Consider the following 143420-nt stretch of genomic DNA (forward strand, 5'->3'; position numbering starts at 1 on the left):
TTCGACCACCATTCAAACAACTATATTATTGGAAGAAGCCACAGCTGGTGTTGATAATATTGCAATATTTGTGTTTATTTAAAGAACTTTAGCTACTGTGAAAGTTTCTGATAAATGTGTGGTAACTTGGGAATTTTGTATGAATTTTCGAAATTTTTATTCGGTACTCGGCGTAATATTTCACTTTTGTAAATGTTTGTTTTGTTTTATAGTTTTAAATGATAGAACAAGTTTGGATCGATACTCAAATCGATCAGATACATCTTCAAAACAACAATAAATATTTCAAAAGAGCGTGTTTGGTTTAAAATCGTATATTTTCATAATTCATAACATATATACAACAAATATTTGGTTAATTCAACAGTGTAAAAATAAAAAAGTTGGAAGTCTTCTCTATCACTACTGGCCAATGATTAGCTCCTTCTATAATAACATTCTAAAACAAAAGAATAATAATGAAAATGACACACTTGTGTACTTCAAAGTGACGTTATCATAAGTTCGTCCATTACATTTGGTTTCTTATAACGCTTTTTAAGATTGATTTTAATTTCGAATTTTATATTTTCCAAATCAATCTATTTCATTCGTGGAAGCCTCATCTTCAAAGATGTCAATAAATTTGTATGTATTCAATTCCGAATTTTATTTATTGAATACGCATTAGCAAATCTCACGAGGAGAAATAGTTGAAATTGAAACAAATATAAAAATAACGAGCGTATTTCAAGTGTGTATAACTCAATTTATGCGTGGATCAAAATTGTATTTATTCCTAAAAAAATTTTTATTCTTCTAATGCAGACTTTTTCCGAACTCAAATCAGTGTACTTAAAATACAAACAAACAAGAATATTCAATATAATGACTAATCAATATCTCCAAAATAATCACAAAGAATCATAGATCGTTATTCATTGATCTGGTCCAGGTAACCCAAGAGAACACCGAAATAATTGTCTTGCAGTTCGAAACTTCAACAACGCCATCTATCCATTTCAAACGAAACTCAGACCGCATCTTTAAAGTTCCCTGTAATTTCGACTCAGTCTTAACACATAATTTACACGTTTTCATCGATTCCATCGTTATTGAACCCCCGTTTTCACCACAACATCGACTCGATCTGATGGTTCTGTTCCAGCGTGTAGGTATTGGTGGGCGAACAAACGCCCCTCAACCACCATCACACTGAGTCCACAAGCTTGTAGTTCTGCCTGAAGCTATCAGAGAGGGCGTAAGACTCGTTACTGTAAGCGGCCAAAGGGGATCTCCTGTGGAACTCCTCGTTTTGTCTGGTGTTGGGTTTCATCGTCGGTGGCGTCCTGGCGCCAACCGACGCTTCCTTGCGTTCCTGCTTGTACTGGTAGATCTTGGCGCAGTTGAGGAGAGTGGTCAGGAGGACCATGAATTCGACCAAGACCAAAATGAGACCAGGGGTAGGATTCTGTAACTTTCGTTATCATAGCAAACGAAAGCGATAACGTTACGAAGCGAAGCTAAGCGAATCGAATGCGGTATTCTGTAAGCGTCTTTTTCGTTATCGTTTCGTTATCTTTACGCTTTTAGTTTCGTTGTCGGAGCTTACCGACTTTACACGAAGGAACATTGGCAACGTTGCAAATAAGTAGATATTTAAGCTACTGTAGGATTCTGCAGGTTTTGACCTATGAGGTACCTGAGATAATCCCTAATAAGTGCAATGAGATAAGAGTCCCTTTTATGGACTCTAGCTGTAATGTCCTTTGAATAATACACAGTATTTAACTTGAGTATTGTCAGAAATTATATTTTGATTTATGACTCGCATTGGAAGTTACTTAACAAAGAGTTTCATACCATTTTAAACTGTTTAGTTTATCATTAAGAATGAATTAGCTAATTGAATACAGCACCTGAATGCAAATATTGAGTATTACAAAAAGTCTTATTTGAGCACTGGAAGAAATTCGAAATGGAACCTCGTTCAGTGGATTATAATTTAAAACCTTCATTCTTATTCCAGTTACAAAACCTACCCATACTACAAAATAAGTTCGGGGAGTCAACTAATAGTGTGTATAGGTATAAAGAAATATACATCATGTTTTCAATGATTCAGATCATCGACGAGGAAATTTCAAGAAGAGTTCGTCTAACTCTTACAAGAGAGGAGAATAGATTTCTTCGAGATAGAAGTGATCCATTTAACTTAACGGATGAGAGATTCATAGACGTTTTCCGTTTGTCGAAACATTTAGTTCACGTTCTATTCGATGAATTGAAACCATTTATGAATAATTATTGGAGGAACACGAGAACGCCATTTGAACAGCGAATATTGATAACTCTGAGATTTTTTGCCAGTGGAAATTACCAACGCGGTATTGGACAAGAATATTTGCTAGCAGTAAGTCAACCCATGGTCAGTCGTTGTGTTAGTGAAGTGACTAAATTGATTAACCATGTATTCCAAGGAAGAATTAAATTCCCTAATGATTCTGAGAAGACCCAAAATAAAGGGAATTTTTTTGAAAAATGTGGAATACCAGGAATAATTGGAGCAGTCGACTGTACACACATAAAAATCTTGAAGCCATCAGAAGAAGAGCATTCCTTTTTGAACAGAAAAGGATATCACTCAATTAATGTGCAGTTGAAAAAAAAAAGAAAATCTGACTGGAACCTCGTTCAACAGAGAAAAGCACTTGAATATATTTCGAAATTAAAAAGGAACTTAACTTAATATTAAGAATTGTGATATTGTGAAGCAAAACATTCAAAATTATAACCTCGAAATCATTCAAGTGTCATAATAAAACGCTTAAGACTTGGTCACGTGGTAAAAGTAAACCAATCAAAAACGTCGTCGGACTTTTCGTAATGACAACGAAACCTAAAATGTTTCGTTATCGTCATGAGGTCGTTCTTTGCTTCGGCAAACACGACTATTGCCGAATCCCTTTACAGAATACCGAACCAAGCAAAACTGTCGTTTCGTCACGTTTTCGCTTCGCTTTGCCGTTACAGAATCCCACCACAGCAGCGAACAGGATCATGTATTGGTCGGTGTACCATTTTTCCAAGGCAGGTTGGCAACCCTTAGGACACAAAAAATCTATATAGGGTCTTGAAGTTTTACATTGAATTTAACTACAGTCAAATAGTTTCTTCATTTACCATTTTACCAGAATAGGGTCAGTTGAAAAATTATAAGAATTTAATGTTTTTTAATTAGTTTGATGAACTATACAGGGTCTTGGGGATACTGTGTGTAATTACCCCCCCAAGATTTCCAAAATATAAAATTTCAGAATTCTCTCAAGGGCGAAGAACGAATTTTTTCCATAAAATGAACCTATAATCTTTTCACTTTTCTTTAAAATCGACACGGCAGCAAAAGAACGGACCCTTTTAACGAGTGTTTTTTTTCAAGGTATATAACTTTAAGTTGGCATTACTGTTCAAGATGGCGACCGATTTAACAGCTGTCAAGTGATTTATTCTCAGTTTGGTTTGGCACTTCATCATGAATAGACTCACGCCTGAACAAAGCTTGCAAATAGTGCAATTTCATTTCGAAAATAATGGTTCTGTGCGGAATACTTATCGCGCACTACGTCCATTTTATTTTCTTTAGCGATGAAGCGCACTTCTGGTTGAATGGCTACGTCAACACACAAAACTGCCGCATTTGGAATGAAGCTAATCCTCAAGTGTATGTCGAAACACCGTTACATCCAGAAAACTGACTGTTTGGAGCACTTTATGGGCTGGTGGAATCATTGGTCCGTACTTCTTCAGAAACGATGATGGCCAGAACGTTACAGTCAATGGTGATCGGTATATAGCTATGATTACTAACTTTTTCATTCCTGAATTGAACAACCATGATGTCCAGGAGCAGTGGTTCCAACAAGACGGCGCAACATGTCACACAGCTCGTGCCACAATCGATTTATTGAAAGACACGTTTAGTGACCGCCTAATTTCAAGTTTTGGACCTGTGAATTGGCCTTCAAGATCTTGTGATTTAACACCGCTAGACTACTTTCTGTGGGGCTATGTAAAGTCATTGGTCTATGCAGATAAGCCACAAACCCTTGACCATTTGGAAGACAACATTCGCCGTGTTATTGCCGATATACGGCCACAAATGTTGGAAAAAGTAATCGAAAATTGGACGTCCAGATTGGACTACATCCGAGCCAGCCGTGGCGGTCATATGCCAGAAATCATATTTGAAATGTAATGCCACAAGATTATCTTGCGGATAAATAAAATTCATGTCAATCGAATAATCCATCGTTGTTTTATTGCAATTTAAAGTTTTATAGCTCTAAAAAAAACACCCTTTACTGTTTATTAGTTAATTATTGCTTTCAAGATGATTACTTTTATAGCACTACGAGCACGTCTATGTCCAAGGTTTATTATTTCCTTTATCTACCCGTTTTGTCGGCGTCCCCCTTGTTTTGACATCTGTGGTTTTTGCATTTGTCATCGGTATACCCGATGTTTTCGGTTATTGTATCATTTTCGTCACAAAATTTTGAAACTGCAGTAATCAAAGAACTGAACTGAGTTATTCGAATTGCAATTTATTTGTGAAGACATCATTTTTGAATTGACTATACAGGGTGTTCCTAAATTAGAGGTACAAACGAAAATGACAGATTCATCGGATCATTTTAAGAAATAAAGACCTATAACATGAGTAGTAACATTACTCATGGGAGTTCAAGAAGTTTCTGATTTTTCTTCGTACCAATTTAGAAACACCGTGTATAAAGTAAGAACCTCCGAATCGGTAATCAAAAAATGCTAACATTTCGAGTAATTTTTGGTTCAAACTTCGTTATCAAACCTTTTTTTCTCACATTACAGATATGAGTGAACATTGTCGAAATTTTTTTTTTCCATTACCCCCCCAAGAAAAAAAGAGACCTACGCCTTGAAGTTGTACAATAAATGTAGCTTCAGATTCCTCTCAAAATCAAACACTGTCTTCATTTACCATTTTTCTAGAATAGTGTCAGGTAATAAGAATTTAATGGCTTCACAATGGGTTAATACTCTCCTGTCTTCTCGATGCTCATTACCACCGAGATAACACACTAAGGTTGTTCTGCATTCCAAAGAATGTGAATTTGATAATTTACATGCGTCAGAATTCAAAATAAGTTTAAGCTTTCAAATGAATATGGTCGTTATGTCCATTTTACCTTTAGATGTCGGTATTTCTCATGCCTGCTAACTTCCAAAGCTTGGCAAAGAGAAGTGTTCATAGGAATGGGATTCAAATAAGATTTGGTATCGTTAAAGTTGCTCAATTTACAGCAGGTCAATGGTACTGCTAGGGAATGACTCAAACTCTGCAACCTCCACAAGGAAGTATCGTATTCGTTAGCTGACTCTATCCCACAGCATTGGAACTGAAAAAGTAATAGTAACTGTTGTATTTTATGAAAAAAAGTTGCGTTTATAATTGTTAATAATCAAAAATTCCATTTATAACTCAGAAACTTGGCAATTTCAGCAATATGTCAAACTTTTTGGTAAAAACTCAACGGTTCATGAGTTAATGAGATTGTTATGAAAAAAATAGTGGCTACGAGGACATTATTTTAAAACTTTTTCTCCAAAAAAAGTTATGTCTGAAAAACCTTTTCCATTTTCGATTCTGCAAATACGTAGAATTATAATACTGCTTGCGATTTGGACCAAAAAGGTACAGGGTGTTTAAAAGGAGATCATGAACTTGCACAAGTCGAATTCATCGAAACTCAAGATTTTAAAATTAGAACCTATATTTTTTATTCTTTGAGACAATTCGACGTATAAAAAAATGGAGGGATACTTAAGCGAATCCTATACCTAAAATGGATACTTTAAGACTTTTCGAAGAAGAGCTTTAAATGAGGAAAAACCGCAATTTTTAACTGTGTGGAGTAGTCTGCGACTTCCGGAAAACACATAAAAAAACCAAAAATCGATATCTCGATCACAAAATGACATTTTATGAATTGTAATGAATTATTTGTAATTGAACATTTTATTTTTTTATGAATTTCTCAACAATCCCAACGAAAAATTAATGACAATTCATGAAATTTCAAATTTTGTTAACGAAACATCGAATTTTGATTTATTTTTGTGATTTCCGGAAGTCACAGACTATTCTACTCAGATAGAAACTGCGGTTTTTCCTCATTTAAAGTTCTTTCTCGATAATTGTTGAAGTATTCATTTCAGGTATAGGCTTTGCTCAAGTAACCCCCCCCCCTCTCCTTTTATACAAAGAATTGACTGAAATAATAAAAAATATAGGTTCTAATTTGAAAATCTTGAGTTTTGATGAATTTGAGTTGTTCAAGTTAATGATCTCCTCATAAACACCCTGTACATTTTGGTCCAAACTGCAAATAGTCTTATAATACAAGGTATTTGCAGAATCGAAAATGAAAAAGGTTTTTTCGAAAAAAAACCAGAGTCCACATCGCCTCTTTTTCTTCATAAGAATCCCATTAACCCAAGGCATGGCAGATTACTGAAATTGTCATAAAAAAAGCTGATAGAAAATGCAATAATACACTAGGTGTGCCATTTGAAATAAGAAAGCAGCAGTCTGTTTCCGATGTTGAAGAGATCTGAAAATATTTTAGGGTGAGATATCATTGTCTGAAACCCACTATGCAAATTATCAGCCAAAATTATTATTAGTAGGTATTCCATAAACGTCTAATAGGCCATCGCGTTGCATCACCCTGTATATGTTATGGTGAATACAAATCGCAAAAATAACTTGATTGTGAAAATCTCCAATAATAAAAGTTTTGGTATTTTTACCAATTACCATTTCAATCATTTCTCCTTGCTGAATATCTTTCAGTTTAATAATTCTCATTAGAATCTTCCAGTAGAATGTATATAATTGTAGCTGTTTTAATCCGATAGCACCATCTGAATAATTGTATCCTTGAGACCGAGTGGGGTGAACACATACTTGGCCTCACTAATTAGGGCATCCCTTGATCAATAACTAGAATAACTACATCCGGTTTGTGTCAATGAACCGACCACCCTAAACAACGAAACGTTGTGTTCGAAAATCTCTAGGCACACACGTGTTCTATGATTAATCTTACTCCATGCTGGGCTTAAGGGACTCTGGACAAAAAGTTATGCGACTGATCAAACGAAGATTATGGGTTTAAGAAAATATTTTTTCTGTAATCGTTCAAAAATGCCTACTTTCTCGGAGAAAATTTAGACCACAAAATACGCTAATACAGTACAATAAAAAGAACTTTCCCGGACTGTTTTTTGGTCCGAAAAAGATACTTTTTCGGCCTAGGCCGTTTTCCAATAAGAAGTCACCGAGATCTTGTGATTTAACACCTTTAGACTTTTTTCTTTGGGGCTATGAATATTCATTGATTTCTCTCAAAATAAACTCGTTTTTTATATCAAAATGAAACTCCTCATTTCAAAACCCTAGAATAATCATTCCATACATTCAATGAATGTGTTTTGTGTGTGAGTTTCTTTTAATCGTGAATTTACCGATTATTATCCAAAGTGTACCTATGTAAAAAACCAGTAGGGATAAATTTTGACGGCCTAGGCCAAAAAACTAACTGTTACGAGCAGAAATCAGTTTAGAAAAGTGCGTTGCATAGCGAACACTAGATTAGCGTATCTAAATCTAAGAAAATATGCATTCTTGAATGATCTTAGAAAAATTCGTTCGCTTTACTACTTTTCTCACAAACACTGTGTCCGTGAAGTATGGAAAAAAATAATTTTTAGCTTAACAGACCATTTTAAGAAATAATCCTGAAACACGTCGATTCTTTATTTTAATTTACCGTATTTTAAAATAATAATCTAATATACAGGGTGAATTATGTTATATAGAAATTCTAATAAGAAAGACTAATTTACTTTGTGTTGTATAATATGATTCTATGGTCGAGAAGTGAGGTTAGGGTATTCTAATGTTGAAAAAGCAGTTGTGTAGTTGAGATTATTTAGTTGAGAATAAAACCTTTTATTTTATTAGACTTTATTATATTATTGAGTTGAGAAAAATATATAAAGCTAACAATTACTTTCAAGTAATGACGTCAACGTCATTTTTTTAATTGGAACACCCCCATTTTGTCTCAATTTTCCGATTACTCTAGCTTAGCTAAACAGATCATTTTAAGAAATAATCCTGAAACACGTCGATTTTTTATTTTAATTTACCGTATTTAATAAGAATGAGCTGTTTCCAAACATGTTTGGTACTTGTGGTCTAGCAGACAGAATATGAAAGAAATTATTTCTTATCAATTTAAAAGAAAACATAGTCGTCTAGTTTTTTGCGAAATGTCATTATTTGTTTAGTAATTTATAGGTGTTCAATGACAATTTAGTACTACTAGAATGTTTTTGGTATTCTTGAATGTTTTAATTATTGATTTTATTTATTATTTTTGTCCACCCTGTACCAATTGGAATCAAAATGTGATACATTTTTGGAATCAGCTCAGCTAGAGTAATCGGAAAATTGAGACAAAATAGGGGTGTTCCATTAAAAAAAAACGACGGTAACGTCATTACTCGAAGGTAATTTACCCTGTATATTAGATTATTATTTTAAAATACGGTAAATTAAAATAAAAAATCGACGTGTTTAAGGATTAGTTCTTAAAATGGTCTGTTCAGCTAAAAATGAATTTGTTCCATACTTTACGGACACAGTGTATAATATCTTCATTTTTAATGAAAAGCGTTATTATGTTTTCTTACTTACAAAACAACTGTCATAAAACTCAAGAAAGCAGTCAATAACGCACTTAAATATCGACAAAAAAATGGGCACATCGAAATTTATAGCACAAGCATAAAAAATCAGTTGTGTTACTTTTTGTCCAGAAAATCTTACCATAGTTTGAGCCAGATCGACGGCAGCTGTGAATTCTTCCTCCGATTCCTTCCCGAACCTCCCCTGTACAGACTTGGTGAGTTCGTAAGGATCCAGAACCAAGCCCAAGCAGTTAGGCCAAGCCCAAATAGTAGCAAACAGGACGCACTCGAATATGAGGACTAGGATGATTATGAGGAAATACTGAAAATTCCATATGTTGAAATAATATCTTTCTTTTATACCATCTCATTATTGTATAAAGATTTCAAAGTAGGACAACGCCGTTAAAATTTTATTTCAACATTCATCGACGCCATCTAGGAGGGAATACTGTGTATTATTTTTTGACATATCTTATGTCATTTGTGTATGGTAGGTTAGCTTTAAAATTTTAATTTTTGCTAAACTGGTGTTGTCCTACTATTTATCCTGTATGTAATAAAATAAATGATCTTACTAGTGTCAGCATGCAGTAGCTGTGCATGCAAGAGGCCCAGCATCCCAGAACACCTGTCATTGCAAGTACGCATCCCATCAGGGTTATCCCTATGGATGCATAATAGAGGAGGGGGTAACGGAGATTAGCTTGAACCCCAGAAACCAGCAATTTTGATAAAAGGACTCTGTCTGAGTCGAACAGAAGTAGAAGTCCGCCACTGACTAGGGTGAAACCACAAACCTGAAAAAGATAGGAAATTGAAATTGAATACTCCGAGAAAAATATTTTTTAAAAATAAAAATTTAATTTAAAGCTTGATTCAAAATAATCTTTTGAAAAAAAAATGGTACGCCGCTGGGAAATTTCAGACGAAAAATAATTTTTGAGTTTGTCGTTTTTTTTATTACTGACAAAACCTCTCATGCCTTTTTTGATGAAGGACTCTTGTTTTTATGCAAAAAAGTATCTTAGAATATGGAGCATTCGCGAACAAAAAATATATAGCGAATTATCATGATTTTTTTGTCGCACCTACTTAGACCCTGTATATTATACGAATTCCCAGAAAAAGTTTTGAATCACGATAATTTCAAAAATGGAACTCTCATAAGATGATAAGAAATTGAAGTTGGTACCAGAAATATCCAGAAAATTGTAGGTATTAAAAAAAAATATGAAAAGTTAATAAAAAGATCGGAAAAAACATACTCGAACTAAAAAGTTGAAGATTGAAATACGACGTGTTCAAATCTAGAGATTTCGAAATCTTTTCAGTTCATACAACAACGATTATGATGCTGATATGCTAATTTTACAAAGTTTTATGAACGATATCGAACCTTCCTACGCCACTGTTGAACTCATAAGTGTTGCTTCACCTAATCAAGTAAATTGTCAAGCCTTAGTCATATGATTGTTTTTCATTAGCACTCTCTTACAATTCGCTTCCTGAATAATGCAATCATTTAAACCTTTCTTCATCGATTTTATCCCAAAAACAAGCCTTTGAAAGTTCTTTCCATGCGTGTCTCCTGCGACCTACAACGTTACTTTAGAAATCGATCTGTTGATTTTGGATAATCGATACTATTGTTTCTTAACGAATACCTATGTGAATTTTTATATTTTGAAATATCTTCACCTACTCCATAGAGTAATAAAAATAGATAGTAGGACTATATGCAATTTTTACATGTCCCCAACATGGTTAGATTACGTTGTCGGATTGTGATATATTTTCAAATACACAATTTTACTATATCGTTATGAATGTATATTATATTGAATGAAAAATATTTATTTGAGTGATTCCCGATTAAATATGCAAATTTGAATATTTGGAATCTGATATTTTTCCTAATTGTCGAATTTATAATAAGCAGAATATTTATTATTTTCTGTATCTACTTGTTGATATCCAAGGTTTGGCAAATTTTGCTCTCCTAGTGTCATCGGTTGTTTCACGTCGTTTGGCGCGCTTGAAATTTGTTTTCTGAATTTCGGATATATTTAGGTATTTATTTCAATATATTTTGAGTTAATATGAAACGCTGATTGACTATGGCACAAAGGAAGAGAATTTTTTTTGGAGAAACTCACGAAATGAGTGAAATATCGTATCACTGATATGTTTTCATTTCCGCGCGCTTCAGGTCAAATTTGATAGTTCATGTTAGGGACAAAATTTGCTTACTGATAATGAGATATGCTCCCTCTATCTATGTTTATTACTCTGAGTCCTACTCTTTGTAAAAACACTTTTAAATATACAGGGTAATTCGAAAATTCAGGCCATAACTTTATAAAGTGTTTGTTCCAGTTGAAATACGATGTTTTTTTGAAGTAAAATTTTTTTCTATCTCGAATCCCTTGGAATTAAATTTCTTCTTCATTAATTTCTACAAATTTTTTACGAGTTGAAATAATAAGCATTTGAATTTTGGAAAATACTCAGAGGATTTCCAATGTTTTCATGTTTTTTGTTGAGTTGCTAAAATGAATCAGAGGCGTAGTTCTCGGCGTTATCGTGTCTTCAGTCCCCAATGGAAATAGGGGATATTTACAGTCATTTCCTGGTTTTTCTGACGTTTCTCCACAAAAATAGTAATTTACGTAACAAGTCCAGAAAATAGGGTTTTTTTGGACGAATAGACAAAATTCCAGGACGAGCGTAAGCGAGTCCTGGAAGTCTGTGAGTCCAAAAAAACCATTTTCGGGCGTGTTGCGTACAATATTTTTTCGGCAACCATGTAAAATAACACTATCGCTGCTGCTTTCCATATTTTATTGCGATTGCGATAAAAAAACATGCAAATTTTTGACAACTAATTTCATATGAACTGTCAGCCGTTATCTCGGTTGCTATGAATTCTATGATTCTTTTCCGGCCTAGTCCGGGAAGTACGTACTTTCCGGACTAGGCCGGGAAATGCTACTTTCTCAGAGAAAAATCGTCCGGGAAGTGAGCACTTCCCGGACGGTTGCCGAAAAAGGTAGTTTTCTTAAGTAGGACAAAACATATCGTTATAGAGAAAAATGACTTGAATGTTATCGAGACACCAATATTTGACTCACATTCATCAACACTTTTTATTCGATCTCCTTTTTTGCGAGAATTCATAGATATACACATATAAAAAATATATAAGTTCAACAGCCTGTATCTCTTAGAATATCACACCAAATAAGTTTAAAAATTGACTATTTGTTCTCTGGATGTATGAATAATGTACTATTTTATGGAAAATCGAGAGTTTCTCACCTTATCGTGAATCTCTACAATTTATAATTACATTCTAATTTACCTTACATCTGCTTTTTGCGGTTTCTTTTTCTACATCGATAATCTCGCGATTTCTTCTTACTTCAGATTAAATGGATCGTATAAAACTTTACCATGATATCTGATTCACTTCTAAATAGAAAAGTCTACAATTAATAGAAAATAATTATCATTCCAATGTCTGAGTAATGACAGTTTTTAAATTCATCTATTTTAATTGGTTTAATCTGATTTACCTCTTCTGATTGGAATTTACTGATTCGTATTGCTTTTAATTAACTATTCTTTTGATTTATCATTTCAATAATGAATCTCAGAATTGCGCAGAAAATATCAATCAATTTGCGCTAGAAACGTTATACAGAGTATTTCAGAATGAAATGCTGATAAGTAAAGTATATGAAATGATTGAAATGTGTTTTTGAGGAGAAACGTTTCTATAAACAGATTTCCTAAAACCTCTAGGTACACTTTTTTAGTACAGGGTGGTAAAATTTTAAGCAAATAGTTATTTATCGTAACGTTTAAAAAATTCATGGATATTTTTGATGTTATTTTCGTTTATTCCAAATAATACGATGGTATTTCTTTTAATTTAGTGCTAAAATTATAACTTACTGAAATAATTAAATCCAATTGAATGTTTTTGATTTTTTTCATCAGAAACCATCATTCGGTAGTAAATTTTCCTTGAATGAAATAGGATTACAAAAATTGAATTTTTTTTGAGAAAAAAGGGCGTTATAAAACTCTATAAACATGGGGCCGCAAAAGCTTAGTTTTCGAGATACAGAGTGTTAAGTTTGTTTTTTTTTAGTTTTTTCCTCATAGCATCTTCACTTGGCAAGATATTCAACTGAAAATTGGCAGAGATATTCCAGTTTACATCACCTGTTACGCCAAATTCGATTGCAAATCTACAGGGTGATATGATTTCTGAAACAGTTCCCGATTTTTTCTTTCAGAACATTTTTTTGGTGGACCGAAGAATCTCCAAATTTCATTTGTACTTCGAAATTAGAAAGAGCCTAAAGATGCTGCATGTTGCTTTCAACATGAAATTTTGAACGAATTGCTATTCTATACACACGCAAACTTTCAACTCTGTTAGAAAGTGTTGTTACTGAAATATAAGCTTTATTTTTTTTATATTCATTTTGAATTTTATATGGTTTTGATTGGGCTATCAACACAAAATTTCGAAAGAATTTCGACATGCTCATTTATTAAAATATACATACATGCAAAATCTCATCCCAATTGGATCGATAATCTTAGAAATATTAAGTTTTCCTTTTTAAATATACAACTTGAATTTTCTTTGGTTCTGTTGATGTAATCTACTCAAAATTTTGCACGCAGCTAGAATATTTCATCTCGTATCAACATCCAAAATCTCAACTCTGTCGATATTGTAACCACGGAGATATTGGGTAATATTTTTTTGAAATTCTTCTGGAATTTTCAATAGTTGTAGTAACGTGATCACTATGAAATTTTCAAGGTCCTAAGACCTTCCGTTCGGGAGTTGTCGTATTTACGACCGGCCGGCCGGACAGAATAGAATTTGAGCACAGATTCGTCATCAATAGGTCGAACCTTATCGTTTTACACCATTCCCAACTTAACGAATTCAAATAACACAATTTTCGGGAAACTTGCTCTCAAAAAAACTCTGGAACACACTCCCCAAACTTACCAAAAGAAAGAAGTTGGTTATAGCCAACAACCCCTTACTAACACCCAAAGTCAAAATCCCCATATCTCCAAACAGAACACACCAAACACAAAGACTTCAACTTAAAACCATCACCGGCATCACAAACCAAACCAAGGTAGGTACAGCACCACACTGGATGGAACCTTAACAATCCCAATTTCGTCTCATTACATCAAACAATCATCGGACCAATAAGACAGGTCTCGGCACACCGCGATGTCACTAGAGTTCAAAGGGGACACCATAAAACACTGAAGGGTACTTCTTATTGTTTGAGATTTGAAAATGACCCGACTACCAACTCACAGGAAGGAAATTGAAATTAGCAGAGCAGAAAGAAATGTAGAGAGGGGTGCTTCATGGTCAGTGCTGTGGTACTCTGGTATTTGCTGAATACGTGTATTTGTGTGTGATGAAAGCTGAAAGATGAATATTTATGGTGTTGCGGCGATTTTAAAAGGACCAGGAAGGAATTTTGCGTTGTTACGTTTTTGTAGAGATGAGGAAGTTGGAATTGATTGGTTTAATCGACGTCTGGAAGGAATTGGATGATAATTTTATCGATAGGATTGAGTGGGCTGTGTTATGCGGATTGATTTTAATGGAGCTGAACGAAATGGAAAAAAAAATATGAAAAATTAATTGAATACGATGGAAAATATATACAGATCATTAAAAACATATAACACTGCAGATTTTAAAGTATCTTTTTTTATTTCACAATCATTGCATAATTAAACAACACACAAAACTTTCGAATATATATCCACAAAATCATTTGTTCCGAAATCAGAATAAGGTTTTCATAACTTCATTATCAAAATATGGGAAAACCCAATAAAAAAAGCACTGAAGTAAAGTGTTTCCAAATTAGACGTCAACATTGAAGGATGTGACACTATAGCTCATTTGCTGTAGTTTAAGCCATATTTAGTAACAACCAAAAATCAACAGTTCACGAGATATTTGAGTTTTTGTGATTTTTGAAAGATTTCTTAGCTTACTTCATTTTTCGTCAATTTTTTCTACGTTGACCGAATTTGATTATATTTTTGGATTATTTTGGTGGCCAGCGAGAAGTCCAGACCTAAACCCGTTAGAAAAGACGAAGCAACGAAAAGATTAAGAGTAAATTTCAGGCGGAAAGTAACAACTGAAGAAATAAGAAAGAGGACACGTGCTTGTATAAGGAATGGCGGAGATCATTACAAACATCATTTATGAATACATTTTCTGATGAAATTTTGAGTTTGATTGCAATAAAAAATATTCAATTCATTACTTTCCTTTCTTGCTTCTTTCCTCATTTCAAATTGAAATCTGCCGAAACTAGTGCCTGCATTTTAACGAAACTTTTTTAATGAAATGAAGAAGAAATTTGGCAAGTTTTTAAGATAATTTTGTCAAACATAAATTGTGGATTTCGAAAGTTCTAGGTAAATTTATATTAGCACTTTACTATTCTCATCTTCATATACCAATTTTTGAATTATACTAATTCTTGTTCAACATCTAATACAGCATATTTTCACTTTTTTCATACACATATCATATCCTTAATTCTCTGATGAAAATAATCTAAAATTCAAATCAAACTTGGTCAACGTAGAGAAACTTCGGTTCAAGACCCTAAAGATGGAAATCTTCGCAAAGTTTCGAATTGGTAATGGAAATTTTCATGAAAGCCAAAATTTTCATTTAGCTGTTATTTTTCCATCATTAATGGCATACCAATCTCTTCACAATGAAATAAATATCCATTGATTTCTGCCAAAATATACTTGTCCAATTTAAGGATCATTATCGGAAAACCATTTATTTCAAAGATTGATTTTCTGAAAACCACGATAGTTTCATTTTCATATACAGGGAGTGAGTGAATAAGTACGACAAATTTCAATTTCGCACGAAGCTTGAAAATGATTACACACCCGTGAAATTTCAGCCTATTAAAATTATTACAAATCGATGGTGGATGCGCTTTATTGAAGCGCATTCGCCATTCCGAGTACGGATGATGACCTTCACTAAAACCAAAATGCATAATTCTTTATTAAGTATGAAAGAAAAACATGTTCTCTAAAAACCTAATATAGGAGAGAATTTCGTGAATCAAATACAACTTGTAGTATGCTCTTGTTTTGTTTATCATTATACATTCAGTGAAACGGTGAATGGATTTATTCAGTAGAAGCAGTAAAATAAAATAATTTCAAGGAAACTGCGATGTTATAAACCTTTATAGAGACCCTGCATTTAAGTTTGATTCTAGATGTTCATTTAATTAATATAAAAACTCATTCCTTCGGCGTCTCAGAAAAGAAGAAGAAATTTTTTTTTTGTTCCTTACACTACAAGTTAAAATAACCTGTCGGTGAATAACCAATAAGTTGTCAAATTAAATTATGTATATTTACGTTTTTATATTTTATTTTTTTTTCTTGACCCTACTAGGCATCTGTGATATCTATATTAATAAATATGGAAATTCCATATGAGAGAGTTGATATGGTTCATTTAAGTCCTGAAGATGAACTGGTATGGAATGGCAAAGAAATTACAAGAATAGACACATCCCATATAAACCCTGAAAATGATCTAATTCAACCTGAATTGGGAGCAAGACAGAGGTAATTATTTCAGATATGTAGAAGAAACCTTTCATTAATTAGTGTATACATTCAGAGAAAACAAAACAATGTTTAATATCATTTTTTTTTAGTAATATCCAAGCAGTAAATTTTTTCATGGTATTTTGTTACTAGATTAGAAGCATACATATTTATATTCATCTCAATATTATATCTGTTTCAGTTACTTTCATTATCCAAACCATCCTGTTCTGGATGATAGAGAAATCTTCTATGAAATAGAAGTAGATAATGACGTAAAAGATCCCTTCGCAGAAATAAATACATTTGATGAAGAAGATAATTACGAAACTGACAGTACTGAAGAGATTTTAGGCTTGAAACAATCCTCTATCTATTTACCGATTACAGATACATCTCCAGATGAAAATTCTTCTATATTCCATATTCCTATTGGTTCATCTATGGTAGAAGATGAAATTTTTGGCTTGGAAGAATCCTCTTTAGATTTACCCAGTACAGATCAATTCCTGAGAGAAAAGTGCCCAATCGATTCATTCATTGAGAATATATCTTCAAAAGAACCAAAACCTTCCATAAGAAAAAAATCCACATCGAAAAAAGTTCGTCAAAAGTTGAAATGTCACATCTGTGATTACACAACTTTTCATAAGCACTACCTAGAATTTCACATAGACGGAATTCATTTGAACCGAAAAAAATACAAGTGCAAGGAGTGTGAGTATGCAACAAACAACAAATACCTGGTGCAAACTCACTTGAATACAGTCCACAAGAAGGTCAGGGATCACAAATGTCCATATTGCGATTATGCTTCGAGCCGCAAAAATCGTCTCGAGTCTCACATCAAAGGGACACATAAGAATATGAAAGAACACTGTGACAAATGTGCCTTTGCCACGACCACCAAGTCCAACCTTAGAATACACATAGAATCTGTCCACATGAAGATCAAGAATTTTCGTTGTCACATCTGCAATTATGCTGCAAATCAAAAATGCATTCTCAAGAATCACATCGATGTTATGCATCTAAAACTGAAAAAATTCAAGTGTCAGTTATGTGATTATGCTGCACATCGAAGCCACGTCTTGAAGAACCATGTAACTGAAGTTCATGTAGAATCTAAGGAGCACGAGTGTAAGTTATGTGATTATATCACCCTGTGCAAATCGGAACTGAAAACGCATATGGACAAAGTGCATAGAGATCTTAAGAGTCACCTATGTCCATCTTGTGACTATGGGAGCAATGTTAAGAGTAATCTTAGAAGACATATAAAGAATAAGCACGAAAATAAGGATTTTAAAGAAAAATCCAAAGACAGAGACAACAGTAACTTCATTAAAGTAGAAGAAACTAAACAGGAAGAAGAGGGAGCAGGTTCATTTGAAGAGGAGATGGAACTTGAGTCATCTTGCGAAAGCAGGGATATTGATACCTCAAACGAGGAACGATCAATCTAAAAAAAAAGGAATTATTGTGATAAAAAGGCCAAGAATTTAAGATGTTATAAAAAATAGTATATTTATAGAAAGTTAAAAGAAGAAAGTTATTCTATATATTATATATTATGTTGTTTTTAAATAAACTATTCAATTTTTATTTGTTTTATTTATTTTGAAAGTTATTTTTTACTGAAGGTAAAATGATCAGATAATAATATAGTTGCCAAATTGACTTACCAAAGATGTTTGAAAGCTTCGTATATGATGTATAAATTGGTTAAGATTTTTTTGAAGGGATTCAACAGAAAACCTGAATATGTGTCAAACATGTAATTAAATAAATAACTCCATCGCTTTAAGAAATTAAACAGAAGAATAGTTTTTCACATTATAAATGACTGATTTTTGATATTTTACCACTTTTCTTACAAATAAATGAACCTTCATGTTCTCGATTCTTCGATATAGAAAAAACATTTTATATTGGCTTAATTTTGAAATGCAGTCCAATCAATGAGAACACCAAACACTTGAGATCCTGCACAAGATAATAGAAGCATCTCAATCCTTCGGGGTCCTTAGACTGGCTGACATCTACCAAAGATCCAGTTTTAGAGGTAGTGAATGAGATATGTTCATCATTGATCACAATTTCCAATTCCTGGCGACCTATCCTGTCCGGTGGTGGCCAAAGGGAATCGTCTTCTTGCATTATTTCAGAATCGACGATTATTCTTTTAAGTTCCTCCATGACACACTGGTGCACGTATACTTCTTTACGGATCATGGTGTCATTTTTGTAGTTAGAATTGTTGGCGTACCTTAGTTTACCATCAGGCCTGAACTCAAATTCCAGAAATTCGTGACCGAATTTACCCTTGTGTCCAACGTAGTACCGAATATAAAAATCGGCGGTCATATTGGTATTTGTTCTATTGACTACTTATTTTGTACAATATTAATTAGTAGACACTACGAAACAAGAAACAGAAATTGTAACAAACCCGTTACTTAACCTAAAAGATGCAAGTCGTAGCGTTGTCAACCATAGAGAACTGTACTTTTTTCGTGCAGTGTTCTTGATTTGCAGTCATTTAAAAAATATAAGATTGATTATAAAAGTTGATTGAATGATTGAGAATAGAAGGAGCTCAAAACTGAGAACAAAAAAAAAAGAAAGGGTTATTTATAATGCATTTTCTGCGTTGACTTGAATCATTTATGCAAGCAACTAACATTACATCATTTAAAATTTCTTGCATGTTTTCGGTTATTTGCACAGTTGTCCGAAAAAATGCTAAGATGCAAGAATGTATAGAATATATATAGAACAGTATATGCGAAATGGACCAGTGTCAAATTTTGTGGATGAAAGTTTGCAGAATTTACCTTATTTCAAGTTGAACACACTTCATTTCATCGAATTCCACTGTTTTTCTTCGAAACAACTGGTTTTACGAATAATGCTTATTTCAGGAAGACTGTACAAGTTATACTTACTGACATTATCAGAAAAATATATCTCTTAGTCATTCTCATGAGTCGTCTCGAATAGAATTCACCTTCAAAATATCATTGGTCCATTACAGATAAAAAACAATTTCTCACTGAAAGAAAAAACTGAACTCTGTGTGACCAAAAATATTTTTATTACTTAGGTACTGTTGAAGGACCCCGTATAATGGCATATATCGAAAGGGCAGAATTCAAACCTTTCAAAAGTATACCTTCATCATTTTTATATGAATTTTCGTTTTCTTATGAAATTTAATTATTGCAAAAAAGTGATAAGTTATGTTCAAGTACTTATTATGCAGTTCTATGTTTTCATGCTATGTAACAGACTATTAGCAAATTTTGACCATAGATTTGCGTAAGAAGAATGAATTGAGTTTATTGTACTAAAAATCTACATGCGAAATTTTGTGAAAACAATACAATAATATGAATTTAAACAAGCTTCTTAATTCAGGTCAGTACTATTCTCATTTTCAAAGTAAAAACCATTGTAGATTTGACAGTAGCATAGTTTATTATTTCCTCTCTCAGTAACAAGCATTGTAGATTTTACAGTATTGTTTATTATTTCCCCTTTCAAAGCAGAATATCTTCACACGTAAAGAAAAGCAGGGTAATATGAATGAAAAAATTGTTTTAACGAATATCTAGTGGCGGGATTCGTACCCGGGATCATTCGTTTCAATATCCAAATGAAAATATCGAAAATTCATACCTCGTATTCTATTAGAGCTAGGACTTTATGGTAAAAATATTATTTTTTGAATCGCCCTTACAATATTTATTTGACTGTGTTTTCTGAAGTTTCCGAGAAATGTTTTTTTTCTAATTTAGTTTCTTTGGTGTTTCACATCAAAATTGATGAATCGAATTCGAAATTTTTTTCATTACATTTTTGTAGTCAACACATTTCAAAACAAAATTGTCAACATTTCAGGGGGGTTTAAACTTTGTTCTTCCTTGAACGATCTGAAGACCTAAAACCACCAAGAAAAATCTCACCAATTTATAACGTAGGATCGTTGAGATGATAAATGAAAATGCTCCATTACAGGATCAGTCAAGCGAGAAAAACAATTTTCTGGATTGAACCCATCTCACATTTCTGAGAGGTCTGATCGAGTAAGCGAGATCCTTGCTTGCTACATGCGTCGTTTTGATGTTCTGTTGGTAGAGGATGAAGGAATCCCCTCTTCAATTTTATTGTCAAGTTTGCTTCGAGGCCCAGTGGTGTTTTTAGTATCCTGTTGATTCAGTGTCCCAGATCAGGATATAAAAATGTACGGGATGTTACTGGAGAGCGTTCAGCATTTTGTACAGGTTGGTTACACATTTTTTACAGTTTTTTTTTATTATAAAATTTAACTTTTGTACCTACCTATATAATTTGAAGTAATCAATCCTAATTTTCGGGCAAGAACGAAATTTGAGGTTTTAAATCCCAATCCTACGTCCAGGAGTTGTAACTGCCTCAAGAATAATATCAAATTTTTTTCAGAATTTCAGTTCAAAATATATAATTTCTGAAATAATAAACTAATTGCCAACTGTAAGCTTTTTTGTGATCTACGTCACCACATCAATTGAAAAAATGTACCTATGAGCTTCCCATGGAGTTCACTTTCCTTGAATTTTTTAAGGTCCAGGTATTGCAAATTCGGGTAGAATTTTTCGAAATTAAAATTTTTGGGCGAGTATGAAATTTGGCTGAAGTATTGGTCGCCAACAAAGCTAACCAATTTTTGGTAAACCTAACAGTTTGAGAAAGAACTGAATTTGAAGTTTGGGAAAAAAAGCGTAAAAATTGAATCTCTTTACAAACATCTTTATATCTCCTGAAATATTCGTCACAGACCAATCAAATAAAAACATTTTTTGAAGAACGAGTTCTGATCTGAAACATAATGAAACTTCAAGTCAATATCTTGCGTCCTGAAGCGATGGCAGTTCAGAGAAGAGAAAAAAAAAATTTTTTTTTTAGAATAAAATCAGTTTTTAAGGAGAAATTTGAATTCAAAATTTTTGGAAAAAACCGTAAAAATCCATTTTCTCTACAAAAATCGTTATATCTCCTAAGATATTCGTCACAGACCCCTCAAATAAAAACGATTTTTGATGATCGAGTTCTCATCTACAACATGAAGAGACTCCAAGTCCATATCTTGCGTCCTGAAGCGATGGCAGCTTATAGAAAATTTACTAATTTTTTTCAAGAGATTGTCAGTTTTCAACCTATAATTTCTGGAATAATGGACCAATCCCCCAAATGCAAGTACTTTCGTGATCTACGTGAACGGTTCAATCGATGAAGAGGTATATTATTACCAAGAAGGAACTTTTTTTTCCAATTTTTTAAGAAAATTTGAGAAAATTCTTCAAATCAAATATTTTCGGGTGAGAGTGTAATTCGAATAATCATGAACTGCCGATACCAAAACTGCTTACCGATTCTTCGTGGACCCCATAGTTAAGGAGGAATTTGAATTCAAAATTCAAAACCGTAAAAATTCAATCTCTCTACAAAAATCGTTAAATTTCCTAAAATATTCGTCACAGACCCCTCAAATAAAGTCGTTTTTGAAAAATCGAACTCGGATCTGAAACATGATGAGGTTTCAATACCGTATCTTGCGGCCAGGAGTTGTATCAGCCTCGGGAAAATTATCAATTTTTTTGTTGAAAATTTCAGTATATAACCTATAATTTATGATATAATGAACTTATTGCGCAACTGCAATTATTCTTGTGATCTTCATCGCCATATTAATTGAAAAAATGTTATGAACTTCCCATGGAGGAACTTTTACTTACAAATTCGAGTAAAATTTTTCGAAATTAAAATTTTCGAGAGAGTACAAAATTTGGCTAAGTATGTATCGCCTCATCTCGTTTTTCCAGAAAGAGTATGGAGATGATGTCTGGCGCGAAGTCCTCAAAATCTCCGAATGCAAACACATAGTCTTCAGCACCCACCAGGTTTACCCAGATCACATAATGGCTGACCTGGCCAAAGCCTTGGTGTCCATCACAACACAATCTTACGACGATTTCATGACCTTCTTTGGCAGATGCTTCGTTAGATACTTCAGCAATTACGGGTGAGGAACCCATCTCTATTTTTTTCCTAAGTGATCTAAGAATTTTAACCCTTCCTTCAGATATGAGAAAACCATCAAGGCCACTGGTAGAAGCTTCACTGATTTCTTGGAGAACGTTGACAACATCCACTCTCAGTTCAGGTTGGCCTATCCAAAGATGAAGAGTCCTTCTATGTATTTGACGGAAGTGGACGAAAATGGATGTGTGTTGGTGTACAGGAGCGTAAGACAAGGATTTACACATTACCTTATGGGTGAATATTCATTTTTTTAGATACTTACTTAGTCACACAAATATTGTGAAGGGTGTTTTTTTTTTAGAGCTATAGAACTTTAAATTACAATAAAACAACGATGGATTATTCTATTGATATGAATTACATTTATCCGCAAGATAATCTTGTGGCATTACATTTTAAATATGATTTTTGGCATATGACCGCCACGGCTGGCTCGGATGTAGTCCAATCTGGACGTCCAATTTTCGATGACTTTTTCCAACATTTGTGGCCGTATATCGGCAATAATACGGCGAATGTTGTCTTCCAAATGGTCAAGGGTTTGTGGCTTATCCGCATAGACCAATGACTTTACATAGCCCCACAGAAAGTAGTCTAGCGGTATTAAATCACAAGATCTTGGAGGCCAATTCACAGGTCCAAAACGTGGAATTAGGCGGTCACCAAACGTGTCTTTCAATAAATCGATTGTGGCACGAGCTGTGTGACATGTTGCGCCGTCTTGTTGGAACCACAGCTCCTGGACATCATGGTTGTTCAATTCAGGAAAGAAAAAGTTGGTAATCATGGCTCTATACCGATCACCATTGACTGTAACGTTCTGGCCATCATCGTTTTTGAAGAAGTACTGACCAATGATTCCACCAGCCCATAAAGCGCATCAAACATTCAGTTTTTCTGGATGTAACGGTGTTGCGACATACACTTGAGGATTACCTTCACTCCAAATAAGGCAGTTTTGTTTGTTGACGTAGCCATTCAACCAGAAGTGCGCTTCATCGCTAAACAAAATAAAATGGACGTAGTGCGCGATACGTATTCCGCACAGAACCATTATTTTCGAAATAAAATTGCACTACTTGCAAGCGTTGCTCAGGCGTGAGTCTATTCATGATGAATTGCCAAACCAAACTGAGAATAAATCACTTGACAACGGTTAAATCGGTCACCATCTTGAACAGTAATGCCAACTTAAAGTTTTATACCTCAAAAAAAAAACACCCATTATATTTGGGCAAAGCTTGGCAACTACTCAAAGAAAGTATTGAAACATTCGAGAGTATCGACGTAAAAAATTCAGGGCTCAGTTTTTTCTAGCATACTCGTTCATTGCAGTTCACTCAAGAGTTCAGGGTTTAATTTCACAGAATTGATGTATTGAGACGATCATTGCAACATGCCAGATGCAAAAATGAATTATTCTTCAGTTCAATATATTTCAATGAAACTCAAATCAACGGCTACTACTGCCAATTTTGATCGTAAAGTTTCCACGTCACAGACTATAGGTCCCCAATAATTGGTCCTTGAGAGACACCTTCAAAGAAATTCACCTAGAAGACCCCAACTGTGTTGATCTCTTCCATAACATGGATATTTTTCAGGTCAATTACAGGAAATAGCTGTCAGTCTCTTCAACTTAAACCTGCAGACTCAAGTCCTTTCTAGCGAGATGTCCGAAGTCAACGAAAAGAAGATTACCATCATCACTTTCCGTCTAAACTTCGACAACAGCCAATATGTAAGAATATGACCAGATAACACTAGATTTTTCGTGAACTTTTTTTGTAGTCCAATTATTTCCATAATTTGCAATTTGCAATATGACTGAATATTAAAGATTGAATTAAGTACACTGTGTTTTTGAAGGTTGCTAATTAAAAGAAAAATCCAATTTTTTCATTTGAGCCTGTTTCTTACCGATCAATTTCATTAAATTTTCATGTTTTTAATAATACATATTTCTCGATTTTTCCGGTATCATTTTTGATTCTGCATCTACTTTTGACTTTTGAATACCTAATATTTCTCCTTGTTTTGAAACTATATATTTCGTAAACATTTAAAATGTAATATGCTGCTCAAATCCACTCCAATTATTCAAGGATTTTTATGGAGAATATAAAAGTTGGATATTTTAAATTTGCATAGACGTATGTTTGAAAAGCAATCGAAAAGTAATATACAATAAGGTCGCAACGAAGCGTCATCAATGACGTCACTTGGAAGTATCAACAACCATGTGTCTTATATAAAAGTGTTCGTTTTCATTATTGATTTAACTGTTTTTTGTGAACATTGATGATGTTATGCTGTAACATAACTCTAACTACAATTTGAAATTTCACATATCTAAAATAAAAGTTATGCACTTACCTGCCTAGGAACCAAAAAACAAACAAAATAAAATGGGAATATTGCGCAGATGTACATTTTCTAAAAATCATTCATTGCTGTACAGCAATCTGTTCGAGGTTAGAATGCAATGTTGTTTTGAACACCTTAAGTTTTCTTCAGAAAAAATAACACATTCAGACATTTGAAATAACTGGCATAAGTATTTATTGTGAAAAATATCGACCACCCTAACGTTTTTTCCACCCTCTGTTTCCAGATGAAGTTGAAGATCGAAAAAGCCGCCCACCTTGAGACGACCCTGCTCTCCCCCTTTCCCTGCGACCTCCTCCTGCGTCTCTTCCCCTTCGGCCTCCTCTTCAACCCTGCCATGGACATAACGGGGTGCGGGGAGAAGATAATCGAGGTGGCTGGCAAGGGAGGCAAGCAGAAGCTGCTTCTGAAGCCGATCTCCAAATATTTCAGGCTGAGACGGCCTAAGGGGATCAGCTTCACCTGGAAAAACGTACGTTCTTAATTCTGGTTATGGCATGCAAATTTAACAACTAAAGCTAGCGCGTTTTTATCGATGAGAGAACGAGCGTTTTTAATTGGATTGGTTTGTTTGAGTTTTTTTTTTTTGGTTGTAAATATTCGAACGCGAGTGCTTCGCCGCTTGAGTTCATGCGTAAATAGGATTGTGAATTTAATTAGGAGCTGAAGAAGTAGGTTTTTTTATTGCAAACACGGTAAAAGGATTTTCATTATATCTCACCGAAAACTTCGACTATGATTCGATTTCGAAAGATCCTGTTTGCAATTGAAGGCACCGGAAGTAAATTAGAGCACCGGAAGTAAATTAGAGCACTGGAAAAACGTTTTCCAATTCCTGACTTCGATGGCTCCAAAAATGACTAAATTTAGCATGAATACGAAAAATATGTGACCAAATTGCAACATTACAAATGATACGACGTTCTATCAACATTTTTACAACTTTGCTTTCGCCGTTTTTATGAAATTTGAGGCTTTATTGTGAAAAACTGGTTATACATTTATGATTCAAAATATTGTCCATCGCTGGCAACTATTTTCTCCCATCTTTCGGGCAGCGTACAAACTTGAAAAAACTGGTCATCTTTTGAAGCGATCCACGAATAGATCCAATTTTTTTCTTCTTCATAAGACGAGAAGTATTGGTCAACCAGGCCATTTGCCAGTGATCGAAACAAGTGATTGTCCGAGAAAATAACGTCTGCAGAATACTTTCGCAACATGGGGTCGAGTATTGTCATGATGTAAAATCACTTTATCATATCTCTCGTTATATTGCGGCCGTTTTTCGTTCAATGCTCGGCCCAAACGCATTAATTGCGTGCGATAACGATCGCCTTTGATTATTTAGTCAGTTTTAACAACTCGTAATACACTACACCGAGCTGGTCCCACCAAATAATGAGCATGACTTTGGAACTGTGAATGTTCGGTTTGGCCTTCGACGTGGAAGCATGGTCGGAATATCTCAATGATTTTCTGCGCTTGAAATTTTCGAAATGAACCCATTTCTCGTTTCCAGTCACAATGTGATGCAGAAATCCTTTCGTCTTTGCCTTGCAAGCAGCTGTTCACAATCAAACAAACGCCGTTCAACATATCTCGGCTTCAACTCGTACGACACCCATTTTCCTTGTTTCTGTCATTCCTATGACTTTCAGGCGGTTTGAAATGTCTTGTTGCGTTTCTCCAATGATCCTGCCAATTCTTGTTGCGTTTGACAAGAGTCTTTATCAAGTAATGCCACCAATTCTGCATCTTCGAAAACCATCTCTCTTCCACCGCCATGCTGGTCTTCTACGTCAATATCACCGTTCTTGAAGCGTTGAAACCACTCTCGACACATTCTTTCACTGATAGTGGCTTCACCATAAGTATTTGAGAGCATTTTATGAGCCTCAGTTGCAGATTTCTTCATATTAAAGCAGAAAATGAAAACCTCCCGCAAATGACGAGAATTTGGCTCGTAAGCTGACATGTTCAATCGAGAATAACTTCATCATGCAGACACAAATCGACTAATATTTCGATGGCGTTATGTTTAAAAATAGCTTATTGTATGACATCTACGATCTATTTATTTCGACTTCCACTTACCGCTATTGCAAAACGGCGGAGGTAAAGTTGTACACCTAATACCTCCATTTGTAAGCGTACAAATGCTTTAAATCATCGCAACACCACATTTTGTACAAATATTTGAAGCTGCACCTCTATTGAATTTGATTGGTGCGAGAAATGAAACCTGAAGATGTCATTAGAACACGTAAAGCAGGCAATTGAGCGCTTACAAACGTTTACCAAAATCTTGTTTTCGAATGAAGCTCATTTTCACTTCTCGTCTGGTGCTTCAAGTATGAATTTGGCGATTTGCTCAATTGTCAATACTTTGGATTTTTCCGGTTTGTAACCAATAGTTACTCCGTTGAAAAATGCAGTATAGTTTTTGGTTAATTATTAATATTTACATCTTCTTTTACTGCCATAATGTTACAATGTTTTTCTTGAAATTAACTTTTCCAGGCGTTCTACCTAAAATCCGTTATGTTTGAGATCGAGATGCTCAGATCAGAATTGTTGACAACACCGTCTCTGGAAACCCAGTTTCCCAAAGACGAAAGAGAGATTGAAATTGATGGCAAAAGCGTGTCCCCTTATTCCCTGAGGAGAGATAGTCAACCTGGCCTTAAGAACATCCTGTTGAAAGGAAAGATGCAGTATTTGAAGGATATCAACGCCATCATCTTCTTATGCAGCCCAGTGTGAGTTATTGCTTGTTTTTGTGGAGGAATATCAAAAAAATTCAATGTTTTTTATATAGGTACACTTTCGATAGTAGGTATATTCACGCTCAAAACCAACTAACATAAAAAACTTGCATTTATTGAATATAGTAGATGTTTTTTTAAGAGCTTGAGAATTTTAAATGATAATACAAGACAGAAAAATAGTTGGAAATAAGTTTTTATTATTATACTCTGGTAAATAATTTCATGGCATTTATTTTGTCACGTCTACGAGTTGCATACTTTTTCAAGTAAATTTGGCCGTATGTCTTCAATATTGACTTCCAATGCTTCAAGAGTTAATTACTATTTTTTTCCCCAAATTGATTTCTAAGATTCACCATTTTTCAATAGGTATACTCGAAAATTGAAATCATAGTATCAGAACTTGAGCTAAATGTACTAAACTGTATTCGAACTAGCAAAACTCCGTCCGATATCGAAGGAACTATTCCGAAAGAATTTTTATCACTTTCCATTCCGAAGCATTCAAAGTTTAGATAACAATTTCATCGCCCAAGTCTAACTTGGTACAATAAAGGTCGCTCACGTTATTTTCATAATGATCTCGATAAGGAACGAAAAGTTTTCTCATGCCCTATAAGGATGACTGGGATACATAAATATTCCCAACACGATTCTCCCAGTAGCAATCGAGTTCGTGGAAGTTTTTCAAGGAGAAAATGTATACCGGGTGTCACACTGACGAAGGGATGAAGTAGATGGCCCATTTTTTCTGAGCAATTATTTTTGAAAAAAAAAACTAGAGAAGCACAGGTGTCAGGAACTACATCAGAGTAATGAACAGGGATAGAGGGGCATATGTTATTTTGTCCCCAACATGAACTACCAAATTTGACATGAAGCGCGCGGAAATGAAAACATGTCAGTGATACGATATTTCACTCAATTCGCGAGTTTCTCCACAAAGAACGCACTTCTTATGTCCCATAGTGAATCAACGTTTCATATTAATTCAGAATATATTGAAATAAATACCTAAATAATTCAGAAATTCAGAAAACAAAATGCAAGCGCTCCAAACACGTGAAACAACCGATGACACTAGGAGAGCAAAAGTTGCCAAACCTTGGATTTCAGCAGGTAGATACAGAAAACAATAAATATTCTGCTTATTATAAATAAGACAATTAGGGAATTGTCGAATTTCAAATATTCAAATTCGCATATTTAATCGGGAATCACTCAAATGAATATATTACATACAATATAATATAAAGGGTGTTTTTTAGAGCTATAGAACTTTAAATTGCAATAAAACAACGATGGATTATTCGATTGACATGAATTTAATTTATCCGCAAGATAATCTTGTGGCATTACATTTTAAACATGATTTCTGGCATATGACCGCCACGGCTGACTCGGATGTAGTCCAATATGGACGTCCAATTTTCGATGACTTTTTCCAACATTTGTGGCCGTATATCGGCAATAACACGGTGAATGTTGTCTTCCAAATGGTCAAGGGTTTGTGGCTTATCTACATAGACCATTGACTTTACATAGCCCCACAGAGAGTAGTCTAGCAGTATTAAATCACAAGATCTTGGAGGCCAATTCACAGGTCCAAAACGTGAAATTAGGCGGTCACCAAACGTGTCTTTCAATAAATCGATTGTGGCACGAGTTGTGCGACAGGTTGCGCCGTCTTGTTGGAACCACAGCTCCTGGACATCATTTTTGTTCAATTCAGGAATGAAAAAGTAATCATAGCTCTATACCGATCACCATTGACTGTAACGTTCTGGCCATCATCGTTTTTGAAGAAGTACGGACCAATGATTCCACCAGCCCATAAGGCGCACCAAACAGTCAGTTTTTCCGGATATAACGGTGTTTCGACATACACTTGAGGATTAGCTTCACTCCAAATGCGGCAGTTTTATTTGTTGACGTAGCCATTCAACCAGAAGTGCGCTTCATCGCTAAAATGGACGTTGTGCGCGATACGTATTCCGCACAGAACCATTATTTTCGAAATAAAATTGCACTATTTGCAAGCGTTGTTTAAGCGTGAGTCTGTTCACGATGAATTGCCAAACCAAACTGAGAATAAATCACTTGACAGCTGTTAAATCGGTCGCCATCTTGAACAGTAATACGAACATAAAGTTATATACCTCGAAAAAAACACCCATTACATTCATAATCTTATAGTAAAATTGTGGATTTGGAAATATATCACAATCCGACAACGTAATCTAACCATTTTGGGAACATGTAAAAACTGCGTATACTTCCTCTATCTATGTTTATTATTCTATGGGTTTTTTCAATAGGAGGGTTAATTTTGAAATTGAAAAAAGAGAGAAATCAATGGATGTTAATTAATTGTGTCCTTATCTGATGATTTCTGAAAAAACTGCCAAATTCGGACAACCACAGCGACGTTGTCATACAATGTAATCTATAAACAATGATACAGAATTCATCTGAATCAAAAATCGAACAATTTCCAGAATAAACGACATCAACGAGCTGCCCGACCTTGGTCTGTACCTGAACGACCTCAACCAACACGGAATGAGCAAAGAGATGGTACTAACAGGATGGCAACACAGCTCCAAGTGAGTATTCACCCTTGTAACCCTTGTCACAACTTGTTTGGAGATAAAGTAGAAACCTCCCTTAGGTTGGAATTGGTTTTCGACAAGGCCGAACAGAGAGCTTCCGAGCTAGAGACCAACTATGCTCTTCTGGATACCTGGAAGACAAGAGGTGATGACCTGTTGTATTCTATGATACCAAGAAGTGTGGCAGATCATCTTAGAAGCGGCCATTCTCCTTTGAGTACTTGCCAGGTTAGTTCAAGAGATATCTTTGTTCTTCCTGTCTTCTTATTAATGTGCCTTATCTTTAGATGAAGCTGGTGGTCGATCTTTGGAAACTGTTCAAACAGATTGTTGATTATCGACGTAAATTTTGTTTGGCAACTCAAGAGGATTCTCATCTCGTCTTTGTTTGCAATGCTCGTTTCCTTGAGTGATTTTGGTTACCATTGTTTGAAACTTTTATTCGTCTTGAGCCAGAACTAAACCTCTAATATTAAACCATCTACGTGGATTTCTGTTTGGCAAGTCACTTTCAGCTCCAGAAAACTCTCATATTGTCTTTGTCTCTTTAAAGTGCCAGTTTCCTTAAAAGGATTAAATTATCATTATTTGAAACTTTTCTTCATGTTGAACTAGAACTAGACGTCTGATATTAGACCATCTACATAGATTTTTCTTTGACCAGACACCTTCAACTCAAGAAATTGCTCTTCTTGTCTTCTTCTTCTAGAGGGTGTTTTTTTTAGAGCTAAAGAACTTTTAATTGCAATAAAACAACGATGGATCATTCGATTGGCATGAATTTTATTAATCCGCAAGATAATCTTGTGGCAATACATTTTAAATATGATTTCTGGCATATGACCGCCACAGCTGGCTCGGCTGTAGTCCAATCTGGACGTCCAATTTTCGATGACTTTTTCCTACATTTGTGGCCGTATATTGGCAATAACACGGAGATGTTGTCTTCCAAATGGTCAAGGGTTTGTGGCTTATCCGCATAGACCAATGACTTTACTTAGCCCCACAGAAAGTAATCTAGCGGTGTTAAATCACAAGATCTTGGAGGCCAATTCACAGATCCAAAACGTGAAATTAGGCGGTCACCAAACGTGTCTTTCAATAAATCGATTGTGGCACGAGCTGTGTGAGATGTTGCGCCGTCTTGTTGGAACCACTGTTCCTGGACATCATGGTTGCTCAATTCAGGAATGAAAAAGTTAGTGATCATGGCTCTATACCGATCACCATTGACTGTAACGATTTGGCCATCATCGTTTTTGAAGAAGTACGGACCAATGATTCCACCAGCCCATAAAGCGTACCAAACAATCAGTTTTTCTGGATGTAACGGTGTTTCGACATATACTTGAGGATTAGCTTCACTCCAAATGTGGCAGTTCAGTTTGTTGACGTAGCCATTCAACCAGAAGTGCGCTTCATCGCTAAACAAAATAAAATGGACGTAGTGCGCGGTACGTATTCCGCGCAGAACCATTACTTTTGAAATAAAATTGCACAATTTGCAAGCATTGTTCAGGCGTGAGTCTATTTAAGATAAATTGCCAAACCAAACTGAGAATAAATCACTTGACAACTGTCAAATCGGTCACCATTTCGAACAGTAATGCCAACTTAAAGTTATATACCTCGAAAAAAAACACCCGTTAGTTCTTGATGTGCTTGTTTCCCTAAAATGAGTTTAGTTAACATTGTTTGAAACTTTTCTTCATCTTGAGCTAGAATTCAATATCTGGTATTCAACCATCCACGTAGATTTTTGACACCTTCAGCTCAAGGAAACGCTCTTCTTGTCTTCTTCTTCTTCTAGCTCTTGATGTGCTCGCTTCTTCAAATGACTTTTGTCACCATTGTTTTAAACTTTTCTTCCTCTTGAACTAGAACTAGACATTTGATATTAAAGTATAGAAGTGATGTTTAATTTTTTTCAGACCTTCGATGCAGTGACTATAATGTTTTGTGAGCTTGTCGGTTTCAATTCCTCAACAGTAGAAGACGCTATGGAGCTAGTGTCCACCATGAATGCTGTGTACTCTTGCTTCGATTCCTTGATGGACAGATTTGATGTATATAAGGTAAAAGGATATTTTCTACGTACTATTCCTTGATGTTTCGAAGTATCCACCCTGTAGGTCTGTGGTTTTCAAGGGCACACATTGTGCATGAATGAACGAGCGCTTGGAAGCTCCTGGCTTCACATCATTGCTTTCCTCATTTTCTTCCATTTCAGGTGGAGACAGTTGGAAGGATTTATATGGCAGTCAGTGGCGCACCTCAGAAAACAGAAAAGCACGCCAGTAATATTTGTGACATGTCCTTGTGTATGGTCAAACATGTTGAACAACTGCAAATACCCTCCGGCACCAGTGTAGGCGTCAGGATTGGTAAGGTTTTTTTTTTGTAATAAAATGATAGATTTCTGTTTATTATTTTCAATAATGAATTCAAATTACAAAATATCAATTTGTATATGTATCGTCATTCATTTTATGGACATTTCCTCAACAGGTATTCACTCGGGACCAGTGGTGGCGGGAATTGTTGGGATAAAGGTGCCACGCTATTGTTTTTTCGGGGATACAGTGAACACGGCTTCCAGAATGCAATCTACCAGCGAGGTAGTTATAGAATTGATTTTACGACGAGTGTTTTTGATTTTTCTTATTTTTCTAGCCTGGAATGATACACATATCAGCCACAACTAAATCCCAGTTAACGGAGGATAAATATAAATTTGAAAATAGGGGTTCTGTCAAACTGAAGGTAGTTATTTATATTATCTTATATACATATATACATACATTATTTTGTGAGGTACACGTTTTAAAGGATTTCAGAATTATTATTCGTTTGAAATTTGATGGATAGAAATTAGTATCTGTTCCTATGAAAAATATACAGAGTGGTCCAGATAGAACAATTATTTTCATGAAATAAGTTCATATAAACATATATCCTAACCAACTTCGTTTCGAGATACAGGGTGTTAAAGTTAAAAAAAAAATTAGTTTTTTCCTCATAACTCTAGTATTATTATTATAATTGTTTTCATTTTTGGCAATTGAAGTCTAGATGATGTGATTTTTCCAATCAGGTAAGTGTCTCCTGCCAAAATTATCCAGTGGCGTAGATATAGGACTGCGGTGATCCTTTTCCTATTGAAAATCTACACAACTGTCTTTTTTTGACAAAATAATTTCATTTCTGAAATTAATAGAGCTTCACAAAAAAAAAAGGCCTCTTAAAATTTTTTCATAGATGTAGCATAATCGAGATAATCGAGTAAAAAGCAAATACTATCCACGAAAATCTAGAAAAAATAATTTTTCAAATTTTTCCATTAGTGATAAACGAAAGTACAAAATTGACGTAGTGTATTATAGATGTTATTGAAGCTATTTTCAATCCAGGAGAAACAGTACACCCTGTATGACCGAAAACATTTTTTATACGCAGTACTCAAGCAATAAAGGAACTTCATACAAAATAACATCTCTTTTCTAAATAGAGATATGGAACAAGCCGATACTATTGTAAGATCCTGTATAACGTGTTCTCGATAATTTTCTGTTTTTTTCAGGGTAAAGGAGATATGGAAACTTATTGGATTTTCGAAACAAACCCAGAATCTATTATTGCTGAAATCAACTGAATACAAACAATATCTCTTCGTATACTAAAATGAATATATTTGACTATATTTAAGAATAACTAATATTGATGTACATTTTAAACCTGAATATATCTATATCTATATCTATATGTTTAATAAAATAATATATAAAAAACACCCAAATTCACTACGCAAAAATTTACACTTGAACTAACCTCAAGAATTATAATTTCGACTTTTCAAATTGATGGTATCCAATTCAATAATAATAAGCGTCCACCCCTTCTGTATTTACACAATAGTCTTCCACTTTTTACGACAAAAGCTTTTAGCTGGGACTGTAATAGAAAGCGACATGACAATGAAATTATTTTATCTAATTAATTGATATCCCAACATGAAGTGGATGTTCAATAAAGCTTAAACGTTATCAGTTCAAGAGAACCTCTCCAAGGGTTGACAACACTATCCGAAATGTACGGTATGTTATTGGAAAGCGTGCAGTATTTTGTACAGGTGAGAAATATTTTCTTGTATTAATACAAGTTTTTTCAATAAGACGTTTCATTTTTTTATTGGAAAAAAAAAGAAATTTTGGGAAAAATGAATGGATCTTTATTTAATTGTGAAGAGAACGATGAAAAAGATATGAGCCAAAAATGAGATATGAAAAAAAATCTAAGGGTGTTAAATCACAAGTTCTCGATGACCAATCGTGATCACCTCTTCGAGAAATAATACGACCAGGAAACTTGCCAAATTGCGATTGTTTCATTGCTTGTGTGGCACGTAGAACCATCTCGCTAAAAATAAATGTCGTCTCTCATCAATATATTTCAATTCCGGCCATAAAAATCATTAACCATAGCCTGATCCCCAAGAACTACAAGGAATCGACAAATCTGGGTATTCGTCAACACTACGGGCTACTCTAGCAATATTCTCAGTTTTTCTTTAGCGACGTACACGGTTTCGATTCTTCACGTCACTAACTTGTTCCTACAACAACTTTTTCGCCAGTTTCAACATTTACGGTCGAAAAAGTTCTTCATGACAAAAGTGCTCCATTCTTGCAAACTGTGACTGCAAAATATTCACCATTTTTGTAGTGAATTTTAACAATTTCGTTGCGTTGTTGAAGCGTGTATCCTTCCATTTTTAGTAATGAAGTAATTTTCACTTGTCAAATGTCAAAAAATGCTATCTTCAACTGACAGCTGCTCAAATAGCAGGCTATTCAAAATGAAACCTTTTATTGGAAAACTATTTACTAACTTTTTACTACTGCAGAAGTTCATAAGGTGTTTTAAAAACTATTATAGGATGATCGATCCGCTCTAAGGCTTAATTTTTTAATTTGCTCGTTTGGCTATGGACTTAAAGCTGCAAACAAGCTTATTCTAACGAAGAATTTCTTAAGTTTTGAAGGGAATAATATACCATAGTGCAAATTTTGCAGTGTTTTCTTCATATACTTTTTGTTTCTTAGTTGGAATATGGAGAAGACGTTTGGAACGAAGTTTTGCGGAGGGCAAATTGCAAATATACGGAATTCAACACCCACCAAGTTTATCCTGATGACACTATGGCATCCTTAGCTGCTGCATGTGCTGATGTTACTTTGGCATCGTATGACAGCTTTATGAACTTTTTTGGCAGATGCTTCGTCCGATATTTTTCGAAATTGGGGTTAGTACCAAGAATACTATGATTTTTTCTATCTCCTGTAGAAGTCAAGTAATACTAGAAACTCATAATCATTAATCTTGATGAAACTTCCTATGTCCTTGACATTCCAAGAAAATTTTCAGCTATGATGTGACGGTGAAGTCGACTGGGAGATATTTCACCGATTTCTTGGAAAGTGTGGACAACATTCACTCTCAATTTTGCTTTACCTACCCTAAAATGAGAAGTCCGTCGATCTACCTTACAGATATAGATGCCAAAGGGTGTGTTCTCGTCTATCGCAGCGGCAGACAAGGTTTCACCCAGTATGTAATGGGTAAGTACATCAGTATGTGTCAACTAAAGAAGTAGGTTTCAAAATGCTATCAAGATTCACTTTTTGGGGACACAGAGTGGCCACATTAATCTTACGATCTAACACCGTTAGACTTTTTCCTTTGGAATTATGTTAACAGTGTAGTCTAATCCAATCTAATCTAATTCTTGAATACCACGCAAGGACTCAAATGTTATGAAATAATGAATTCTTTATGGGCTATATAGCACCAATCATATAGAACATTGATGAAAACAAAATATCAGACTTTCAAAAAAAAATTATGTTTTTCATGAACTAATCTTGAGACCGTATAGTGCTGAACTGTTTGATTATCATATTAACATCAGTAAAATGGTAATAGGTCAGCTGCAGCAAATATCCAAGGACTTTTACGACCTAGACTTGAATGTCAAAGTACTGGAGAAGGCCACTTCTGCAAGTGGTGCCATAAAAAATTTGATCGTCACCTACAGACTTGACTTTGATAACCGAAATTACGTAAGTATCATACTCAAGACAAACAATTAACAGTTCAAAAAAACATGTCTACTGCAAACACACGTTGTTTTGATCACTTGTTGTCCAATGTATTACGATTATACAAAATTAGACCCTTGAGGCACTCCACGTATTGATTGGAGTTGTCTGTTGTAGATGCAGTATAAAAAACACGGGCAGTCGAGTAGGGCTGATGGGTTGCTATCGCCCTTTCCATGTTTTCTGCTCTTGGACCTTTTCCCTTTTGGCATCATCATTAACACTGAGATGAAGATAATAGGAGCTGGAAAGAAGATTGTAGAAGTTTGGAGGAGTGGCTCTAGCTTCTTGAATGAACCAGTGATCAAATTCTTCAAGTTGAGGAGACCTAAAGGAATTCTGCTGACTTGGAAAAACGTAGGTAAAAGTTAAATGATAATGAGGCGAAGAAAAGAGAAATATAGTTATATATGAGTGAATAACAATTTTTTTCAGTATAGTTTGTGATGTCATTAGCAACAAGAGTTTTCGAATTACAATTTTTGCTCTGCGGTGCAATTTTTTGATTATTACTATCATAAGAAATTCTATACAGGGTGTTTCCTAAACATGCGGCAAAAATTCAGGGGGTTGTTCCTTGGACTATTTTAAGCATGTTTTGTCCTTGGATGATTTTTGAAAAACCTCTTTGTTTCGAAGATACAGGGCGAACAACATTTTTCATATTTTTAAAATTAATAATAGTTTAAATAAAAATGCGAACCGCACTGTGTTTACTAAGTAGGTACAATTTATTTTTAAATTTGTTTAACAACATTCCAATTACTAAAAACGGCCAGTTTTTTGACTAAAAATTGATAAGTGCAGATGGTAAAGGAATACAGATTAAACACGGTTTTCATTTGAATTCGTTTTGTGATGTATTAGCAATTTTTAGTCAAAAAACTGGCCGTTTTTAGTAATTGGAATGTTGTTAAACAAATTTAAAAATAAATTGTACCTACTTAGTAAACACAGTGCGGTACGCATTATTATTAATTTTAAAAATATGAAAAATGTTGTTCGCCCTGTATCTTCGAAACAAATAGGTTTTTCAAAAATCATCAGAGGACAAAATATTCTTAGAATAGTCCAAGGAACAACCCCCTGAATTTTTGCCGCATGTTTAGGAAACACCCTGTATATGAGGGAACAATTCAGTGGATTTTTATTTTAAGACTGCCTACTCTATAGGTTAGGAATCTGAAGGCAGTTATGTTCGAATTGGAGTGCAACGTTGGAGCTGGAGATTTTTTGCATGATGAACATTTGGAAGAGGAGGCTCAAGGTGAACAGAAGGCCACTCCCACTCCTCAAGAGATTGAAGCTAGCAAACGTAATATCTTGTTGAAGGGACAAATGAAGTATCTGGAAGACATAAATGCTCTGGTATTTTTGTGCAGTCCTATGTGAGTGCAAAGTTTAATCTGATATACTCTCCTCTTCGGAATATCTGCAGTTTTTTTGTCAAATTGTTGCACAGCAATACACCTTGAGCAATGGTAGGACCTTCTCTTTAACTTTGACTTTTTTCCCGCTAAAGTAATGTACTTGAGATGTGCAAAGTGAAAAAATACAAAGTAGTTTTGTGCAAGACATTCTTTCATACAAATAATCTCAATCATTATAACCATTGTTTCGAAAGAAGTTATTCCTAAATTCTACAAAGTAATTATATCTTCTGCAACCCTACCAGAATCAATGACCTTGATGAGCTCCCAGAACAAGGTCTATATCTCAACGACCTCAACCCACATGGTCTCAGCAAAGAAATGGTACTTGCAGGTTGGCAACATAACTCCAAGTAAGCCAAAAAAAACCCAACACTACTCAACCTAAACCTTGACTTTCCAGATTGGAGATAATGTTCGACAAAGCCGAACACAGATCGGAGGACTTGGAGAAGAACTACGAGCTGCTGGAGCAATGGAAAGAGAAGGGAGATGACCTCCTTTACTCCATGATACCAAAAACCGTTGCTGATAGGCTCAGGTCTGGCACATCTGCCCTGGACACCTGCGAGGTGAGATGATTTTTGAGGTTTTGTGTTAACTTGAAGGTTTAATTGTTTTTTAGAGCTTCGATGCGGTATCGATCTTGTTCTGTGAGATTGTTGGGCTGTCTTCGGAAACTGTGAAGGATGCTATGGACGTGGTTTCTACCATGAATTCGGTTTTCAGCTGTTTCGATTCACTGATGGACACTTGTCATGTTTACAAGGTGAGTAACATTAAATTATTCATCCACTAGCGTTTTTTATCGTCTGAATTTTCTCTGAGAAAGTGGGCTCTCTCGAACGATTTCAAAAATAGTAAAGAAAGATTAAACTAGTCGTAGTTCTAGCCAATCGAAACCTTTGTTGATTACTTTTGTTTAAAATGAATTATTATAAATAAGATTAGGTGGAAGTCAGATCGAAAAGAAGTGGATATTATTTCTTGGTGTGCACCAAGTACAAGACTTTGCTCAATCTTAAGCCTTATTTAGGTTGAAACTGTGGGCCCCATATACATGGCTGCCAGTGGAGCACCTGAAAAAACACCCCACCACGCAGAAAACGTAGCTGATGTGGCCTTGAAGATGGTGCAGAATATGGAGAACTTCAAGGCGCCTTCAGGGAATAAAGTTGAGATAAGAATAGGTGAGGATGCTTAAAATACAAACTTTTGACGTTTCTCATGGTAGTTAGTCCAATTGTCCCGATATATTTTATCTTCTTAGCATTGAATTGGAGTTTTTTTTATTGTGTTCTTTTATAGGGATCCATTCAGGTTCAGCTGTAGCTGGAATTGTCGGGATAAAGGTTCCAAGATATTGTTTCTTTGGGGATACTGTTAATACAGCATCTAGGATGCAGTCTACAAGTTCGGTGAGTTGAACTTTATGAGTAGGTATTTCAATGAATTGTACAAAATTACTTGATAAATAGTACCTGAGCTGGAGTATGAGTACTTTTCTGCTTTTCGAATTATATGTTCAAAATATTTGGTAGTTTCATCACATTTATCTAATAGGAAGAACTCACTTCGTTTACAACTTACATGTTTAATATGAAATTCTTCGATTTTGGATGCACTTGACATAAATGTTCATTGTAATGTGTAATATCTGCTTTTACTCGAAAGATTAGTGATAATTTTTGAAGCACAATTTTAGTAGATACTTCATAAAATATTTATTCATATAGTTATTACTAATCTTTGAATTTCAATTTTCAGTTTTATGATGAACTGGAAGAATATTATTTAGGACTTTTAAAAATGTTTTCTATGAAAATGCTTTCTATATTTGTATTTTAGCCAGGAAAAATCAACATTTCTACCTATACGAAAAAAATCCTTCCTGCTAACAAATATTTGACAGAGAGCCGAGGAGTGGTTCAAGTGAAGGTAAGTGGTGAACAGTGGCGTACGTATCAACAAATTTCGTTTATCAAATGTATCTATTTCTCAAGTTATTGATGGAAACTATATTTAATTTATAATTCTGTGGTATATAGTTTTGATTCTTCTGTTTGTTTTCAGGGTAAAGGAGAAATGGAAACTTTTTGGTTAATGGGTAAAATCCAAGAGAAAGAAGATCTTAAGATGTTGAAAAAGTGAAAATTTTAAATAGAAATAAATGCATAACAGTATATTGAATGAATAAATAGTTTGTGTAGACGATTGAAATATTATTTGTACTTAGGCTAGTATTTTACCGATTCATTCTCGGAAAATCATGATAGTTTTAATTTCTTATTACTAGTTACATGAGATTAAGCTAGAACTCGGTCGCAACTATTTTCACGGAGATATTTGCTTTAAATTGTATTTCCTAATGAATTTAAAATGTATAACCGTTCCTTGGAGACTTAAATGCAAAGTTAAGCAAGAAACCATAGAAGTCAAGGATTTCTCATGGACAAACGTTCAGGCAAAATTGTGAATATTCTGCCTTCTGATATCTTCAACTCCACCTCTATCTCACGTTGAAAAATTGTATAAGGTAAATTCTACATGGGTAAAAAAAAATGGTCTTCACTAATTTTATTCAGAACAGTAACAAGCATCTACGGTGTTAGCATGTATCCAAGTGATGAACCTATTCACGCGTGTGTACACTCCAGGGTATTCTGCTTCAGCACAACCTTCTCCCCAAGATACAATCCCTAAAAAAAATTCAAACATTTTCAAAGTAATCGTATACCAAAATAATATAGAACAGGATAACTCACCTACAATCATATTCTTTGTTCCATTGGCTACATGGAGAGGTCCACCGCTATCACCCTGTAACATAACGATTCGTAGGCCATTAGATGACATGAATAAATTTCGGTATTACAGAATAAGATATTCAGGCAAAATTTAATACAGAAACTATTCAATTTAGAGAATTCCTTATTTCAACTGATTTTTTTTTCAAATTTCAAAACCCTGTATCTCTAAAACAGAGCCTGTTAGGATATATGTTTATATAAACTTTTTATCATGAAAAGAGTTTCAAATCCGATAACTAACCTGACAGGCATCTTTACCACCTTTTCCAATAAAACCAGCGCAGAGCATGTTCGTTGTTATTTTGTTACCATACTTGGTTTTTCTACAATCGTCGTTTGATATTATAGGTACGTTCACCTCTCTCAATACTTTCGAGGTGGAACCGTATTCTGCTGTAGCTCCCCAACCTGTGACAGTCCCTAAAAATCAAAAATAAAAGACAAGAATAGTTATTTATAATACGAGTGCAGAAGGCATTGATATTCTTTAAAACTTAAAAGTTCAACAAGGTGGATTCAACCACTCTTGGAGCAACCTAATAGAAGACTCAGCAGGATCTGACCAATTGACCTCAGATAAGAAAAAAGAAGTCTCTTCATTAAAATCATCATATAATTCTAAGATAGGTACTCATCTCTCAAAAACAAAGGATTCATTCTCACACAGTTTATTGATAATAACTGAAGATTAAAACAAATCAATTAATAGATTGCAAATAGGACCATCAAGATTGGAAATGTTGAGGACCGCTGAACTACATAAACACCCTTACCAACATAACCAGCGTAACTCTGCTCCAAAGCCGGCAAACATACCGGCCTCAACTTATCAGAAAAGTTAACTTCTTGCGCCAGTTGCAACAGGGATATATCATTGTTGTAATTTGCATTCATATTATACTTAGCATGTCTGAATATACCGCTGATTTTCCTTACAAACGTCATTGTTTCTGATGGATCGCTTCTGTCGTGCTCCGAAAACACAGCCAGGACCCGTTCTTTGGACACCCTGAAACATTGGAAGGGGTTAAGGAAGGTGTGCTGCAAGGGTAGGTGTTTGGACCCGGAAAGTCTTACCCTTTGGTGCAATGGGCGGCTGTTAGGACGTATTTGCTGTTGATCAAGGAGCCTCCGCAGTAGAATTGGTTGTTATTCATGAGGGCCACCACCCAAGGCCAATGATTCACTTTGGTTATCACTCCTCCCACTATTCTTTGCCACGTGTTGGTCAGGCCACATTCTAAAAAAAATTGAATAGGAACTGTACTGATAGAATTGGATAGTATTCGCTTAAACTCTACTTGGGTAGAGTTCCTACAAATCAGCATCAAGGAAAGACATCTATACAGGGTGTTTCTAAATTAGACGTGAACCTTGTAGGAGGTGTTAGTATATCTCATTTAGGTACTGTTGATTGGGCCATATTTTTTGATGAACGAAAATTTTTTTTTACGTTGATTTGAATTTTGGATTATTTTCATTAGAAAAAGATGTGATATGTATGAAAAAGCAAAACTATGCTCTATGAGATAAGAATTAGTATGATTTGAATGTTGGTATATGAAGAAAAGAAGAGAAACTTTCTAATATAAATTTGCCTGCAACTTTTCACAATTTATGTATAAAAACTTGCCAAATTGCTTCTGTATTTCCTAAATAAGTTTTCGTTCGAATGCATGCACTAGTTTTGTTTCAGCAGATCTTGATTTTAAGAGGGAAAGAAGCAACAAAAGGAAAGATGTGAATTAAATATTTTTAATTGTAATTAATCTCAAAATTTCTGTAGAAAATGTATTCATTAATTATGTTTGAAATGACCATCACCATTCCTTATAAAAACACGTTTCTTCAGTTGTTACTTTCCACCTGGAATTTACTTCAGTCTTCTCGCTGCTTTGTCTTTTCTAAAAGGTGTTAGATCCGGACTTCTCGCTGGCCACGAAAATATTCCAAAATTATTATCAAGTTTGGTCAGCGTAGAAAAAATGAAGTAAGGTGAATAAATCAAATATCTAGTAAAATGTTGATTTTTGATTATCAATTAATAAAGCTCCAATGAGTCATACTAACACGTCCTGCAAGGTTCAAGGTTCACGTCTAATTTGGAAACACCCTGTATTTACTTATTCTTACTCATTTTTTACTGAAGTAGAATGTTTTCAAGTGGCACTCGTAGTACTCTTGAGTACTACAAGCTACAAAAACTAGATGACATCAATATTTTGGGTCTTACTTACTACAAGATGAACACTTGTGTGGAGTAGTTGGTTTGTTATTGTTATTATTATTATGATTGTTGCTTCCATGATTGTTGTTTCCTCCATTCCAGAAACTCAAAAGCCAATCCAAAAATCTGTTGTTGGGCTTTGATTGATACTGTTCGTATGTAGAATTCGGGTTGAGAACTAGAGGTTTGAAGGTTTCTGTTTCAAAAGATGCACCTCCCTCCAAACTTTGCACCTCAGTTCCATCATTTATATCAGATTTGTGGGCGAAGGATGACCAGGTTCGTAACTTTGGATTCCCGACGGCAGGAGAATTTCCACTGTTTGAAATCTATATTTTTTAAAGATCGACATACTTTTATGAAGGTTTTGATTCGACTAGAATATCAAAATTCACTTCTAGTAATCTCAAGGTATGAAGGAAAATTATGAAAATAATTCATAGTAAATTATCTCAAGAGCTTCACTATGGACTACCTAAAGGGCCTATATTTGGACCCGTTATTTTTGGAAAAGATTCTAAATTCGAATCATAAAAGATGCTAATTCATGGATGATACTATTCCATTAATTGATTGGCTATTTGTGGTACTATGGACAAATTTGAAAGGTATTCTTTACAAATATTAACAGTATCGTGTGGATTTTCATCACTCTAAATTCTGCAATTCTATTCCTCCACACAGACATTTAACCAAAAAAGAGAATAAAATTTTTCGTTAAAATTGTTTATAATTTTCAAGTTGTTCAAGAGCAAAATGAGAGAATAAACGACGGTTATGGTGGTATAATTGCTTCAGTTAAATTTTGTAAGGATGTACAACCAAATCTTCTCTTAAAATTTTTCATGTTACACAGTTTTGTCATTATAACAATTTTAATTGTATTATGCCTATTGGAAAGCCCTTGAAAGTTATATTAATATACAGATCTTCGACTTGTACCTACATATATTTCAACCGAAGATTCCTGAGGTGAAAAGAAACACTTTTTTCCTTTGCTACTTTTTCCGATTCGTTTTTTTCTCTCTCTTAGTATAATAGTCATTTTGGAGTTGATAGGACTTTGATGGAATTTTATGTTCGGAAAAGATTTATCACATCAATTAAAAACTATTCTATTCCATTTGCGAGATATAACTAAAAATTACATTTTTTCCTGGGTTTTCAAAAGACTGTATCTTTTCAATCGAGCCAAATCGGAAAAAACGGTTAAGGAAAAAATTGTTTCCTTAGACCTCAGGTTTCTTCGGTTGAAATCAGTGACGGCTCGTGCCCTCGAGATGTGGGTCGGCCACACACACATATATATATATATACAATAAATTTTCCCACACCCCTTATCATACTTATAACTATATAAATAAATATATATAAACAAATAGATTTCCACGTCACCCAAGAGGACGCGTTGGTTTTTTGTTTTTAATGGGAAACCTCACCTAGAATAGCCCTATTATAACCCAATATAAAAATGTAATTCTCAAATCAATGAAAACTGAAATAAAATGAAACTCTTGAAAAAACAGAAATAATAAAATATTCAATTATCAACATAAAATATATATTTGAATAAACATAGAGAAAACCTCTCACGAAAACATATAAATAAATGTATAAAATATAAAAAAATCTTATAAAGACCACAAAAAATATTGTGGAAATGACCGCATGTATTCTGGTCGAAAATGTATGAGCTTGCGTACCCTTTATTCATTTTTATAGATCAAATCAATTCGACGATCTTTCTTTGTCGCGAAGTCATCAATTATTTTCTCGAAAAAAATGTTTCCTCTGGCTAGTTCTTTAACTAAACCTCTTTCGATTGATATCAGTGCCAGGTTATTTAAACGGTCTTGAGACATCATGTTCCTACTGAAAGATTTTATTCTTTTGAGCGCTGAAAAACTTCTTTCTACTGACGCGGATGTTGGTGGCAGGGACAAAATCATACAAAATATCTTATATAATTCAGGAACATCGGAAACAATATTATTTGAGAAAATGAATTCCGTAATACCATTCAGCATATTTGAATTGCCGAAGATAGCATTGTCCCAGTACATGATCAGAAAATCAATACCTAACTACTATCGAACGGCATAAATAAGTTTTTTCTGATGAAGACGTTATATCCCATAATCAACCATTCATTTGAATATATTAATTATATTTTCATGATCTGAAAATCAATAGCTACTATCGAACGGCATAAATAAGTTCTTTTCTGATCAAGACATAATGTCTCATAATTAACCATTCATTTAATTATCAAATATTTGAAATAAACTGTGAAAAGTTGCTGCTTGACGCTCTGCAATAGGATAACCGGCCAGCCGACCCTGTGTATTGGGAAGCGACCTAACATCGAGTTGTTGTGCCGTTCTACTGAGTGGACGTATTCTGGGCGTATGTCGTAGTATCTTTACCTTTACGTAGCGCTCTCGGTAGCGCTGGTTCCGCCATCGGCTCTTGGCCGACTTAACGTGATGAGATGCTTTCAGTGACATTCCAGGAGTTGCAATTGTATAATTGTAACATTTGTGTTACATTTCAGACCTAATGTTACAGTGTTACGTACAATTCTGGAATAACTTGTTTGGGGTGATGTTACGAAAAGTAACCATTTACGATTGTGGTTTGTTACAATTTATGAAAGGGAATAACAACGCTGGATGCTTTGGAAATCGAATATTAGGTGGGTCCGAAAGAAAATATTGGCCGGTATAAGTATATTTTCCTGTTCTGAGTGGAAATATTCATTACCGAGGGAATTTGGATATCGAAATCGATAACTCCGATTGAGTTTGAATGAATTGAATATCTAGAACTATTTTCTATTTCCCGATAATTTTTGGGTCGGCCCGGCCGACCCTGCCGACCCTGACGAGCCGTCACTGGTTGAAATATATGTACAAGTCAAGGACTCACCCTGTGTAACGAATCTGGGTCATCCTGGATTATTCCGAATAACATTCTCAAAATTTCATAACGTTGAAATCAACAAGAAATAAAGTTTAGCCTTTAAAATTAATGAATCGATCTGGGATTTCACACAAGTACTTTTCACGAAGGAAAATATTTGAACAGCAATTAGATTCTACAAAAACTGTAGAAATTTCAGGTGAATTTTTCGAATATTGCTTGGATTAACTTGGTCTTCACTTGATGGAAATTCATTTTAAATGTAAAATAACATGATAGTTATTCTATTTTCACAGTTATTGAAATAGTAAAATCTGAAGAAGCTACTATGTAGCGAAACAATTGTAAGTTATACATTTAAAAAACGAAAATAGATTAGTAACACTCATATTTATTCCCGATTCGAATATTTCTATTGAACGGACATCAAAACTTCAATACGGGATTTAATAGATCAAATTTTCAAAATTTTTTTTTTTAGATGTTTCTACCTTCTTTTAAAATTTTCAAAATTTCACCGTTCTACTCACTTCCTTAGCTTCGCATGACACCAAAACAACACACAGCACCGCACCAAAAACCGAAGAGGTCATCATACAACGCATCGATTGACCAAATCGATTGAAATTCACGGAAGACGAAGACCGTACTGTAGACTCTGGACAGCATAGGTTGAATTCGAGAGAAGTACAGTTAAATCGCCGCTAATTGAGAAACTGGAAAAAAAAAGTGTCACGCTCAATCCATACATATCATAGTAGGCATTCAAATATCGACACAAAGCCTATTTCAAGTTCACAATTATTATCTATACTTATTCCATTTCATATCTATATTGGATATTCTGTTTTTTATTGAGGATGTTCGTGATTTGTTCAATTTGAGTTGAAATTGGCGATTTAGCGTGATTTAGGATGTATTTGTTGGTTTTATTCAGAGATAATTTGTATATTATTTAATTGTCTATACCGAGCTACCAGATTTAGATTATCCAGCATCTCTTGATACATGGAAAAATTCTATGAAAGCGTTTGTGAGATCGTTTTTTTATTTTTTGCTAGAATTTTCTATGGTACTGGTGATCAACGTGAAATTTCGCACCAAACTTGAAAATGTTGTTGTACAGAGTTTTCCAATAGGAATTTTTGCTATAATATACAAGGTGATTCTCCGCGAAGGCCTATTGGACATTTGTAGAAAACTTTGTTCTGAAAATTTGCATGCTGTTGTTTGAGACAATGATCTTTCTGCCTAAAATATTTTCAGACCTTGACAACTTCCGGTTATACTGGAAACAGACTACTAATTTCTTATTCCAAAATCCAGTTACATTATTGTATCATTAGATTTTTTTTCGAAAAAACCCTTTTTCATTTTCAATTCTGTCGATGTGTATTAAAGGGTGTTTTTTTTTAGAGCTATAGAACTTTGAATTGCAATAAACAACGATGGATTATTCGATTGACATGAATTTTATTTATCCGCAAAATAATCTTGTGGCATTACATTTTAGATATGATTTCTGGCATATGACCGCCACGGCTGGCTCGGATGAAGTCCAATCTGGACTTCCAATTTTCGATCACTTTTTCCAACATTTGTGGCCGTATATCGGCAATAACACGGCGAATGTTGTCTTCCAAATTGTCAAGGGTTTGTGGCTTATCCGCATAGACCAATGACTTTACAAAGCCCCACAGAAAGTAGTCTAGCGGTGTCAAATCACAAAATCTTGGAGGTCAATTCACAGGTCCAAAACGTGAAATTAGGCGGTCACCAAACGTGTCTTTCAATAAATCGATTGTGGCATGAGCTATGTGACATGTTGCGCCGTCTTGTTGGAACCACAGCTCCTGGATATCATGGTTGTTCAATTCAGGAATGAAAAAGTTAGTAATCATGGCTCTATACCGATCACCATTGACTGTAACGTTATGGCCATCATCGTTTTTGAAGAAGTACGGACCAATGATTCCACCAGCCCATAAAGCGCACCCATCAGTCAGTTTTTCTGGATGTAACGGTGTTTCGACATACACTTGAGGATTAGCTTCACTCCAAATGCGGCAGTTTTGTTTGTTGACGTAGCCATTCAACCAGAAGTGCGCTTCATCGCTAAACAAAATAAAATGGACGTAGTGCGCGATACGTATTCCGCACAGAACCATTATTTTCGAAATAAAATTGCACTTTTTGCAAGCGTTGTTCAGACATGAGTCTATTCATGATGAATTGCCAAACCAAATTAAGAATAAATCACTTGACAGCTATTAAATCGGTCGACATCTTGAACAGTAATGCCAACTTAAAGTTATATACCTCGAAAAAAAAACACCCTATATTATAAGACTGCTTGCGGTTTGGACCAAAAATGTACAGGGTGTTTATGAGAAGATCTTGGACTTAGAAAACTCTAATTCATTCAAACTCAACATTTTCAAATTATAACCTTTATTTTTTCTCTTCCAGTCAATTCTAGGTATAAAAAGAAGGGGAGTTACTTCAGCAAACCATATAGGTACCTTGTGTATTAGTGGAATTGATATTCACTGGAATATGAATGAGTGACTTTGAATTTCTGGTGGATTCACGTTCGAGTTCAAAAACAGACAACAATTCAAATACTTAATAAAAATTTATTAACGACTAACACATTAAATAACAAAAAATGCAATACTAAATCATATTTACCAAAGTAGAAAAGGTATACTTTTTGACTAGAATCATCATAATCACCTATTAAAACTATCTGAATTGACATAAAATCATCTATGAGATGTACAACTGGTAACGTTTCACTCAAGTGTAAAACTGGATATTTCCTAAACTAGAGGTTAATACCTCTGAGGTCGACACAAACATTCTCCATTCAAAGCATTGTTCACCCAGTCCAAATAGTTGGTCACTTTGGTATAAATACCAGGCAGGTTTGGTCTGGCACAACCTCTACCCCAAGAAACAAGCCCTGAAAATAAAATCAAATATTCCAAATTAAAAAAGATCAACACCTTTGAATAACTAATCTAATGTGTCTACTCAGTAGACACTACAGTATTTGTAGACATTAATATAAAATGAAGACTTACCGATTATCTCCATTACACCACTGTTGGCATTGTTCATATGTAAGGGACCTCCACTGTCACCCTGTAAAAATGAAAACGCTGCAATATCTAACCTTACAAAGAACATGTTGAGAAATCTAAAGGGTAAATCAATAAGATTCAAAGGTTAAGGATGCAGAGTAGATTGAAGATTTAAGGGTGGTTTCATTGCAGACCTTATGGTCTATTGTGCCCCCCATCAGAGCCTTTCAAGTATCTGGGATGACTTCAAGGAGGTTATATCCTCATTTCTACAAGTCTCTTGTCTAGAGTATTTTTGCGTTGGCAAGCGATGGTGACGCATTTCATCACCCAGGTGATCTGGGAGTTTTTTCATCCTCCCTGCTGAATCTCCACACATCGATTTCTGCTAGACTCATTCTCATGAGGTGCTTCCCGAGGAAGCAATACTCTTTAAGAAACCCAGTGAGGAGGTTGCTAAGATACAGATACTTCTAAGATTTTGCAGAATCAAAGTTTCAAAGAAACTTTTTGGAATGATGCAAACCAGGAAGATTTCGCCATATTGTTTTTCATTTGGTTTTTTCCTTCTCCTGGAACTCTTTCTTGGATGTACGTTTACCTATACCACAGAAAGGTTCTGGAAGGAGTTTGTGCTTCTTTTCTGGAAAATGTGTTGGTCTCCCCAGACTAAAAATACCTTGCTATTCTTGTCTATTTCATTGAGTTTTGTTTGGCACTCTACTATCATCTTAGAATCGATGTTATGTGAGCAAAGTATTGTATGTTTATTGCTTTTGGTTGGATTATGTATGGAACAGCACATCTTGTAGTAATATTTGATTTCTGAAGATCCAGTTAGTAGTCATTAGTACTGTGGAATTCATGAATCAACTGAATAATATGTCATCTATTTTGTACTCAGATTAATCATAATCAGTGGGGGCATATGGGCCTAAATTGAGACTGCCTATGCATCTCAGTCAGGAACCCTAGCTGTCTCTGTGTGTGTATTGAATTGTGTGTGAATTGTAGATTCTCGATTATTTGGCGTTCAAGGCGTGAAGAAAGAAAAACTTTACAACTAAGGAAAAATCTAGACCTTTTTTCACTGGTACGTCCATTGGAGATGAAGGAAAAGATTATTTTAAGACAAATTAACTTGGAAATTCAAGAAAAAAAGATCGTGTTCGGGGATACAGTTCCCAAACTCAAAACGTTAATTCAATCACTTAAAAACAAAAATCATAATCTAATCTACCTGACAAGCATCCAGTTTCCCAGCAGAAAACCCAGCGCAGAACATATTATCCGAAATTTTCCTTCGCCCATAATCGGAATTCAAACACTGATCTTTGCTCCAAACCGGAAGTGTCACTTTCCTCAAAATATTAGACGTAATCTCGTTCTCCCCTGTTTTACCCCAACCCGCCACCACTGCATCTCGCCCAGCGTAGTCGGCAGCTGAAAGAAGAAGAAGAAGAATACATTACCAGGAAAAATCAACCATAGAAAATTCACCTCTACGAGGAAGACAGGCTGGTTGTACTGTGGTTGTGAAGTCGACAGGGCTGTCCATCTCCAAGACGGCTATGTCGTTGTTGTAGCTGTATTTGTCGAAACGCTCGTGTTCCCTGATACTTTTCACACCCCTTACGATTACTGTTGACAATCTGTTAGGGGCCACCCTGTTGTGGTCGGCTAAGACCACAGATAGGTCCTGTATGTCGAATCTGGGAATATTTTTGGATATTAGTCTATGTATTTTGGCAAAAAGTAGTATGAAGTATCAAAATGAGGACAGCACTGACGTTAAGTCAGGAGCTTTCGAGCGTTCGTTCATTTATGAGCCAATTGTACCCTTTGAAACCACAAGGGTCCTAAATTGGAAGTACGAATGGAAATTAAGGATTCCACGGATGAATTTAAGAAAAATAAAGATCCTATAAACATGGGCCCTCAAACGTTTTGTTTTCGAGATAAAGGGTGTTGAAGTTTGGTATTTTTCAAGTTTTTTTTTCTCATAGCACCTTTCCTTAATAAGATTTCCATCTTAAATTTGACAAAATTTAGGGTATTCATCATGTGATAGGCTAATTTTGAATGCAAATCTACAGGGTGATCTGTTTGCCGTAACAGTGCCCGTTTTTTCTCCTTTGGTGGACCACTGATAGTTTAGAAAAATGTGAAAAGAATCTTAAGTCCATTACTACTCTTTTTGGTTTTCTGTAGTTTTGTCGTATGTTCTACCGATTTCGAGAAAACAATTTCAACTATTTTCTTGTAATCCTCAGGAAAATACAAATTATTAGGTATAAAGATCCAGTTAGTAAGCTGTTATGAATATATTAATTATGAACCTTGGAACTTATTTACTCAATATGAAGTGATGATTAATAAAGATTCGATAAACTGGTATAATCATCGCAAAAAAACAGGACTACAAATAACACCCTGTATCTCAAAAACAAAGTGTTTACGGACCCATGCTGATAGGACTTTTCTTTCTCAAAATGATCCTAGGAATCTCTTATTGTCTTTTGTACCTCCAATTTTATGAACACATTTTTTCTATCTCGACTCTTTTCGGAGATACAGGCTGTTGAACTCATTTTTTCCTTTATTTTTATAAATTCTAAACGTTACGTTCTAGCAGCTTGTATGAAGGGTAACCCTATTCTCATTGGAGCAGAGTTTAGGGGCGACTGAAGACCAACTTCGATCTACTGAAGAATTGAATGATTACTATAATTTCCCATGCAATATAATAAATTGTAGTGTAATTGTAGTATAGTGTAGTAGATTTGATAGCCAATTGAAGTTTAAGATGTGTTGAAGAACGTAGTCAGTTATTTTTTGTCACTTACCCATTCACACAGTGGGCAGCAGTTAAAAGGTGTTTCTTCGTGATTAAGCTAGCCCCACACTGGAATTCTCCACTTTTTGTTAGGCCCACTAACCACGGGAATTCATGGGCGTTAGCCTCATTGCCTCCAACTACTCGCATATTTCTATAGCTCTTTCCACAAACTGAAATGAAACAATTCTCACATAAGCCTTAAAAAAAATTCATAGGAGATTTTCATTTAGGTACATTTTCCAAAAGTTCATTTTCTACAAAATGACAAATCAACTCAATGGTTTCGGAGTTATGACAACGTGATTCAATTATCGATAACTTAGCGCTCTTTTGATGAAAATAAATGTCGGCCACATTAATATCTTCCAATACCGACCAAAAAAACATTAAACATAGCTCGGTAGTGTATTCCCTTCATTGTAACAGTTGCACCAGCCACATTTCCGAATAATTAAGGCCCAATCACAGCACCAGCTCAAAAACCGCCTTAAACAGGAAATAATTGATGATGAAGAGGCTTTTCACCAATCATTATTGGATTTTTTAAGCTTCAAATACGATTATTCTACTTATTAACGTAGTCTCTGAGGTTAAAATGGCCTTATCAGCGAAGATACGACGTTGCTGGTGATCGAACGGCTTGAGTGCTTATGTAAACTGAACTTTAAAAGTCTTAAGACTTAAGTCTTTATGCAGAATGAGGTCTAATTCTCAACATTTACGCGGAATTGACAAATCTGGGTTTTTGTCAACACTAAGGGCCAAATTCTCACCATTTTTGTACTGAATTTTGATAATTTCAATACGTTTTTGAAACGTCCATCCTTCCGTTTTTAGGAGTTTTTACTTGTCAAATATCGAACGATGACAACTGCCTAGATAGCAGGCTATTCAAAATGAAATCTCCTATTGGAAAACCCTCTAGTATGAAGCTTCTTGCAAAATTTTATATCTATTGCATCATTGAAATGAAGAAAATCAATCAGATCATTAAGAAATACCGAAATATTTTAGCGTCAACAGATCGGATGGATTGAAAATTGGTTTGAAATAACAAGATCAAGCTTGGTGCAAAATTTCATGATGATCCCATCACCAGAACCATAAAAAATCATAGCGGAATATCGAAAAAAAATTGGACTACGTTAAAATTTAGTTTGTTGAATTTTATGAAGTCTCCAATTGCTCGATAAGCCATTTTCCCAAAGGATATACTCACCACAATCACAATTCCCGATACTCCTACTGCTTCTACTCCTCGTCTACGAAAAACAAAAAAAAATTACTTAACACCAAAATCAACAAAAACCTCAAACGCTCATCTTCTACCTCATTGGTCGGCGCCGCACCACATCCAGCCAAAACCACAGCAAACAGGAACCACAAACACGGCCACATTATTCCCAAAACAGTGCTACCAACCGTCGCGTCCTCACCTAAATCGGCCAAAAACAAACGACGTGCAAACTGCATAACATAACATTGCCGCAATTTGTTTTTATACGAAATTGGAACACCACACATATACGGGGTGGGGTGCGTACACCTTGACACTGACTATGTAACGAACGCATCCAATTTTTTTTCAATGTCTAGGAAAAGGTCGACGCCGACGCCAAGTCCGCGACGTCGAGCGTCGGATCTTCTCGCGCTTCTCAATGATTCTGGCCGGCTCAACCTTCCATTGTCTTGTTGTTGACAACGATTGTTACAGATGATTTATGGGATTAACAGCCATGAAATTATCTGTTTACGCCTATAATTCTCGGCTTATCGCTCGATATTATCGCATTATTAGTAATTGTCGCTGTTGGTTGAATCTTTGGCGCGCGCTTGATTGAGAAGGTTGTCATTTTTATATAATAGTTTGGCGTTCCGACAATGTCAGTTGGATTTGTCGGGTTTCAAGGCGATTTAGGGGTTCCCCAAGGGTCGTTCTGTGGTCTGGGTGGATTCTATGAAGGAGGGGTATTGGTGGTTTTGGTTTGCTTTGGAAGCGGTTTGGGAGTTTATGAGTTTTATATCGGTGAAGATTTGGCACGTAATTATTTTCTATATCTCGTGGAAAAAACTAATTTGGAATTCGATACTTAATTCTCAAATTCATTACTTTCCTTTCTTCGCTTCTTTCCCCTTTCAAATCCAAATCTGTTGAAACAAAACTAGTGCCTGCATTCTAATTTCAGGAATTTGGCTAGTTTTCAAAATAATTTTGTCTTACATCAATTGTGGAAGTCGAAAGTTGCAGGCAAATTTGAAATTTGAAATAGAAATTTACTATTCTTTTCTTCATATTCCAACTTTCAAATTATACTAATTCTTATTCAACATCTACTAGAGCATAGGTTTGCTTTTTTATATACATATAATATCGTTTTCTGATGAAAATAATCCAAAATTTCAATCAAACTTGGTCAACGTAAAAAAATTGACGAAAAATGAAGTAAGGTGAGAATTTTTTTTTAAAACACACAAACTCAGATATCTCGGAAACTGTTGATTTTCGGTTATCAATAAATATGGCTCAATCGGTAACAATTGAGTGATACTAACATCTCCTTCAAAATTCACGTCTAATTTGGAAACACCCTGTATAAAATGAGAAAAAACAATAATGAATAATTAAATAAAATAATAATTGAATGCTCCTTGTAGCAAATCGAGGAAAACATGGTCAAAATGAACGAATTGCGTTTCCAATTGCTTGACCACCCAGCTTATTTTACAGATCTGACTCCCAGTGATTATATACTGACTTTTTACAAACTTCAGAAGAATACTTCAGGAAAAGAAATTTTACTCTACTGAAGAAATGAAAAGAAATATTCTTAGGATAATTTTGAGAAAAAAAATCTTATAAACATGAGCCCGCAAACGCTCTGTTTACTAGATATAGGGTGTTTCTTCTAGTCCTACTTCTTTGAGATGATTATACCAGTTTTTGGAATCTTTATTAATCTTCGCTACAGATTGGTTGAATAAGTCCGAAAAGTTATAATTTAATTTATTCTTCACAGCTTACTAAGTGGATCTTCATAATAGTTTGAATTTTCCTGAGGATTACTACAGAATTGTCTGAAATTTTTCATTGAAATCGGTCGCAGATACCTACAACAAAACTACAAGAAACCATAAAGTAAAGTGCTGGACCAAAGCTTTTTTCACATTTTTCTAACTACTAGTGATCCACCAAAAACAAGTTCTGTTCCAGAAAAATAGCACACTGTTGATTTTCATTCAAAATTAGCATGATGAAAATTCTAAAAAAGAAAATCTAGAACATCTATACCAAATTTGAGTTCAATATATTGTGAAGGAAAGGTGCTATGAGAAAAAAAAATCTTGAAAAAAAGCAAACTTTGTCCTGAATCTCGAAAACAAAGCGTTTGCGAGCTCATGCTTACTATTTTGTTTGTACCTCCAATTCAGAAACACCCTGTATATGCCAAAGTTCAAACCTTTCGGCAACCATTAATCATTAAATTTTCTTACGGGATTTTTCTCTAGATATAGGAAATAACAAAGCATCGCTTATATAATTTCCTCAAGCTAAATTCCACGCCTAGCCAAACATCTCAGACGTAAACTTGGCAAGATCTTATCTCCTCATCCTTGTACCATTATCTCTTACACGTCCAGGTCCAATCCGATATACTCCTACTCGCCTCCAGCCTTGACCGAATTATCGGGAGTCTCTAGATCTACCTCTATTGACAGAATCTCTTGCCAAGGGTTAAGCCAGAAATTAGTCAGTGTTATTATGTTGGAAGTAGGTCACCGTAGCATTACCTACTGTCCGACTCTCAAAGTCAACTTCTCCGGTGCATTTCTCAATTACTTTTGAAGGTATTTATTAATAACGCCTACTGCGTTCTGGGTAGATGTCGATATGCATAGTTAGATTTATTATTGGTCCGTTCGAAAAAAAAATGAGGCAGTGTTTGTTGCGTAATTTGAGAGGAGACGCGTATCTCAGGAACCTTGCTGTGTTTGCTGGTGCAACAGTTAACAAAATTAACGAGGAATATGGTGTTTAAACTGCGTCTTAATTTTGTTTGGCGAACATCTGGACGTTTAGCTAGTGTACAGGGTGTCCGAAATTCGATGTTCACTGAGAGTAGCTCGAGAACTATAAGCATTAGAGAAAAAAATCTTCAAGGACCCTTCATTTCTTTTCTCGAAATTGTAACGGGTGTTTTTTTTTCGAGGTATATAATTTTAAGTTGGCATTACTGTTCGAGATGGCGACCGATTTAACAGCTGTAAAGTGATTCATTCTCAGTTTGGTTTGGCAATTCATCATGAATAGACTCACGTCTGAACAACGCTTGCAAATAGTGCAATTTTATTTCGAAAATAATGGTTCTGTGCGGAATACGTATCGCGCACTACGTCCATTAGCGATGAAGCGCACTTCTGGTTGAATGGCTACGTCAACAAACAAAACTGCCGCAATTTGGAGTGAAGCTTATCCTCAAGTGTATATCGAAACACCGTTACATCCAGAAAAACTGACTGTTTGGTGCGCTTTATGGGCTGGTGGAATCATTGGTCCGTACTTCTTCAAAAACGATGATGGCCAGAACGTTACAGTCAATGGTGATCGGTATAGAGCTATGATTACTAACTTTTTCATTCCTGAATTGAACAACCATGATGTCCAGGAGCTGTGGTTCCAACAAGACGGCGCAACATGTCACACAGCTCGTGCCACAATCGATTTATTGAAAGACACGTTTGGTGACCGCCTAATATCACGTTTTGGACCTGTGAATTGGCCTCCAAGATCTTGTGATTTAACACCGCTTGACTACTTTCTGTGGGGCTATGTAAAGTCATTGGTCTATGCGGATAAGCCACAAACCCTTGACCATTTGGAAGACAACATTCGCCGTGTTATTGCCGATATACGGCCACAAATGTTGGAAAAAGTCATCGAAAATTGGACGTCCAGATTGGACTACATCCGAGCCAGCCGTGGCGGTCATATGCCAGAAATCATATTTAAAATGTAATGCCACAAGATTATCTTGCGTATAATTAAAATTCATGTCAATCGAATAATCCATCGTTGTTTTATTGCAATTTAAAGTTCTATAGCTCTAAAAAAACACCCTTCATTTATAAGAATTTTTTCTTGTATTCCAAAATAAAGCAATTGATTGGAAATATATTAAATTGCATCGTGAAATAGGTATTTGTATTTACCTTTGGTTATTTATATAATGAGAAACATTTATTCATATATGCAAATTGTAATGATTTTAACATTAGACGCAGTTATTGATTTTGACATTGACAGTTGATAAAAAGATTTCATTGTTTTGTTTTGTTCTTTCGACCTACAAATCAGAGGTCATCTTGTCATAATTTGCATTAAATGCAATGTGCACCGTTTTACAGAGGCGTCATATCAAATTATGTAATACCTAGTGGATTCTTTCTCATTCATGTCCTTTATTTTCAATGAAATTGATTTATTATTGGCGGTAATGAACTTTTCTGAGGAAGGTGCTAGTTTTCTTTATGACTACCCAAGTTTACCAGTTTATCGAATCTTCATTAATCTTCGCTATAGATTAGTTAAACTGGTAGTACTAGTAAGTACTAAAACTTTAAAATGGTTTGGATATTCTTGAAGATTACTAGGAAATTGTTCAAGATTTTGCTATAGCATTGTTTAAGGAGAAGATAGTTGGTTACTCGCCCTGCAAAGGGCATTGGGTGTGCGTATGTGGCGGTACCTATTAGAATTATGTGGCAAACTCAGAATTTTTGGGGTCCATCCATTAGGATGGACCCCAAAAATTCTGAGTTTGCCGTCCTGAGTTAGCCGCCTAGAGGGCGCATTAGCGCCCTCTAGGCGGCTATTTCTATAATCATTTGTCGGTAAAGAGGTTTCTACATTGGGTACAAAACTTGACGTGAAGAGTAAATAATCGGAGCCAAGTAAAGTAGAAACACTTCGATGTTTATGACCCAGGTTTCGAGCTTGGGATTTTATTGCTTTGGTCGTAACGGGGTTTGTTTTTGTTATCGGATTTCGCTCATTCTTACATACAGTTAGAAGGCTTCAAAAAGACGGATTTTCAAGAATTTTTTTCGCGCAGACTATTCAATTTATTAATTTGAAAATTGGTGTACATATTATAATAACCTTATAATATATTAACATATTTTTTATTTGTCAAAATAATCTTCGCGAATGTTGCTATCGCCGATCTCCTAGAGCTCCGCAAAAAAAACCAATTTTGCGGTGATCACGATATCTCTGGACCGGATTATCTGAAATGAAAATCGTGAAGGGAATGTATGATCTGATTTGCGTTTGAAAAGAAATACTCTGATTGGAGAAAAATAAGTATAAGACTATTTTTTAGTTTTTCGAAAAGAGAATTTTAAATTTAATTAATTGATTATGTAAAATTGTTATCAGTGAATAGTTTCATGTCAAGGTTATCTACCTCAAATAGGTAACTAAAATATTGGAATACTGCCAAAAGAAAAAGAAAATTTGATTTAAAAAAACTATTCTCTTTTTTGTGAAAATCTCATTTGTTTTGTGATAGGACGTGAATGTTTAATTTATGAATATACATAAAAGACTTTTTCAGCTGAATATTTGATTCAAATTATATCGAATTTTGGTTTGCAAAGAGATTTTTCATGTAAAATAAAATTATAAAATTCCATATAAGTTTCCCCTCTCAGATCGGCGTTAAGCATTGAATAATATTGCTCAGGGCCCCCGCAAGGGACATCAACGCCCGCGTGCGGAACATATTTTGGCGCCCCTCGAAGGGGGAGGTGGAGAAAAGTACTACTGTATAATCGGAAATTTTTTTTTTGAAGTTTTGTCGAGAATTTAGTATAGAATGGTTGAAAATCTATCAGCAACCTTCATTGTCTTAAGAACTTTATGGTGTTATTTGTAACATAATACATTTCAAATGTGTTTCAAAACTTAAGCTGTATTCTTCTATAAATTATTCATAAAGGCATAAACATTTAATTAGGATCAATCCAGAAATTGAATGGATGTTTTTCTAGATTTGGCTGCTGCAAATTCTTTTATATTATCAATCAATCAATTTTATCGAGTATCTCTTGCTCTATATCTAAGATTGCTAATCCAGAAAATCTTTCTTGAGATATGGTAGACTTCAAATAGTTTTTAAAAATTTTTAATTCAGTGAATGATCTCTCACCAGAAGCAACAGACACAGGACACAGGTAAAGTGAGAAGGATTCTTGAGGCAATACTAAGATTCGGTAGAGAAGAAGTTAGATTATTTTCAAAAATATATTGTAGAATTTCAAGAGGATTTTCGCTTCAGATAATGAAAACAATCCTAGGGCTCTTATCTCGTTGAATAAATCATTTTCTTTCATTTCAGTCTCTTTTTTTCATGTCATCAGTTATGCTTTTGTTGAAGAGCATGACAGCATTTCAATAGATATTTGTCATTTAATTTAAGAATATCACAAATAAAACAAAAAACGTTAACGTTATATCTACTATTTAAGGAACTTGGTGTTTGATTCATTATTTTCCAAAAGAAATTTATTTTAAAAGCGATTTTTGGATCTTCCGTCTGTTCATAATCGAACAATTTTGGTTTATACTTTCGTCTTACAGTATATAATGGAGAAAAATCTTGAGCTATCTCAAGAACAGCCGCTAGTTTTCCAGCTCCCGCAAGTTTTTCCTCGAGAACATTATCATCCCTACAATTTTTGAAATGATCAACTAAATTGTTCAAATGGTTTTGGCACACTTTAATGTCAATCGCTACACTTTGCATCATGTTGCTTACAATATTAATCTGGAATGAAACGTCATAAGAAATTATGATACTTCAAATAAATTTAAAAGAATGAATATTTAATAAAAGAGAACTTGCTTTATGTCTAGTTTTTATGTTGAAAGTATCAGTTTCTGTTATTTCTAAAAGGCTATCACATATTTGAATAAAATGAAACTTTAACATCGATTCGTAACTGAGGCATGGGCGCCCGCAGAAATTTTTCTCAGGGGGGGCAAAATGAAAATTATTGAAAAACGACCAGGCGTCCATGATTGTCGTAGGCGACATCAGTATTCCGTTTCTTTCTATTTCTGTATTTATATTTATCACCAGCGTCTACTCTCAATTTCAAAAGATCATTAAAAGTGGTACAGGGTGGACAAAATACAATAGTTTCGTGTGTGCTCATTAAATAACGCATAACATTCTTTATTAGTTAAATTAACAATATTATTAAAACTTTTCACGAAATTTATCCGGCAAAAAAGTGACTATACTTTTTTCCCGGATATATGTATAATCTTTACACTCACTTTTTTCCCGGGAAAAAAAGTAATTTCGAGAAAGTTATATTTTGTGACCTGTCAACAGAGATAGAATGTCTAATTTTTTTCCCGTGCCAATTTTTTTTTTTATTTCAGTCTGAAGGTAGGGCGACGAAGCTTTTAAAACAATATTATGACCAAAAATACGATTCGAACAATAGCTCTACCCTCAGAGTAAGAAGTAAACAGTTTACTTCTTACTCTGAGGATCTACCCTTTTTCATGCAGCTAGCCGGCATGCGGCAAGGGTAATAAAAATGTATTGCGGCCAAGAGAATTTCTTCCGATGCCTGCTCGACGACAGAAAGATGAATAAAGATTGAACAAGAAACGCACTAGAGACATATGTTGTTCACCATACCCAAAAATTATTACTCGTCTGAATTTTCAACATTGCACATAGGCAACCCATCATGTTGGGCCTCTTCCGGAGTGGCGCCCTCTAACGATATTGCCCAATTTCCTCCAATGATATTTGAACCGAAGTAACTAACTATCTTCTCCTTAAACAATGGCTATAGACTTTGAGAGAAAAACTTGAAAAACTCAATCTTCAACACCCTGTATCTCGAAAACAAAGCGTTCGCGGGTTTATGTTTATAGGACTTTTTTTTTAAAGATCCGAGGAATCTATAAGTATCGCTTCTACCTTTAATTTAGGAACACCCTGTACAGTTCTGTCGCCTCTAGGCCCTACGAACGCATTAATGACGAGCGCTCAAAAGCTCCTGACATCAGGTCAGTGCTTTTGTGCAATTTAATAATTAATTCATCCTCAAATTTGGTCTTCGAACTAGAAATTTTCATAAACATATGAAATATCCAAAAGTGAATGAGGAAACCACTGACGAGATCTCATGAGTGTTTTAGTCCTTGGAGACCACATATGAATACGTATACATGTGATCTCAAAGAGTGGAGCTTGAATGAAAGAGCGCTCAGAAGATAATAACAATATTCATTTTAAAATTTTGTCAGACCTAATACAAAATTGGGGGCATGTCAAATATGTCAATTTTTATTGAAGCAAGTCATAGTGAAATCAAGATGGTAATTATGGTGGATGCGTCACCCTGAAGCGCATTCACCAAACGAGAACATCAAATCATATTGTTGAATGAATTAGCAACAAATATTTTTGCAATTAGTTTCTCCCAAAATTAATAGAGATATCTTGTGTTTTGTGAGAATTCACGAAAAAAAATTTGGCATCTGATCACATTCAAAATTTGGTAAAATGAAACATTTTTTAAGCTCACTTGGAAATCAATTTCTCCATGCCACTTCTAAAAAGATAGATACCGCAAATTTTGTAGAAAAAAAGTGGTTCAAATGCGATATCACTATTTTTAGGAGTGACAGGAAGAAATTGATACCAATTTTTTTAAGGTGATCAGATTTCAAAACACAAGATATCACTGTGCAAAGTCCACATAGGGAGAAACTGATTGCGGACAAATTTTGATCATGGAAATAGTTTTTGTAAATTCATCCAAAGATAAAATATGCTCATTCTCATCAAGGTTTTGAATCTATGGTGACATCTAGAAAGAACAGTCCCAAGCAAGTTTTGGTAAGGAAGTACATGTTACAGGATTCTATATGTGCGTGGCTGCGGGAATACTTACTTCAGGAAAGTATGTATAGATGACATAAAGTTAAATTAATGTAGTTTTAAAAATTTTTCAGTTGCTATAATTGTTACATCTAAAAAATTTTAAAGCTCAATTCAGTAGCGCCTTGAGTCATCTATCCACAGTTTACAACATTAGGATAGAAGATAGGAGGCCTCCTAACGAGAACCTAATTTCTTTTTTAACTTCTTCGTTGTTTCATGAACAAATTTGAATTCTTTCGAGAATATTCAAATAATTCTTCAATAACTTACGAGTTTTAAAAAAAAACAAAAATCTATGCATCAACTGTTCTTTATTTGTTAGATGGATAAAAAATTATCATACACTAAGATAGACGTTTTGATTTGTAAATTCTAATCAACAATAAATCCATATATTTAATCACTTTCAAATCGTAACCTAAACATACAACCCCCTCTACCCTTGGAGAACCTAAACACCTCCACCGTTCTCCAACTAACCTAACCCAATTTTCTCAATAATCTTAAACTTGTGTCTGATCTCTAGGCACAATAGTGACTTGGAATTCAATTTTTTTTCCATTAAATTTAATACCTAAATGGATGAAGACTTTCTGGTGTTTTACAAAAAAAATATCTCGCGAGTGTATGAATAACCCATTTTCTCCTACAAACTGCGGAAAAGTAGTAATAATATTTCAAGGATATGTCTCAACGATGACACCGAATTGTACAAGCTGAAATATCATCACTGCAAAAAACTTTTTTTAAGGAATTTTAGCAAGTAACGAGCTAATCTGCAACTCTAGCCTGACAACTATGGACTCGATTTAAAAGTCAACCGTTCAATGCAAAAAATTGGAAAAACAACATACGATGCCTAAAAAGTTAAGATAAAACCTTAGACATCATACATACTCAATTTAAAAGTCAATCGCTCAATATACACCTATCGATGAAATACAAAATTCTAGTGATGATTAATAAACAGAATATTAACAATATTCAATAGTTCAAATTTATAAACTTCATTTTAATGTCTTTTGTGGGGCGTATCCACCAAACTGATGGATATCAAGATCATATTTCCACTTAACCTTAAAGAGAATCAAACGAAATATATAAAAAAAAAAGTGTAAACACACTCCTAACACTTTACATTACGGAATTAATGTAGTTCAACTTTAAACGATTCGAGCTCAAATACAACAACATTTTACAAGTCCTATCCAACCTTAGCCCTACTAGATACTCTTAGTCTACCTTAAAAAAAAATCCAACGAACTTCTTAAAAATTTGAACCTGAGCGGAGGGCACCAGTTCAGTTGGCCCAACCTGTTTCCTCCCTTAGAAAATGAATTATTCATAAGACCTACTGATTAGCAAAAAACTCCAAAACGAATCACTTCCTTTTACGAAAAGGAGAGGCCCGGTACCCCGGATGTCCACCAGGGGGCGATAGCAACGGGAACTCCCTCTGGTAGGAGGGGCCCGGGTAATGGTCCCACCATGAGCTGTTGACCGGTTGGAGCACTATTGGAGAGCTGCTGGGCTGGAACTGCTGGACGGGCAACGGCTGCTGCATCATCAAGAACGCGGAGGAGGGCACTGAGTGAGAGTAGAACGGATGTGGGGGCGTGGCCTCTTGGGGACGCCCCCACACTATTTGCTAGCAACGTTGGCTGTTCCAGTGGTTCATGTAGTCCTGATAGCTCACCGTTATTTTTTCACTTTGGTAGCGCGTCAGTTTGATTGTGCGACGTACGTCGCTGGAGATGGCAGCTTTGTAGCCTCCCTTCCTGAGGAGGGAGTCGATCGTTTGGAGTTGATCCCAGCCTGAAAAATTTGCACGGTTGAAACGGCTACCTATATATATTTTTTTTGTCAGGTTACATAGAAGAAACAATTAAATAATAAAGGGTTTTCCAATAAGAGGTTCATTTTGAATAGCCCGCTATCTGTCACTTTTGACATTTGACAAGTTAAAACTACGCCATTTTTGAAAATGGTGAAAATTTTGCAGCCGCGGTTCGCAAAACTAAAGCACTTTTGGGTCGTTATAAAGCCTTCTAGGCCGGCAATAGTGCAACTGATGGAATATTTTGAACTGTTGGGACAAGTTGATGATATGAAGAATCAAAAAGTGTGCTGTAATATTTTCTCATTTTGTTCCACAATGAAAATTAATTTATTCACCATTATTTTACTTAGAGACAACTGATAAAATGAAGGCCTCATTATTCATGGATCTGATTATCCAAATAAATAATAAAATTACTAGAACTTCTATATTCACATGTTCCGTATTGTCTTGGTATAATTTAATGTTAAACTTTAAGACTGTTATATTCTGAAATACAACCTCAAAGTTAGTTAATATCTAATCCAGGTATTTCAAAGAAACTTCTGTCGATGAAAGAGAAGTTCTTCACCGGATGACTATTCAAATTAAAACATGTTCGATGAAATTGTCTGTTATAGAATGTTGAGGCTGTAAATGAATTTTATATCATTGTAGGAGGCCTCACCTTGCTCTGAGGCAACTTCAGGTAAGTATGTAGCAGTCCTTTTATTTCCTTTCTCGTTAATAAATTCGATCCTTATACCATGCACCCCAACTTCCCAATCAAGATAATCGTCTCCATCCTCGAAATGTCTCAAAATAGAAACAGACACACTCAATTTAGGAAACTCGTCTCTAGTCACTGGACTGAATCTGGAGTCCTTGAAAGCACTGGTAATTGCATATTCCCTGAGACCAGACTGCAGATTCATGGCGTTGAAGGTGCCAATGCAACCTCGTAGTCTTTTTTCTTTGCCAATAGCCCATGTCACAAAGAGGGGACTGAAATAAGAAAATGAAAAACGTAAGACTATTTTAGGATTTGCGAATACAAACACAGTCTATTTATAACGACAAATAAAGGGGAATAAACCGTCGATTTTGAACTGACAATAAGGCCACTGACCTTCGCTTTCATTTTCAACAAAATGTCATTGTGGAATCTTGAAATTTTAGGTTTGAACTTACTAGGCATCGTTGCTGAAAGACGGGGTTTTTGGCGGAGCGAGGTTATAAAGATGACAATAAAGTACATCAAAACAAAAGAAACACATCTCGGGTAAGGCGACCATTTGTGAAACCGAAGTGCCGTTGCAAGATGGTACACTGGATGAATTATTCAATTTTTGTTTCTTGGTGCCGCAACAGCCAGTAGCCATAGTTCCAGTCCTAATCTAACAACCCAACTTATCCACCTTTAAACTCGCCTGCCCAGCACTCTCCCTTTCCGAACCTTTGAAATTGCCCAGGGCAAAAACACACAAAGAACACCTGATTTCTGCCCCCACGGTCCTTCACACCTCCGTCTCCCAATCAAACAATCGGACCAAAGTCGAAAGAGAGAGATGGAAGACGAACTGTCAGATTGAACGTGTGGGTGATTTCAGCTGTTTGAAATTTCTATGTTTGCAAAAATAATTAGCTGTGTACCGAAAAACGAAAAACCAAATCGAAAAACTAGTTCTAGCATTCACCAAATGAAGTAAAATTTAAACTACAAATTCCATAACTCTTTGCATTTGTTTTCTATTGCAATTTTATACATGTGAATGTTTATTTAATGGATTGACTAGGGAACACAGTTATTACTCTCTTCTCTATGATTGTAATTGCAAAAAAATAAATAAACAAAAAATCATTTACTGAATCAAAATGAATGTGACTCCTGGATAAATTGAATAAATTAAATTACCAAATCGGAAGTCAGCATTGAATGTCCCGTTCTGCCGGTATTCCGAATCCGAATATTCTCAAAATAAATTTAGGTTAGGTGAAGTGTCAAACTGGTTTTAAAAAGTGGCGTTAGGACGCTAAGAATCGGCAGTGTTTTTATCGTTTTTATGTGAAAAATACGATAGAAAAAATGAGTAAAAGACGAAGGACTAGCTCTATAGCTAGTAGAGGACACGAGGAAGATTCCCTTGATAGTTTAGAAGCTTCTACAAGTAGTGGTCCCACTATGAGAAAAAGGAGCAAAAAGCAGGATCCAGTACGTCTATCTTGAATAATTTCAGTAGATAGGTGCAACACCTGAAGTTTACTTGTAGAATAAACTTTGTTTTATCATGTCTAAAGATAATGCTGAAATAAATTCCAAAAAAATTGAGGCTACGGGTCATGTCATATTTTGATATTTTATTTTGTAGATGGAACTATGTCAACAATTGTATGATACTATAAGAACCCACAAAAAAGAGGATGGAACTCTTTTATGCGATTCTTTCATTCGAGTTCCGAAGAGACGACAAGAACCTGGTTATTATGAAGTAGTTACAAATCCCATGGATTTACTGAAAGTTCAACAAAAATTGAAAACAGACGAGTATGAAGATATTGACGATTTACAAAACGACATAGAATTGATAGTAAGCAATACCAAAGCTTTTTATAAGAAAAATTCACAGGAACACAGGGATGCCTTGGATTTGTGGTCTTTATTCCTATCAAATAAAAACAGGTGAGTTTTCACCGATCAAATTTCTTTATTTCGGTGCAGTATGGAAATTAGAGTCTCTTAATGATTTTTAGGCTGCTGAATTTTAAAGAAGAGGAGGTCGAGGTCAAAACAAGATATGCTCGTTCAAAAAAAAGATCCCTTCCTGAAAAAATGGACATTGATCATTCCGAAGATACATCTGAAAGTTCTGCTAATCTTGATGAAGAAGTCAGTGTATATGAGGAACTTTTCACTGCTGTTATGACAGCTACAGATTCGGATAACAAACCGTTACATACAGTATTTCAACTTCTACCTTCGAAAAAGAAATACCCTGAATATTACGAACATATAGATAACCCAATAGATCTGAAGATGATCGCCCAAATGATCCAGAACAACGATTATTTAAATCTGGGCGAATTGGAGAAAGATTTGATTTTGATGACAAATAATGCATGTCTCTTCAATGAACCCGGTTCCCAAATTTACAAGAACGCTAAGGCATTGAAAAAGGTAAGGAAGTTGATATTCACTACATTGTCATTCGAATGTTGTACTGTTTTATATTGGTAAATATTTGAGAAATAATTGGATGTCCTTATACTTAAATCTAGATCATACAAAGTAAAAAGATCGAAGTGGAACATGCAAAATCTGCCACAGGAAAAAGTAGTGAACGGATCAGAAATAAACGTCTTCGTGGCAGCACCTGTCTTTCTGCAGTGACAGCAGCTCTGAGAGACGAAGAATCTGATACAGAAATGGAACCTGAGGAATCCTTAGAGGACGAGGTAGGTGAATTCAAGCAAAAGTAAGCTAATTTAGGAATTATCGCAAAAAGTTATTGGTTATTTTTTCCAACTTCAACACCTGTATATTGGAAGGTTTAAAACTCTAGGCAAGGAAATTGGTCTTTTTTTTATTAGTACTACATCTACCATATCAGTTTATCAAATCTTCTCTGGGACATCCTGAATTCATTCATTTATTTGATAAAAAAGATATGTTACTTAATCTATGAAAAAAAGTTCTAAAAACTCGAACACTTCACACCTATTTTCATGTGATGCGGAATGAAAAGGATTGGATATGGCACTTTTTTTTATTTATTGATTGTTTATACTTCCAAGTGATGTCATTTTGGACTGTAATTTCTGTAAAAACTATTAATGCCATTTGAAAATATTTACATTTCATTATTAATATTTCAATTTTAATTCATCAAATGGTCTATTGCTCATAAGTTATTACAATTTTTCTCTTTTTGCAATAGCAAGCAAGAGACCCTGCCGATGCAGAAAACCCTCAGTGGATCCTCTTCGACACTATCAAGAATGCCACAAATAACACAGGTCAAAATATGAGTGAACCATTTTGGAAGTTGCCCAGTAAAAGGTTCTATGCCGATTATTACAAAGAAATAAAGAATCCTTTATCTTTGACCCAAATCAGAAAGAAGTTGCAAAATAAGCAATATGGAACTTTGAGCGAAGTAGCTGGAGACATGACTATCATGTTTGAGAACGCCAAAAAGTACAATGTTCCAAGTTCGAAGCTGTATAAGGTACAGTGCAAGTCACTTCTTGTGAAATATCCATTTTTGATTTTATGTGCGCTATTTTCAAGTGTCTGTAACTTTCAAATTTTGAATTGAGCATAGTTTGATTGATACAATTTAAAATTGTATCATCCCTATGTATTGTTCATGAAAAAATTAAACTAATATGAATTTGAACGAGTGTGCAAGTACTTCTGATTTCATCTCATTCTTTTTTCACAGGATGCAGTAAAACTACAAAAGATCATGCAGGGCAAAGTACAAGAACTACTTGATATAAATCAGGTAAAAACCCGAGTCACTAACAAAACCCTCAAGGTATGCTTCTGCACTGCTTTTAACATTTCCTATTTCCATTTGACACTAACTATAACTAATCAGGCTTTTTTGTTGATGTCATGAATCTGGGTTATAATGTTCTCATACTGTATCTCATAGCCACTTTTCATTTCCTTAAATAATATTCGGGCTACCAATGGAAAATCCCTTAGTACACTAACTATATCTGAAATCAAGTTTTCACTTTTCTGACACTAAAAAAAAAACAAATCATTGAGATGGGTATCGTTTTTGTGCTGTTTTACACTGCTGATGCTATTTGAACGTTCTCTCTTAAACCAATAGGTTATTTCAACTCATTAATTTCCTTTTAGTACATATTAAAATTCTATAATCTTCTTTATCATTACTTAATCATCTTTGAATCTATTTTCCATTGCTACTAATACTAAAAAAAAAAATAGATAAATATATCATAAATTGGGGAGTAAAGACCAAAAGAAAAATTATTTTAGGATACAGACAGTGAGATTGAAAGTGAAGAGAAAACCAGAAGAAAGCCTGGTCCTAAGCCTAAGAACCCGCCACCTGTCATTACCCCCACCAGGGGAAGACTACCTAAAGATACTCTTCCTCTAAAAAAGAAGCTTCACGCTATCGCCAAACATCTGCTGGATTTCTCTGTAAGTTGCCTAAGTTAATTAACCTAACCTAATCGACATTCGACAATCATGCCTTTACCTTATGTCACTTGTCGTTCTGACATTAGTTAACTTAACCTAATCTTTTGCTACTGCTCTCTAAACCAATTTCGAAATGAATTTCAGTGTGAAGATGGCAGACAACCGATGCTCGGTTTCATGGAAAAACCATCGAAGAAATTGTATCCGGATTATTACGAAGTGATCCAGGAACCCATAGATTACATGGAGATCGAATCAAAGATAAAGGCCGATCAGTATAGTTCGGAATCTGATCTGGTGAAAGACTTCAAGTTGATGTTTGCAAACTGTCGCCAGTACAACGAGGAAAATTCACCCATCTATGAAGATTCGAATATTCTGGAGAAGTATCTTTTGGACAAGGTGGCTCAGACAGTTATCGTTACTCCAGAGAAGAAGGAGAAGGCTGTAGTCAAGACGTAAATAGTTTATGAGGTTTTTTTAGAGTGTTTTTGATTTTTAGTTTTGTTTAAGACGGTTCAAGATTCAGGTTTGTTTCTGTTTTAGGGTACGACCAAGAAAAATCAATCCTCCAATCGACAAGAATTTGAGGATGTTGTATGATACAATAAGGGATTATAGGGAACCCAAGGCTAATAGACAGCTTGCTTTGATTTTCATGAAATTGCCGTCTAAAAATGTAAGTTTGTACTCTGGAAATATATACCACAAATAATACACTAGTGGGTGTCTGGGCCCATAACATATTGTTATTATAGACAAGTCAATTTAATTCCTGCGCCAATTGCAGCCTCAGTTCTTTTTTGACGAATACATCGAAATTACAGGATTACCCCGATTACTACGAGGTGATCAAGAACCCGATGGACATGGAGAAGATAGCGCAAAAGCTGAAGACTAGCTGTTACGATTCCGTGGACGATCTGGCCTCTGATTTCATCCTCACGTTCGACAACGCCTGTAAGTACAACGAACCTGACTCGCAGATCTACAAGGACGCGTTGGTCCTTCAGCGGGTGTGCCTCCAAACCAAGCTGCAGCTGAAGGAGAGCGATGAAAATGTACCCGACGTTCAAGCCGCAGTCAACGACATCCTCCTCAACCTGTTCACGAACGTTTACAACCACCAGGATGTTGACGAGAGGTGCTACTCTGATTCCTTGGCGGAGCTGCCAGAACACGATGAAATAGACGGGAAAAAGTGAGTTTTTTTTTGGTCCTAACCTAACCTAGATTAGATTTAAGGAGGTTTCATTATAATGCGATCTAAGTAACTTGTCAAGAGCAGATTTTGAAGAAGCAGATTTTGCATTGGCTAGTGATGGCAAGGCATTCCGTCACCAGGTGATCTTGAGTTTCTCCCTACATAATCTGCCCTAGGTCGTTTTCTGTTAGACTCATTCTCATTATGTGCTTCCAGAGGCGGCAATGCCCAGCAAGGAATCCAGTGAAGAGGTGTAACATATTTTTGCTGAGATCCAAATACTTTTTAGATCTCCCAGTGTGAAAAGTTTTGAAGAAACTGTTCATAGAGATCCAACCCAGGAAGATTTCACCCAGGAGTGTTTCTCTTATGGTCCTTCCCCTAAACTCTTTCTTGTAAGGTACATTTGCCTCTACTACCCTCCTTTTCTGGCAAGTGTGTTGGTCTCTTCATTTCCTTCGATTCCCGAGTTTTCTTCGGTACCCCAATATCATCTAGGAATCGATGACATGTGAGCTCAATTCTTTGAATGTAGTCTAATTGTCAGAATGTATCGTTATATCGCATTTCTGATAGTTTCTTACTAGATTAGGTCTCTCGGCTTCAACTCGTATAGCATCCAATTTCCTTGTTTCTGAATCATTCCCACGACTTTCAGGAGTTTTGAAATGGCTTGTTACATCGCTCCCAACGATTCTGCCACTTCCTGCGTTTGACACGATTCTTGATCAAGTAATGCCTCCAAGTCTGCATCTTCGAAAATCTTCTCTCTTCCACCGCCATGCTGGTCTTCGATGTCAAAATCACCGTTCTTGAAGCGTTGAAACCACTCTCCGTGCGTTCTTTTACTAATAGCGGCCCGACCATAGGTATTTGAGAGCATTCGATGAGCCTCAATTTAAAGCAGAAAATTAAAATCTCCCGCAAATGACGAGAATTTGGCTCGTAAGCTGACATGTTAAATCGAGAATAACTTTATGATGCAGGCACAAATCGACTAATATTTCGATGGCGTTATGTTTACAAATACTTAAGCTTATTTCGACTACAACTTACCGCTACAGCCATCTATTTCCGAACATACAGAGACATCTAGAGTAAAACTAATTTATATCTAGAATCTACACATAACCTCACCTAACCCAACATTTCCGCAGAGTACGCGCCCTCTCGATGGACCTGATAAAGAGACGGCTGGACAAGGGACTGTACAAGAGGCTGGACGTCTTCCAGGACGACTTCTTCGCCTGTCTAGACCGAGCGCGGAGGCTCTCAAGAACCGACTCCCAGGTGTTCGAGGATTCGGTCGAGATGCAGAGCTTCTTCATCAAGCAGAGGGACGAGCTGTGCAAGCACGGCGAGCTGCTGCAGTCCACGGCCTTGAACTACACCCTGGCGGATCTGACGTCCGCCGTCGAGGCGCTGAAGCAGAGCAAGCTGCTCCAGGAGTCGCTGGAAGAGGAGACGGAGACCAGAAGCTCGGACGATTCGATAATAAAGGAGACCACGAACATGAGCATGGGGGAGTCCATGACGTGCAACCAGCAGACGTACAAGGTTGGGGAGTTTGTCTACATGGAATCCAAGGAGAAAGGTAGGTGGTTGATTGGAATTGTCTTTACGTCGATGGTAATCTTGTAAAGCTTGAATACCGACTAGCACAATTATTTTGAAACTTAATAATAATAATAAAAAAAATAAAAGAAGCCAATTGATCTTTTCTCTTTCTTTTACTTGTAAACGTTTAAAAACAATATGGAATTTATTCTACATTTATTCTAAATTGGAGGTACAGAGGAAATTAATGATTCCTTGGATATTTTTAAGAAAAAAAGTCCTATAAACATGGACTCCCAAATGCTTTGTTATCTCAAAAACTATTTAAGGTTTAGAGGAACAAAAGTTGTAGGAAATTTAATCTTTTAGAATATTGGTAATAACAACAAATAGTGAAAAACCTATAGGAAACGAGATATTTGCAAAAAATGTCCAAAAAACAGATTTTGTGACCTTAGACCTTAGACCATAGATTCTCTACTATGGGTACCAGGGCACTGTGGGGTTGAAGGAAATGAAAGAGCGGATGAACTTGCAAAAAGTGCATCAAGGTTAAGACCTTCTGGACCTGAGCCTTTCTGTGGAATAGGAAAATACCAATACAAAGCTGCGGTCCAGCTATGGTAGTTGAACAGTGGGACAATCCACTGGACTAACACTCCTAGACTTGTTCAGGCAAAGAAATTCGTGAAGATTTCACCTACCTACGCCAAAAAGCTCCTGGAGCTGTCGCGAGCCGAGCTTCAGGTGATGGTGGGACTGCTGACAGGGCACTGTCGGTACAAACATCATTTGTACCGTATGGGTTAGTCAGCAGACGAGATTTGCAGGCTCTGTGGATCGGAAGTAGAAACGGCTGAACACTTGATATGCAAGTGTCCAGAGCTGGCTGGTCTAAGAACCATTCACATGGGTAAACCGGTCCTGGATACCAGAGAGGCCAAGGCCCCTAAGGAGGTTGTCAATTTTATTAACGTCGTTGACGACCTCCCTGGGTTTCTATGAATGAGTAGGGTAGTGAACAAAAGATCTGCATGGTCGCAGTTCCCGGAAGGCTTACCGAACCAAAACGACCCCAGTTCAAATAATAATAATAATAGACCATAGATTTTAATAGTCGCGGACATCTTTCCACATGTAGGTTTTAAGATAACTTTTAGGATGTCAAAATACAAGTTTTTCAGCTGGTTATTCCAAGTTTACTGGACTATAACATTGTTGACTCTAGTATTGCTTTGTTGTCCATGCTTCATGTTTTTCTATCTTTAGGCTGCGAACCCCATATTTTACTAATCGAGAGGCTGTGGAGCAATAACGGTCAACAGATGTTGTATGGGAACTTTTATCTGAGACCAGCAGAAACATATCATCTGACCACTAGGAAGTTTTTGGAGAAGGAGGTGTTCAAATCTGATTGTCATGTGGCAACGCCCTTGGAAGACGTTAAAGATAGATGTTGTGTATTGAGTGTCAAACAGTATTTCACCATGAAACCAGAAGGTAAGGTTTCTTCTTTATAATCTTACTTGTGGATCCAACAGAGGTTGATCTACCAGAAATCGACCAAACATATGTTTTGAACATTAGATAAAAGTTTAATGTGTCCCCAATGCAGGTTACGAAGAGAAGGACATCTACGTTTGCGAATCCAGATACTCCACTAAAGCGAGATGCTTCAAGAAGATCAAAATATTCCCGGAGAATCCCAACTTAAAACTGGTCCCTAGGGAAGTGCCTCTGGAACCTAAAAGGGTCGTTTCCGTGTTCAGAGAAAGAGTTGAGAAACACAAGGACGAATTGGCCGAATTACAAGAACAGGAAAGGCTAATCGAAAAGGAGAAACCTGTAAGTTGACCTAACCTAACATAACCTAAACTGCTCTATCCTAATCGTTGTTGATGTCGAATATGATGCTAAATGATTGCTGCTATTCCAGAATGTGGTGACCTTCGCCGATGTGGAGATGGATAACGGAAACACCTACTACGAACAGTATAACACAGTGTGCAGCGGTGTGGTGAAGACTGGTGACTTCGTTTATGTGGCTGCTGACGGTGGCAAACAGATGATAGCTCAGATTTGCAGTATTTGGGATACGCCAGAGTAAGTTGAGATGGTAGTTGCTTTGTATGTGTACAGGGTGTTGCAAATTTAATGCTAATGGCTAACTGAAAGCATCTCGAGAACTATACTGGATAATGAAATCTGTGTTGCGGGCTTGGCATTCGAATGCCTAAAGTTCAATTTAATTATTAACAAATTATATAGTCTTGGATTCAGGGGTGTTTATCTGGAGTGGGTCCAGAGTTTCCTAACCAGTCGTTGCCTTTATGTGAGTGTGGATCAGCCAATAAATATCCTGTGAAGATGGGTGTCCCGCAGGAATCTGTTCTAGGGACCTTATTATTCATTACATGTGTGTTTTGCAGAACCTGTTGCGTTCTGCCTTGTTACAGTTTGTTCAGTGTAGTAATAAATCGTAACGGGTGTTTTTTTTCGAGGTATATAACTTTAAGTTGGCATTACTGTTCAAGATGGCGACCGATTTAACAGCTGTCAAGTGATTTATTCTGAATTTGGTTTGGCAATTCATCATGAATAGACACACGCCTAACCAACGCTTGCAAATAGTGCAATTTTATTTCGAAAATAATGGTTCTGTGCGGAATACGTATTGCACACTACGTCCATTTTATTTTGTTTAGCGATGAAGCGCACTTCTGATTGAATGGCTACGTTAACAAACAAAACTGCTGCATTTGGAGTGAAGCTAATCCTCAAGTGTATGTCGAAACACCGTTACATCCAGAAAATCTGACTGTTTGGTGCGCTTTTTGGGCTGGTGGAATCATTGGTCCGTACTCCTTCAGAACGTTACAGTCAATGGTGATCGATATAGAGCCATGATTACTAACTTTTTCATTCCTGAATTGAACAACCATGATGTCCAGGAGCTGTGGTTCCAACAAGACGGCGCAACATATCACACAACTCGTGCCACAATCGATTTATTGAAAGACACGTTTGGTGACCGCCTAATTTCACGTTTTGGATCTGTGAATTGGCTTCCAAGATTTTGTGATTTAACAGCGCTAGACTACTTTCTGTAGAGCTATGTAAAGTCATTGGTCTATGCGGATAAGCCACAAACCCTTGACCATTTGGAAGACAACATTCGCCGTGCTATTGCCGATATACGGCCACAAATGTTGGAAAAAGTCATCGAAAATTGGACGTCCAGATTAGACTACATCCGAGCCAGCCGTGGCGGTCATATGCCAGAAATCATATTTAAAATGTAATGCCACAAGATTATCCTGCGGATAAATGAAATTCATGACAATCGAATAATCCATCGTTGTTTTATTGCAATTTAAAGTTCTAATGCTCTAAAAAAACACCCTTTAGATTCTCAAATAATAGTAGCTCGAATCGAGTTAACCATTCTCCAATTTTCCAGCGGCAAGTGCTACTTCCGCGGCCCCTGGTTCGTCACCCCCTCGGAGATACCCCACCATCCGAGCAAGACCTTCTACAAGCAGGAGATGTTCCTCTCCTCCATGGAGGACACCCACCCCATCGTGGGCATAGTGGGCCGTTGCTCGGTCCTCGACTACAACGACTACATCTCCTGCCGGCCGACGGAGATACCGGAAAACGACGTCTTCGTCTGCACCTCCATCTACGACGAGATGACCAGGCAGACGCGGAAGCTGCTAGCCGACGGCCTGAAGAAGGTGGCGCACAGCCCCCAGGTGACGGAGGACGAGGTGTACTACTTCACGCGCATCATAAGCCCGCCCCGAGCGACGGCGGTGGCCACGCCCACCATCGTGGAGACGGTCAAACCGGCGGTCACGCCCATGGAGGTGGATCCGATGACGCCCCAGCAGGTGACAAAGCTGACAGACATGGACATCCTGATCGAGGACTCGATGGACGGCGGACCGCCATCGGTTGGGTCTGGCGAGATGGCGCCAGCGACGCCGGTGTCTAGCAGCGTGACGGCAACACCGCTGACGTCGAAGAAGGTGAGCTATTCGAGCTATATTTAGTCCATGTACTTTTTATTTGTGTATAAGGTGCGCAACTAATTTCTTCTTATTTTCTGACTATTATTTGGCACAAAATCAGACATATTCACACAAAAAAGTATATAACGAAAAAGAAAATCAGATACGTGTTGAAACGTCAGAGTAATAAACATAGAAAGAGCATATGTCATTTTCAGTAAACAAATTTTGTTCCCAACATGAACCAACAAATTTGACAAGGAGCGCGCGGAAACGAAAACATATCAGTGATACTTCACTCAATTCGCGAATTTCTCCACAAAAAACGCACTTCTCATGTCCCATAGTGAATCAATGTTTCATATCAACTCAAAATATATTGAAATGAATACCCAAATATATCAGAAAATCAGAAAACAAACTTCCAGCGCGCCAAAAGAAGTGAAACAACCGATGACACTAGGAGAGCAAAAGTTTCCAAACCTTGGATTTCAGCAGGTAGATACACAAAATAATGAAATAGTCTGCTTATTATAAATTCGACAGTTATCGGATTCCAAATATTCAAAGTTGCCTATTCAATCGGATATCACTCAAATAAATATATTTCATTCAATATTATATACATTCATAATGATATAGGAAAATTGTGGATATTAAAATATAACACAATCCGACAACGTAATCTAACCATGTTGGGGACATGTAAACATTGCGTATACTCGCTCTGTCTATTTTTATTACTCTATGGTTAAAACAAATGTTTACCGTATGTCAAAGCTAGGTTCAAGATATTTTGGAAATGTCAAAATGGACCAGGTGGAGCCGTCCATTGACAAACAGCTGAAACTTAGTTGCGCACCTAATATTCTCCAGAAACCGAAGCTGTAGAAGTAATATTAGACCAGATTTTCGTTAACTCCAAATTTTTCTTCCAGAAACCCCAGAAGAACAAGGTGGTAACCGGCTACATCCTCTACTCGAGAGAGTACAGAAAGCAGATCGTGCAGAACAACCCAGAGTCTAAGTTCGGCGAGATCAGTCGCATAGTGGGCGTGGAATGGAGATCTTTGCCCGCCCACGAGAAGCAGATGTGGGAGGAGAAAGCTTCCAAGATGAACGAGGAGACCAAGGCCAATCTGCTGCTGGAAGAACAGTGCGCCAGTCCTGCTGCATCTCCTGCTCCTGCTCCGCCTAACCCAGACATGGTGAGTTGCAACGTTGCCAATAGAGGTCCAAATTTTCTAATTAAGGTTATGTGTGGAGTGTAACACTGGTTCCCCTTTCTAATGAATGAGCTATAGAGCTGGATTTTGTTTAACTCTTTTGTTGATGCACTAATGGTGAATATTGTTTATACAGGGTGCGCCATGGCTAGCTCCCACTCTCCAAATTGCTTTTTTTCGTGAATCATTCCCATTTTTCTCCACCAGGTGTACGAGTGCCAATGGGACAAATGCGACTTCCAGTTCGAGGAATTGTCCGACTGTCTGGAACACTGCGTGAAGGACAGGGAGAGCCAGGGCCACGTGCAGGCCTACTTCCAGGCCAACCCCGATGCCGAGCTGCAGTGCCAGTGGAAGACCTGCCTGAGGCACAACAAGAAGAACCTGCAACCTTTTCCAAATCTAGCACGTCTAGTGCGACACGTCAGGGACATGCACATCAACAAAGGCAACGGAAGGGTGGTGCCACCTAGCGAGAGAAGCAAGTAAGTAGCGCATGTGTTAAACGACAATTGACTATTGTTGACGTTAGTGTCAAGTGTTGAGTTCTTGTCGTCAGTTATCGTTAGCTTTGAAGATATAAATCTTCAACAGAAATGTAAAAGAATCAGGTGATCGATTTTTCATATGAATGACAACTGACACTAACGGTCGCTTCATAATTAATTGTAATGTTTTACATGAAGGGTTCAAAACACCGTGGATTCTTCAAGGAAGGTACCAAATATCAGTTCTGTCAACTAAATTGGCCTTAGTCAATTAAAGACCGGTTTGGTTTTTATAAAATGTTTTTCAATAAGAGGTCTCATTTTGTATATTTTAAGAGAAATCAATGAATGTTTGTTTCATTTTAAAGAGGAAAACGATATCAGTTAAATGGCAGCCACGATAAGGATTGCTGGACCATAACCTTGTTCCATTTTTATCAATGGCGTAGTTTTTACTTGTCAAATGTCAAAAGATGACAGCTGCCCAGATAGCCGGCTATGCAAAACGAAATCTCTTATTGGAATATTTTATAGTGACGATCCTAACTTCAACAGAAGAAATATTTTCTTTGTGTGACCGAAGGACATGCGAATATAAATAAATAAATCTTGCTTTGTTCCAAAACAGAAACTTCATAGGAAACCATCGAGCAATGCCAGTTTTACAGCCAGCAGTGCAACCGACTCCTGAAGTTGTTTCTGGTTTGTTTCAGTCATTGTTCAGTGCATGTGCTTGACCTTTACTTTTCTAGGTTAGGTTGGGATAAACGTTTGTTCTGCACCCTGATCGGACATTTGAGGGCGCGTTTTCGACAGTCGCAAGCCGAATAGACAACTTTTAAAATGATCGATTAAGCCATAGAGTAATAAACATAGATAGATGAAGTATACGCAATTTTTACATGTCCCCAACATGGTTAGATTACGTTGTCGGATGGTGATATATTTTCAAATCCACAATTTTACTATATCGTTATGAATATATTATATTGAATGAAATATATTTATTTGAGTGATTCCCGATTAAATATGCAAATTTGAATATTTGGAATCCGATATTTTGCCTAATTGTCGAAATTATAATAAGCAGAATATTTATTATTTCTTGTATCTACCTGCTGAAATCTAAGGCTTGGCAACTTTTGCTCTCCTAGTGTCATCAGTCGTTTCACGGCGTTTGTCACGCTTGAAGTTTGTTTTCTGAATTTCTGATATATTTAGGTATTTATTTCAATATATTTTGAGTTGATATGAAACGTTTATTCACTATGGGACATAAGAAGTGCGTTCTTTGTGGAGAAACTCGCGAATCGAGTGAAATATCGTATCACTGATATGTTTTCATTTCCGCGCGCTCCTTGACAAATTTGACAGTTCATGTTGGGGATAAAAATTTGCTTACAGAAAATGACATATGCTCCCTCTATCTATGTAATTACTCTGAGATTAAAGCCTTCAAGCTTTTTCTTTGAAACTTTAGATTTTTTTTTGGCTGCGACTCTTGAGAACCCTCCCAACGTAACTGTTCATCTATTACCTTGTAGTTTTAATGCATTTTTGATGTTTGGTGTTGTGGTAGGAACTTCAAGCCTTCCAGTAAGCCTACGTCTGCTTCACGAACAACTGCTTCGACTGCCCAAAATCCTTGTGAGTTTCTTTTTCCCTTTTCATTTATTTTTTCTTAGGTAGTTCTTGACATGCAAAGAAGCGAAATTTATGAGGTACAGATGTAGTCGACCAACTAACAGGGTGGTGCTGGCAACATTTTTGGTGGACAAATAATAGTATTCTATTCATCGGTACCTCTAGACTAGTAAGCACCTAGATAGACCTATAGATAGCGGCTCTATATAATGATCTGAAAAGCTATTGAACTGGCAGATTCACATAACCAGTAGACCTTCAGATATTCAATGCGTTGGATTAATTGAAAAGATGGCTGTAACTATTGAAGTCTTATTTAATAGTATGTTGAGGAAAAAGTAATTTTGTATTTTTCTCTTTAGTTGAACGCTTTATATGAAGTGTTACAATCGACCAATTGCTATCGACCAAAAAATTCGACAACCAAATTCCTATCTTAATGCTGGCTGTTTCTGTTCGATCCAGCTTCAAAAGGTTGAGTTGTTCACAGTAGATGGCACAATTGAGAGTTTGAGCATTTTGCAGCAGCTCATTGTAGAGTATTACAACTTTGCAACGCCATATCGTATGATCCAATGTGACAAATAATCAAAGAGCAAAATTACTTTTTCTCCAGCATAATACGTCAATATTTGATCCTATTGTCCCCGATTTTTCGAGGACGTTCAGTTTCCAAGCTCCACCCTGTATGTTGTGTTTAGTTAATTTGGGAATGAGTTAATGTTTTTTGTTGTGTTGTCAATAGTGCTATGAATGTTACTAAGGTTAATTCGAAGATTTTAACTCATTCCCAAAATTTATTTCTGTGGTAGAGTCATTTTTCCCACCATGTCTGATTTTTTCAACAATTATTATTTCCAATTTTTTTTGCATTTCTTCGGTTATTGTTGTAATTTTTATTTTACATTAGAATGAAATGGTAGATCTTTGCATGCCAGATGTTTTTGGTACTAGGTGAATTTTAATGTTAGAACTTGTAGTAAATGAAATATGGAATAATTTACAAGTGTTCAAGGAATGAGAGTATTGAATTGAAACAGTTTGAAGAATTGTGAGAATAACTAAATTTTGAATAAGTTATGGTAGAAAGTATGTGATATTCATTTCAATATTCGAAATTAATCATCTTCTGTAGGTTTTTCCAATAGGAAATTTAAAATGGTTATGATGGCAACACTTTTTTTGACTTATGTCATTTGTGTTCTGTAGGTTAGGTTAGGTTAGGTTATGTGAGGTTAGGTAAGGTTCAATTAATTCAATTTTGTCTACAATACGACGAATAGTGAGTTCGTAAACTTAATAATTTTGTCCATGATATAGATGAAGCAATTTAACAATGCGTGTAACTTTTCATGATTAAATAACATAACCTAATGAACATAAATGACATAAAAAATGTCAGAATAATAATACACAGGGTTGTCATTGTAACTAGTTTGAAATTCTCATTAGACATAATCCTTCATTTCTTGACACAATTTGGAAATTATTCATATTGAAAATGAATAATATTGACAACCCCTTGTCAGAAAACTGGATTTCTTCATTAATTTTCAGTTATTCAGCAAATTTTTGTTTTGACAAGGGATATACCCATTTTCCACGAATTAGACAGAATTGTTCAAATTTCTAGCAACATCTACACCACCAGCAGCATCTCCACCAGTACCACAGAAACAGCAAGAACCGATCTTTATATCGGTTCCTCCAAGACCTCAAAGAGTTCTTCATTCGGAGGCATATATCAAGTGAGTATTTTGTCTAATTATTTTTTATTTTCCTGCAATCTTTGAGTCCGTCTATGGTGAAATTCTAAAACTTCCAAAACGTGTGGTTTAACAGAGGCCAAATGATATTTAACTCATACTGTATGCTGTGTTAAAGGAATTATTTCTTTCAATTTGGTCTCCCATGACCAGTTGCAAAATTTGTTGAGTACATATTGATTTCTTCTGCAGGTATATAGAAGGACTCCAAGTGGATAACAAGTTTATATCTCCATGGGAGAAGGTTTTACATGCCAACCAGGAAAATACCCCTGTACCAGATGCAGAGAAATTGCAGAACGTAACTACGTGGTTGGGAAAGAAGGCAGATCAACAGGAGAATGTTGTGTCTGCTCTTTGGGCCCTCAGGAATCAATTGATGAAGGACACTTTGGGGTTGTACAAGAGATACACATAGGATGCTTTAGGAACGCCTTTTGAGAGGTGTGGTGAAGATAAGCAGATAACTTATTATATTAGATGTTTTTATTTGTAAAACGAATGTGATTTGTTTATTGGTTACTCGAATAATATACATAGTTCAGTGTAATTCAGATATTAATTTGGTGTTACCTGAATAAAAAGCTTTTTTTTTAGCTCAGCGTTGGTATTTTACCTTACCTTACAATTTTCTCAAGTTTCATTAAAATTTGATCAATAAAGAAATGATCATGACAAAAAAAATAGTATCCTATTCATTGACATGCTCATGAATTAGATCTCTAGGAATAATAAAAAAAAATATTAAGAAAACTTCTGAAAACCTGAATAAATAATAAGTACATAATACATTCCCTACAATAAAATGTTCCTTAATTTAGTCTAAGCATCTGAAAACATTAATTTTGAACAACATTGAATTCTAACCTCAAAAGGATTGTTATAGTTGAGATGTATGCATTCAGAACTAATGGAACATAAAGTATGTCGCTTTTTGTTTAAAATTACAAAAAATCAATTTTGTTGAGAATTTGCCTGTAATCCATCTATACACAAATTACTAAACTACTACTTGCCGGAGCCTACAAGGGTAGAATCCTGTAACTATTATCTATCGGTTCGAGCTACTTTTGCTAGATGTCACTGTCTAGAATCTTGACAATAATTTGGCGGATGTGATATATTTAAGCGGATCCGCCCAAAAAGCGTATAGTATATGTATTTGGGAATGCTTTGAGGAAAAAGTTTCTCAACAGATCGGCTTTAAAATTTGATACTACAAAGCATTTTCAATTCTGAGAACATGTCTGGTATTAGATGATTCCTGAAAGTTCTTGGAGCTGTTATATCTTGTATTTTGTGAGAATTTACGAAAAACAAATGATCATATCGTCGTCAAAATAAGATATCATCAACAAAGTTTCATGTTGAATATTTACCTGCAGTGCGTTTCTTATTTACATGCACCAAACAAGAGATATTTCAAATTTTGTAGAAAAAATTTTCGAAACCCCTAGAAACTATTATGAAATGTTTGAATTCCATCGATCGATTTTTTCGAAAAAACCAAGACCTTGAATATTTTTTCAAAAAATAGTTTTCGATTCAGGTCGACTTTAAAATTTATTGTCATAAAGAATTTTTTGTGCTCAATTCCTATTCACAATTAGTTCCTCCTTAGAAGCTCCCAAAATTGAGTTACATCGATTTTTATCACAGGAATTTCGAAGGGGTTTGACCCGCCCTCTGGTGGACAAAGTCTGAGGCTTGTAAAATGGGTATGCATGCCCTGAAACTAAGACATTACAGTTGTGTGTAAATTGGTCTTTTGAGGCGTAGAAAAATTTTTCTGGTGATAATAGATGTCAAATTCGGAATCTACGACCTCGAATCCCTCCAAAACTATCAAAAAATGTTCGAATTTGATCGGTTATTTTTTCGCCAAAAAAAGTTTGTGTTTCAGATCGACTTCAAAATTTGATTTCACAAAGAATATAAGATTCTGAACTCCTTTTCGGAATCAGTTCCTTTCTAGAAGCCCTCGAAATTGAGTTTTTTCCATTTTTGTGGTTAAATTTTCGAAGTGATTAGTCTGCCCTCTGGTGGCCAATATAGGAGTCTTGTAAAATGGTAATGCATGTCCACAATTGAGAAATTAACATTTTTACAATGAAATTATGCTGGTCATTTAAAGAGTTAACTTAGGCATTTAATTCTAATCTCAAACAGATAACCATAGTAAAAAACTACTTTTTCTCCAACCTGATATTCCAATCAATTGAAAATATCCACTTTTTCTATGCTCAATGAGCATCACTGAATTATTTGACAGATTTTACATTAAAAACTCCTGAAACCCACCATCAACCTTTTTCTATGCCTTTTGACAGCCACCGCCAAAAGAAAAACATGTCAAAAAACCAAAATGCCAGGACTTCTTCAAAATTATTGTTTTCATGAAGTACCTGTTTCCAAGAAATGATTATAATAAGCACCTTATTGCTTATGGCTGCTTTCGGTTACTTATGGAAGAGGAAGAATAGAGTTAAGGCATGGTTTTATTCTTGGATGGAGAAGACCTAGAGAAGAACTTTCACAGGATTAAACATCTTGAACACGTTATGGTTTAGTCGTAAATAAAGAAGTTCATCATCAGGTGTACTTGAACAGTTTTGTTTGGGTAGTATGGTTTCTTAGGGACTTACCATTACGTATATAAAATTTGGAAATGAATATATTGTCCATAAAAAAATGAAGAAACCACTGATGTGAGCTTTTCAGCGCTTGTTCATTCATGCACCAATTACTCCATTGAAGACCACATACTAATAACTTTATTTTGTTCTGTAATTTCCAAAGGTGTGACTAAAAGATCGCTCAAAAGCTTTTGACTCAGTGCTTTCATCAATTTTTTTCGATATTCTGCTGGAATTTTCTTTGGTTTTGATGGTGCGGTCAATATAAATTTTGCATATTGCTTAAAATTATTTTGTTATATTAATTATGAAATTTTACATTGGCCTGAAACTTATAATGATTATTATCTGCAGGGGGTCCATGAGTGTGGATAATTCTGAAATACCTCGTAGTAGAGATAAAGGTCCCTCTTAAAAAAATACAAAACAAAGTCTATCACTTGCGGAAATGTGTTTTTTCAAATTACGATTTCAACTTTATGAAAATAAATTAATTGTAGCCAACCTTCTTCGACATATGGGGATAATGAATCAATCATATTCAAACCTTTTGGTGAAACCTTCGGAAGAGGTGCCAAACATCTTCTATTTCGAAGCAGCCCTTGAATCGTTTGGACAAAAATTCCTCCATATGGTATACCGTTGGATCAAAATCAGATAGAGGCACAGGTATAGGGGTATGTGGATCTAAAATGAGGATCTCTAATTCCCTGGGAAGTGTGCTCTCTATCTGGCAAATCGAGACACTAGCTGTCGATACGTGCGCTGAAAACAAACACGAAAGGGGCACATGCTTACATATCTACAGATAGCCAGGCCTCCCTTAGGTCCCTGGAATCATTAGCCAGACGTCTCCGCTGACATGGGAGTACCGTAATACCATGAAGCAACTGGCCAGAGGCAATAAAGTAACTTTACTATGGCTACTGAGCCATTCAAGGAAACGAGAAAGCCGATGAAATTGCAAAAAGGGCATCAAGGTTAAGATCAATTTGTTCTGAGTCTTTTTGTGGTCTTGGAAGAGACCAATATGAGGCAGCGGTCCAACAATGGGGGTGGAACAATAGAAAAACCCTCTGGAGGAACACTCCTGGTCTTGCTCAGGCAAAGAAATTTGTGTTTCTTTCAGCGGCCAATACCAGCAAGCTTTTGAAGCTGCCATGAGCTGAGCTTCGGGCTTGGTGGAACTGTTGACATCACACTGTTGGAGCAAATATCTTTAGAGCCTCATGTGTAAGTCAGCAGATGTGATTTGCAGGACTCATGGTAGAAACAGCTAATCACATAATGTGCGAATGTCCTCGGTTGACTTTTGTAAGAACCACTTTTATGGGAAAGTAAGTACTGGATATTCACAAGGTAATAGCCAAGATACCTATAGATGTTGGTGGTTAGTTAACAGCATCGACGGTATCCTTGGGTTTATATGAATAGGTAGAATTAAAAATAAAAGATCAATTTGGACGCAGTTTCCGGAAGGCTAACAGTGTTGTACAAACCTGATTCAATAATAATAATAACCAATCTTCTATGCGAAAATGGCACTTAAAGAAGAGGAACCATGTCTATAATAAAATACGTTAAAGTAGAGTAAAGAATGCTAAGAAACACTTCCCTATCTTCCCAAACCTCCTTTCAACCCAAATCTTCAAACATTGATAGACAACAACGGTCAAGCGTTTGAAGGCGGAAAATAATCACCCGATCTTATCTCTGTGTTTTATGGTGGCGCTAGCCTCCAAACTGGGTAATCCCACCGTCCGAGGGGTTCGAGGGACGGTTTCTTGTGTGTACCCAGTGTCTCTAGGCGACCGCCGCTGACCGGCGGCTGACCAGATGACCAACTTATCTGGAAAACAGTCCATTGGGACGTCGACTTCGAGACTAACGCGAAAGAACTTTTTGGGGGTGTTGAAAGTGCCGCAAAAAATCGGGTGATATGAGGAAGACGATTTTTGAAAGGTTCTAGTGGTAGGACGAGGAAAAAATGTTGGTTTTATTGGGTGAGTTGGATGTAGGGTTTTGGATTTTTTGAAGTGGAAATGTTTTTTGTTGTTACTTTATACAGGGTGAATAAGTGCGACAAACTTTAGGGGTTTTTTCTGTATGAAAAAATCATGACAGTTTGGTATATAGCTTTTGTTCGCGAATGCTTTTTATTCCAAAATAGGGGGTGTTGAAGTTTTTTTTTTTTAAACGGATTATTTATTGCTCTGAAACCGGTAGATATATCCGAGTGAAATGTGGTCGGTTTGAAAAGGTGATTATTGCGCATTTATTTGCATACAATTGAGAATTACATGTTTATTATTGGGGCGCATATGGATAATATCTCTTTTTTTTAAATTGAACGCCACAGAGATATTTCAAGCTGAAAAACATGTTTGCGTTTCTCGTTCAATTTGTGACAAAAGATCTCTTATGTCTTTTTGTGTATGCTACGCCGTTTTTATGCGAAAAAAATCTCAACGCGTTTTTCATTTCTTCAATAAATTATTTATTTGATTTTCTTCGAAGGAAAACGTTGAATTATCGTTCAATTTGTGGTAACAAATCTTCTCTAGGCAAAAATTATTTATACTTAGTTCCTAATATTAATTTTCAAAGAATATCGTTGATTCTATCATATGAGTTGTTTGTTCAAATCCAACTTTTTAAATGGGAAGTTTTTGAGAGCTCGTTCTCTGAACAAATCGTCTGTAATTTTCGAATTTTGAGCCGGAAATGATCTCAAACGATAAGGTTCAATTTTCAGATATACGATAACTCGTGAATTAAAAAGGCCTAAAAAGTTTGCAGAGTAGGTTTGGATCATCGTTCGTTAATTAACGAACGAAGATCCAAACCATCCTTCACGATTGGCAATTCGTTCTAAATTAAAAATAACTTTTGATTGTCCTCCGTATGCGCATTAAAAATATTTTTAGATGAAAACTTTTCGGTCAACCCACATTTCGAATATTTTGCGGATTCGAGACGAGCGATCGCAGCGCCAAATTTTTAGTTCATTTTGTCCAACTTTTGCGGAAAAAGGCTGAACTAACGCAAACATTGCCTACTAAATTGAAGCCTTGAAAATTTCATGGGTCTAGGCCTAGAAAATTTCTCGAATTTTTTGAACTGGTTTTTTCCTGTGGAGTTTGTTTTTATAGGATTTCCCTCACACAATTTTTACGATTTTATGGAATTCCATTAATAATAGTGGAGGATTCGTCTCTATTATGACATTCCAATTTTTGAGGAAAATCGATAATTCAATACGAAATAACTTCATGTCGGCATATTCCGAAATAATATCGAAATCCACCACAGAAAAAACAGTTTAAAAAGTTAGAGAGATTTCCTAGGTCTAGACCCATGAAATTTTTAAGGCTTCAATTTAGTAGGCAATTCTTGCGTTAGTTCAGCCTTTTTCCGCAAAAGTTGGACAAAATGAACTGAAAATTTGGCGCTGCGATCGCTTTTTCTCGGATGCGACATAAAAAATTCAAAATTTGATGTATTGTATGGTCAAAATGATAAAATTTTAATCCTAAATATGAAATGACAGAACATGTGAGAATCTAGGCTTGAATATTTCCACGAATTCATTTAGTTACTAAAATATTTGCTGATTTACACTATTATATATCACTCATTACTTTATAACTTTTAGCTTCAAGTAGCGAAAATTTTAAGTTTACTCGAATTGGATTCCGGAGACAGCATTTTCCAACCATGATAAATATTGGCTACCTTTACGCGGAAATCTTTTGGAACATCTCTAGTCATCGTCTCTCTCCCGTATAGATCCTTGGATGTTCCTCATGAGTGTACAAACTTCCTAACTACCTTCGTTTAGACATGGTGGCCATCATCCATTTCAATTTTTTCTTAATAAAACTAACTCTTAGTTGGACCCCCCTGTATACATATTTAATATTTATTGATAAAAACTTTTCGGCCAACCCACATTAAACATTTCGAATATTTTGTCGGATCCGAGACGAGCGATCGCAGCGCCATATTTTCAGTTCATTTTGTCCAACTTTTGCGGAAAAAGGCTGAACTAACGCAAGAATTGCCCACTAATTTGAAGCCTTGAAAATTTCATGGGTCTAGACCTAGGAAATTTCTCGAATTTTTTTAACTGGTTTTTTCTGGTGAAGTTCGTTTTTATAGGATTTCCCATACACATATTTAACATTTTATGGCTGAAGAAGTTTTTCATGGTGTTTTTTCAGGAGATCCTTTCTATGATAAGATTGATCACATTTGAATGGTTTCTCCCCAGTATGAATCTGAGAGCCATAAAATATTAAATATGTGTATGGGAAATCCTATAAAAACGAACTTCACCAGAAAAAAACAGTTAAAAAAATTCGAGAAATTTCCTAGGTCTAGACCCATGAAATTTTCAAGGCTTCAATTTAGTAGGGAATTCTTGCGTTAGTTCAGCCTTTTTCCGCAAAAGTTGGACAAAATGAACTGAAAATATGGCGCTGCGATCGCTCGTCTCGGATCCGACAAAATTTTCGTAATGTTAAAAATGTGGGTTGGCCAAAAAGTTTCTATCAATAAATAATTTAATAGGGGGGGTTCAACCAGAGTTATTTTTATTTAGAAAGAATTGCATCATGAAGGATGGCCACCGTGCCTAAGTGAAAATGGTTAAGAAGTATGTACACTCATGAGGAACATCCTAGGATGTTTTACATAAGCTAGACGATGACTAAAGATGTTCCATAAGTAGTCCTTGTAAATATAGTCAACTTTACTAAGTCCGGGAAATTCTGTCTTCGGAAATCAATTCGAGTGTACTTCAAATTTTCGCTACTTGAAGCTAAAAGTTATAAAGTAATGAGTGATATATAAGAGCGTAAATCAGCGAATATTTTAGTAACTAAATGAACTCGTGGAAATATTCAAGCCTAGATTCTCACATGTCCTGTCATTTTATATTTAACATTAAAATTTTATCATTTTGACCATATAATACATCAAATTTTGAATTTTTTATGTCGCATCCAAGAACAAGCGATCGCAGCGCCAAATTTTCAGTTCATTTTGTCCAACTCTTGCGGAAAAAGGCTGAACTAACGCAAGAATTGCCTACTAAATTGAAGCCTTAAAAATTTCATGAGTCTAGACCTAGGAAATCTCTCTAACTTTTTAAACTGTTTTTTCTGTGGTGGATTTCGATATTATTTCGGAATATGCCGACATGAAGTTATTTCGTATTGAATTATCGATTTTCCTCAAAAATTGGAATGTCATAATAGAGACGAATCCTCCACTATTATTAATGGAATTCCATAAAATCGTAAAAATTGTGTGAGGGAAATCTTATAAAAACAAACTCCACAAGAAAAAACCAGTTAAAAAAATTCGAGAGATTTCCTAGGTCTAGACCAATGGAATTTTCTAAAGCTTCAATTTAGTAGGTGATTCTTGCGTTAGTTCAGCCATTTTCCGCAAAAGTTAGACAAAATGAATTGAAAATTTGGCGCTGCGATTGCTTTTTCTTGGATGCGACATGAAAAATTCAAAACCTGATGTATTGTATGATCAAAATGATAAAATTTTAATCTTAAATATGAAATGACAAGACATGTGAGAATCTAGGCTTGAATATTTCCACGAATTCATTCAGTTACTAAAATATTTGCTGATTTACGTTCTTATATATCACTCATTACTTTATAACTTTTAGGTTCAAGTTGCGAAAATTTGAAGTTCACTCGATTTTAATACCGGAGACAGCATTTTCCAATCATACAGCCGTAGCCGTGGTGGCCATTTGGCTGATATTGTTTTCTTTCGTTAATGGCATACCTTCCTCTCGTTAATTCAATGAACATCTTTTGATTTCTCTCAAAAAATATACTCGTTTTATTAACATCAAAATGAAACCTCTTATTGGAAAACTTTTTTCATATAAAAGGTAATACCCGAGTCAGCACATTTATTCATTGATAATCCAATTCATAATAGATCTAAACTCCAAGATCCATTCAGAAAAAGAGCACAAAAGAATATTTAACGAAACCTGAATAATGCCATTTCAATAATTGACCAATCTTCAAAGTACCTTACACAAATAGAAGCCACAAACCTCCGAATTATATATCATTGACCACTCCACTACCCTAACCCTTATTCTCGGACGTTTTGCTCCCCTATTCTGGGTTCACGCAACGGAAATCGAAAGGGTAAATGGAACGGACACGAACCCTATCGTTTTTTTTATTTCCAGGAGTTCGAACTTTGAACTGAACCTCCTAAGAACTTTTACTCTCTAAACGTCTTATCCTATAAATAAGTCATGGGGTTCAGGAATGTGGCGATAGACTGGAATTTTCGATAAAATTGATGTATTATTTGGGAAAAGGAAAAATCGAAGGTGGGACAAGTATTTTGCAATATACAGGATTGGCTTCAACCCCAAATCATTTCCAATGTCTTGTAATTACGTGCGATATAAGTTTTGCAATATTTGCTATTCGACTATTTCGCTATTTTAACTTGATTCGAAGCATTGAAGAATCTTTACAGGTTGAATAAGTGCGACAAACTTTGGGGGGTGATTTTGCATGAAAGTATATTTGAAGTTCGCTATACATACTATACTATATGCTATAGAACCCACAGTTTCAGAAACATTCGACTTTGAAATTTTGGAAAAAAATCAGTAAAAATTGAATCTCTATACAAAAATCGTTATATCTCTTGAAATATTCGTCACAGACCCCTCGAATGAAAATGTTTTTTGAAGATCGAGCTGTGATCTACACTAATATCAGTATTCGGGTCCATATCTTGCGTGCAGAAGAAATGGCAGCGTCGAGAAAATTATCCAATTTTTTTTTTGAAAATTTCAGTTTATAGCCTATAATTTCTGAAATAATCGACTCATTTCCAGAACGTAAGCATTTTCGAGATCCACGTAGTAAAAAAGTTTCATGGAGAGACTTTTAATTTTTGGAATTTTTCAAGGGTTATGTATGAAATTATCAAAAATTTTTCGATATAAAACTTTTCGGGTGAGTTCCAATATTAGGTAATTAGGCATAGTCATTCTACAGGCCACTCAAATCCATCAAAACTCAAGATTGTCAAATTAGAACCTATATTTTTTTATTTTTTCAGTTAATTCTACGTATAAAAAGAAAGAAGTTTCTGAAGCAAACCTTTTACCTAAAATGAATATTATAAGAGTTATTGAAAAAAAACTTCAAATGAGGAAAAACCTCAATTTCTAACTGTGTGGAGATATCTGAGACTTCCGGAAGAAATAGAAAGAAACTAAAAGTCGAATTTTCGATAATTAAATCTGACATTTCATGAATTGTAATTAATTATTCGTTGGGATTGTTGAGAAATCCATAAATAAATAAAATTTTCAATTACTAATAATTGATTACCATTCATGAAATGTCAAATTTAATTATCGAAACATCGACTTTCAGTCTTCTTTTTCGAAAATCACAGACTACTCCTCAGATATGAAAATTACCATTTCAAAAATATAGCATACTTGATATTTTTCTGAAGTCATGCTCGAAGTCCCAACATGTGGTCGGCTAGATCGCCTGACTTGACGTCTATTATTATTTTATATCTTTTAATCTTTCATAAAGGTAAAAGTTCATAGACGTTAGACCAGGAGACCTAGCCGGCCACCTGTTGTATCAGAAGTGTCCAATTTGGCTCACCCTGTACAAAAAAAATGACAGATTCATTGGGTCATTTTTAAGAGAAAAAAAAGGTTCTCTGAACATTATCCCGTAAACGTTTTTTTTTGGAGAACAGTGCCCGCTTCTTTCCTCCAGAACTTTTTTTGGTGGGCCATTGGTAGTTTAAGAGAAATGTAAAAAGAAACTTTGGTCCAATACTACAATTTTTGTTTTATTATTGTTTTGTCGTATCTGTTACCGATTTCTAGAAAGAAAATTCAAACAATTATCTCGTAATCCCCAGGAAAATCCAAATTATAATAAAGATACTTTTAGTAAGCTGTGATAAATAAATTAATTATAAGTTTTGGTTCTTATCTACCCGGTCTTTGGTGCAGATTGATAAATATTTGATAAACTGGAATAATAAGAAATTAGGATCACAAGAAATTTTTTTTTATTTATTATATTATTTTTTATTTCTTAAAGAAACCCAAGGAATCTCTCATTTTTCTTTGTACCTACCTCCAATTTAGGCACATCCTGTATATGAACATTCCAACTCCGCTGTTGTGTAGTTTTCGTGAAAAATAATAATAGCTAGGATCCGACAAAGAATCTCTAGCTTTTACTTATGGTTAAATTTTGATTAATGACCCAACCGTGAAAATTATGCAGCATTACTTAAACGGCACATTATAAAATCAATGAAGAAACATAAACTCCCCTTTTTAAATAGAAGAAAAATCAGAAACACTAACACTTTTTATTTTTTTTTTCTTTCCCACAATAACCACTACAATCAAAACTCGAAAAATCTCTACAACCCAAAATCCCCACCTCCCTGTAAAACCTACGTCTACAAACATTCCTCCAAACACCTTCTCCAACCCCTTTCTGCCTCCAATTAACCGCCCCCCTCGTTTGTTTTCGACAGAATGGTTGCATGTCAAAGGCTTCTTCTGGCGCCTCTCAGAGTGTGCGATGCGATCGTTGCTGCTGGTTTGCTGCAGTCCACTCACCCTCCTGGTCGCCGCCGCCCCCAGATTCGACCCCACTGCCCTACTGGCCAACGTGCTGGTGCCCGCGGATTCGTCCGTGGGATCCGTCATTTACAGGTGAGCTAAAAAAAAAAATTATTTTGTAAGAACTAGATTGTTATTTTGATTTTTTTTTTAATGGAATTGGCCTTGACTTGATGGAAATTCGTTTTAAAGCGAAAGTGGTTATATTTCTACTTTTTATTCTATAAATTTAATAAATATAATTTTTAAAATTCCTTCAAAACAAACTGAAATTAAACGTAAACAACAAAATTCAACAAAAACAACACAAATATTACATCAAAAGATGATAAATCAGAAGTCACTAAGTTAACCTATAATGATTGCCAAAAATTATACAGGGCGATCATCAATTGTAGGTACAAAAAAAAATGAGAGAGTCCTTGGATAATTTTACGAATAAAAAGGCCAATAAACATGGGCCTTCTAACGCTTTTTTTTCTAGATACATGGTGTTTCTTGTAGTTCTAATTTTTTGCGAATATTATACCAGTTTTTCGAATCTTTATTAATCTTCGTTACAGATTGGTTGAATAACTACCAAATATTATAATCAATTCATTTAGTTGCCTTCTCTTGACGATTACTACAGAATTTTTAAATTTTTTTTTTCTCGAAATTGGTAGCAGATACGACAAAACTACAAGAAACCAAACAGTGTAGTACTGGACCAAAGTTTCTTTTAACATTTTTCTGAACTACAAGTGGTCCACGAAAAAAGTTCTGGAGAAAATAAGCAGGTACTGTTTCAGAAAAAACATCACCCCTGTTAGTTAAATATCTTGTGAAGGAAAGTTGCTATGAGAAAAAACTTAAAAAAACACCCTGTATCTAGAAAGAAAAGCGTTTGTTGGCCCATGTTTATAGAACTTTTTTTTGTTCGAAATAATCCGTGGAATCTGTCATTTTTGTTTGAACCTCCAATTTAGGAACACCCTATCAGCTAGTATACAGGGTATTCCACCATTGACGCGACGCCATATTAAGCTCTATTAAGCGCTGAAATTTTTGATTTTTTTTTTGACACAGTTTTATTAGGCTCCATTAGAGCTACATTTTCTAAATGTAAATGACCAAACATGTTTTTTCTTATAGAACACCCTGTTTTCAGCACTTCGAGAATATAGCTCTATAGCGTAATATGATGCTGTGTCGAAAAAAAAATCGAACATTTCAACGCTTAACTGTAATAGAGCGTCGCTTCAATGGTGGAACACCCTGTATACGTGACAGTTTAATTTATAAAAATTTTAGTTTTTGAAGATGTAAAATCTGAAGATGTTACTGTGTAGCGAAACAATTAAAATTCATAGAATTGAAAAATAGAAACTATAATTTTATTTTCCTGTATTTTTAACATATCCTCCTGAATAAAGCAAATATCATTAAAAAGGGTAAGACCTCTAATCTAATACCAAGAAGATATTAGTACAAAATAGTTTGAGTGTTCTTGAAATTTCATCTATCTATCTAATGCACCTTTTCCAGACTGAGAGCTTCAGACCCAACTTACGACTACCCCTTGACCTTCTCCATAACAGGAGACTACACAGCCGTCTCAGTTGAGTCCCTAAACTGCACCCGTTTCAACTCAGTGTGCCAGGCCAACGTAGTGGTGCGCAAGAAGTTGGTACCCCTGAGATACTACGACTTTTCTGTGAGGGTGGAGAGCGTGGGTGGTGCCAGTGCCAACATAAACTGCTCGTTCAGGGCTACCAACGCCACTACACCATGGGGAGAGATATTCCCTGGAGCCCCCACTCTTTTTATGGTCTCGGAGAAAGCCAGGTGAGAAAGGAAACTTGTAGAAACTCGTATACAGTGCTGGCAAGCTGATATATCAGGATGTAGTATGAATGTGTTAGAAAGAAATGTATAAAGAAGTCAAACTGAGGTGACAACGTTTGTCTTTCTTGACTTCCACAAACAGTAAAGGTACTCTTATCTATGGAAAACGTCAACTTGGTCGAAATCGGTCTTAGTGCTATCTTTCTATAAGTTTGTTAATTTCATCAAGTAACCAGCTATTAACTTCTTTTATTCATAACTGTTTCTAGTTCACATATTCAGATAGTTGTCTGGTTCATTCAGATAACCACCTGAAATTTAGGAAAGAACTCTATGAAAGAAGAAGGTTGCTATTAGAAAACTGCATTCATTTTCCAAATTCTTGTTCGCCCTTTTAGTTGTTTTTTTTTAGTTCCTTCTGTTTTTAAGTATGTTGTAGATAAAGTATTGATTGCATTGTGCTGTGATTTTAAGGTCTATTATGATTTATATCAGAGCTTCTCCTGTCATCTGCAGCTCGCCTTTCAATTCAAGAGCTAATGAGCTGAAATGGCTTTATGGAGGTTGCATCCTCATTCCTACAAGTTTCTTGTTGGTTTTATCAGGTCATTCAAATAAAGACCTAGAGAGTAAATAGAATGGATAGAAAGCACGCTTCAAGTCAACACAGGAAATAAAGATCTTTTTTTGTATCGGGATTTAACACTCAAAACTTCTACAAGAAGAAACCAAAGATTGAATCGGATATTGATATATTATCCCTTCAATAACTTGTGGAGAAACACGAATTTAATCAATTATTATTCCTATTCAACAAGACTTATTTGGAAGATCCAGGCATCTCTTCTTTGCTCAATTTAATGTAGCAATGATGATCGTAATGAGCAGTTAATATTCTAATCAAACGATAATGTAGTACCAAGTGAAACTCCTCTCTACCTAAATCCATAGCTTGACGAAAAATATAATCTCACTGAGGCACCATATCCGGCAAAATCCAAAATCATTATTTCCCTCACTGAGAATGATACTTTACAGGAGGAACACCGACTTAGGTTCAGTGATAGCCAGAGGCAATCCTGCCCTCCCTGATCCTGTATATTTGGAGCTGTGGGGTTCTCCCCAATTTGCACTCCACCAAAGGTTGATCAACTTGAGGGACGCAGAGGGTACCGTAGTGCTTCTCAGCCAGCTCGATTACGAGGTTAAGACCGTTCATCACCTCACCGTACTATCGAACGTAAGTCGAGAATTTCTAAGTCAGGATCGAAGCTGGTTACCTTGATTTGTATGTTCATTCTTCAGAACCCTTACACAGACGTGAAAGACGACACCAGGAACATAGCAGGATGGCCTCTTCTGGTGGTGGTGTTGGACGAGCAAGACACGCCTCCAGTGTTCACTTTGGCCCCGCCGACCACTGTTTTGAACCCCTCTCTGACTCCTGGAGATGTCATCCTACAAGTGAAGGCTGAAGATGGGGACAGAGGAAAGCCTAGAGAGATAAGATACGGCCTTGTACCAGATGGAAGTCCTTTCTATAACTTCTTCGAGATGGACGATCAAACTGGTGAGTAGCATTTTTCAGGAATATTGTTTCTTGAGAGATTGTTTTGGAACTGCTGTATTGAAGTTAGGAGAAGGTATTTTAGACAAAATATATTCATTGAAGATTTGGTTCAAATAGGGACAAAGCCTTCTATGATAGAAGCATTATGAAGATGGATTCTCTTCCGCAGCAAGTTGTCGAACAGATGATTGTGAAATTTTTTATAAAGCATTGAAATGAAGCGTAAATATAGAATAACTTCAAGCCCTACCAGATAGTTTGTTATTCCCATTAAGAAAAAAATACCTCTTGAAACCACAGTGTGGCAAAACAATTGTAGTACTGCATATAAAAGGTGTTTTTTTAGAGCTATAGAACTTTAAATTGCAATAAAACAACGATGGATTATTCGATTGACATGAATTTTATTTATCCGCAAGATAATCTTGTGGCATTACATTTTAAATATGATTTCTGGCATATGACCGCCACGGCTGGCTCGGATGTAGTCCAATCTGGACGTCCAATTTTCGATGACTTATTCCAACATTTGTGACCTTATATCGGCAATAACACGGCGAATGTTGTCTTCCGATTGGTCAAGGGTTTGTGGCTTATCCGCATAGGCCAATGACTTTACATAGCCCCACAGAAAGTAGTCTAGCGGTGTTAAATCACAAGATCTTGGAGGCCAATTCACAGGTCCAAAACGTGAAATTAGGCGGTCACCAAAAGTGTCTTTCAATAAATCGATTGTGGCACGGGCTGTGTGACATGTTGCGCCGTCTTGTTGGAACCACAGCTCCTGGACATCATGGTTGTTCAATTCAGGAATGAAAAAGTTAGTAATCATGGCTCTATACCGATCACCATTGACTGTAACGTTCTGGCCATCATCGTTTTTGAAGAAGTACGGACCAATGATTCCACCAGCCCATAAAGCGCACCAAACAGTCAGTTTCTCTGGAAGTACCGGTGTTTCGACATACACTTGAGGATTAGCTTCACTCCAAATGCTGCAGTTTTGTTTTTTGACGTAGCCATTCAACCAGAAGTGCGCTTCATCGTTAAACAAAATTCGCTTATGAAAATCGGGAACAACGGCAATCTCATTTTGGGCCCATTTGCAAGCGTTGTGCAGGCGTGAGTCTATTCATGATGAATTGCCAAACCAAACTGAGAATGAATCACTTGACAGCTGTTAAATCGGTCTCTATCTTGAACAGTAATGCCAACTTAAAGTTATATACCTCGAAAAAAAACACCCGTTATTAAAAATATGTGGCAATTTAGTTTACATTATACCTATACCTATAATTTCAATTTTTCCCATAATATCAGGTGTGTGAATAAGTCTTTCCCGTTTTTTTTTCACATTTTGAGCCTTTATTGTGAAAAAATGGTTACAAATGAATTATTGAAACTATTGGCCATCGCTAGCTACAACTTTTCCCCATCTTTCTGGCAACATACGAATCCCGTTGCGAAAAAATTCGACCGGTTTGGCCTCTATCCAGTCATCCACCCATTTTTTGGCTTCCTCGTAGGAATGGAAGTGCTGGTCAGCCAGGCCATGCGTCATCGATCTGAAGAGATGGTAATCAGACGGAGCAATGTCTGGACTATACGGCGGGTGGGGTAGGACTTCCCATTTGAGCGTTTCTAAGTATGTTTTCACCAGCTGTGCAACATGTGGGCGAGCATTGTCATGTTGCAAAATAACTTTGTCGTGCCTGTCGGAGTATTGTGGCCGTTTTTCTCGCAGTGCGTGGCTCAAACGCATCAATTGTCGTCGATAGACCTCGCCTGTGATCCTTTCATTCGGTTTCAGAAGGTCATAGTAAACCACACCTAGCTGGTCCCACCATATACAGAGCATGAGCTTGGCGCCATGAATATTTGGCTTGGCCGTCGATGATGATGCATGGCCGGGTAGTCCCCATGATTTTCTTCGCTTCGGATTATCGTAACGGATCCACTTTTCATCGCCAGTCACGATACGATGCAGAAAACCCTTTCTTTTATGTCGCTGAAGCAGCTGTTCGCAAGTGAAAAAACGCCGTTCGACGTCTCTCAGCTTCAGTTCGTACGGCACCCAATTTCCTTGCTTTTGGATCATTCCCATGGCTTTCAAACGCTTGGAAATGGTTGTTCGGTCAACTCCCAATGCTTCAGCAAGTTCTTCTTGCGTTTGATACGAATCTTCAACAAGCAAAGTCGCCAATTCTTGATCTTCAAAGATTTGCGGCCGCCCGGAACGCTCCTTGTCTTCCACGTCGAAATCGCCACTTTTGAAGCGTCGAAACCATCCGCGAACACTTGAATCATCGACACAACCTTCTCCATAAGCTTCCTGAAGCAACCGATGCGCCTCGGCAGCAGATTTCTTCAAATTGAACCAATAAAGTGAAACTTTCCGCAAATGACGTCGACTCGGCTCAAATTTCGACATTTTCACGATTTCAAAAATTTATGATGCGAAAAAATTTCAACTAATGTGTTAGTGTGGAATTGTTGACAGATGAATAAGCTTTGATTATGACATATGTAACCATTAAATACTCGCACAGTATTGGTGGCGCCATCTCTTACAAAAAACGGGAAAGACTTATTCACACACCTGATAGTTAACAAATTCCCATACCTAATATCCCATTAGAAAATTGAATATCTCGATCTATAGTCAATAACCCTTCGGATATTCGAATTGTGTAGGCTCCAGCGATTACAACTTCGCATTATCGGACAGATCTAAACACTGTACACAATATTGAATATTTAATCAATTCCGTTCGTTTCTGTTGAACGTTAACGACTTGAAGAACACCTTATCTTGTATCGTAAATAAACGTAGAGCCATAAACAATCAAAATACGGTGAATCCGTCAGGTTACATAATAATCTATAATTCGATATAGATACGAGGGAAGATAGCAAATTGATTTACTCATATGAGACTACTTCGACCATGCAAGAAAATTGAAAGAGATTTTGGATTTTTTCATTAATAGGTTATTACTATTTTAGTAGATATAGAATATTAAGAATTTAGTTTGGTTTGGCAATACATCATGAATAGACTCACGCCTGAACAACGCTTGCAAATAGTGCAATTTTATTTCGAAAATAATGGTTCTGTGCGGAGTACGTATCGCGCACTACGGACATTTTATTTTGTTTAGCGATGAAGCGCACTTCTGGTTGAATGGCTACGTCAAAAAACAAAACTGCCGCATTTGGAGTGAAGCTAATCCTCAAGTGTATGTCGCAACACCGTTACATCCAGAAAGACTAACTGTTTGGTGCGCTTTATGGTTTGGTGGAATCATTGGTCCGTACTTCTTCAATAACGATGATGGCCAGAACGTTACAGTCAATGGTGATCGGTATAGAGCCATGATTACCAACTTTTTCATTCCTGAATTGAACAACCATGATGTCCAGGAGCTGTGGTTCCAACAAGACGGCACAACATGTCACACAGCTCGTGCCACAATCGATTTATTGAAAGACACGTTTGGTGACCGCCTAATTTCACGTTTTGGACCTGCGAATTGGCCTCCAAGATCTTGTGATTTAACACCGCTGGACTACTTTCTGTGGGACTATGTAAAGTCATTGGTCTATGCGGATAAGCCACAAACCCTTGACCATTTGGAAGACAACATTCGCCGTGTTATTGCCGATATACGGCCACAAATGTTGGAAAAAGTGATCGAAAATTGGACGTCCAGATTGGACTACATCCGAGCCAGCCGTGGCGGTCATATGCCAGAAATCATATTATAATGTAATGCCACAAGATTATCTTGCGGATGAATGAAATTCATGTCAATCGAATAATCCATCGTTGTTTTATTGCAATTTAAAGTTCTATGGCTCTAAAAAAACACCCTTTACCTTCAATTAAGGAATACCCTATATGCTTGTATCCATCCTCCCAAAAGCTGATGCAAACCTACTGTCCAGTGGCTACTCCAACACGAGATATAGCCGAGAATCAATCAACGATGTTCTGGTGGTGTTCAGGATATTTCCCTAGTTCCTTCCATTTCAACTTCGAAAACCAACGAATCCCCAAAACACCAAACATGTTCTGTCTTGCGTGTATCTCCTTCAGATGACAGAAGAGTCAAGGTCAAGGCTGAGAACGCGTGATGGCTGTGCAAACATGGTGTACGATTATAGCTCGACCATGTGAAAGTTTATTGAATTATCGTCCATACGCATCCGTTCAGTATTCACGGAATATACCCCGGTGTTAGGTCAGGAATGACCTACATTCCTAGACAATTCGATAATGACCAATGGGAATCGATTTTGATTGATGATTTGCTTGGAAAACTTTTTACGTGGCATGTTTTGGACTTCCCGGAACGGTGCATCGGTTCTTCGAATTCTATTATGACTATTATGAGTTGTCAGGGAGTTTGACACATTAACCAAGTTGGAAATTCAAATTATTCACCCACGTGGAGTCAAGGATTATTGACAATTATTCATCTGCCTCCTTATAGAGGGTGTCTTACTGCAAATGCAGAATAATTTGGATAGTGTAAAACAGTGTTGAACATTGTCTAAAGTTTACTAGTTTATGAGATACAGGGTGTTATATTTGGAAAATTCCAGGTCTTTTATAGACGTGGTTTAGTCAATTTTACACCTGACGATCGGCTTACTACTGTATTAGTATCTTCAGAGGCTGTAGATTTATGTACATATACTCTTTTCACTGGAAAGGGTGAAGCTATGGGTTTCATATTGTTGGTGTGAGTAAAAGTATAAAGAAGATCCAAATTTATCCATTTCTCGACCCGCACAACATTTGGGCCTCTCTTACTGCACGCTATGGCGTGTTTTTCATCTGGATTTACATCTACATCCTTTAAAGGTCCAGTGACGCAAGAACTGAAGCTGACTGACCATGGAATGCGTAGAACATATGCTGAATAAACGCTTCTACAACAACGTTTAAATGAAGATTTTTTTTGTTATCAAATTTTCTTCAGAGGCGATGCACAATTTTAACTCGGTGCCTATGTAAACAAACAAAATTGTCGCATATGAGTCGATAAAAATCTTCATGTAACTTCAGAGAAACCATTACATCCACAAAAAGTCACTTTATGATGTGCAATTTAGTCTGGTGGAGTGATTAGCCCGTACTTCTTTGAAAATGAAGAAGGTATCACTCAAAGCATCAATTATCATCGTTATAACTAAGTTATTACTGATTTGTCTGGCATAAAATTAATGATAAGGAATTGGAAGAGATGTGGTTTTGGCAAGATGGTTCGAACAAACCACACAACATTATCCACTTTGGCTTTATTGCAAGAAAAATTCTCAGGACACGTAATTTTTCGTTTCGTCTTACCATAGAGACCATTAAATGTATATCTAACCCTGTACATGCATATCTACATCTTGAATTTTTTGTCCTTATGTGACCCCTCGTATCGACTAGATGAAAAATAAAATTTCTTGGACGATACCAGAGGTTTATTATTAGACTTAATAAAGCGAAAGGGGCTCTTAAGTGATCGATACACACCGGGTAAAAAGCCTCGTAGCCAATCTGCAGAATCTCGTTGACACGGTTACATCCAATTACAATATTTACCACCTTATTACCCCAGTTGCATAAAAACCTTTGCGGAAATTCCTTTCGCTTGCGATCGACCTCTTTCCATATTCATTCACTTGTTTTCAGCGGTAATGCCAACTTTCATGCGATCCTAGTTCGTTAAGTCAGACGCCCTATCAAATAAAATATCTTAGTGTCCGTTTTTAAATTTATCCAACTTCTTCCTAACATAATATGGGTAGGTACTGTGAAAAAATTTACAAGACTGATTTTTTTTATGACGCCTACTGTAAAAATCGATAGGTATGTACTTTTATACTGAATGAGAATGAAAATAGAACACATTCAAAAATAGTTGTTCTTTTATTAATTCCAAGAAGTTTCTACAAATTAGGTTCAAAGGTGGAAATGAAAATTCGAAAGTAGATGCTTATGTATATGCACCTGATTGCTTGATAATATCAATAATTGCCTAGAGGCACCTGCCGGCAAAGTCACCGGATTCAACTCCTGTCGACTGCTTTTTGTTGGGGTTACTTGGTTCAAAGAATTTACATGAGAGGCTTGAAAATTTGTACGTTGTAGATTCAAGGGGGCTTTAATTGCTCCACGGCCTAATGGTCTATTGGCTAGAGATGTCCAAGCTCTCCCTCACCAGGTAATCCGGATAGTCTTCTTCCTGCAGTATATGCACTCACCGTTTTCTTCTAGACTCATTATCATGAAGCCTCTCATGATAATGAGTCTAGCAGTCTAGCACTGAGATGGCAATGTCCAGTGAGGAGATCTAGAACTTTTTGGAATTATCCAACCCTGGAAGTTTCCGCCAGAGTGTTTCTCTCTTGGTTTTCCCCTCTCCTGAAGCTTCTCTTGTATGTACATTTTCCTATATCACAGAAAGGTTCTGAGCCAATAAAAGGAGTATGTGCTTGTTTTCTAATAAGTGTCTTGGTCTCTTCATTTCCTTGTATACCCCAGTTAACGAGAATCCAGACTAAACAGACTTTTTTATTCTTGCCTGTTTCGTTGACTTTTTTTGAGCACTCCAACGCCATATTAGAATCAGTGATGTATGAAATAAACCAAGTAAGAAACTGTAGTGACTCTGTCTGTTCACAGATAGCGCTATGGCTGTACGCGCCACACGCGGATTTGAAGGGGTCGTCACGTTGCAGCAGAGTCACTTCTCCATGATGGTGTGAGAAGGTGTGTCTTAGGTAGAGATCGCTGTATGGCCTAACTGACGAGTCCACCGGCCATCTCGGGACTAAACACCAAACCCCCGATAGAGGGCGCATCTCGTACTTGGCTCGAGAAAAACTCGCCAAAAAACTATCAGGCTGCAATTAAAGCATTGGGCACCATATCATCGATATAATAAAACAAAATAACAAATATTTAAAAATAATTAATTGCATTCTTCTTATTTTTTAGCTTCAAATAAAAAAATGTGCTAGACAGCATTCTACCGTTACAATATTATATCACTATCGAATTGTAAAATCTGGGCTCCATTTGTATTTTTTTTTCAGTATAGTTCTCAAGCCATTTCTGTCCATACTAAATGTATTCAAACGAACAACCGTTGTTCCCTCTGCCGTAATACAATCAATATCGAGTGCATAAGAACAAGTGAAGTTTCCGTGTTCCACAACAAGTCGCCGATTTCAATAAAACCCAGGAGTTATCATGACGACAAATTAACGACGCCCGTAAAATACAGACCTCGATGCGAATCTAGACAATGACGAAACTTTTCGACTAAAGGGGGTGAGAGATCGCGATGAATCACGGTGCTAGAAATCGTCGCGTGTACGGACTACATTAGCTCTCCTGAGTGTTTCTAATTCATCATTTTTAGACAGCGGTTTGAGTTTTTTTTTTGTTGTTGTTGTTGGCGGTGAAAATCTCGGTTGGCCGTTGGGAATTTTAGACAATTTTAATCAATTTTGTATTCGGGAAAACAACAATTTTCTTGTAAGAGTGAAATCTTTGCAATATTTATGGTAATTAACAAATTTAATTTGTCAGGTGTTTACTGTATAGCAGAATTGATTAAATACAAGGTACGCCATAATCATTTTGGCATTGGCATGACGTCACTGATGACGAATCTAACTAGGTATAGCCACTTCGAAAATGCACAAGAAACCGAGAAATGTCTAATGTTTGTGTTGTCAACCTTTCTATGTTGCTGCTTTACTTATCACAGAATTTCATCTCAAAGATATAATTTTCACCATCTTTCGAAAGAAGCATAAACTATTTGCTCCAATTGTAATCTATTATATCTTCTACGTTATTAATCTTGTTCCAATATTTTTTGTCCGAACAATCTGTGAAATACATATTGAATATCAATAATTGAAGTTAATAATACAATATACTAATTGAGTGTTCCCTAACAATTTGACTGTAAGTGGAAAATGTTTGTATATTCCTCCTGAAAAAATTCACCTCTAGAAGAGTTTTCGGTAATCCCTCTTTTCGTCCCCATCAAAAAAACTGCATGATGATGCATTTTCCCTACGATACTTGTTAGCCTGCCTTTCCAAGAATAATCGATTTTCTATCGTCAACGCAAACACTTTCCCTAACATCAATCATCAATTATTGAGGCCAATTTACCTACAATGAATAACCATCTATCATCCATCTTCATATTGACAATAAAACAACCCTTAATGATATGAACGCTGACGTCTCAATCACTGTAATTCGTTGTTTTAGGGGAGCTGCGTTTGGCGAAACCTTTGGGAGAAATCATAGCAGCCAGTCATATGAATCAGCCCATACTTCTGACTGTTGTAGCTGAAGAAGTTAGAGGCAATGCCGAGGTTTGTGTTACAAAATCAACGTACATTAAGAACTTACTCAATTTCATATCCAGAACACTACATATATTAGTTATTTCCATAGTCTTTCGAAGAGATGATACAATTTTGGCACATCAATATTCATTCAACCTAATACTCTTGGAATTCCTTATTTCCAGGAACCACCAGCACAATCGTCAACTGTGCGTTTAGCACTAATACCACCAGGAGTAACAGCAGGATCTCCAATGTTCGGTTCTACTGAATACAACGCTTTTCTGGACGAAAACTCATCCTCTGGGACTGTCCTGAAACTCAACCAAGCCTCCATACGTACCCAACCTGGTGACGTTGTGACTTTGGAATTGGTCAACAACAATGGTACCTTTGACGTTAGTCCAAGCGTCGTTGAAGGACAGGCAGAGTTCCAAGTAAGTAGACCTTATGTTACCACCGTTGGTTTATATCAGTATCTTCAGACCTTCTAGATCTACAGTTGAGTGGCTTCATCTGAGAAGTCTACTACTGCTTGGTTTTTTCTGGAGTGAGAATCTTCCAGAAAATCTGAAAATAAGTATGGTAAAATAATTTTTCCAGGGAGGGCACAAATCTGATATCAATTGAGCCAAAAAAGCTGAACGTATCTAGCTTCAAGAATATCCAAACATCTAGTTGAATATTTATAATAATAACGCAAAAGCTTCTTCCTCAATTTGTATTTAGAGTTAATGAACTCTCATAACTATTTATCTACCTCTCAGCAAGAAAGATTTATCAGTTTCATCGAATTGTGAGCTTAGTTTGTAGATCTTTCAACCTAAGAATGTCACTCATCTCTATCAACGATAAAACACTTTATACCTAGCTACTATCTTCTTCTTCCAGATAACCGTGCATGATCCTAAATTGTTGGACTATGAGGAGAGAAAATCCGTAGTTTGTGAACTTGTCGCCAAGGAAATTGGCACCGGAAACTTCACTGCCAAAGCCAAACTAACAGTCCTGCTGAACGACGTCAATGACAATGCCCCTGTATTCCTGCAAGAAAAGTTTGTTGCTTCAATACCCGAGAACGCAGAAGCAGGTAGGTCAAAATATTAATATGTAAAAGAACTGAAGCAACATAGGTATACTGCCGAACTTCTTTTTTGGAACAAAAGTAAAAAAATAGAAAATGAAATACAAAATATATTGCCGAAGGCTTTCAGGAGCCACAAATTCTCACCCAACGAAGTAATTTTTGTCAAGAAATGTTTGTCCAACTCACCAAATGATAATGTATCACAATTTTGTGAATCCTTCAGGTACAACGGTGCTGACAGTTCAAGCAACGGACATCGACTCAAGTCCAGGAAACAAAATCCAATACACCGCCCTAACTGGACCTGGTTCAGACCTCTTCACTTTAGATCCAGAAACAGGCCTTATCGTCTTAGCTGTTTCCAACTCCTTAGACGCTGAAACCACACCTAGCTACGAGCTAACTGTAGAGGCAACAGATGAAGACGGAAAGGGAAAGAAATCCTACGCCAATATCAACATACAACTCATAGACATAAACGATGAGAGTCCAATTTTCGAAAGAGACATCTACGAGTTCATAGTGAACGTAGATAGGACTGGGTTTACCACAGAAGCGTTCATCAAAGCCTTGGACAAGGATATCACTGCCCCCAACAATGAAGTTAGGTACGAAATAGTCGACCCTGTTCAAGGTTTGGTGTTGAATGATGTCACAGGGGAGCTAGGGGTGAGTAGAACGAGGAAAATTGTGAGAAAATCATAGCTTTTTAGTTTAATGATTTTTATTTACTCTCTCACTCCTTTGAAATATTCTTACATTTCGCTTTTACATCTACAAAAACTATATTTTCTTTTCTAGCTGACCAAAACCTGGAAACCAACTGAGATGGTCACCTTGACTGCCAGAGCTTGGGACGGTGGTATTCCAAGGTTGTCAACAATATGTGAAATAAGAATATATCCGCCAGAAACCAATTCAAGAACCATGACCTTCATAGTTCCTGGAAGAGACCCAGATGTCGAAGTCATAGCAGACATCCTAAGGACCATAACTGGCGCTAAAGTCACCATTAATGAGGTGAGGTCCTACAAAGGCTTCGAACCTGACGCCACAGACATCAGTAAGGACACAGATACAGAAAGGTGAGACACAAAGAAGTTAGTTACTTTTGGTAGAGAACATTGAAATGAGCGGTTCTTCCTCACCTTATAGAAGTGTTGTGGTAACGACGGTAAAGTACTCCAAAGGTGGCGTCATCGATGTTAAAAAGATCCAAGAGGTGTTAGACCAAGAGTACCGACAAAGACGTGGAAGAGTCGAGGTTAAGGAAGCCTCAAATGGTAGTATGTTATGGCTGCTCTTTCTTCTCCTCTTCTTACTCATCCTCTTGGCGCTCATATTGCTTTGTTGCTGTCTTTGGGACAAATGCCCTTGGTGAGTTTTATCTCTTGCAATATATTCTCTTCTGTTAACCAAGGAATATTTTCAGCTACGCTTCTTTGAACAGACGGAGGAAGGTAAGATCGGCAGAGGGTATCAAGATTATAACCTCTAGTCCAGGACAAGGGCATGAAAGTAAATCCGTTCAAGTGGCTGAATGGTTTGGGAGAAGAGAAGCTTGGACTCCTGAACCAGCCACTCTTGAAGTTGAGTCTCTCAAACGCCATGAAATAGAAAGAGGATCCGATAGAAGTAGAGTACAATTCCAGAAGACACAACAACAGGTAAGTTAAATTCATTAGTTTAACTGATACAAAAAACAGAGTTTGGTGACTTTCTGATCCTGTCCCTAGATTCCAGTTTATTCTACTCAACAATTCTTTCAACTCCTTCGTTCGTTTGAGTTTGTAGTGAACTTGTGTTATAAGGAAGCATAATTCATAATCATTTACGGAATACTAGTGTAACAAACTGAATTGTTAGCTCTAAAATGTGCACTATTTCCTCCAATTCTACCCTTCAGTCTTTCAAATTTCCACAGGCAAACGAATACTACGTGAGAGAGGGAAATGCAGACATCCTCCGTTTATACACCTCCAGAGATATTCCTCCACAGCAGCGCACTGTGGGAGAAAACACCTATCTTCCAGATAGTGGGAAGGACATACTGATGCGAAGATTTATGGAGCAACAACAACAGCACCAGAAGCTGGAAGTATTATTGCCTAATGCGACTGTTGGTAAGCTACAAGCAGAGCATGAATCCTTGGAGGCCTCTTTGAGGCAGCAGAACGCTTTGCTTAGGCAGATACTGCAAGAACGTGAGAGAGATCTTAAGCTGGAGACGCAGTCTTTACCAGCCGGTAAGTAATTCCCTAGAATCTCTCAATTATAGAGATTCAACTCAAACCACTTATTCTATCATAAGTACAATTAAATCTGTTTTTTCAGGTACCCAGACCGACCAAGACGCAGGCACCCAAACAGACCCTCATCTCTTCCGTCCTCCAAAAAGAGAAGTGCAATCCAACGAGGAACAAAGCGATGGAAGTGATGAAGATCTAGCTAGGGTCAAGGAGAAAGTTAAAAGAAGAAACGGTTATAGAAGCAACAGAATCAGGACGAAACGAAGGATAAGAACACCGATACAAGAGGAGTCCGAAGATATCTTGGACGATGCTGAGTATTACGATGACGACTACTCTTCCAGAGCCTCAAGGGTGAGAGGAAGTAGATCGGAGTTGAGACAGAAACGTGAGAGTAGAACTCAATCGGGAATCCGCAGAGACGTCTTGAAAGAAATCACAGATTCCTTACGCCACGAAAGGGAGATGTACGAAAAAGATATTCGAGACAAAATTGTATCTGACATCACGAGCAGTTTGAGTAGACACAACAATGAAACTAGAAAATCTGCTTCAGATTATAGACGAGAAATATTTGAGGATATTTCAAACGCTTTAGGGAGACAAGGTCGAGCAACAAGCGAAAGCCACTTGATCAGGAATGACCCTCAAGAATACCTTATCAGAGAAATAGCCGACTCAATTCTAGACCAGAAACGACAACGAATGGAAACACAAGAAACCACATCGACCACTTTTCCAGAAACTACGCAAGACATAATCCAGGAATTGGTGGCTTCTTTCAATCAACCCAGAATGACCTCATCCAAAAGACCAAGCAGAGCAACCAGTGAAACTAGAATTACCAAATCAGGTCTACGTCGAGAAATATTAGAAGAAATAGCAGCTTCCATGGCTCAAGGCAAAAAGAACTCGAGCGAATTGAAAAAAGAAAGATCTAGAAGTGAATCTAGATCGACCAGGTCTGGATTGAAACGAGAAGTATTGCAGGAAATAGTGTCATCTTTGACTGATCCAAGCGTGTCGAAGACTGTTAAAGATGAAGATCAAACCACCAAGCAACAATCATCCAGTGCCACGAAGAAAGAAAGAAAAAGAAGCGAGTCCAGATCAACCAGATCCAAATTGAAACGAGATGTTTCGATTGAAATGAATGGATCTGGTGTTTCGAAGATTGGAAAAGGCAATGATCAAGACACCAAGCAGATTATACAAAAGTTATCCGATGATGTGAAGGATAAGGTTTCTGAGGAAGAATTGAAAAAGCAAATCCTTCAAGGCTTATCAGCAGCTGTAGATCGAAATGAGTTGACACCAAGTGATGAGAACTACTCCGATGATAGCCTAGATGAAGGAAGTCCTAATTCGGGATCTTTAACCAAAGGACAATACCACTCTGAGTTAGATTTGAGGTCTTCACTCGGCCAATCCGACAAGAAACCTAGCAAGTCTAGAAGCCAAACTGATTTAAGTCGGATTGGTAAAAAGACTACAAATACTTCGAAGAAACAAGAGGAGAAAGAAGTGAAAGACGAAGGAAAAAACACGAAAAAAGGTAAAAGACAATCCAGGTATATGGAGTGGTATAACAAGAACTCCAAAAAACCGGAGAACCCTAAGAAGAAGGTTGAGGAACCACGTCAAACTGAACCTGCAGTCGAGAAGACCTCGAAGGACTTGGAGAAAGAAAAAATCGAGGTCAAAGTATCACAGAGACTGTTGAAAGAGACGGAGTCTAGTGCTAGGAAGAAGCAAGGGAAGAAGAAACCACCGTTAGGACCTGAACATCCGCTGCTCCAGCATTCTGAGCATCGGTTCGAAGCTCAGTATCCTAGAAGAGCTGAGGATGACGGTGATTCTGGTATTGCCATGACTAGACCTGCTATAGCTCAGAAGAAAAGTGTGTTCACCATAGCTTACAATGACATGCATACGAGTCAGATCCATGATAATCCTACGGCCACGCCACCGTGATTTTGAGAAGAAGACTGAATATTGGTTTCGTGAATTTGAGGGGTGTCAAGTGTAATATATTAAAGTTAAGATGAATTCATTGATGCTATTGTAAATAAGTTAGGTTAGATTAGGTTTGCTATTGTACATAGGTTTTTACCACGATGATTTGTAAATTATGTTTGGAGAATATAAAGAAATTACTTCTTTTTGGTATGTTATTTCAGAACCTCGCTTTCACTGAAATTTTTTGATAGAAAAATTCTCATTTTATCGAGTTGTAGCATAAATAAATTCTGTCAAAAGTAAAAAATTGAAAAATTCCCAACAGTTGCATCAGCCTCATTTTCGAATAAGTAAAGTATCATTGGAAAACCCTTCACAACACAAATATATTAGGTCTATATTTCTGCTAACATCGAGGAATTGATTTCGATTCAAACTCTCTCTATTAAATGATTATTTTGTGGGAAATTAATACTAATTGAGTATTCTAAATTAGAATTAGTCCCTATTGTTTAGATGATGGATAATAACAAGTTGTAAAACTGCTTCTTGTTTGAAGTTATTTCCATCACAAGAATCGAAGTAAATTCTTCAGCAGGAATACGTTTTTTATGAAATACATATTGAAAAATAATGAATAGTAGGAGAAAGTATAATATTGACTTTATTAGATCGTATGAAATGGGAATCATAGAAAGTGAAAATTACTTGTTTATTCTAGATATGGAGTAATAAGGATAATCAACAGTTGATGAACGGTCCAGCTAAAATATACTACTCTATTTTCTGACCTTCCCACGTAGCTAAATCCTTAAAGTTCAAGGTGAACAAATTTCGAATGTAATTTGCCAATATTTTTAAGAGTAATCATTACGCATAATTCGAATGATAATAAATTTTTTCGCTTCAAATCTTAATGGGGATCCGTCAAGGTTCATTCCTATCTCCCAAGTATTTCGAAAAAGGGGGGTTCTAACAATAGGGTATTCGACAGTATAAAAAATATCATCCAATTTATTGACATTCTCATAGAAATTATTGAAGGTATGACACCATTTTTTATATGAATTGCATATGTTCAAAGTACACTATCAAAAGGTCATTTATCCTATTATTGTCAATAAAATCTCGAAAAAGATGGTAAACGAGGAAAATTTAATTGTAAAATATCTTTTTGTTTAGAACAATTAATGAATAAATAAAATTGTTATGAAAAATAATAAAGATTGAACTAATAGATAAAATAAATACGGAAGCTACATGCTGATTTGCAATGATAGTTCTATGGTTTTATTTTGGTCAAAAAGGAAAATCATTCAAGTAGATGAACATGAACCCTAATAATTTCAACCTGATAATAAATTAGCAAATGAATATTAATTTTCTCTTGTGGGCTAATTATAAAAGGTATTTCCAAATTAGACGTGAACCGTGTAAGTATGACTCATTTGCTGTCGTTTGTGCCATATTTAGTGATAACCAAAAATCAACAGTTTACGAAATATTTGAGTTCTTGTGATTTTCTCGTCTTACTTCATTGTTCCTCAATTTTTTCAACGTTGATCAAATTTATTTATAATTTTGGATTATTTTCGTGGCCAGCGAGAAGTCCGGATCTAACACCGTTAGAACAGACGAAGCAGCGAAAGATTGAGAGTAAATTTCATGCGAAAAGTAACAACTTGAAAAATAAGAAGGTGCTTGAATAAGGAATGGTAGAGGTCATTAGAAACATAATTTATGAATACATTTTCCACTGGGGTTTAGAGTTTAATTGCAAAAAAAGAATATTTAATTCATTACTTTCCTTTCTTTGCTTCTTTCCCTTTCTAAATAAAAATTTACTGAAACGAAACTAGTGCTGCATTCTAATGAAAACCTTTTTAGGAAATGAAGAAGAACAAGTTTCCAAAGTAATTTGTAAAAAATAAATTGTAGAATTCGAAAGTTGCAGGCAAATTGATACAAGAAATTTAATATTCTTTTCTTTATATACCAACTTTCAAATCATACTAATTCTTATTCAACATCTAATACAACTTAGTTTTGCTTTTTTCATACACATAATATCCTTTTCTGATGAACATAATCGAAAATTCAAATCAAACTTGGTCAACGTAGAAAAATTTGACGAAAAATGAGGTAAGGTAAGAAATTTTTTAAAAAACACAAGAACTCAAGTATCTGGGAAACTGTTGTTTTTGGTTATCAATAAATATGGCTCAATCGGCAGCAAATGAATGATACTAACACCTCCTTCAAGGTTCACGTCTAATTTGGAAACAGCCTGTATATAGAGTACATCCGTACTGTTTCATTTGTTCCAAAAAAATTGTTTTTCGAAGAAACTATATGAAATTTGTTTCAGTGGACGTACGTTCAGAATCCATAAAAAAAATTGATTTGTGTATATCTATGTGTGGATAACGCTTTCTTGTAAATATGCTCCTGGTCATAATTTTGAAGAGATCAAGCTCGAATTAAGTGTAAATTACTAAATTTTGATTTTTCTATAATTGAAAAAATACCAATCGAAATGAACTGGAATTTAAAAACGGCTTGTAACCATGAAAATATTTGTGGAAATGATTTCGTTTCATTTTATTTAATAATGAATTTGCCATCAAGTAAGGATTTTAAAAATCTGTCAAATAGACTATTGTTTGCGAAGAGGTAAATAAATACTATAAAAAAAATTTGTATTGAAAAAAAAAACGTGATCAACCTTTTTTTTAATGCAGATAAGCTTAAGTCAACAGTTACCTCAGATAAGAAAAAATCTCTTTGTCGACTTTCCCGACTGTTTTCGGTAGTCTCCCAGGTGAGATCGCCACAAACCGAGAATCGAAAGGTCTTCCTGAAAGGAGTAAAGAGGTTAACACCAAGACAGAGATGAGGCTGGATAGTAGATCGTTGTTTTGTCGATGTTAAAGTTCACGCTTATCGCGCGGACAACGGTGATTTTGCAAGAAGTGTCGCGCATTCCTGCAGAAGATTAGCAGTGAGGTTGGTTGGTGAAAAAAAAATTGTGCCGGATTTGGTTTGAGGAGAACTGCTGGAGAAGGCAAGGTCAGTGTACTTACTTCCTCGTTTACACTCTTTATATGCGTTTGTTGCGTCTGCCGTCTTGATTAGCTGGGTTATTTTTAACCCGGTTTGTTTATTTTTTTAGAGTTCTTGTCGCTTTCGATGATTGGGTAGAGATAAGAAAGAAACTGCGCGAAATTTGCTCATTTCTTTGAGAAATCATGAAAATGAAATCCGGTTACCGGGTTTTGAACCTGAAGTGAATTCTTTTCTATTTTTAAGGATTTATTAGTTTAATGGTACCATTTGTTTTCATCCTTTATAATTATGGTTCTGAAGAGATAGCGTTTTCGAAATTGAATTTCTCGATGTTGTTTTATTATTTTCTTCTTGTGTATTGAGCCCTTGAAGCCATCCGCAAATTTGACATACCATTCCAATGATTATTTTACATATAGGTACAAAATTTTCAAATGATATTATTTTTTTTTTAATTATTTTTATTTATTTCATACAGATTTGATATCAATATGTAGATGACATACTTGCCTTTCTAGACCATCTAGACAACTAAATGAATTTCATGAAGTTACATAAATAATATGCACCCAAACCCAAATATAAAATCCAAATTAAAACAAAAAACAAATGAGCACATAACAGTCTTAGACATTTCAGCATCACACTCGAACAAAAATATTGATTTGACTAACATCCACTGTATATGCATTTCACTAGATTCAAACCAACCATATTAACACAAAATTTCAGCATTTCGATCAATAATAATTCACAGAGCTTTCACCTAACAATTATATCTGAAGTAGGTAAATTGCGAAACTGAAATAAAAGCTATAAAAACAGAAGCTACCAAGAATGGATTTTAACATGTAAATTATGTTTATCAGAAAATGTCGCAAATAGACATAAATCAAATATACCTACCCCATCATAAAAACCAAAAAATTCATTTGTCTCTCTTACTTCGGTGAAAAACTTCAGCACCCTGTATCACGGAATACTAATCATTTACTAAAAACAGTTATATAGCAAACTGTCATTTTTTTCATGCAGAAGCACCCCCCGAAGTTTGTTGCACTTATTCATTAACACCCTGTATATTTATTTCAGTGTGTTGAGTAAACTTTCAATTTCAATTTCCTAATGAATTTTCTACATATAGTAATCAATATAATACTATCCCTTGTTTTTCTCCAGACCTTTTTTTTGGAGGAAAACGATGGATAGTGGTCCAGAGAAAATATCACCCTGTGCATTTGCTATCGGAATTGGTATGTAACATGGTGTGAACTATCAATGATAATATTTATGCCAAATTTCAGTTGAATATCTTGTGAAGTGTAGATACTATAAGAGAAAATCTTGAAAAAAATTCTAACTTTAACTGTATCTCGAAAACAAATGAGAATCGTATAAGAACATAGGAGTTTTTTTGAATTATTTTCTCGTGTAAAATACGCTCCTGAAGTTTGGCCCGTTCCTTCCGACTCACCCTGTATATTTCAAAAGCTCTCGCAAATTCTCGATTGCTTAAATATTTTTATATAGGGTATCCAAAGAATGACTCATATATAATTTAACCTTCTGTGCCTATGCTGTGAATACATTTCTAAGTATATCTAAATCATTTTTCTGGAAACCTGACTGTTAACTTTGATAATTTCCTTGATTAACTGAAATTATCTCACTTGTGATTCAGTTTTCTCTTTGATATAGTGATATTTTCCCGCATTCAGTATAAAACTGAATATAATACAAATATAAAGATTTATTACACCCCTATGAGGGAGATTTCGTAAAAGCGCATCTCAAATCTTTGTCTAGCCCAAATATGCGTTGAATACAAATCGAATAAATTACCTAGTCAAACTACTACCCTCTATAGTCGTTATGATAGAGAGAGAAGAGTATAAAATACAGGATTAAAGATTCAAGGGGATAGAAAAAACTGAATAGATACATGTTTTGATCTACGTGTCACTATTCACCATGGATTATTTTGGGGATCTTATGGTAGTCATTGGTGTTTGAACAGATATGAAGAGCTGAGGTGTTAGACACTCGAAACTGTGTAATTGCAAGTGTTAGGATTCTATAAGTTTATAATTTTTTTTTCTTAATTGTGAGTATTATCAATTTCTTTAATCAAATTCTTGATTTTGAAATGAATTACACTAATTTGTTACAATGATTCTGTGATCAGTTGAATATCTCAACTCAACTTTTTTTGGTGAACCACTGATAGTTTATAAGAATGTAAAAAAAATTGGTCCAGTACTACACTTTTTCGTTTCTTGTAGTTTTCAGGAAAAATTTCAAACAATTTCTTAGTAATCCTCAGGATAATCAAAATTATTATTATTATGAAGATCCAGTTAGTAGGCTTCGATGACTAAATTAATTATAAATGTTAGTATTTGAAGAAATACTAAACTGTAATTTAGTCATCACAGCTTACTCATTTTAAGTATCCAATTTGTAGCGAAGATTAATAAAGATTAAGTGATATAACTATCGCGAAAAAGTAGGACTACAAGAAACACCCTGTATCTCGAAGACAGAGCATGTTTATAGGTCTTTTTTCTGAAAATTACCGATTATATACTTCATTTTTCTTTGGACTTCCAATTTAGGAACACCCTGTATAAAATTCGAAAAAATTAAAACTTTTCAGCATGAATTCATTTTTTTATGCATATTTTGTTTCCTATCAATTCATTCCAAATAAGTGATATATAGTTTTGTGTTGAAAGAATCACTTTAATTCAACGTTTTCACAGCAAATCATCACAGATCAGAAAGTTTTGATTTCAGGTATGCGTTCAGAAGATCGATTCAAGTTTATGGAAACTAAAAAATCACATGAATAAAAATTCGAAAGAAAAGAACAAAAGCTCCTGACTTTTTTTCGGTTTTGGGTTCTGCAAAAATAAAAGTACACTGCTAAAATTTAAATCTAAGTGAATGCTCTCTAATGATTCTGAAGATTCGATTCTGAAAATATTTCAAACAAAGAAATATTCGACAGGAATAAACCAAAACATATTTTTAAAAATGCTATATCTTATGCTGGAATCCTTCTAAATACATTATCCTTCACATAGGTCCTACTCGACCAATTTATTTATAAATTATAGAAGAAAAGTGTAGGAAACTTCTACGAAAATTTTGAGTCATATATTTCTCAACCTAATTCGAATCACAGGAATAAAATGAAACAAATTCAACTTTAACATTGACCCTGATTATTTATACACTCGAAACTCTGTTATTCACCACGACACGTTCAGTTCATTCATGAAACTGCCAAACAATGAAAATAAAGGGAAATACTCTGAGTATCAAAGTATCAAATTAAATTCGTACGCAAATTACTTTCATGTTTTCATCAAATGGAAGGAATTTGGCATGTCTAAGTAGTTTTAATAGTGCTACATCGGAAAATGATACGTGTGATATTCCAATACCGGGTGTCTCATTTCAATTTGATATTCGGTATTTTTTTGAGGCCAATGTTCCGAATGATGTTGATTATATTTCTATCAGATATCGAATTGTATCAAAAACTTGATTCGAATTACACTGGTAGCGTGATTTCTAATGACCAATATAAAAAAACAAGACAAGTCTTTCATCATATACAGGCTGATCCACCGCGATGGCCTATCACACGTTTATGAAAAACTAATCATTATTTTGTGCTGAAAATTTGCATGTTGGGGTTTGGAACAATGATCTTTCACCCTGAAATATTATCAGATCGCTACAGCTTCCGGTTATACCGGAAACATACTACTATTTCCTTAATTCAAATGGCACACCTAGTATATTTTCCCATCATACAACGTTCAAATTTTGTTACCTATAAAAGTTATTATAAGGTAAAATCATGATTTTATTATTATTTATTTGATGTTATTATATGAGGGAGATTTTCACACTATAACTACAAACAATTTTTTCAGATGATTTCTCAGATCGTCTCCCTAACACCAGACAAATTAGCAATAGTCCTGATCATCCTCCTAATCTACTACCTGGACTATCGACCACCATGGTGGAACAGAACTGAGAAGAAACGTCAAACAATCCCAGGGCCAAAACCAATCCCTCTTTTTGGTACCAACTGGCTCTTCTACTTGGGCTGTTACAACATCCACAAGATCAGAGATTTCTACATGGCCATGTACAAAAAATACGGACCAATCGTCAAGCAAGAAACATACTTCAACTTCCCTATATACAGCGTGTTCGAGAGGAAGGACATCGAGAAGGTTCTCAAGGTTCCAAGCAAGTACCCTTTGAGGCCAGCTTCAGAGGCGGTGATAGCTTATAGGGCTTCTAGACCAGATAGATATGCCAGTGCTGGTATAACCAACACACAAGGTGAATATAATACAAGGTGTTCCTGAATGCATTGTACAAACATTTAAATTAAGAGTTTTTCAATAGGAATGATACAATTTATTTCGGCTTGTAGTATAATGACTTCATCAAACATTTCCAAACAAGTTATTCTTCGATAATTCATTAACAAAATACCCTATAGAATTGACAACAAAGATACACGCAGACGATGAAAATTGACTCTTACGTTTTTAGGTGAAACTTGGCATTACTTGAGGACAACCCTAACGCCACCACTGATCAGCCCTAAGACAATGTCCAGCTTCGTGACAGAAGTTAACAGTTTAGCAGAAGACTGGGTGAGTTACCTGGGAAGAATCAGAGGTCCTGACAACCAAATCAAGGACTTGGCAGAGATTGTCGTACCACTTTGCATAGAAACCACCTTGGACTTGGTTTTAGGCAGGAGACTGGGTTTCTTAAGCCCAAACCCAATATCTAGCAAGAGTCGACAACTAGTAGAAGCCTTGGAAGGCCACTTCGTCGGCTTGAGAGACACCCAATTCAACTTCCCCTGGTGGAAATTCTTCCCAACCAAAGCCTACAAGACTTTAACCACATGCGAGAACTACATCTACGAGACTGTCTTGGAGATGGTAGCGGAGTATGCTGATGAAGAAGGTGAAGAAACTGTCTATAAGTCACTCCTGAAGGCTGACATAGACCAAAGAGAGAAAACTGGCGCCATCATCGATTACATCTCTGCAGGTATCCACACCTTGAAGAACAGCCTGATATTCCTCTTCCATTTGGTGGCAGAACATCCAGAGCTTCAAGGGAAGATTGGTGCAGATTTGAGCTATGCCAAAGCTTGCATGCATGAAGCTTTTAGGCTTCTTCCTACCGCCACTCCGTTAAGCAGGATACTCGACCAGGACATGGAGCTAGGTGGTCACCAAGTTAAAACTGGTAGCATAGTTCTTTGCCATGGTGATATAGCGAGTAGGAATGAAGAAAACTTCGAAAGACCTGATGAATTCCTTCCAGAAAGGTGGTTAGGTGATGACAAACACAAGAACATTTCAGCTGGCACGTATATTATGATTCCTTTTGGAGCTGGAAGAAGGATATGTCCAGGAAAAAGGTTCATAGAGTTGGTATTGCCAATTTTTCTGCAGAAGACCGTGAAGAAATTCGAGTTGACCACAGAGCATAAGATGGAGGTTGAGTTTCAGTTCCTTACAGCACCAAAAGGTGCTGTTTCGATTAAATTGACTGATAGAGACTGATGATGTTGTTAGACAATGTGATGATGATTCGATTTTATTGGATCGAAAAATGATAATTTTGGTGGCTAGATTTTATTAGAAATATATTATATTAGGATATTTTCTTTTTTATTTCATACGTTCTATATCTAATCCAATTGCAGGAACTCTTTGAACTTCACACTATGGTTAATTATCTCAAATCATCAAAAAAGAAATTGATATAAGTTCAATAATTTTGAGCACTCGTTCGTTCATCGCACAAAACTGAATAGAGGATTATATGAGATATTATTCATCAGGCCAATGTTGTTTATAAGAGCATAAAAGATAAATTTGTCTTGGTCAAGTTTCGGAATTTTTTTTCCAAATGGTTAAATATTAGAACCTGATATAGCGTTCACCATATATAAACTGCATCAATAAGAGGTTTCATTTGAAATAAAAAGTTTTCTGGGCAGCTGTCACTTTCACAGCTGTCATATTTTTGACATTTGACAAGTTAAAAATGCGCCATTAATAAAAATAATGGATTGATACACGCTTCAACAACGCAATGAAATTCTTAAAACCCAATACTAGAATGGTGGAAATAATAAAATACAATTTTTTTTTGGTGTTTAGGTAGTAGTTATTTTATTCGTCACCATTTTCAATCTGCTGTATTTATGTAAGTTGTTGTTATTGAACTGTTTTGATTTTTTTCAGTTGAAAATCTGAAAATTGGACAAAAAGAAACAATAAATCTCTAAATTTTTTATTGAAGCTATAAAAATCTCAATACAAGATAACAAAAATCACAAAGTCAACGAATTCGAATAAAAAATTAAATCATCTGAAACAATCATAGATTTTAATTCGACATATACAGGGCCAAACCGGCTTTCATGTATACCAAGAAAAAATCAGTAAAACATAATGCTGAAAAAAAAAAATAAATGTTTTTCCTTCGATTCGAAAACTCTGTCCACGCGGTGATACCCAACACTTCATGGTGACTAGAAAATTATAAAAGTGAAAAATTGTTCCTAAGTACAAACCTTTCCAGGGGTGCTCATCGTGTCCAATTACAAAAAACCTTTTTTAATATTTTTCGTACAAAAAACCTAGGTTTCCTACCAACAGAAATGGCAGTGATCAAACAACACTAGTACAATATCAAACTACCCAAAGTCCCCCCACACTCCCTTTACGGTACCCCCACCCTCCCAAAGTCACTTCCTGGCGGTAGAATTATCACATTGAAGACCTAATTCTATTTTGGCTGCGGTGTTAGCGACCTCAAGTAGGCGCTGGAAGAAGAGGTCGGCAGTGCTAAGGAAGGAGGTAGACTGGTCGCTGCTATGGAGTGGTCCAACCTCTTGGTCTCGTGTTCTAGGAGGAGGGAATCGAGGGAGGGGTCTTGCGCCACGGTCTTCAAGCTGTCCCCCAAGGTTTGCCTGAGTTGCGCCATCTCGCGGCCCGCCTGCGTACTTCGCAGCACGTACTGCTGCCTGCGTTTCACCTCTTGGTTCAGCTGGTCCCTCAGTAGGCTGACCTGGGGACAGAAGAATGATTTTAACAACAAAAAACAGCAAGAGGGATATTCTGACTCAGCTGTATACAGGGTATTTCTTAAAAACGAGGTACTATTTAAGAGAGCGATTTTAAGACCCAGTTTATGAACTAATAAAAACAATAACCTCACCTGGTTCTCCAACCTGGCCACCTGTTGCCTGTAACTCTGCTCCCTGGCCTCCAACAGCCTCTCAGCCTGCAATTGAGCCGCCCTGTATCTCTCGATCTCAGCCCTGTCGAACTTCCCGTCCAGACTAGACCTCTGCAAGCTGCGCAACCTGCTCAACTCCAGCTCCTTTTCGGTCAGCTCCGACTCCAGCCTGGCAATCTTCGATCTCAGCTCCCTGTTCTCTAGCTCGTGCTTATCTTTCTCCGTCTCGCTGTGCTGGCTGTCCATCTGGTACTTCTCCATCGGCAGCTCGTAGGACTTGGTCCTGGCCAACGACTTGGACAGGCTCGATCTCTCCAGGTTGCGATTCTCGTTCTCCAGATGCCTCATTTTCGAGGACAAGCTGTCCAGCTTTGCCCTGTACTCATTCCTTTCTTTCTGGCAGGTCTGCAGCTGCCTGTGGAGTTCTTCTTCCTCTTTACCGCCTCCAACGGTCTCAGAAGGCCATTGAGCCAACCTGAGCTGGGACTCCAGGCTGGATTTGACGACTTCGTTATTGGCCAATTCTTGGTTCAGTCTGGACACTTGGTCCTGGAGGATTTGGTTGTTCCTTCTCAGTTCGGCGAGGTTTTGTTGGGTAACCTCAAAGCGTTCGTTGATCAGGCGTCTTTCGTTCTCGCAGGTGCTCAATGATTTTTGGAACTGGAAGATTGAAATGTATAATTGAAGTTCTCCGCGATGAAAGTGATATCTTTTATACATAAGTTTCAATGAATACCAATTCCACTACGATGCGTTTCCATTCAATAGATAGTGTAAAAAAGTAGTTCTCAAGAGTGAACCCTGTGGAATGCCACCACCTACCTGTTTGAGCTTCTCGGAACCGGTCTGCGAACTGGTAGTAGCCTCCAAAAGGTCCCTCTGCAACTTTTGAATCTCTGCTTTGGTTTCTGACTCGCTGTTGGCCGCCCTCTCCAAGGACAGGTTCAGCTGGTCTATCGTCGATTTTAACGACACGCACCTTTCTTCCAAGCTGGCCATGGCTCTGCCTTGAGACTCGCATTTTTCTTGTAATTTCTGAAAAAGTTTAGGTAAGATTGTGTTTAGCAACTGATGGTGGGCTATGAAGTGATTTTGTTTTATTTGATTGTTTCTGTTCCTGTTTGACGAAAATTCATCTTAATATCGATCAAAAGTGAGACAACTTTCTAGAAAAAAGGTAATGAAAAGTTGAATTACATGCGTATCTCTGGACTGGTGGCTATATTGAAGAATAAAGTCGAATTTTTGAGAAAAAAATGTGTTTTTATTGGTTAGATCCGAGACTCATTAAGTGAAGTGTCATTCTAAGTCACACCGAAACTACTCGATTCTAATCACAATAGTGGAGATTCCTCACCTGAATCGCCACTTCTTTTTCTTGCAGCATCATCTGAAGCCGTTGTAGGTCCCCATCGGCCGACATCCTCTGCAGTTCCAGTTTCGTGGATCGGTTCTCGAGCCTCGTCAGTTCGTCTTGTAGCCCTCTCTTCTCAGACTCGAGACGAGAGAGAGCGAGCTTCATTTTCTCCAGTTTCTCCTCGTATTGTTGCTTCTCCGCTTGACCACTACCTACAGACAGCTCCAAAGAAACTATCTTCTCTCTCATCGTCTTCAGTTCCACCGTTTTTTTATTCAACGCTTCAGTCTGTAAAAAAAAGTTACTCGAAATCCTTTCAATTCCAGATGAGATCTCGTCTTACCTGAGACTGTAACTCGACCGTTTTCTGCCCGAGCCTGGTCTCCAAGCTGCCCTTCTCCTCTTGAAGACTCCTCATGTTCTGAGTTATCTTGGTCAATTTGCTGTCGCCCTTGGATTGGCTATCGCTGACTTCCTTGAGTTGTTTCTTGACGTTGTCCACTTGGTTCTTGTAATCGTCCTGAAATCAACATCGTTACAGTTTGAAAGATAATGTAAGATTAAAATTCCTACCCTCTCTCGTTCAATGTGAGCCACCTGTTGCATCAAGTTCCTCACACCTTTTCTGACAACTTCCGGATCGACATCGACGATGAGGTCTCTGGAGTCATCGTGAGCTGTTTGAAAAAAATGAGTTAATACATATTGCTCCTTCACTTATTAGCCACTTACATCTAGCTGGACTCCAACGTCTAGATGGACTCATAAGCCTATAGGGCATTGTGACAGTGCCGTCAAGTTGTACACCGGCTATCCTCCTCAAAGTCATCACTACGCTACTGAGTTTCTGTTCCACTTCTCTCTTGTTACCTTCCAACTGGGCCAGTTGGTTTTCCAAGGCTCTCACTTTGCCCTCTGAGCCTCCCAGCTTAGCCTGTTAAAATGATTTGTATGTTTTCAAGATGTACTCAAACTCAACTCCTAAAAATCCTTGAAAAAAAACGCAACAGAAGATCCCTACCTTGAGCTCCTGAATCTGCTGTGTGGCATCCACCAGACACACTTCCAAGTTGTGCTTCTGGTCCTCCAGCCTCTTCTCCCTAGCTCTACTATCCTCCAGATGCACTAGTAAATCTTGCTCCCTGGCGTGCCACTGCTCCTCCAAGTGACCAGTGTGCGCCAACGACCTGTTCAGCTCTTGCCGGCAGTGCTCCAGGTTCCTCTCCAGCTCCGATATCTGCTTCCTCAGCTGGAGGACCTCCTGGTGCGACCTCTCTCGTTCCTCCATCTCGTTCAGGAGCCTGGCTTGCAGCTCCTTCTCTTCGGCCTGCTGTTGGTTGCCTGCCGTCTGAGCTTTTTGGATCTCGTCTTTCAGACTCTGGATGCTGTGGTCGGACTGGGTCAGTTCTTTCTCCAGGTCTCTGACCTGGTTTTGGAAGCGGTTGCGTTCGGTTTCGATGGAGGATTTCATTTCTTCGAGGCCTAGGAATAAGATTCATTATTGTACTAACCCAACACTCATAAGTATTCTAAAATAGCTAAGGTGAATTTCAGAGAAATTGGATCTTATGTTAGCAACACACTCAAGAAAACTAAATCGAAAATAAGTTTGAGAGAAAAAGTTGGTTTAACTTCAAACAATGCACACCAAATGAGAACAAACAATGAGAGAGTTACAAAATTATTCTATCATTTTCCCACTTTTGTTATGGGAATTCCGACATACTTGAAGTCAAATAATTCAATATAAAGTTTCGAAATTAAAAAAACTCACTTGATATCTTGATGGAATATTCCTCAATCTGTCTAGCCTGGTCCCTCTTCTCGCTCTCAGTCTTCTTGATGTGGTCCCTAAGATCTTTGTTGGTGGCGTGGTACTTCTCTTTTTCGAAAGTGCTGTCAGCCAACTGTCTTCGAACGTCCGTCAGTTCCTTCCTCAAGCTGTCAGAATGGTTCTCAACCTCCTTCAACTTGCGGATGGTCTCGTGAAGTTGGTCGTTGATGGTGCTACACTTGTTTTCGGTCAGATTCAGTTGAATCTTGAGATTTTCAGCCTAAAAAATAAACCTGGATGATTTTCCATTCCCCACGAACGCTGACGCCATTATTACCTCTCCAACAGAAACTTCTTTCTCGTGAGTGACCTCGGATATCCTCTGTTCGAGCTTTATCTTCTCTTCTTCTGTCCTGGTCTTCGCTTCCTCGAGTTTCGTCTTGTACTTGTTCAATTCTTCCTTCAGCTGGTTGATGTTGATCCTGTCTTGTTCCAGACGACTGTTGGCCTCTCTCTTGAACCTTTCCAAGGTCTCTTTTTCTCCCTCCAGTTCGCGACGAACTCCTTCGTAACGATCGTGGAGGGCTTGATGATCGTGGTGAGCTGAAGAAAGCGGAGACGTTGAATCAATTTTGCGGTTAAGGAAGTTATGAACCACCTGTACGGTTTTGAGAGGAAGAGCACTTCACGATTATATGCTCTTTATTTCCGCGATCGTATGATAATTTAGCGAAACTAACACTGGCTATTGCCGACGCTAAAAATTATCGGAAATTTCGGATTTATTTCTAGAAAACACCTCACTACCTAATATGATATCATACTTTATTTCTATTGCGGCGAAAGCATCGGAAACTGAAATTGTTTATCTAATTTTCTGGGAATAATAGTGCTTTCTGCCGAGATTATAATCGCAATGATTTATGTTGATCGTTGCGTAGTTAGAATAGAAAATATACAGGCTGTGTAACCATTTATTTAAACGCAACGAACGTTATTACATGAATATAACCTTCAGAGTAAACTGTCGTATTCTTTTTTCTGGGAAATGACCGAGAATATGCTATTCAAATATTGATTTAAAAGTGCAAAATATTCAAGGAATGAATAGAAGTCTGTTTGCTGTTTGTTTCATGCAACAAATGAAAAATTTATCTTAGAAGCGAAACCACCCAATGCAAGTTTTGGGATAATACATTCTCTTATGGAAAAGGTCAGCTGAAAGGAATTTTCGATAGTCTATAAATTGCGAAGTTAGTAAAAACATGATTCAAAAATTTGTTTACAACGCTCCATTATCTTAGTTCAGTTAGTTTTGTAATGTCTTAAAATGGTGAGCAAAATCTAAAACATAGTAGGCTTATTCATCATTTATAATTCTAGACGGCTAGATTGATTTGTCTCCATCATGAATAGCAGAATAATTATAAAAATATCGGAGAAATCCACGACAAAAAAATTTAGGATAAAATATAGTTATTCGATAGATGATAAAATAATATTCACGGCAAGGACAAACATTTTGAAAATTAAATTGTTCTTTATCATGAGTAAATCTTTTCAAAAACGACCTACCTTGAAGGAAGTAAAATAAATTTCGAAAAAATTGGTCATATTTTAGGTTTAACTGCAAGGTACTATCCCGACAAAATAATTGACGTTTGAAGCACTCACCAAGAAGAAGAGCTTGCTGCTTGTCATTCTCGGCCCTCAGCATCAACTCCTCGTGCTGCTGACACAACGTATCGATGTGGTTCTGCAGACTCTCCACCCTATCCAGAAGCTGTTGAATCTCCGCGTCTTTCTCGCTCCCCAACTGTTGCAAAGACTGCTGCATCCTCTTCTCCAGGTTCCTCCTGATCTTATCCCTGCAAAACTTACGTGACCAAACCGAGCGCGACACATTAAAACCTCCCCTTACCTCTCCTCCGTCAGCTTTCTCACGTTCTCCTCGTTCTGCTGCTTCAAACTCTCCAGGTTCTGTCTGAACTCGGCCTCTTTGTTTCCGGCCTGCTGGCTCAGGCTGGTCTTCATCTCCAGAGACTTCTTCTCCGACCTCTCCAGCTCTTTGGCTAGGCGGTTGGCCTGAGACTTGAGCTGCTCCTGCTTGACCAACTGCTCCTGGAGCTCCTTCTCCAGGTTTGATTTCTTGACGTCGCAGGCCTCCAGGTTGGTCTGAGTGTCGAAAAGGACGGCTTCTAAGGCTTCCTTCTCCGATCGCGAAGAGGCCAGCAGCTCCTGTAGACGCTGTATTTCTTTGTCCATGGAATCCATGGTACACTGAGGAGGTTAAGTTAGGTTGAATGAAAATTTGGAGTGAAGGTCTATAGAAGTCAGAAAGTCGGAAGCTTTGATGTATGCCAATGCTAGTGTTGCACTCCAACAAATTGCTCACCTGCTTCTCTTCGCATTCCTTCACCAATTCCTCCAGGTTCCTGTTGACCCTGCCGTTGGTCTCGCTGGCCTGTTCCAGTTTCTGCTTCAACCTCATCACTTCTTCGTTGACGGCGTCCTTTTTTCTTCCAAGAACCGTAAGCTGATTGCTGAGGTCGTTCCTCTCCCTCGTGACTTGGTTCAACTCCATTTCAATCTATGAGAAAACCCACCGGATTAGGCAAAAATTAGAATTTGAGGGTAATAGACTCACCTTCCCTTTGTCCATCTCCAAGAACTTGCACTTCTCCGTCAAAGACACTCTATCTGATTCCAGATCGAGCCTTTGTTGTTCTGCCTGAAGGAGTTCTTTCCTCAAGGACTGGATGTCGTTCTGATGATCGTTGCATTGCAGCTGCAATGCCGTTCTCTCATCTTGCATCTATAAGGTAGAAAAGTGGAATTTGCAACTTAGATTTGAGTCATCACTTTTCAGCCAGAGTGCAAACATACCTTCTTGAGCTCTTCCTGTAACTTGTTCTTGTCTGCCTCGAGTATTGCCGCTACATTTTGTTTCTTCAATAAAGAATCGTGAACTTCAGATTTGTCTCCCATCAGCCTATCTAGTTGGAGTTCATAGTCGGCTAGAAAAGAATTATATATATGAGGTTGCTAAATTGGATGCTTCCTACCAAGGAAATACCTCCAGGTCAACACCCTCTGGTTTTCTGGTAAAAACCTTGAGACCACATGGATATTTTGTTCTTAACCCTACCCATTCATACAAAATCAAGGAGACCATGTTGACAAAACCGACAACAACCTTATGAGCCTTGGCTGTTACCACGTGAGTATCCAAGATGACTTTCCATATGGTTTTCAGGCCAGTCAGCCAAAGACATTTGCATAGTTGAACCGCTGTGTTATATTAGTCTTTTCCAAGCCCACAGAAAGGCTGAGGTCCAATCAATTGATTTTGATGGCGATTTTACTTACCTTTGGTTTTTTCCAGAGACGAGATAAGGATGTCAGCCTCCAGCTTCTGCTGCTCCAGCATGTCATGAGAGAGATAGAGCTTATTAAGTTCCTCCCTCACAGTCAACAGCTCCTCTCTCAGTCTGCTGCTTCTGTCCTCCTCCGATCTGATGTTCATCTCGCCAAGGTCGATGTTTTGGTTCAGTCTGTCGATCTCCGACTGCAAGAAGACCTTTTCGTCCTGAAGGTTCTCCGACTCTTTTTGGAGGATTTGGGCCGTCTTCTGGAGCTGCAAAAGTTAGAAACACGGAGAGTTGTAGACGATGAATGAAGATTAGTATCATTTTGATATAAAAATATGAATAATGAACCTACCTTCTTATAGTCGTTGCTGAGGTTCTCGAGAGATGCACCAAGCTCGATCCTCGTCTTGTCCAATGCGTTTTTGTCGAGCTTGACCGTCTCCAGGGACTTCTGGAGTATCTCCCTATCCTGGGCAAGTTGGGAACATTGAGCTCGACTAGCATCGAGCTGAGCGACCAGTTCCTTAGCCCTCTTCTCTAGTTCTTGCACGTTCTCCTCCGAGTTCTCGTACTGTTTGCGGACTAGGACAAGTTGCTCCTTATTTGATTGGAGTTTCACCTTGAAAAGCAAGATAGGGTGAGATCTGATGTGAAGACTATAGGGCTCTATAAAAACTACAGTCTAAAATGCAGGTTACGACAAAAATTTGAAATCAGGTAGATGCTGGCTTAATTGGTGAAATACTGGAAAGAAACTGTAATAAAATGGATGGAAGGATGGTTTGAAGGCTTGGTCGTCATGCAAACAAGAAAAGTTATTGAACTTTCTCCAAAATTTTCGAAGATTCAATTTTTTTGCTCAACTTTCTATTGACCATGGTTGTCACCAATCTCTACAAGAAGAGGCACTGAAAGAAGAAAGTAGTTGAGTGGTAAAGGGATTGTTTTTCGTTCAAATATTCTACAGGAGGTTTTTTCATATTCAAAAGTGAATGGTTTCGAAAAAGTATATTTAATATTTCCTGGTAGTGTTTCACTAATGTGTCCAGTGCGATAAATATATTCAGTGCAAGTGCGTTCAATCTTCTTTTCCATCTGAAGATCTGCTCAAACTCGATTCTAAACGAGTGGGACTACTTGAAAAACTAAATTTTGGACTCCTCGTCTCTAATGTGCAACTACAACTGTGCGTAAGTCCAAACTGCATTCCAAATCGATCAATCATTTTGTAATGATTGGTTAAGCTCAAATGTTTGCTATCGGTACCTGTAGTCCGTGTATAAATGATTGGTACTTGTGTAAGGCTGCCTGAACCGCTGAAATGGTACTTTCAGCGAAAGCAGCACTAGACGCCACGCCATGAGCCGTTCTTTTTGGAGATCTGAGCAAATCACAAAAACATTTCATTATAAGTGAGCCTGCTATTCTACCAAGCTGGTAGTTCTACATATCCGACAGCTGGATCAATAGGACTGATCTATCAATATAGCTGACAGATCAAAAAATCCGGTAGATCAATTAAACTAATAGACCAATATAATCTCACAGTGAATTATGTTCGTTTCATAATGTAAAAAGCATATTTTGATAATGATAATGATAATATTAAATCACCTGGATAAGGCCAAGTCTAGCATCGATATTCTCACTAAGCCATAAAAAAAATCATAAATTCGATAAATCTGCAAAAGATTACTACTTGAATAAAAAAATAAAGTTAAGAATATAAATTACAAAAAAAACAACAGGAAAATAGACTCGGTGTAATTCGATAATGAAGAAGATTCCTTTTATTGCTTGAATTGTTTCACATTCAAAGTTGGCAATTCTTTTTTGAATAGAATAATGAAAAGTTGCAGTCAAAGTTACAGGTAGAAGAACTTCCCAATCAAGAAATGAAAAAATCTTCCTACTCACTTCTGAGGCACAGATGTCGAGCCGCTGAGGTGAATATGCGAAGACATCAGCAGTTCCGGTTCCACAACTTCAGCGTCCTGGATAAGGGCGTGAGCGATGTCTCTGAGGGCGCTCTGAAGGATGTCGATCTCCTCCTGCATCTTGCCCACTTGCGACACGCCCTGATCCATGTCAGTGCAACGTCCTTCCAACATCTGCACGTCTTTGAGCAGCTCTTGCATCCTCTCCTCTTTCAGGTCGATTTCGGCCCTGAACGAGTCGTTCTGCAGTTTCAGATCTTCGATCTCCTCTCTCAGTTTGGAAGCAGCCTGTTCTTGTTGGTACCTCTCTTGGTCCTGCAAAAGGTGATTTGATAATATGACTACACAACAGAAAGGATATTCCAAGAAAGCAATTGGATCGAAAGAACAGCTAGTATTTGATTCCATCATATGAAAACAAGCCTTCGAAATACACAGACATATTTTGATTATAAGAAGGCTTTCGACTCACGACCATGTGACTGGCTGACAAAAATCTACATACAAAAAATACAACATTAAACATCTGTTTTTTTCAGCATTGAATATTGAATATTTTTGGGTTAAATACCCAATACAATCAATTAAAATTCAATTTTACAATGATAGTTTACGGGTGGGAGTTATATACACCTTAGCAGATGTCCCTTGAACTTTTTTGTGATTATCACCGATAAGAATTGATTGCATTGCCTCAAATAATCTAGTAAATAAACTAGGACCTGAGATTGTCAAGGTATGTTCAACAAAATACTTTCATAAACTCAACGCACCAGACGTTGCTGGGAAGCTGTCAACAAATAAAATATCACGATAAACTTACGAAAACAGTCTTGCAGTCCACCTTGGTCTCGATCCTGTCGCAGGCGGAGGCAACGTCTCTCCCCACCACCTCGACCTCGCTCCTCAGCTTCTTCAGGTCCCTCTCCGTGTCCGTCTGCACGTCCGTGAACATCCTCTTCACGGCCACCACGTCACGCCACAGGTTCAGCAGCTTGTTGTGCTCAGAACTGTAGTAGTCGTTGAAGGTCTGCTCCTCTTCCCTCCACTCTTCTTCCTTGATCAGCATCTCTTCGCGTAGTACCTCCCAGTCGTTCGTGAGCTTCTGGAGGTCGACAGTGAGGGCCTCGTTGGTCTGGTGGGACTCTTCCAGTTGGTCCCTGAGAGTGCCGTTTAGTTTCATCAAGGTCTCGCACCTGGAAACGACAGTTAGATTAGGTTTCATGGCCCTCTATCTTAAAAACTAGCTGCACCCAAGAGTGTCTCAAAATAAATTTCAAAATCTGTTAAGGAACCTACCTCCTTCGTTCTTCCTCAAGCCGTCTAAGAGCAGTATCCAAATCTGATATTCTCTCCTCTCTGCTTTCTCGAAGATGCATCTGGGCCTGCTCTAGGGCACTGCTTGGTCCTGGAGCACTAATGCCTGATCGACTCGTGGGTGGTGTCAGCTGATCAGTCGGGTATATGTTGTTCGCCATCTGAGCTTCTAGTTCTGAACATCTCTTCTTATACTGGAGAACCTACAAAATCATTCACAGTGAAATCAAAGCTCCACCCTAAGTTAAACGATAGCAATGTTATGTGTATTTTTGATTCAATGGTGAATATTTTTTCAGAAATTGTTGTAGAATGTATCCTTTTTACAATCAAATTCAGTATTCCAGTAGGTATTCTGGTGCAAGAAACTTTCCCGGTCTTTTTTAGATCCAAAAGGGCTAGGCCATCAAAATTTATCCCTACAGTTTTTATATAGGTTCACTTTGGATAGTGGGTACTTGGTTGTTCACCTTAGCTTGTAGTCGGCTGATGAGAGATGCTTGATTAGACTGCGCTTGTCTGTATTGGTCCAGCCTGCGCTTATAGAGGGACGCCTCCTCTTGCAACTTTATCCTCAGGTCTAGGTTCTCTCTGTTGAAGGTGTCATCATCGCTGCTTCCTCCACCACCGTCCCCCCTAAGACGACCACCGTCTGACCTGCTGCTTGAGCCCAAACTGCTGGCCTGCGAAAAAACAAAGTCGAAATATTACATTGAAACCTTTCTAACTAATTCCTGCAATCATATCCAAGACCAATATGTTTTCACCTTTTTCAAGATAGTCAATGAGCAATATAATATGCAAGTCCCAAAATACGAATGCCATAACCTTGCCAGCTGATGTGGTAGAACCTCTTCTTGACTTAGAAGTGTAGTGATGAAACCATATTCCTTCACTGTCACTTATCGATGCAAAAAATCCTATTCATTCCGCTTAAATAACTCCCAACAGCGCTTAATGTTCGGAATTCTTTGATGCTTTTGTTCAGCGATGAGCGAGTGCGAAACTCTTTTTGAGCAAACTTTTCTCATGAACAAATGTTCACGCCAAATAGAGAATTTATCCTGTATTCTGATATATTCAACTTGCACCACCATCTCGCGCAACTTCAATTTACTCAAAACTTTAGTCGAAACCATTTCGTAAACATTTTCGATGTGTTTTCTGAAACAACTGCCGAAATCAGTCGACCATAGTCGTTGGTTCTTCTTCGGTCACGTTTAAAATAAGCACACCCCCTTTTGACCGTTGTTATCGATGGATCAGAGTCTGAATATTACTTATCTAGCCATTACTTTTTCAAAAAACATCTGTAGCATCATTGACTTTTAATATCTCGAGACTTAACTCTAGGTTCTGCATTTTGACACGCATCTATTGAAGCTTGGTACATACAAGAAAAAAAAGTGGTATAGCACTCAACGTGCCATGTGTGAATCAAGCCTGAGTCTTATTGAGTGACGTAACACATGTTGTCGTGAGTATTCCATGCTTGTTGATATCGGATTTTCGTAAATAATCCTGTTCGTATTTGTCATCCGAAATAGCGAATAACTATGATCCTCAATTTCTAATTCTGACCTATCCTTGGGATTATTTCGTATTAGATAAAAGATATTTACCACTAGAATAGTCATGTTTGTTCCGACGTTCCCTATCTAGTTTCTTGGAAATGGGGATCAGAAGCCGTGGACTTTGGTCCAGGAATACCCCGTTTTTTTCGAAAAACGCTCTATCTTGGGTCACCACGAAGCGATCCCATGGTGCAAAGTGCATTATTTAATTGAATCTCCGATCTACTAAAGAAGCATCGTTAGATTTTTTCGTCTGGTTCGGGATTATCTAGAAACTGCGTCGTTTTCGATGGAATGTGCTAAAATAACCAACTAAGATAACATTTCGTCTTAGATTTATTCGATGAGAATAAATTCTTCCGATTGTATATTTTGCACTTTGGAATTATTCGAAAGAACATTTTTTACTACATAGGCGTAAAACTTTGCTTCCGCCGTTTTTTTTTTCGAAATTCGAGGCTTTATTGTGAAACTCTGGTTATACATTCATGATTCAAAGTCTATCACTGACCACTACTTTTTCCCAGGCAGGGTACGAATCCCACGTTGAAAAAATTTATTATCTTTTGAAGTGATCCACGAATCGATCCAATTTTTTACTTCATCATAAGACCGGAAATGCTGATCAGCCAGGCAGTGTGCCATTGATCAAAACAAGTGATAGTCCTAGGGAGCAACGTCTGGAAATTACGGCGGGTAGGGTTGGTCTTTCCATTTCAGCGTTCCTTAGTATGTCTTGACCACTTTCTCAACATGGGATCGAGCATTGTCACACTGTAAAATCCCTTCATCACATCTCTCGTTGTATTGCGTCCGTTTGTCTTTCAATAAACGACTCAAACGCATTAATTGTGTTCGATAACGATTGCCTGTGATTGTTTCAGTCGGTTTTAACAACAGATAATACACAACGCCGAACTGGTTCCACCAAATACCGAGCATGACCTTGGAACCGTGAATATTCGGTTTGGCCGTCGACGTGGAGGCATGGCCAGGATATCGCCATGATTTTCTGCGCTTGAGATTATCGTAATGAACCCATTTTTCGTCTCCAGTCACAATGCGATGCAGAAATCCCTTCCTTCTTTGCTTTGCAAGCAGATGTTTACATGCAAACAAACGCCGATCATATCTCTCGGTTTCAACTCGTACAGCACTCAATTTTCTTGTTTCTTAATCATTCCCATGACTTTCAGGAGTTTTTAAACGGCTCATTGTATCTATCCCAATAATCCTGCCAATTCTTGTTGCGTTTGACACGAGTCTTGATCAAGTAATGCCTTCAATTCTGCCAATCTTCCAAAACCTTTTCTCTTTCACCGCCATGCTGATCTTTGACGTCAAAATCACAGTTCTTAAAGCGTTGAAACCACTCTCGACACGTTCTTCAACTAATTGCGGCCTCACCATATGTATTTGAGAGCATTCGATGAGCCTCAGCCGCAGATTTCTTCATATAGAAGCAGAAAATGACATCTACGATCAATTTTTTTCGATACTACTTACCGTTACAGCCATCTATTGCGAAACGGCGGAAACAAAGTTGTACACCTAATAACTATTTTTCAACAAGACGGGCCAGGTTACTGACTATTCAATATGAAAACTCTTATTGGAAAATCACTTGGTGAATTCATTCATAAATTGAAAAAAAATCTACTCACTTCTGCCCTGGATTTTGGCCGAAACCCAGGCAACCTCTTCTTCTCCGCCATACTGGGCTTCTTCGGCTCTGGTTTCCTAGAGCTCGTCAATGGCTGCAACAAAAACAAGATAACAATTAGGACGCAATCCATTGATGTCTTTCACTTCTATCGTGATTAATTGAAAAAAGCACGATAAAAAATCAGTATGTATTTTTCACGAGCGCTGAACCAAATCGTGATAAAAAATTGCATAAAGAGAACGAAAATAGGCCTTATCAGAAAAAAACAAGATATGTCATGGCACTGCCCGATGATATATCAACTTTTAACTTATTTGTTTCATAATAATCAGCTGTGTTCGGTTCGATAGGTTATGTGTAGGAAAATTTGGGAATTAATAACGTGCCCTTGTGGAATACCAGCACTCTCAACAAGGGCAAAAAACTCTCTTCTAAGGAATTTTCATTATAAAATAGTTCCCTCTACAAAAAGCACAACCCAAGAATGTTTTAATCGAAATCTACAGTTTTTACTTTCCGCTGAGTTCAAACTATCGTATAGAAAGTACTAACTAAAGGAATTATTAATAAGGTAGAAAGTCACTTTGGGATCTTAGTTCCTTAGTCCTTTATTAAATGTTGCCAAACTCACAAAATTGTATAGAAAATGTTCAGTAAAATGTGACATGTTTGTGTTGGATTAAAATTAGTCCTAATTCCTAAGCCACCTTTTTTGATGGTCTAATCACGAGAAATCCAATTAGTAGGTTTGTATCTATATCAATTTTCTCCATAGATCCTACAAAAAGGATGAAATCTTCTAGTTTCGGGCTTTATTAACTGATATAACTTTCACCCAGTAGAGTGGATAATATCTGGTCAGTTATAGTTTCCTAGCCTAGATAGAATTGTATGGAATGAATATTGTGGGTCTTCGAATAGACCCCTGCAGCACACCATCAGCTTTTTTACTGAATTGACCTGTCGGCAAATAAAATATACAGATTTTTCAGATCGTTATAGGAAACAACAATAAAACTATTAAGGATTTCAAAAGGCAAAAAATATGCAGGGTGATTAATTCGAAATAACCTTATTCCGGAAAAAGACAGTGAATGCAAAACTTTTTTCGCTTCTCGGGTTAGATGACGTCTCTGTACAATATTTCGCTACATATAGCGAAATATTTGAAATAGTCATTTTCCAGAAAGGCCCTTTAACCCGAGAACGAATCAAAATATCCACGATCTGCTTTCTGGTGCCTTAATATTTCGAAAAAAGAGATCGGGAATCCTTGAAGATTTTTTCTCTAAGTCTTATAGTTCTCAAGACGAGATGCTTCCAGTGAGCATCGAATTTGGGACACCTCGTACAGTCCACTCTGTTTTATTTTCTAACAAGCAATGAATACCTCCACCGCAAAAAAACGGGTTCAGGAGGTCCAATAACGTACCCTTGTGGAACACCACTGCCTTCCGAGTAACCCCAAAACATTAGAGTCGAACGAACAGAGCCAACCGAATTCTATAATCTCAGTTCCATCCCTCAAAACCCACAAACCTAGATATTACGACGATCGTAAAGACTTTTTCGGAGACGAATTATGGGTATCGTCTTCATGGATCTGGGCACCGTCCCAAATAGAGAGCAATGTCCCGAAGATTTGGACACGCACCTGCCGCCGCCAGGCACCGTCGCCCCCACGTGCCCAGAGCCCTATCGTAGGGGAAAATCTGGAGAACTTGGTCGCTGGTTTCTCCAACTTCAGGTTTGTACTTCCAGATTTGTGTATAGTGAGTATTATGTTCATCTTTAGGCATTCTCGATAGAAGCAATTCTGATTTCATACGACGGCCATGTGTGACACGAGATCATGGGCGTAGAAATGGGGGTAATAACCCCCCAAGATTTCCAAAATATAAAATTTCAAAATTCTCGCAAGGAGGAAGAACTAAATTTTTGGTCGAAATTTTCGATGAGTTGAATGACATGCATGACATTAAAATCTACTGATCCCCATTGAGAAATTTCTACTCTTTACGAATATTCTCATCAGATTCCAATATTCCACTATACAAGGTGTTGAATCTCAGCTTGTGAAAAGTGCCATATTTTTGTAATACGGATCTTTAATTAGTTCAAAGATTAATCGATGGAGCTAATGAAGTGAATTATGCGTTTCAAATTTCAATCAAATATATTGCGTGGTTCAAAAGTTATAAGGAATTGAAATATTGGTGATTTCATAAACCACCCTGTATCTCGGCTATGGGGAAGATTAGACCTATCATATATAGGTTTTTTGAACTCGTCTAGGGTAGCTGTACCTCAGTTTAACGTATGTACATTTACCAATGAAACACCCTGTATACGGAATGTTCCTTTCAAAAAAAAAAAAAGTTATATTCGAAATGTTCACACAGTTTCGCAAAAATTTTTTTTTGTTAATTTTCGAAGTGGTGTAACTTTTGAGGAGGGAGGTTTTTCAAAAAATTGTATACCAAATACCCACCTTAATTTTCATCACAGAATCACCCCTTACATTTTTTCGGTGTTATACAGATACACTCTGTATATGGCGTTGAAAATAAGAATGCAAAAAGTTCGTATAAATTTGCAAAATGTTCATCCAGTGGAAACAATGTCTCCGTCCTGTTTGTTTGTTTAGATCTACGCCAGAGAGTTAATGAATAACAAACGACGTTTCGATCCACGCAAAACTTCTTAGTGCGTATAGCGTTTGTTGTGATAAAGCGATAAACCAGCTTAGACCGGGTTCGTTAAACTTTCGATCATCTATGATGAGATAGAAACGACACGAGAGCAAAATTGTTTTCATGGATGATGCTGTGTGGTGGTCTGCGATTCGCGATGGGATTTACAAACACGATTTATTTTTCATAATCAAAGTACATTCCGAATAGAAAACAAGTCAAAGTACAAAAAGACCTTAAGGATGAAACAGAAAAAAAAAATTACAGAACTAAGTCTCAAATATGGAGGTCGTTATCCAGGTACTCACTTATAGAGTACGGTTCAAGGTTCAGTAGTAGCTTTCGAGTAGCATTCTTAAACTCTCTGAAATCAGATAACGTTTGCAATTTTTTTGGTAGCTTATTGAAGAATTTGAGGCACATATATTCAACATTTTTTTGAGTTAACACAAGAGAGCACATGGGAAAATGGAAAGGAAAAATTCGTCGTGTATTATTCAGATTTCTATAGCCCTCGAAGTAGTGATCATATTTCTTCAGGAAAAGGATACATTTGAAGATATAAAGTCCCGTGGTTGTTAGGATTCCTTGGCTTTTGAAATGCCCTCGACAAGATGTTTTGGCGGATAAACCGAGCATGGTTCTCAAGGCTCTCTTCTGAATAACAAAAATTTTTATGATGTCAGAGCTATTGCCCCACATGATAATTCCATCACATTATCACATTTGCGAATAGATAGAAGCTGACAGAAGAAGATTCACCATTCCTGTGCAAGAATTTTCAAATGGTTATTTTCCCGAGAATTGAATTGGAAGAAGAGGTCCTATTGAATGGCCTCCAAGAGTTCCTGATTTGATACCTTCGGACTTTTTTAGGAGGTTATTTGAAAGTGTCAATTTAAGATAGTTCTTCCTTTCTTTTCTAAAAGATCTTCTTGGTTTGAAATTTTTTTCTCGAAATCGGTACGATAGATACGACAAAACTCCAAGAAACCAAAAAGTGTAGTACCTAATGGACCAAAGCTTCTTTTTTAATTTTTCTAAAATACCAGTGACTTACCAAAAAAAAGTTCTAGAGCAAAGATCGGGCACTATTCCAGAAAAAATATCACCCTTGCATTCAGAATAAGCATATCACATGATGCAAACTTCAAGTTGGAATATTTCCGCCAAACTTGAGTTGAATATCTCGTGAAAGGAAGGTGCAGTGAGAAAAAAAAAATTAGGGATACCCTGTAAAAAATGAATTTTCTCAAGAAAAACCGTTTCGACCTAATATCAGATTTCTGTTACAGAAATTTCACAATGTCAATTCATACAATTTTTCATAAAATTCAATAATCAATATAATAAACAAAATGATACCACTGATATCTTTCCACATTTCGAAGCAACATAAAAGGAAATATCCATAATATTATGATAAATTTAACCCCGCCTTGAAAAGTCCATAGCCCTCTGGTGCTTGTTTTTCTTTGAATAACTTCGATCACCTGATCTACTAGGTACATAGCTTGTTTGATTTGTCTCTCTGTAGTCTCTATTGACCGACTCAGATGGTCAATTTATTATATTTATCTGGTTGTTGTGAACCTTGATGTTAAATATTATTACTAAGTTGAGCTGGTAACATAATGAAGGGCATCATTAGTGAAAAATTAGAGTCCATGGTCCTATTGATCTTCTAAAGATCAGATTGTGTTAGAGCGTTAACTTGTCCATGAGATCGATTTCTAAGAAATATAGATAACTGATTCAGCATCAACAATTCCAATTCAAATTGATATTATTCAATCAAAAACGTATTGTGAATTAATACTTTAAAAAGCCGAAATGAAGGTTATCGTCGAAATTCGTTTCAGGTCTTCAACTTCAGCTCACTAGATGTACCTAACTGACAGTGTGATATTAGTTGCCAGAATTACGCTAGTGTTTGCAGTAGCGCGCAACAAGCTATTAAGTTCACGTTGTTTTTAAAATCCATTAAACTGGAGGTGAAAAAAACTAGTCCCACAATGGTCCATTTTGTCTGTTCATCTAATAAGTATTTCTGCTGTTTTTACAATGGATAAAATATCCAACGAAAAATCTGTCTTAAATCGAATTCAATGAGAATAACAATCATATTTATTTTAAAGTATGTTACAACATATCATGAATCTATATCAAAATATCCTTCATTACAATTTTTCTTCTCATTGTCTTATCAAACTCGTTTAAAAATACTTTGATAGCAGTTCTATAGTTATAAATCAACAAACAATTGTCTTATTTTTTTTTCGAAGAAATTGATATGACTTTGAACGCTCGTTCTCCAAACAGTTCGCAAATAAATAATTATTTTTTTGAGAAAAACAAAACTGTCATCATTTCGTCATGTAGAATCACCACCTGAAGTTTGTCGCACCCATTCATTGATAGCCTGTATATGGCCCCATAATCAAGAGGCTACGGCAAATCGAAAAAAGTTATAATATACAGGGTGTTCTATTTGAAATATCGAAGTTGTTAGTACTTTTTTTATATAAGTAGCAACACTGCAGCGCTGAAAATATTTTAGAAATATTGAGCAGTGGTTGCCACTCAAGAAACCAAATATTTAATAAAATCGTACCTTCCATTCTCCGTAGAAGTCTAGGGAACCATCGACCGTGGCCCATCCTGTATATTCCTACTTTAGAGTCAATACAATTAACCTGGATGAATTAAAAAATTAATATTTTGCATTTTACTTTTTTCCTAAAAAGAATCTTTTCATAGACATTAAGGAAAGTCACCAACTCGACTTCCAAGACAAAAAAAAGAGGCCAAATCGATGTGCGTATAAACATATCACTCACTGTGTTGATGTCTCATCAGGAATTCTTCAACAAACTTGGAATTTGAACGTCTGGGTCTCAGACAGTGCACGTAGGATTTTTTTTTGGTCGTTCATTCAGCTATCTTTATGTCTGTCCCAGTTACAAGAAGTATGATTATGCAGGAAGGAGTGAATGTTGTTGTGTCTTCCATTCAGTAACCTTTGGATGTTGATGCAATACTTTGCACGTGGTTGAATGATGAAAAAAGTTTACCGTTTATATAGCATGTGCAATACTGTGGATGTTATGGCAAAATCACAAAAAAAGGGAAGAAAGAAATTTTAACGCACTTGTTCTAATTTGTATCAGACCTCCAAACTATTTTAATAGAGTCAAACATTTCAAATATACCATTTCAACGTTATATAGGCCCAACATTTTAGTCTAATAGTTTCTCTTATATACAAATTTAAAGAAATGTATCGCCCAATGATAAAATCTTCATAAAATTTCGCATCAATATTCTTTCCACTATTTTGCATTTGATTTTTCAAATTTTAGTTTGATCGAATAGTCATTTTTTAAATTATTGACAAAACAAAATGTTAGATGGAGGTTCAATTCTTCTGAAAATCTCATTCAAGTTCTATTCTGTATCCAAGCAATGAATAAATGTAATCCATAGAGTGATAAACATAGATGGAGGGAGTAAACGCAATTTTCACATGTTTCCAACATGGTTATATTAAGTTATCGGATTGTGATATATTTTCAAATTCATAATTTTACTACATCGTTATGAATGTATATTATATTGAATGAAATATATTTATTTGAGTGATTCCCGATTGAATATGCAAACTTGAATATTTTGAATCTGATATTTTTCCTAATTGTCGAATTTATAATAAGCAGAATATTTATTATTATCTGTATCTACCTGCTGAAATCCTAGGTTTGGCAACTTTTGCGCTCCTAGTGTCATCGGTTGTTTCACGTCGTTGGGCGCGCTTAAAATTTGTTTTCTGACTTCCTGATATATTTAGGTATTTGTTTCAATATATTTTGAGTTAATATGAAACATTGAGTGTAATATCGTATTACTCGTATGTTTTCATTTTAGCGCGCTTCCTGTCAAATTTGATAGTTCATGTTGGGGGCAAAATTTGCTTACTGAAAATGACATATGCTCCCTCTATCTATGTTCATTACTCTGAGAAAACTACTAAAACCAGATGTCAATTTGACACCAATACAAATGAAGTGAGAATCGTCCAAGTTAATAAAACAGTAAATATGAAAGTTTTGAGTGAAATTTTCCCTTATACTTATTATTTCACTATCAATTGTCTGGTAATCCCTTTTCTGATCACTCTGTTTGCAATTGAATCAGCCCGTATAAATATCACGTAGATTCCCGACGTTCAAAGTCCATGTGAATGGAGAATCCGATGATTTGAATCTGTATCGAGATTCCTGGCACGATAAAATACCTCATCAAAAGTATCTCCAGACGATGTAAACATCACGTAATGCTGTTGTCAAAATTTGGACCTTCTCAGGTGACGAGAATTTTAGTTGCATAATATATAGGGAAATAACTACTCTTTATCGATCTAGAATTGTGTTGTAAAAATAGAGTGAGATATTTTTTCACGTTATGCTAATGAGTATATCGATTTTGTGATTTAGGAGGAATTGTTTTCACCTTGATTTCCTAGGAACGAAACAACACGATAAAAATTCGTAATATTAGGTACACCTTACATTTCGACCCACTTGAGGCTCAAAAAATTTGGTGGATAAGTTTTTTTGAAAAAGAAAATGAAAAAAATTCCTACCATAAAATCTAATGGAATTCAATATTTCCAAGAGTAATAAACATAGATAGAGGAAGTATATTCAATTTTTACATGTCCTCAACATGGTTAGATTACGTTGTCGGATTGTGATATAATTTCAAATCCACAATTTTACTATATCGTTAGGAGTGTATATTATATTGAATGAAATATATTTATTTGAGTGTTATCCGATTAAATATGCAAATTTGAATATTTGGAATCAGATATTTTCCTAATTGTCGAATTTATAATAAGCAGAATATTTATTATTTTCTGTATCTACCTGAAATCCAAGGTTTGGCATCTTTCGCTCTCCTGGTGTCATCGGTTGTTTCAAGTCGTTTGGCACGCTTGAAGTTTGTTTTCTGAATTTCTGATGTATTTAGGTTTTTTTTCAATATATTTCGAGTTAATATGAAACATTGATTCACTATGGGACATAAGAAGTGTTTTTTTGTGGAAAAACTCGTGAATTGAGTGAAATATTGTATCACTGATATGTTTTCATTTCCACACGCTTCTTGCCAAATTCAATAATTCATGTTGGGGACAAAATTTGCTTACTGGAAATGACATATCTCCATCTATATTTTCAACACATTTGATAATTGTGTCATACAGGGTGGGCCACGGTTGATGGTAGATACCTAGACTTTTACGGAGAACGCAAAGTACGATTTGGTTTCTTGGGTGAGAAGCACTACTATATCAATCTAAAACATCTTGAACGCTTCATTCCAATTGAAAAAACACACTTTTCATCATTTTACTATGTCTCATTGAAGTCTGTGATTTTGAACAACCCTGTATGATTAGGGACGTATTTTATTACACATAATTGTTACACGGGTAATTCGCAATTTCAGCTTTTTAGGATTCAAATTATTAAAGTGATGAATATTTAATTGAAACTATGTTTTTCACAAAAGCTAAAGTGAATCAATCAATTACTCGAAAGCTGCTAGAGATAGGAACAAGAAAGTTAATAGATAAATAATCAAGAGGCTACGGCAAACAGAAAAAAGTAATAATATACAGGGTGCTGCATCTGAAATTGTCGAAGTACCTTTTTTTATAAGGGGCAACATTGCAGCGCTGAAAATATGACAGATCGATAGAGCAGTAGTTCCCCCCCAAAAAGCCAAATTTTCATCAAAATCGCACCTTCCATTTTCCATAGACCATAGGTACCCAACATCGACTGTTGCCTTCAGGGCCCCCGCAACCGCGCGTTCAACGCGTGCACCGCACGCGGGCGCCACTCTGAAGGGGCGCCAAAATCTCTTATAGACCGCATGAAAATCCGAAAGACCATCATCACTAAAACGCATATGGTACACATAAACAATCATAAATACCGAAGCTATAGCTTTTAGCCAGAGGAATTACTGAAACTTTCGCCACCATCTGTAGGAAAAATACTACATGTTACAGAGAATTTCTGAAACTACCAAAATCTGCTTGCTATGCTATAACAGCAGAAACCTATCCAAAGAATAGTTATTTTGTTTCGAAACGTTTAGGGGTTGAGGTCAAGACGCAAAAAATTAAAATACTCAGATAATTGGAAAGATTTGTATTTTGTGTAATTGTGGTTTGTTTTACTGTTTCTTGTTGTGATTAAATTAAATTTTATGAAATGGTAAGTACCTATCCACATACAGTATTAGCATTTCTATTAGTCTATAAAATTCGATTTTTTTTTTCTGTTTAAAATGGTGCACATCCTAAATTAGCCCATACCTATATACTATATTATTATTTTTATTTGCTTCAAATAGGGAAGTATTGTTTGTAATCTTGAAAAAATTGAATCGACTTTGATATTTTGAATTTGTTACCTGGGGCCACCATCATATTATACTTAATTTTTTTTTAATATGCACCCTGGATCTGTATTATTTATTTGATGTTCGTAGCCGTTTGACATTCTAAAAAAATTATATTTCACCTTTGCCAAAAATTAATTATTATAACAGGAACAGGGTATGTGCTTCAGATCGGTCTTAACTTATTATTATTATTAATATTAACTCCGTTTAGGTTTAAAGGCTCGGATTTAAGGTTTAAATTCATAAAAATGAAAACATACGGGTTATTCTCAAAGGGATGGCGCAAAGTAAATCATGGGTGAATGTCCTTACATATTTTGGATCAAGTTTTTCTTAAATTCTAGGAGCCATATAAGAGAAAACGACCTTCTGGTGCAAAATTTCGAGAGCAAAAAAAAGCTAGACTTCAACAAAGTAGAAGATGGCTGGGAGTATGGAATAATATTTAATAATTATTAATAATTATATTAATGTTTTGATATAATATTATGAATAATTTAAAGAAGAATAAAGCTCAGGTTTTGAAAACTCTGCAGTTTCATTACAAAATTAAAATAAAATGCGGTTTTGATCGAATGCTTGAATAAAATAATGAAACATTTAAAATATGTATTATGCAACAACTGACAGCATAAAGTTCTTAAAGCATTCAATAAAGGTTGCTGATAGTTTTTTTAACCCTTCCACAAATAAATTCCTAACAAAAACTGAAACATTTTTTGCCGATTATCCTGCGACGTTTTTCTCCACTTCCCCCCTTTTTGGGGCGCCAAAATATTTTCGGCACGCGGGCGTTGATGACCCTTGGGGGGGCCCTGGTTGCCTTCCCTGTATACTACCGAGTATATTTATTAGTTTTATTTTTCTTGTACCCTGACGTAATTATGATGTAAGTCTAATAAATCTTTCCATTTATTATTAACTTTATTTTTTTTCAGTTTCAAATATTTCAGGGTTCATGCAATAAATAACTTCGCCATATACCGATAAATCCTTGATATCAATCCCATCAAAACTCTAGGTGCACAAATAAATCAAAATCAGCAATTTCCATAAATAGTCAGACGCATCATTATGTTTGTTCTGCATCCAAAATATCAATATCTTCACGAAGCAACGGCATGCTCCAAGAGTCTTCTCGAGATAAGAGAATTCATTAAAAATACAGAGTGTGGAAATTTTCAGCTCCATTATCACAATGATGCCGATTACAAATATGTATGGTTATTCTTTTCATTTAAACAGTTCTTTTAATGGTCAGCGATTAATCGATCAATTATAATTATCGAAAACATGCTTCACAGCAGATTCACCTCTGGAGTGGATTCACGTTTTGTGCATATAAGCATCTGATGGAGGATTAGAATTTCATGAAAAATAGGGCCTCACTCTGAAAAACATTGATTGCAGGAGTTTTAGCACAAATTCTAGTTTTTTCCGTATTTTTCTTACATTTGGCAACGTCGTAGAATTTCCAGGAAATCACTGATTTTTGTATAGGACAAACTATTATTAAAAACACATAACACATAACAGCGAGAAGTTAAATGCTAAATCATTGAGTTGATTACAATACTTGCATTTCATCGAATTTTACAGAATTTCTAACTGGTAGTTGGATAGCGAATAGCTTGTTAACAAACAACGCTCCAAAACTGTCAGATTTTTAGCAGAACCTGATTCTACGGCTTCTAAAATGGATGTAAACTTCAAGTTTTGATCGTAAACGATGCTTTCATCTTCAAAGAGAAAACTGTCGGTTGAAGAACTGAACTATGGGTAACCCCAAACTTTTTCTAAATCGATTTTAGGCATTTATTTCCCTAAGATCTAAAACTCGAATCTTGACA

General features: G+C 36.3%; 11 protein-coding genes across 15 annotated transcripts in view; 6 read left to right on the top strand and 5 right to left on the bottom strand.

Annotated features, from left to right (window-relative positions):
* Nucleotides 1-298: 298 nt before the first annotated feature.
* On the bottom strand, nucleotides 299-14333 carry LOC123671332 (CD151 antigen). The gene is made up of 6 exons (XM_045605095.1): nucleotides 13820-14333; nucleotides 9357-9578; nucleotides 8918-9100; nucleotides 5208-5417; nucleotides 3026-3083; nucleotides 299-1440 (listed from the first exon to the last, which is right to left on the bottom strand). Exons 1-6 carry the CDS (start codon nucleotides 13880-13882, stop codon nucleotides 1190-1192), a joined length of 987 nt encoding a protein of 328 aa, XP_045461051.1. The 5' UTR covers nucleotides 13883-14333; the 3' UTR covers nucleotides 299-1189.
* A 1894-nt stretch (nucleotides 14334-16227) lies between these two features.
* LOC123688733 (zinc finger Y-chromosomal protein 1-like) lies at nucleotides 16228-18055 on the top strand. 2 transcript variants are annotated; one of them, XM_045627376.1, is made up of 3 exons: nucleotides 16241-16470; nucleotides 16655-16788; nucleotides 16843-18055. In XM_045627376.1, the coding sequence occupies exons 1-3, from the start codon at nucleotides 16322-16324 to the stop codon at nucleotides 17916-17918; spliced, it is 1359 nt and encodes a 452-aa protein (XP_045483332.1). In that variant the 5' UTR covers nucleotides 16241-16321; the 3' UTR covers nucleotides 17919-18055. The 2 variants fall into 2 exon arrangements, with proteins under 2 accessions (XP_045483331.1, XP_045483332.1); XM_045627375.1 differs by having other exon boundaries at nucleotides 16228-16470; nucleotides 16655-18055.
* Nucleotides 18056-18215: 160 nt separating this feature from the next.
* LOC123688734 (protein mago nashi) lies at nucleotides 18216-18937 on the bottom strand. The gene has a single exon (XM_045627377.1). The coding sequence runs from the start codon at nucleotides 18817-18819 to the stop codon at nucleotides 18379-18381; it is 441 nt and encodes a 146-aa protein (XP_045483333.1). The 5' UTR covers nucleotides 18820-18937; the 3' UTR covers nucleotides 18216-18378.
* A 1464-nt stretch (nucleotides 18938-20401) lies between these two features.
* On the top strand, nucleotides 20402-34045 carry LOC123689063 (soluble guanylate cyclase 89Db-like). Its single transcript, XM_045627858.1, has 13 exons — nucleotides 20402-20738; nucleotides 22317-22516; nucleotides 22577-22770; nucleotides 24141-24277; nucleotides 25151-25396; nucleotides 27448-27686; nucleotides 30194-30301; nucleotides 30367-30535; nucleotides 32239-32382; nucleotides 32538-32691; nucleotides 32816-32925; nucleotides 32981-33070; nucleotides 33888-34045. The coding sequence occupies exons 1-13, from the start codon at nucleotides 20697-20699 to the stop codon at nucleotides 33957-33959; spliced, it is 1905 nt and encodes a 634-aa protein (XP_045483814.1). The 5' UTR covers nucleotides 20402-20696; the 3' UTR covers nucleotides 33960-34045.
* Nucleotides 34046-34083: 38 nt separating this feature from the next.
* On the top strand, nucleotides 34084-40106 carry LOC123689064 (soluble guanylate cyclase 89Da-like). The gene is made up of 13 exons (XM_045627859.1): nucleotides 34084-34436; nucleotides 35410-35609; nucleotides 35732-35925; nucleotides 36290-36426; nucleotides 36583-36822; nucleotides 37639-37853; nucleotides 38141-38248; nucleotides 38299-38467; nucleotides 38521-38664; nucleotides 38932-39085; nucleotides 39204-39313; nucleotides 39744-39833; nucleotides 39969-40106. Exons 1-13 carry the CDS (start codon nucleotides 34395-34397, stop codon nucleotides 40044-40046), a joined length of 1881 nt encoding a protein of 626 aa, XP_045483815.1. The 5' UTR covers nucleotides 34084-34394; the 3' UTR covers nucleotides 40047-40106.
* A 351-nt stretch (nucleotides 40107-40457) lies between these two features.
* On the bottom strand, nucleotides 40458-53476 carry LOC123670697. The gene is given in 13 exon segments (XM_045604227.1): nucleotides 40458-40594; nucleotides 40661-40715; nucleotides 40947-41125; nucleotides 41479-41714; nucleotides 41783-41945; nucleotides 42943-43261; nucleotides 46385-46558; nucleotides 48692-48819; nucleotides 48941-49001; nucleotides 50181-50652; nucleotides 51787-51949; nucleotides 52999-53041; nucleotides 53109-53476. Coding segments are annotated over 13 exon segments (2310 nt in total). The 5' UTR covers nucleotides 53304-53476; the 3' UTR covers nucleotides 40458-40472.
* An 8568-nt stretch (nucleotides 53477-62044) lies between these two features.
* Nucleotides 62045-65126, bottom strand: LOC123671393 (AMME syndrome candidate gene 1 protein homolog). Its single transcript, XM_045605231.1, has 3 exons — nucleotides 64761-65126; nucleotides 64258-64574; nucleotides 62045-63565 (listed from the first exon to the last, which is right to left on the bottom strand). Exons 1-3 carry the CDS (start codon nucleotides 64949-64951, stop codon nucleotides 63399-63401), a joined length of 675 nt encoding a protein of 224 aa, XP_045461187.1. The 5' UTR covers nucleotides 64952-65126; the 3' UTR covers nucleotides 62045-63398.
* Nucleotides 65127-65199: 73 nt separating this feature from the next.
* LOC123671392 (protein polybromo-1) lies at nucleotides 65200-81244 on the top strand. Of its 4 annotated transcripts, none has more exons than XM_045605230.1 (20): nucleotides 65200-65781; nucleotides 65939-66249; nucleotides 66321-66744; nucleotides 66846-67022; nucleotides 67505-67795; nucleotides 68012-68074; nucleotides 68584-68751; nucleotides 68896-69209; nucleotides 69298-69430; nucleotides 69579-69952; nucleotides 71113-71549; nucleotides 72782-73012; nucleotides 73128-73357; nucleotides 73449-73615; nucleotides 74973-75543; nucleotides 76464-76733; nucleotides 76959-77236; nucleotides 78819-78886; nucleotides 80517-80631; nucleotides 80842-81244. In XM_045605230.1, the coding sequence occupies exons 1-20, from the start codon at nucleotides 65656-65658 to the stop codon at nucleotides 81065-81067; spliced, it is 4974 nt and encodes a 1657-aa protein (XP_045461186.1). In that variant the 5' UTR covers nucleotides 65200-65655; the 3' UTR covers nucleotides 81068-81244. The 4 variants fall into 4 exon arrangements, with proteins under 4 accessions (XP_045461186.1, XP_045461183.1, XP_045461184.1 ...); XM_045605227.1 differs by lacking the exon at nucleotides 78819-78886 and adding an exon at nucleotides 77868-77941 and having other exon boundaries at nucleotides 65397-65781; nucleotides 68012-68107; XM_045605228.1 differs by having other exon boundaries at nucleotides 65397-65781; nucleotides 68012-68107.
* Nucleotides 81245-84977: 3733 nt separating this feature from the next.
* LOC123670581 (cadherin-86C) lies at nucleotides 84978-109236 on the top strand. Its single transcript, XM_045604087.1, has 14 exons — nucleotides 84978-85288; nucleotides 91878-92058; nucleotides 93493-93792; nucleotides 94831-95032; nucleotides 95098-95362; nucleotides 103659-103765; nucleotides 103924-104175; nucleotides 104630-104828; nucleotides 105049-105494; nucleotides 105627-105910; nucleotides 105981-106202; nucleotides 106258-106492; nucleotides 106750-107071; nucleotides 107160-109236. The coding sequence occupies exons 1-14, from the start codon at nucleotides 85273-85275 to the stop codon at nucleotides 109046-109048; spliced, it is 4920 nt and encodes a 1639-aa protein (XP_045460043.1). The 5' UTR covers nucleotides 84978-85272; the 3' UTR covers nucleotides 109049-109236.
* A 2602-nt stretch (nucleotides 109237-111838) lies between these two features.
* On the top strand, nucleotides 111839-117816 carry LOC123688935 (ecdysone 20-monooxygenase). The gene is made up of 3 exons (XM_045627691.1): nucleotides 111839-112102; nucleotides 116047-116467; nucleotides 116684-117816. Exons 2-3 carry the CDS (start codon nucleotides 116047-116049, stop codon nucleotides 117715-117717), a joined length of 1455 nt encoding a protein of 484 aa, XP_045483647.1. The 5' UTR covers nucleotides 111839-112102; the 3' UTR covers nucleotides 117718-117816.
* A 706-nt stretch (nucleotides 117817-118522) lies between these two features.
* Nucleotides 118523-143420, bottom strand: part of LOC123671304 (rootletin) — a 26431-nt gene continuing 1533 nt past the window's right edge. Inside the window, exons 2-24 of the mRNA XM_045605054.1 lie at nucleotides 132399-132491; nucleotides 129631-129843; nucleotides 129143-129363; nucleotides 128681-129039; nucleotides 127824-128184; nucleotides 127173-127287; nucleotides 126259-126525; nucleotides 125905-126172; nucleotides 125422-125552; nucleotides 125183-125350; nucleotides 124931-125125; nucleotides 124457-124815; nucleotides 124210-124403; nucleotides 122873-123138; nucleotides 122536-122815; nucleotides 121783-122243; nucleotides 121494-121695; nucleotides 121335-121438; nucleotides 121105-121281; nucleotides 120762-121049; nucleotides 120227-120439; nucleotides 119384-120064; nucleotides 118523-119233 (exon numbers count right to left, since the gene is read on the bottom strand). Of these exons, the coding sequence (XP_045461010.1) occupies nucleotides 118952-119233; nucleotides 119384-120064; nucleotides 120227-120439; nucleotides 120762-121049; nucleotides 121105-121281; nucleotides 121335-121438; nucleotides 121494-121695; nucleotides 121783-122243; nucleotides 122536-122815; nucleotides 122873-123138; nucleotides 124210-124403; nucleotides 124457-124815; nucleotides 124931-125125; nucleotides 125183-125350; nucleotides 125422-125552; nucleotides 125905-126172; nucleotides 126259-126525; nucleotides 127173-127287; nucleotides 127824-128184; nucleotides 128681-129039; nucleotides 129143-129363; nucleotides 129631-129843; nucleotides 132399-132491 (5898 nt within the window). The 3' untranslated portion in view covers nucleotides 118523-118951. The remainder of the gene's footprint in view (nucleotides 119234-119383; nucleotides 120065-120226; nucleotides 120440-120761; nucleotides 121050-121104; nucleotides 121282-121334; nucleotides 121439-121493; nucleotides 121696-121782; nucleotides 122244-122535; nucleotides 122816-122872; nucleotides 123139-124209; nucleotides 124404-124456; nucleotides 124816-124930; nucleotides 125126-125182; nucleotides 125351-125421; nucleotides 125553-125904; nucleotides 126173-126258; nucleotides 126526-127172; nucleotides 127288-127823; nucleotides 128185-128680; nucleotides 129040-129142; nucleotides 129364-129630; nucleotides 129844-132398; nucleotides 132492-143420) is intronic.

This window comes from Harmonia axyridis, chromosome 1, assembly GCF_914767665.1.
Source record: "Harmonia axyridis chromosome 1, icHarAxyr1.1, whole genome shotgun sequence".
Classification (NCBI taxonomy): domain Eukaryota; kingdom Metazoa; phylum Arthropoda; class Insecta; order Coleoptera; family Coccinellidae; genus Harmonia; species Harmonia axyridis.

What these genes read in the sequence shown, in the direction of transcription:
- LOC123671332 (XM_045605095.1), bottom strand. Translation starts at nt 13,882, where the DNA reads ATGGGGATTTTGACTTTGGGTGTTAGTAAGGGGTTGTTGGCTATAACC. An exon ending in AGAAATACCGACATCTAAAG is followed by an intron (nt 3,084 to 5,207) that starts GTAAAATGGACA and finishes TTGTGTCCTAAG; the next exon opens with GGTTGCCAACCTGCCTTGGA. An exon ending in ATACATGATCCTGTTCGCTG is followed by an intron (nt 1,441 to 3,025) that starts CTGTGGTGGGAT and finishes AGAATCCTACCC; the next exon opens with CTGGTCTCATTTTGGTCTTG.
- LOC123688733 (XM_045627375.1), top strand. Translation starts at nt 16,322, where the DNA reads ATGGAAATTCCATATGAGAGAGTTGATATGGTTCATTTAAGTCCTGAA. An exon ending in GAATTGGGAGCAAGACAGAG is followed by an intron (nt 16,471 to 16,654) that starts GTAATTATTTCA and finishes TATCTGTTTCAG; the next exon opens with TTACTTTCATTATCCAAACC.
- LOC123688734 (XM_045627377.1), bottom strand. Translation starts at nt 18,819, where the DNA reads ATGACCGCCGATTTTTATATTCGGTACTACGTTGGACACAAGGGTAAA.
- LOC123689063 (XM_045627858.1), top strand. Translation starts at nt 20,697, where the DNA reads ATGTACGGGATGTTACTGGAGAGCGTTCAGCATTTTGTACAG. An exon ending in ATTTACACATTACCTTATGG is followed by an intron (nt 22,771 to 24,140) that starts GTGAATATTCAT and finishes GATATTTTTCAG; the next exon opens with GTCAATTACAGGAAATAGCT. An exon ending in ACAGATTTGATGTATATAAG is followed by an intron (nt 32,383 to 32,537) that starts GTAAAAGGATAT and finishes CTTCCATTTCAG; the next exon opens with GTGGAGACAGTTGGAAGGAT.
- LOC123689064 (XM_045627859.1), top strand. Translation starts at nt 34,395, where the DNA reads ATGTACGGTATGTTATTGGAAAGCGTGCAGTATTTTGTACAG. An exon ending in TTCTGCTGACTTGGAAAAAC is followed by an intron (nt 36,823 to 37,638) that starts GTAGGTAAAAGT and finishes CCTACTCTATAG; the next exon opens with GTTAGGAATCTGAAGGCAGT. An exon ending in CTGCCCTGGACACCTGCGAG is followed by an intron (nt 38,468 to 38,520) that starts GTGAGATGATTT and finishes ATTGTTTTTTAG; the next exon opens with AGCTTCGATGCGGTATCGAT.
- LOC123671393 (XM_045605231.1), bottom strand. Translation starts at nt 64,951, where the DNA reads ATGGCTACTGGCTGTTGCGGCACCAAGAAACAAAAATTGAATAATTCA. An exon ending in TCTTTCAGCAACGATGCCTA is followed by an intron (nt 64,575 to 64,760) that starts GTAAGTTCAAAC and finishes TTCTTATTTCAG; the next exon opens with TCCCCTCTTTGTGACATGGG. An exon ending in TGAAGTTGCCTCAGAGCAAG is followed by an intron (nt 63,566 to 64,257) that starts GTGAGGCCTCCT and finishes CAAATTTTTCAG; the next exon opens with GCTGGGATCAACTCCAAACG.
- LOC123671392 (XM_045605227.1), top strand. Translation starts at nt 65,656, where the DNA reads ATGAGTAAAAGACGAAGGACTAGCTCTATAGCTAGTAGAGGACACGAG. An exon ending in TGAAATTGCCGTCTAAAAAT is followed by an intron (nt 69,431 to 69,578) that starts GTAAGTTTGTAC and finishes TCGAAATTACAG; the next exon opens with GATTACCCCGATTACTACGA. An exon ending in TTTCACCATGAAACCAGAAG is followed by an intron (nt 73,013 to 73,127) that starts GTAAGGTTTCTT and finishes TCCCCAATGCAG; the next exon opens with GTTACGAAGAGAAGGACATC.
- LOC123670581 (XM_045604087.1), top strand. An exon ending in CGAGATGGACGATCAAACTG is followed by an intron (nt 95,363 to 103,658) that starts GTGAGTAGCATT and finishes TCGTTGTTTTAG; the next exon opens with GGGAGCTGCGTTTGGCGAAA. An exon ending in AAGGACACAGATACAGAAAG is followed by an intron (nt 105,911 to 105,980) that starts GTGAGACACAAA and finishes CTCACCTTATAG; the next exon opens with AAGTGTTGTGGTAACGACGG.
- LOC123688935 (XM_045627691.1), top strand. Translation starts at nt 116,047, where the DNA reads ATGATTTCTCAGATCGTCTCCCTAACACCAGACAAATTAGCAATAGTC. An exon ending in TGGTATAACCAACACACAAG is followed by an intron (nt 116,468 to 116,683) that starts GTGAATATAATA and finishes TTACGTTTTTAG; the next exon opens with GTGAAACTTGGCATTACTTG.